Source organism: Ranitomeya imitator, chromosome 2, assembly GCF_032444005.1.
Source record: "Ranitomeya imitator isolate aRanImi1 chromosome 2, aRanImi1.pri, whole genome shotgun sequence".
In the NCBI taxonomy this organism is placed as follows: domain Eukaryota; kingdom Metazoa; phylum Chordata; class Amphibia; order Anura; family Dendrobatidae; genus Ranitomeya; species Ranitomeya imitator.
Genome location: NC_091283.1, coordinates 139,465,457 through 139,609,635, shown reverse-complemented (window position 1 = coordinate 139,609,635; position 144,179 = coordinate 139,465,457).

The following is a 144,179-nucleotide window of genomic DNA, read 5'->3' as shown; positions in this document are numbered from 1 at the left end:
CTCCCCTCTAGCACTCTGGCACCACTCCAATCCATCCTACACTCTGCTGCCCGACTAATCCACCTGTCCCCCCGCTATTACCCAGCCTCTCCCCTGTGTCAAGCCCTTCACTGGCTTCCTATCGCCCAGAGACTCCAGTTCAAAACCCTCACACTGACATACAAAGCCATCCACAACCTGTCTCCTCCATACATCTGTGACATGGTCTCCCCGTACCTACCTACACGCAACCTCCGATCCTCCCAAGACCTCCTTCTCTACTCCCCTCTCATCTCTTCTTCCCATAACCGCATCCAAGACTTCTCCCGTGCTTCCCCCATACTCTGGAACTCTCTACCCCAACACATCAGACTCACGCCTACCAAAGAAACCTTCAAAAAGAACCTGAAGACTCATCTCTTCCGACAAGCCTACAGCCTGCAGTGATCCTCAACCTACTGAACAGCCGCACAGCCAGCTCTTCCCTCTCCTAGTGTATCCTCACCCATCCCCTGCAGACTGTGAGCCCTCGCGGGCAGGGTCCTCCCTCCTTATGTACTCGTGTGCCTTGTTATCTACTCATGTTTAATGTATTTGTCTATATTTGCTCCGTATTCACATGTAAAGCGCCATGGAATAAATGGCGCTATAAAAATGTATAATAATAATAATATGTGAGAGGGAGGTGAATGTGGTTCAATATCACATTCAAAAATATTTCTCAGTATGTACTTATTTTTTCACACACTGCGTCTCTATTTTGGCATAGTTTTTGCAAAATAAATAATGCCATGTGCTATTTTTCATCTTTTGTATGTCTTTTTAAGGACCAGATTTTGATATTTTGTCTTTATATATAAAATCATACAATTCCAAAATGGTTGTATTATCATGACTGTATGATGGTTCTCAACCAAACCCCTGAAACCCCTAAAGGAATATTTTCATCTAGAGGATTGCAATTATAATGTATTGCCTGCATTGCCTGCATTTATTGCCCAAATATTAAAAAGGTTACCATTTATTTTCATATCAATAGGAAACAAATTTTGAATTACCCACAGTATCCCCAGTGGAACAACTAACAGAGTTCATCTATTCTGCATCTTGTCCCTGTGGGTTGAATTATATTGAATTGACTTTGTAAGAACTTAACAAAAGTACACAAGAGCACATCCTGGTTATATATGCCACACTAGACGTGAAAGAAATCTGAAATTTCATCAATATGATCTATCATTTCTAAAGATCCACGGTATTGATAGAGTAGTGGTAAGTACCCAGGGATGCAACTGGTGAAGGTTTTTAGTACAAATGGAAGTAAAATGGATTTTCTTGCTGGACACTATGGCTCTCTTCGGCCTTAAGAAAAACATCAGTTATGTTGCATTCCTATAACATGTAATAGTATCCTTTGGCATATCCATTAGGTCTGTCTTGTGGTTTGACCTTCGTTAAACTAGCTTTTATGGTTTTATTGATTTTAATTGTGTTGGCTTGTTTGTTGAGCAAGTTAAGTAGAATGGATGAACTAAGGACTAGAAACGTTGCAGAATACATTGACGCTGTATAAGCAAGCATAATAAATGCATAATTAAATAACTAAATAGAAGAGTTGAACATGAAAATTTGAAATATAGGATGCAAAGCAATCTGCTATCCCTGAGGATACATAAATACAGGTAGAGAACGAAAAAAATAAAGAATAACTTGGGTCGGATGTCACCCTGATTAACAAGGTCCGTGTCAGATGTTGAGGAACCAGGACAATCTGATGATAAATGGGCTATTGGAAAAAACATACATGGACAAGGCAAGAGAACCTGGATCTGATGAAATGCTACCATAACAGCAGAAATGAGAGAGGATATATGAAGCGTATGAGGAAACTCTGGATGGATACAAGACCTGCATGTCCACTGACTGAGAAACAACTAGTCACCCAACGTTTCAATATCATAAAGAGGAAGCTATTATCACAACTTGAGATGGATCAACTGCACTGCAGATCCACCCCACATGAAGACCTGGAAAAACAACATATGCAACCCCATGTGCGAGGAAGCACAGTGCTGATCATGAAAGATCCTCACAAAGGAACTGTTCCATCCAACTACCACCCAATAACCTGCCTTACAACAACATGCAAAGTCCTGTCAGGCATCATAGTCACAAATCTACAGAACCATATGAACCAGTACATGAATCCAGCTCAGAAAGGCATTGGGTCTGACACCAGAGGCTCTAAGCACCAGCTCCTAGTAGATAGAGCGGTCGTTCAAGACTCAAAATCCAGACAGACTAATCTCAGCACAGTCTGGATTGACTACAGGAAAGCCTATGACTCAATGCCACACACATGGATCTGTGAATGCTTGGTTCTCTACAATGTTAACAGGAAATAAGGAACCTTTCTCAGAAACTCAATGGGGCAATGGAGAACAACATTGGAAGTCAACTCAAGACAACTAGCACAAGAAACCATCAAGTGCGGCATATACCAAGGTGATGCACTGTCCCCATTGCTATTCTGCATAGGCTTGAACCCCCTCAGTCAGATAATTACAGAGTCTGGATATGGATACAAGTTCAAGAGTGGAAGAACCATAAACCATCTCCTCTACATGGATGACATCAAGCTGTATGCGAAAATCGAACGAGACATCAATTCACTGATCCACCTGACAAGGATCTGCAGTGAAGACATCAGGAAGTCCTTCAATCTAGAGAAGTGTGGCAGGTTGGTAATAAAGAGAGGCAAGGTAGTCAAAACTGATGGAGTGGAATTACCAGCAGGGCACATAGCAAATGTACAGACATGCTACAAGTACCTCAGTTTCCCACAGGGATACGGTAGCCATGATGAGGAGGCAAGAAAAGCAGCAAGATCCAAATGCCATCAAAGCCTAATACAAGTCCTGAAGAGCCAGCTCAATGGGAAGAATAAATTCCACGCCTTCAACACGTGTGTACTGCCAGTTATCAGATACTCTGCTGGCATAGTGTGCTGGCCAAAAGAAGAGATGGAAGCTGGAGATGTGAAGACATGAAAGCTCCTCACAATGCATGGAGATGATGGAGGTCTCCACGCTAAGTCTAACACCCAAAGATTGTATGTCAACAGAAAGGAGGGTGGTGAGGCTTGATAAGTATCCAAGCCTCCATCACAGATGAAACATGGAGTATCCAGGAATACAACAGAAAAATGGAATCAAAAGATGAGATGCTGAGAGAAAGCATAAGGCAGAAACAACAACAGATCTGGAAGGAAGCACAGGAACATGAAGCTCCTTGGCAAGACAAGCCGCTGCATGGGATGTACCATCGACAAATAATGGAGGTGGCTGATATGGAGAACTCCTACCAATGGCAGGAGAAAGCTGGACTCTGAGACAGCACAGAGGCACTAATCAAAGTGGCACGAGAGCAAGCACTAAGTACCAGATGCATAGAAGCAGGAATCTACCACACAAGTGACAAGACAAGACCCCAGGTGCAGACTATGCAAAGAAACCTCAGAAATCATCCAACACATAGTGGCAGGATGCAAAATGCAAGCAGGAGCAGCGTATACTGAACGCCACAACCAAGTAGCGGGAATTGTATGCAGGAACATCTGTACAGCATATGGGCTATGTTCCCATAAGTCCAGGTGGGAGACCCCATAAAAAGTGGTGGAGAATGAAAGGGCTACAATCCTGTGGGACTTCAAAATCCAGAAGGATAAGCAGGTGTTGGCTAACCAACCAGACATTGTGATAGTAGACAAGGATCAGAAGACAGCAATGATAATAGATGTGGCAATGCCACGTGACAGCAACATCAGAAAGAAGGAATATGAAAAGCTGGAGAAATACCAGGGCCTCAAAGAAGAACTGGAGAAGATGTGGAAGGTCAAGGCAACAGTGATTCCAGTGGTGATAGTAGCAATTGGAGCAGTGACCCCTAAGTTGGAAGAATGGCTACAACAGATCCCAGGATCAACATCTGAGCTCTCCAGAAAAGTGCAATGCTGGGAACAACTAAGATCCTGTGCAGAACCCTCAAACTCCCAGGCCTCTGGTAGAGGACCCGAGAATGAGGAAGGACAACAAAGACCACCCCCATTGGGGGTGAGAAGGAATATTTTTTGGGGTTTATATATATATATATTACATAGTAACATAGTAACATAGTTAGTAAGGCCGAAAAAAGACATTTGTCCATCCAGTTCAGCCTATATTCCATCATAATAAATACCCAGATCTACGTCCTTCTACAGAACCTAATAATTGTATGATACAATATTGTTCTGCTCCAGGAAGACATCCAGGCCTCTCTTGAACCCCTCGACTGAGTTCACCATCACCACCTCCTCAGGCAAGCAATTCCAGATTCTCACTGCCCTAATCCTCTTCTATGTTGGTGGAAAAACCTTCTCTCCTCCAGACGCAAAGAATGCCCCCTTGTGCCCGTCACCTTCCTTGGTATAAACAGATCCTCAGCGAGATATTTGTATTGTCCCCTTATATACTTATACATGGTTATTAGATCGCCCCTCAGTCGTCTTTTTTCTAGACTAAATAATCCTAATTTCGCTAATCTATCTGGGTATTGTAGTTCTCCCATCCCCTTTATTAATTTTGTTGCCCTCCTTTGTACTCTCTCTAGTTCCATTATATCCTTCCTGAGCACCGGTGCCCAAAACTGGACACAGTACTCCATGTGCGGTCTAACTAGGGATTTGTACAGAGGCAGTATAATGCTCTCATCATGTGTATCCAGACCTCTTTTAATGCACCCCATGATCCTGTTTGCCTTGGCAGCTGCTGCCTGGCACTGGCTGCTCCAGGTAAGTTTATCATTAACTAGGATCCCCAAGTCCTTCTCCCTGTCAGATTTACCCAGTGGTTTCCCATTCAGTGTGTAATGGTGATATTGATTCCCTCTTCCCATGTGTATAACCTTACATTTATCATTGTTAAACCTCATCTGCCACCTTTCAGCCCAAGTTTCCAACTTATCCAGATCCATCTGTAGCAGAATACTATCTTCTCTTGTATTAACTGCTTTACATAGTTTTGTATCATCTGCAAATATCGATATTTTACTGTGTAAACCTTCTACCAGATCATTAATGAATATGTTGAAGAGAACAGGTCCCAATACTGACCCCTGCGGTACCCCACTGGTCACAGCGACCCAGTTAGAGACTATACCATTTATAACCACCCTCTGCTTTCTATCACTAAGCCAGTTACTAACCCATTTACACACATTTTCCCCCAGACCAAGCATTCTCATTTTGTGTACCAACCTCTTGTGCGGCACGGTATCAAACGCTTTGGAAAAATCGAGATATACCACGTCCAATGACTCACCGTGGTCCAGCCTATAGCTTACCTCTTCATAAAAACTGATTAGATTGGTTTGACAGGAGCGATTTCTCATAAACCCATGCTGATATGGAGTTAAACAGTTATTCTCATTGAGATAATCCAGAATAACATCCCTCAGAAACCCTTCAAATATTTTACCAACAATAGAGGTTAGACTTACTGGCCTATAATTTCCAGGTTCACTTTTAGAGCCCTTTTTGAATATTGGCACCACATTTGCTATGCGCCAATCCTGCGGAACAGACCCTGTCGCTATAGAGTCCCTAAAAATAAGAAATAATGGTTTATCTATTACATTACTTAGTTCTCTTAGTACTCGTGGGTGTATGCCATCCGGACCCGGAGATTTATCTATTTTAATCTTATTTAGCCGGTTTCGCACCTCTTCTTGGGTTAGATTGGTGACCCTTAATATAGGGTTTTCATTGTTTCTTGGGATTTCACCTAGCATTTCATTTTCCACCGTGAATACCGTGGAGAAGAAGGTGTTTAATATGTTAGCTTTTTCCTCGTCATCTACAACCATTCTTTCCTCACTATTTTTTAAGGGGCCTACATTTTCAGTTTTTATTCTTTTACTATTGATATAGTTGAAGAACAGTTTGGGATTAGTTTTACTCTCCTTAGCAATGTGCTTCTCTGTTTCCTTTTTGGCAGCTTTAATTAGTTTTTTAGATAAAGTATTTTTCTCCCTATAGTTTTTTAGAGCTTCAATGGTGCCATCCTGCTTTAGTAGTGCAAATGCTTTCTTTTTACTGTTAATTGCCTGTCTTACTTCTTTGTTTAGCCACATTGGGTTTTTCCTATTTCTAGTCCTTTTATTCCCACAAGGTATAAACCGCTTACACTGCCTATTTAGGATGTTCTTAAACATTTCCCATTTATTATCTGTATTCTCATTTCTGAGGATATTGTCCCAGTCTACCAGATTAAGGGCATCTCTAAGCTGTTCAAACTTTGCCTTCCTAAAGTTCAATGTTTTTGTGACTCCCTGACAAGTCCCCCTAGTGAAAGACAGGTGAAACTGCACAATATTGTGGTCGCTATTTCCTAAATGCCCAACCACCTGCAGATTTGTTATTCTGTCAGGTCTATTAGATAGTATTAGGTCTAAAAGTGCTGCTCCTCTGGTTGGATTCTGCACCAATTGTGAAAGATAATTTTTCTTGGTTATTAGCAGAAACCTGTTGCCTTTATGGGTTTCACAGGTTTCTGTTTCCCAGTTAATATCCGGGTAGTTAAAGTCCCCCATAACCAGGACCTCATTATGGGTTGCAGCTTCATCTATCTGCTTTAGAAGTAGACTTTCCATGCTTTCTGTTATATTTGGGGGTTTGTAACAGACCCCAATGAGAATTTTGTTACCATTTTTCCCTCCATGAATTTCAACCCATATGGACTCGACATCCTCATTCCCTTCGCTAATATCCTCCCTTAAAGTGGACTTTAGACAAGACTTTACATAGAGACAAACCCCTCCTCCTCTCCGATTTTTATGATCCTTTCTAAACAGACTGTAACCCTGTAAGTTAACTGCCCAGTCATAGCTTTCATCTAACCATGTCTCGGTTATTCCCACTATGTCAAAGTTACCTGTAGATATTTCTGCTTCTAGTTCTTCCATCTTGTTTGTCAGGCTTCTGGCGTTTGCGAGCATGCAGTTTAGAGGATTTTGTTTTGTTCCAATCTCCTCACTGTGGATTGTTTTAGAAATGTTCTTACCTCCCTTCTGAGTATGTTTTCCTGGGTCGTCTTTGTTCGAGTCTAATGTTTTTCTTCCCGTCCCCTCTTCTTCTAGTTTAACGCCCTCCTGATGAGTGTAGCGAGTCTTCTGGCGAATGTGTGTTTCCCAGGTTTGTTGAGGTGTAGTCCGTCTCTGGCGAGGAGTCCATCATACCAGTAATTCACACCGTGGTCCAGGAATCCAAATCCTTGTTGTCTGCACCATCGTCTTAGCCAGTTGTTTGCATCAAGGATCCTGTTCCATCTCCTGGTGCCATGCCCGTCTACTGGAAGGATAGAAGAAAAAACTACCTGTGCATCCAGTTCCTTTACTTTCTTCCCCAACTCTTCAAAGTCCTTGCAGATTGTCGGTAGGTCTTTCCTTGCCGTGTCATTGGTGCCAACATGTATCAGAAGAAATGGGTGGACGTCCTTGGAGCTGAAGAGCTTTGGTATCCTATCGGTCACATCCTTGATCATCGCACCTGGAAGGCAGCATACTTCTCTTGCAGTTATGTCCGGTCTGCAGATGGCTGCTTCTGTGCCTCTCAGTAGTGAGTCTCCCACCACCACCACTCTTCGTTGCTTCTTGGCTGTACTTTTTGCTGTCACTTGTTGCTGTGTGCCCTTTTCTTTTTTGCTTGCTGGTATTGCTTCATTCTTAGGTGTGCCATCTTCATCCTCTACAAAGATTTGATATCGGTTCTTCAGTTGTGTGGTTGGTGATTTCTCCATGGTCTTCTTGCTTCTTTTGGTCACATGCTTCCACTCATCTGCTTTTGGAGGTTCTCTGACACTTTTTTCACCTTCTGTGAACAGTAGAGATGCTTCTGTTCTGTCTAGAAAGTCTTCATTCTCTTTGATGAGTTTCAAAGTTGCTATTCTTTCTTCCAGACCCCGCACCTTTTCTTCTAAAAGGGCCACTAGTCTACACTTCTGACAGGTGAAATTGGATTCTTCTTCTGGTCGATCTGTGAACATGTAGCACATGCTGCAGCTCACCATGTAGGTTGTCACATCTGCCATGTTGCTCCTAGATCCTGCTGACTTGCTGTGTGTTTTCCTTCTTGTGTAATCTACTCAGCCAAGCTCTCTTGCAATAATGTCCTTACGGCGCGCGGTTTGGTGATGCTTTCGAAGCAGCTGGTCCCGGCTGTACCCAACGATCTTCTAGCTTAGGGAGACTTCGCTTCTCCCAGAAGGCACTTGGAATATGCAAATTAGCCTCCTGAAGCTTGAATCCCTGGTTTGGTGATGCTTTCGAAGCAGCTGGTCCCGGCTGTACCCAACGATCTTCTAGCTTAGGGAGACTTCGCTTCTCCCAGAAGGCACCTGGAATATGCAAATTAGCCTCCTGAAGCTTGAATCCCTGGTTTGGTGATGCTTTCGAAGCAGCTGGTCCCGGCTGTACCCAACGATCTTCTAGCTTAGGGAGACTTCGCTTCTCCCAGAAGGCACCTGGAATATGCAAATTAGCCTCCTGAAGCTTGAATCCCTGGTTTTGTAAGATTGCTCTCACTAAGCAATATTGTAAGATTGCTCTCACTAAGTGTATTGGGGGACACTCGCTTGGCACGGGATTAACGTAGTCAGGCACGATTTTTCACTTTAACACAGTCTATACGGTTTGTTAAAGTGTCATAAACCGGGTTGGGCACAGTTCACATTATACATTTCATAGAACACAATAGGCACCAACTGGTGATATTAACTTGCAGCTTTATCTTGTATACTTCATATACGGCTTTGACTCACGGACACTAAACATGCTGGACCTCTCACTTCGCCCAGTTACCATGTGTGTCTGTACGCCGTACACTGCACCAATGTCCCAAGTCACATACAGTGCATATGACACTGGGTCGCGGTCTCTAAACACGCCGAACCTCACTCCGATCAGTCACCGTGGGAGACCACACAATTCATAGAACATTACAAGCACCAACAGTCTGTATAGGTACCTGACAGGAGCTCCTGCTCCACCTGCTGACTCCTTGTCAGTCCACTCCTCTGGGAAAACTGCCTCACAGGGATCACCAACTTGCCTGGGCAGCATATCTTAGTCAGTCCAGACCCACCGAAGGACGGTAGCTTCCCCCACATAGACCATCCAGAATCGTAGTCTTTCTGTGCGCTCTTCAGGGATCCAGTCCTACTCCTAGGACCTCCCAACACACCAGCATGAGCTCTTCAGGAAACCTACTCCCTGGTCTTCCAACACAGGTTGCCCAGTGTGCTATTCAGGATTCCTACTCCCAGGAAATCCAACACACTGGCGTCTCCTCACATGAACTACTTGTGACGCCCAGGAGACCGGGATACCCAGCACCGGACCAATGGAGTCTGTCTCTTGAGGGGGATGTCACGGGTGGCTTGACCCGGTGCTGTGGCCTCAGGCAATGCACAGTGTAAGGGGTATCATGAGGGGACAGGCACTTACTTGATCAGCAGCAGGTTCTCCCAGCGGTGACGATCCCGATCCTGGATAGATGGCTATTGTCCAAATGAAAGACTGAGGCACTGAAACGTTTAACCAGTTTACTTTAACATAAAAGGATTTACAACCAGTCCTGTCACCGGAGTCTGTATGGGAACTCTGAGTTACTTTGACCCTGCCGGGGTCTTCGCCTCTTATTGTGCGCAATTTCTGTGTGGCCCTGCTGCTGTATGTGAACTGGCTGCCGGCCCAATCTGTCCCCTCCGGGTCCTGGTTCGACGGGCAACCCGAGTCCTTTTATCGGTTTACCCCCTCTGGGACTACCGCTGAACTCTGTGTCTGTTGCTGCGTCCGGCCCTAGTGAAGCTGATATCACCTCACGTTTTTCCGGTTGCTGTATTATATATAATGAATACAGCCACGGATCCGGTATCCGTCTTTGCGCCTGTTCTGGGTAGTGATTAATGCTACCCGGTTCTCACAATGTCCTTTTTCTCTATCCCTCTTCTCCTCAGGCCGGTGATTTAGGCCTGGTAACAGTCACAGGGCTGTTAGAGATTCAACTGTATGACCTCTCACTATCAGCTCCTTAGCCCAACTGCCATTTCTTCTCTCAGACCAGAATGGATCAAGGGGAGTCTCTGGAGCTCCCCCTTCTGGCCGGAGGTGGTAGTGCAGTCTTGCTATTTTAGTATTTGTACTTACTGTCAGTAACTATTTTTGTGGCAAATACCCCTAGGGGTGCCACATTCCCCCTTAGTTAAGAACAGTACTCCGGGACTGTGGGACAATAACATTTTGAAATAACAATTAATATGTACAGAGTCTTAAAAATGAAAAGTTACAAAAACCACTCAAGGAAACAAAAATAGAGTTCTGTAAAAAGTCACTTCAAATAGCGTCCATTAATACAGTTCTATCCTTGAAGGTATTAGGAAAGGCACTGTACTTAGTGTCCAGGAATTTAGTTCCATTTTTCCAACGGAGTTATCAATATAAAGTCTAAAGAAAGTTCAAAAAGAGCAAAAAGCAAAGTTCAAAAAGCAGTCTTTCCGGAGCTTTGATTTAGTGCCTCCGGGCTGATAAAAAGTTCAAGAATATGCAATAAGTTCATACAGACAAGTCTCTGTAGGCACTGGGCTTAAACGTTGCAGACTGATAACAATGACTATACTACATTTTCTGTTTAACTATATATGGCATAACATATATACAATTCACATTATGAGCTTTATAGTTGGTAATCTGCATACCTGGCCGGTAATTGGCCCTGGGTACTACGCTGTGATCTACGTAATAGCGGTATCTCTTCATGTGGTGTACTACTGTCTACTGCGGATGTAGTATCTGCCCGCTCTGCTAAAGATAATTCCATGACTATGGAGTTGGCAAGTCCACCGTGAATGAGATTACTCTGATCAGGAATCTGTTCTTCCTGGCCTGGAACCTCCTGTAGTAAGGGGTCAGCCTCTTCCTGTCTTGGGACTTCTGGTATTGGGTTCGGTGTTGGGTAAAAGGCCACCATGGGAACCACTACTGCACCATGGTATGTTAGTAGGGTTTTGGGAAAGTCTCCTATACAGGTGTGATACATTTCCTCTTCTTTTTCCTTTACTGGTTGAACCTGTATGGGTTGAATAACTTCTGGTTCTGGCTGGACAACTTCTGGCTCTTTCAATGCTTCCGGACACAATTTAAGATTGTCTCTTGACACTAGTACAGATGTTAAGCCTCCGTTTTTGCTAATGAGACACATTTTAGGATTATCCATTCTTGTTGGAAAAACTGTGTAGGGTACGGCTTCCCACTGATTGTCTAGTTTATTGGTTCGACGATTTCTCTTGAGCACTTGGTCACCCGGTCTTAATGGGGTCGCTAGAGCATTCTGGTTGAAAGTTCGCTCTTGTCTTTCTCTAGTTTGCTGAAGGCTTCTTTCCACACTCTCTTGCACTTGGCGATACTGCTTTTGCCGTATGATATCCCAATTGGAGTCTTGAACTTCTGCGTCTGGTTTCAGAATTCCCATTTCTAGATCGATTGGTAATTGGCCGGGTCTTGCACGCATAAGGTAAGCTGGGGTGCAGTTGGTGGAGCTCACCGGGACATGATTATACAGATCCACCAAGTCAGGCAATTTCTCTGGCCATTGATTCCTATCTGTCTCAGGTAAAGTCTTTAGTAGGTCTATTACAATATGGTTCATCTTCTCGCATAAGCCGTTTGTTTGTGGATGATAGGCCGTCGTCCGGATCTTTTTGCAACCATACATATTACAGAATTCTCTGAAGATCTCTGATTCAAAGGCTGTACCTTGGTCGGTGAGAACCTGTTCCGGATATCCATGGGGTCTACAAAAGTACGTTTGGAACGCTTTGGCTGCTGTTTTTGCTGTCAGATCTTTTACGGGTACTACTACCAAGAAACGTGAATAATGGTCCACGATGGTCAAGGCATAGACATAGCCGGACCGGCTTGGTGTCAACTTCACGTGGTCCATGGCTACAAGTTCAAGTGGTTGTTTGGTGATTATGGGCTGCAGTGGTGCTCTTTGGTTCTTTTGATCGTTTCTTCTGAGGTTGCACGGGCCACAATTTCTGCACCACTGTTCGATTGATTTTCTCATCCCGACCCAATAAAATCTTTCTCTTAGAAGTACTTCTAACTTTTTCCAACCGAAGTGACCAGCACCATTATGGTAAGCTTCGAGGACCATCTTCACATCTTGTTTAGGCACAATAATCTGCCAAACCAATTCATGTGTTTTCGGATTGGTGTATCTTCTACAGAGCTTCCCTTGATACAGGAACATTTTGCCTCTCTCTTTCCAGAGTTGATGCGTCTCTTCTGGGGCATCCTCATCGGGATATGCACTTTGCTCAGTCAACAGTTCCTTCACCAACTTCACAGCCGGATTGCTGTCTTGGGTGTCAGCCCATCTATGGTGTGCTAACGGATTAAAATTCACCTCTTGTTGTTTCTGATAGGTACTTGACTGATGATGTTTTCCCTTGGGACGATGGAAGGCTGGTAGTTCAATTTCTTCAAGCTCCCCCGTTTCCTCTTCTACATCTCTCAAGTGTGGCATCCGGGATAGGGCATCGGCATTTCCATTCTTGCGACCTGCTCGATACTTGATTATGAAGTTGTAATTAGATAACCGGGCTATCCATCGCTGTTCTAACGCACCTAATTTGGCTGTGTCCAGGTGGGTCAACGGATTGTTGTCAGTATAGACAATAAATTCTGCAGCGGCCAGATAGTGTTTGAAACGCTCCGTCACAGCCCAAACTACTGCCAGTAGTTCCAATTTGAAGGAGCTGTAATTTTCTGAATTTCTTTCAGTAGGCCGGAGCTTTCTACTTGCAAAGGCGATGACTTTCTCCCGACCTTCTTGCTTTTGTGACAGCACCGCTCCTAGCCCCACATTACTGGCATCGGTGTAGAGGATGAAAGGTTGATGGTAATCTGGGTATGCCAGAACCTCTTCTCCGGTTAGTGCCTTCTTTAGTTGTTCAAAGGAGTCTTCCCTTTCGTCGTTCCACTGAAAAGGAGGGTTTCGGTTTGAAGGTTTCTTCGTCTGCCCTACCAAGGTGTCTTGCAAGGGTGCTGCCAACTTGGTAAATCCTTTTATAAATCTGCGATAGTAACCCACCAATCCCAGGAATTGTCTCACTTCTTTTGCGCTGGTAGGTCTTGGCCAATCCCTTATGGCGCTTATTTTCTCGGGATCTGGTGCTACTCCCTCCGAACTCACGATGTGTCCCAGGTACTGTACCTTTGGCTTGAGAAGGTGACATTTGGATGGCTTGACTTTCATGCCATACCTGGATAAGGCTTTGAACACTTCTGCCAGATCTATTAAGTGTTGTTCGTAAGTCTTCGAGTAGACGATCACATCATCTAGGTACAGGAGGACGGTCTCGAAGTTCTTGTGTCCGAGGCAGCATTCCATCAGCCGCTGGAAGGTACCGGATGCGTTGCAGAGTCCGAACGGCATGCGATTAAATTCACATAGACCCATTGGTGTGGTGAATGCCGTCTTTTCCTTATCTCTCTCAGCCACAGGGACTTGCCAATACCCGCTTGTTAAGTCTAAGGTGGAAAAATAATTAGCAGATTTCAAAGCAGTTAAGGACTCTTCTATCCTAGGCAAGGGGTAGGCATCTTTATGGGTGATGTTATTAATCTTCCGGTAGTCTACGCACATTCTCATGGTTCCGTCCTTTTTTTTGACAATCACTAGAGGGGCCGCCCAGGGGCTACAGCTGTCTCTTATTACCCCGGCCTGTTTCATTTCCCTCAGCATATCTTTTGCACATTGATAGTGAGCGGGCGGTATGGGTCTATATCTTTCTTTTATTGGGGGATGGTCACCTGTGGGGATTGTGTGTTCTACCCCTTCTATCCGTCCGAAGTCCAATGGGTGTTTACTGAAGACTTGTTCATATTCCGTCACTAGCCTATACACCCCTTGTTTTTGATGGGTAGGTGTTGAATTTATGCCCACGTGTAGCTGTTGGCACCAATCCTCCATTTCTCCATCTGAGCCATTGCCTTCCACCTGACAGGTTGGTTCTAAGGGCTCAATGGTTGTGATGGCATTGTTGTCAACAGTATATAGCTTTGCCATTGTAGCATACCTTGGCAAAGTGACCTCTTCCTCTCCACAGTTCAAAAGTCGTACCGGCACTCGTCCCCGGTGTACCTCGACTATCCCTCGTGCTGTGAGTATAGTGGGCCTGCTGTCGGTGTACACTGGTTCTATTAAGGCTTGATAATCTCGTCCCTTAGTACCAATGGCTGCTCTACACCATACCTGCATTTCTGTTTTTGGTGGGATTACAATAGACGTTGGATCACTTACCCTCACACTGCCGATTTCTCCACCTGCAACTTCTACCTGTTGCCTTAACATCAATACTTTTATTTCCCTCCGGAGAACTCTCTGCTGGCAGGATTGGGAAGTTTCAGCAATTTGCTGTAAGACAGAAATGACTTCGTAAAAGCAGTTCTCTAACACATTCATTCCTATCAATACAGTTGGTTCACAGTTCCGCCGGTCAACATCAACAACAATTATACCCTGTTTCTTCAGTTCTACTTTACCAATCTTTATGGTCATCTCCCTGAATCCTAGTTTCGGTACCAACTTACCATTACTGGCCCATATATCTAGTTCAACATCAGAGGGCCCTTTATCAATATCTGCATCAGCCCAGTACCTCTTATAAAGGATATACGGTATAGATGAAATCTGGGAACCTGTGTCCAGCAAAGCGTTGAGGGGAATTCCGTCCAGCACGATAGGGATAATGGGTCGTCCTCCGATGTACCTGTCGTGCCAGGGTGTTGGGCCTTGAAAGTTCATTCCTGCGAAGCGGCCCGCATTCCCAGGGGATTCCCGTTTAAATCACAATCTCGTGCAAAGTGGCCCGGCTGCTGGCAATGGCGGCAAATGGGCTGTCCATCCGGTTGGTAGCGGTCGCGGGGTCGTCCTCTCCATGTCGGGTATCTCCGGGGTCTCATCCATGGAACATCCTCTCTACAGTTTGCCAACTCCATCTTGTGTCCTCTCATCTCCTGCATGGTTTTAGCCATTGAAGCAACAACATCAGCTAAAGAGTCAAGCTTTTGTTGAAGAGCCTCATTAGTACTGGGCCCCAGGGGCTTAGCAATGGCCCCAGACATAGCTGATGTCACTGGCACTCCCTGTTGTTGAGGTGCCTCTGCCATGGGTTGCGCAGGATCCTGATCCCGAGGTGCCTCTGCCAGCTGGAGACGTATAGCGCTCTCCTTTAATTGGGCAAATGTCAATTCAGGGTTCTTAAAAACAAGCATGCTCACATGCCCCCGGTGAGAAGGGGTGTAGAGTCCCTCAATAAATTGATCTCTTAGTAGTTTATCCGCTCCGGTGTTAAAAATGGGTTCAGCCAGTGTAAGTGATTTAAGGGCTTCCTGCAGGTTTAAGGCAAAGTCTCTCACGCCCTCATTAGCTTTTTGTTTGCAATTAAAGAATCGTATTTTAGCTTTGCTGCTGGCAGTGGTTTCAAATGTAGCTTTTAATCCAGCAAATATGCGTTCAACAGTGCCTTTTAGATCAGCTGCCCATGCTGTGACTTCTCGCTTAGCATGGCCACTTAACTGCATCATCAGGAGACTAACACGCTGAACTTCACCCACAGGGAACATGTCAAAATGGGCCAGCATCTTTTCTCTGAAATCGTCAAGGGTATTAGGCTCACCTTCATACATTGGAAGCCATGGGCCACCCGGGGTATATGGCATCAGCACCGGCATGATGGGCGCCACTCCTTGCACCGCTGTGCTACCGGACTCTCTATTGACACTCTGTCTTTCAGCTGCATTAGCGTTGCCGGGTGCTGCGGCGTCTCCGTGCTGCGACATACTGTGCCCCCTTAGTTAATCCGGACCCTTCCGGTCCTCCGCTTCCGTCGGGATAGTGTAGATTCGTTCCGCTGTGCAGCAGGATCGATTTTCCCCTTGCTCTGATGTCAGAGCGCTCAGCTTGGTGCTGCCCACAATGACACGCCCCCTGCTGCTCCCGCCCGCCGCGCGCTCAGTAATGGCGGATTCTGAAGTTTTTCAGTTAGACTGGGGCTCAGGTAATGGCGTAGCTCATTTAACAGTCTTGTGCCTAACGGTTATGAAGTGATTACCTCAGGGGATGGCGGCCATCTTTACTCCATTATAACCAATGGGGAAAAGTCACTTTCAATAGTTTTCAATGGGGAATGGATTTTTCTTTAATAAAGTCAATTTTCAAGATTTTTCATCCCAGTTTTCACAGTTTTGGGCTCCAATCACGGCACACAATACCCGGTATACGGGCTGGCTAGATCCTGTTCGTGACGCCAATTGTGACGCCCAGGAGACCGGGATACCCAGCACCGGACCAATGGAGTCTGTCTCTTGAGGGGGATGTCACGGGTGGCTTGACCCGGTGCTGTGGCCTCAGGCAATGCACAGTGTAAGGGGTATCATGAGGGGACAGGCACTTACTTGATCAGCAGCAGGTTCTCCCAGCGGTGACGATCCCGATCCTGGATAGATGGCTATTGTCCAAATGAAAGACTGAGGCACTGAAACGTTTAACCAGTTTACTTTAACATAAAAGGATTTACAACCAGTCCTGTCACCGGAGTCTGTATGGGAACTCTGAGTTACTTTGACCCTGCCGGGGTCTTCGCCTCTTATTGTGCACAATTTCTGTGTGGCCCTGCTGCTGTATGTGAACTGGCTGCCGGCCCAATCTGTCCCCTCCGGGTCCTGGTTCGACGGGCAACCCGAGTCCTTTTATCGGTTTACCCCCTCTGGGAGTACCGCTGAACTCTGTGTCTGTTGCTGCGTCCGGCCCTAGTGAAGCTGATATCACCTCACGTTTTTCCGGTTGCTGTATTATATACAGTGGGGCAAAAAAGTATTTAGTCAGTCAGCAATAGTGCAAGTTCCACCACTTAAAAAGATGAGAGGCGTCTGTAATTTACATCATAGGTAGACCTCAACTATGGGAGACAAACTGAGAAAAGAAAATCCGGAAAATCACATTGTCAGTTTTTTTATCATTTTATTTGCATATTATGGTGGAAAATAAGTATTTGGTCAGAAACAAACAATCAAGATTTCTGGCTCTCACAGACCTGTAACTTCTTCTTTAAGAGTCTCCTCTTTCCTCCACTCATTACCTGTAGTAATGGCACCTGTTTAAACTTGTTATCAGTATAAAAAGACACCTGTGCACACCCTCAAACAGTCTGACTCCAAACTCCACTATGGTGAAGACCAAAGAGCTGTCAAAGGACACCAGAAACAAAATTGTAGCCCTGCACCAGGCTGGGAAGACTGAATCTGCAATAGCCAACCAGCTTGGAGTGAAGAAATCAACAGTGGGAGCAATAATTAGAAAATGGAAGACATACAAGACCACTGATAATCTCCCTCGATCTGGGGCTCCACGCAAAATCCCACCCCGTGGGGTCAGAATGATCACAAGAACGGTGAGCAAAAATCCCAGAACCACGCGGGGGGACCTAGTGAATGAACTGCAGAGAGCTGGGACCAAGGTAACAAGGCCTACCATAAGTAACACACTACGCCACCATGGACTCAGATCCTGCAGTGCCAGACGTGTCCCACTGCTTAAGCCAGTACATGTCCGGGCCCGTCTGAAGTTTGCTAGAGAGCATTTGGATGATCCAGAGGAGTTTTGGGAGAATGTCCTATGGTCTGATGAAACCAAACTGGAACTGTTTGGTAGAAACACAACTTGTCGTGTTTGGAGGAAAAAGAATACTGAGTTGCATCCATCAAACACCATACCTACTGTAAAGCATGGTGGTGGAAACATCATGCTTTGGGGCTGTTTCTCTGCAAAGTGGCCAGGACGACTGATCCGGGTACATGAAAGAATGAATGGGGCCATGCATCGTGACATTTTGAGTGCAAACCTCCTTCCATCAGCAAGGGCATTGAAGATGAAACGTGGCTGGGTCTTTCAACATGACAATAATTCAAAGCACACCGCCAGGGCAACGAAAGAGTGGCTTCGTAAGAAGCATTTCAAGGTCCTGGAGTGGCCTAGCCAGTCTCCAGATCTCAACCCTATAGAAAACCTTTGGAGGGAGTTGAAAGTCCGTGTTGCCAAGCGAAAAGCCAAAAACATCACTGCTCTAGAGGAGATCTGCATGGAGGAATGGGCCAACATACCAACAACAGTGTGTGGCAACCTTGTGAAGACTTACAGAAAACGTTTGACCTCTGTCATTGCCAACAAAGGATATATTACAAAGTATTGAGATGAAATTTTGTTTCTGACCAAATACTTATTTTCCACCATAATATGCAAATAAAATGTTAAAAAAACAGACAATGTGATTTTCTGGATTTTTTTTTCTCAGTTTGTCTCCCATAGTTGAGGTCTACCTATGATGTAAATTACAGACGCCTCTCATCTTTTTAAGTGGTGGAACTTGCACTATTGCTGACTGACTAAATACTTTTTTGCCCCACTGTATAATGAATACAGCCACGGATCCGGTATCCGTCTTTGCGCCTGTTCTGGGTAGTGATTAATGCTACCCGGTTCTCACAATGTCCTTTTTCTCTATCCCTCTTCTCCTCAGGCCGGTGATTTAGGCCTGGTAACAGTCACAGGGCTGTTAGAGATTCAACTGTATGACCTCTCACTATCAGCTCCTTGGCCCAACTGCCATTTCTTCTCTCAGACCAGAATGGATCAAGGGGAGTCTCTGGAGCTCCCCCTTCTGGCCGGAGGTGGTAGTGCAGTCTTGCTATTTTAGTATTTGTACTTACTGTCAGTAACTATTGTTGTGGCAAATACCCCTAGGGGTGCCACATACACATGTGACTTGTCCAGGTGCTATTCAGGACCTCGTCCGACACCCCAGGCATATAACCTGTCCAGGTACTATTCAGGACCTCGTCCAACACCCCAGGCCACTAGCAAGTTCAAAGCCCCACCATGTGCTTTTCAGGACTCCTACTCCCAGGAAATCCATCACAGGTTGTTCAGTGTGCTATTCAGGACTCCTACTCCCAGGAAATCCAACACACCAGCATGTGACCTGTCCAGGTGCTATTCAGGACCTCTGTCCAACACCCCAGGCCACCAGGTCCAAAGCCCCACCATGTGCTCTTCAGGACTCCTACTACCAGGAAAGCCAACACAGGTTGTTTAGTGTGCTATTCAGGGATCTGGTCCTACTCCCAGGACCTCCCAACACACAGGCTCTCCAGGACCTTCCACTGGAACCAAACGGGAACATGTGACCCACACCCTGGTCACATTATATACCCTTAACCCCTCCCCTGCGTGGGAGTGTGGAAGTGTGGCTAGTTTGTCCCGCCCATCTCACACAACTAGCCTAGTAAGTCTCCCTTACAACTACACCATACATATACACAATCTTGAGGGACTACAGGTCCCAAAACAACATTGCATCAGACTTACCACGCAGACTCCCTCTGCGACACATATCGGCCATTCACAACTCAGCCAGTCACTGTTTCACCACGATTATCACAATAGATATGCCTCCATGCACATCCCAAGGAGCACTCACAGCACCCCCTAGCTGTCACAGGGGTCACTGCATCACAATATATATATTGTGAGATTTCGCTCACTGCATGTGTTGAGGGACACTCGCTTGGCACGGGATTTAAGCACTCAGGCACGGTTTTCTCATATAAACAGTCTATTTGGTTTATTTAGGCAGTCATAAACCATAGAAACGTGAACCGAATGCAAACAGTCTTTACATAAAGCTTTGCATCATCAGTTTGCGGCAACTAATCTCACTGGTCCAGCTCTGACCAGTTGCCGTGGGTGACCACACAGTTCATGAAACATCATATGCACCAACAGTCTATGGAGGTATCTCACGGGAGCTCCTGCTGACTCCTTGTCAGTCCTCTCTCCTGGTAAAGCTGCCTTGTGGGGATCACCAACATGCCTGGCAGGCACGCCTCAGTCAGTCCAGACCCACCGAAGAACAGTAGCTTCCCCAACATAGACCGTCCAGGTTCACAGTCTCTCAGGTGCTTCCAGGAAGACTCTACTCACAGGAGCTTTCAACACAGATCGTCCAGGACCACAGTCTCCCTGTGCACTATTCAGGACATCCGTCCCCACCTGGGACCATTCAACACACAGGCATGTGGCCCGTCCGAGTGCTATTCAGGACGTTCATCCAACACACAGGCCACCAGGTCCAAAGCCCCACCACGTGCTATTCAGGGAGATAGCACTCCCAACACGTAGGCTTTCCAGGACCTACAGCACAGACCATTCAGGTCCACACTCTCAACCCATGTGACCCACATCCTGGTCACACTATGAAGCTGCAACCACTCCCACAGGTGGGAGGTGTGTGTGTGGCTAGTTTGACCCACCCAGCTCTCATAACTAGCCCTGCCAGCCTTCTTCTAAACAACACAATTTACTTGTGGGACTACAGGTCCCAGAACATTCTTACTTCAGGCTGACAGTGCAGAGTATCTTCCTCTGCGACACACACACCGGCCATTCACAATAATGCCAGACTTTTTCTCATCACCACAGTTATACCTGGTATTGCCATGCATTCCTATGGCCTCAATACGCCTCCATGCATATTGTGGGAAGACCATGCAGCGCCCCCTACCTGCAACAGGGGTCACTGCATCACAATATATATATATATAAATATATATATATATATATATATATATAATAAAAATAATATGGGAAAAGAGACATATCCTCAACTGTGGGGTCCTGCACATCTATCAGTGCACATTACTGACCAGTCTTGTCTCTCTATCTGAGGCACGTGAGATTTGTGGCAGAAATCTTTTACAGATCAGGTGATGCTCTGGGGACCCACACTGACAGTGACCCTATCTGTGTAAAAGTTCAAGCAGCCGCCATAAATCTACTATGCCTCAGATAGAGACTGCAGATACAGCATGAGGCTGGGTCTCATCAAGGGAGGAGCAGTGTCCTGCCATCTCCTCACTTCAAAGTGCAGACACCTCTGGCTGGTACAAGCAGAAGTGTGAGCTGTTACTTACAGCACAATTGTGTTCTGTCCTGCTCCTCTCTTGATGGAAGAAGCAGCACTCTTGTCCTAACTTCTCTGTAGCAGATGTAGGATGCTAGCAGGTGCGTAGGATGCAGTGACACACAAGAGACAGAGCAAGGGTTAACAGGTTCTTTATGTATAGGAACAGTAATGGTACAAGCAGGGGGGTAAGGGATGTTATTGGAGAATGGGAGAAAGTCAAAATGCACAAGAATATAACAAGTTAACTTATCAGTCTCTGTGCGCTGGAGGAAGGTGGCTAGAAGATCCCTCGGTGGCTCCTCAGGCAGCACGAGATATCTCTTATCGGGTCCCGCAGATGAGCGATGCACTTTCACCTTGTGACGACAAATCCTCCAGGTTGTTCAGCACGCGATCTCCTGATCCATGCACACGATGGGGCAGAGGTGATGGTCGGCGGCACAGAAGAAGAAGAAGCAGAAAGTTCAGTGAGCAAGGCCGCAGTAGGAGCACACAGTCCAGCGGACACAGCCACAGGCACGGGCTGGTTCTCCTGTACTAAGACACAGTCTCCAGCTCGAAACTCTGTTGCTCCGGACGAGGTCCTCTCTGCATGTTCTAACTCCTGTAACCTGGTATGGGCAAACCGGTGTAAGGTCTGCAGGCAGTGTCGATGTTCTCAAACCCAGGAGGACACCCCCGTCCGTGAGTAGTCCTCTTCTGGGTCCAACTCCAACTCAGTGATTCCTTTTCCGTCTTAGCCGAACAGAAGGGAGTAAAGTGTATATCCCGTGGTTCGGTGTATTCCATTATTATACACCTAAAGCAGTTCAGAAACATACTATGGCCACTGGACCTTCCGAACTTCTTCTAGAGTCCTTAACATCTGAATCAGTGTACGGATGAATCGTTCACATGCACTATTACCTTGAGGGTGGTACAGTGTGGTGCGAGATTTGTCAATCCGGTACAGATGGTGCAATTCATCCATTACTTTTCCCAAGAAACAAGCTCCCTGATCGGAGTGATTTCTCTTCGGACACCCATAGGGTTGAAATAAGTTCTTACATATTGCATACGCAGCGGACTCTGCAGTCTGGCCCCATGTTGGAGTCACAACAATCAATTTTGTAAAATGATCCACCATTACCTGGCAATGTTCTTAGCCCTGATGGGCCGCGCCAATGGTTAGATAGATAGTCTATTGTCAAGAGTTCCAGAGAAGCGGAGTTTATACAATATAGTTCTCTTTTAGCAACTTTATGTATAAAAAAATTCTGACTTTTCATTTCTATCCATAATTTACTAATATATGGAGATCGATCTCTCTCTCTCTCTCGTTCAAAAGTTTAGGGTCATCCAGACAATTTTGTGTTTTCCATGAAAACTCATACTTCTATTAATCAAATCAGTTGCCAAATGAATTTAAAATCTAGTCCAGAAATTGACAAGGTTTCAAAAAAAGATTTTTATTTGAAATAATAATTTTCTCCTTCAAACTTTGCTTTCATCAAAGAATGTTCCCTTTGCAGCAATTACAGCATTTCATACCTTTGGCATTCTAGCAGTTTATTTGCTGAGACAATCTGAAGAAATTCCCCCCCATGCTTCCAGAAGCCCCTCCCACAAGTTGGTTTGGCTTGATGGGCACTTTTTGCGTACCATACGGTCAAGCTGCTCCCACAACAGCTCAATGGGGTTGAGATCTGATGACTGCGCTGGCCACTCAGTTACAGACAGAATACCAGCTGCCTGCTTCTTCCCTAATTAGTTCTTGCATAATTTGGAGGTGTGCTTTGGGTTATTTTGAAAAAAAAACAGCAACCAGCAGAACTCAATCAGCCAAGATGCACGCTCCAACGTCCATGGATCCACTGGACTGATACTCACAATGTAGAAAAAGAGGCAGCATCCATTCCAGGTGAAAGGTATAAAGTCTTTATTCCACCACCATCATACAACGTTTCGGCCAGATATGGCCTTTGTCAAGTCCTGCTGTAGGATGAAATTGGCTCCAATCAGCGCTGTCCACAGTGTATTGTCATGATAAGGTAATTCAGTACCACAATGGACATTGAGGTCAGAGCACATACAGTGACCTGACAATAACCCAAAAACAAAGAACGAGCTCTGAGACGTGGAAACTCTGCTGACCGCAATCCCTAATCCTCTCCAACACACTAGAGGCAGCCGTGGATTGCGCCTAACGCTCCCTATGCAACTCGGCACAGCCTGAGAAACTAGCTAGCCTGAAGATAGAAAATAAGCCTACCTTGCCTCAGAGAAATACCCCAAAGGAAATGGCAGCCCCCACATATAATGACTGTGAGTAAAGATGAAAAGACAAACGTAGAGATGAAATAGATAAGCAAAGTGATGCCCGACTTTCTGAACAGAGCGAGGATAGGAAAGGTAACTTTGCGGTCAACACAAAACCCTACAAAAACCACGCAAAGGGGCAAAAAGACCCTCCGTACCGAACTAACGGCACGGAGGTACACCCTCTGCGTCCCAGAGGTCCCAGCAAACAGGAAAAAACAAATAGACAAGCTGGACAGAAAAAAACAGCAAACAAAATAGCAAAGTGGAACTTAGCAATGCAGAGCAGCAGGCCACAGGAACGATCCAGGAGGAAACAGGTCCAATACTAGAACATTGACTGGAGGCCAGGATCAAAGCACAAGGTGGAGTTAAATAGAGCAGCACCTAACGACTTCACCACATCACCTGAGGAAGGAAACTCAGAAGCCGCAGTACCACTTTCCTCCACCAACGGAAGCTCACAGAGAGAATCAGCCGAAGTACCACTTGTGACCACAGGAGGGAGCTCTGCCACAGAATTCACAACAGTGTATGGCATGGCGTTGCAAAATGGAGTGAATAGCCTTCATTTCTAAGAACAAGAATAGACTGTCGAGATTCACATGAAAGTTCTTTTTTTCTTGCCATTTTGAGAGTTTATTGGAACCAACAAATGTAATGCTCCAGATTCTCAACTAGCTCAAAGGAAGATCAGGTTTATAGGTTCTCTAATCAGCCAAACTGTTTTCAGCTGTGCTAGCATATTTGCACAAGGGTTTTCAAAGGTATTCTAACCATCCATTAACATTCTTACACAGTTAGCAAACACAAAGTACCATAAGAACACTGGAGTGATGGTTGTTGGAAATGGGCCTCTATACACCTATGAAGATATTACATTACAAACCAGACATTTGCAGCTAGAATAGTCATTTACCACATTAACAATGTATAGAGTGTATGTCTGAATCATTTAATGTTAGCTTCATTGGAAAAAACTGTGCTTTTCTTTCAAAAATAAGGAAATTTCTAAGTGACTCTATACTTTTGAATGGTAGTGTATACACCAGTGTAACAATTTACCATGCCTGAAAAAAAAAAAAGATTGAGATTTTTAGTTAGAAAAAAATCTCTTATGCCTATCTATACAGCTTGGATACAGTTGGATGAGCACATAGGTGGGCTGTGCTGTTGTGGTAAATCAATTCTTCAGAGATGATGATGAGGAAAATATTATTTTTTCACAACACATTTCACCGCCGTAACACTGTCTTTATTAAGTGAAAAAAAAAAAACAGATTTGTTTTCTTCACTTGAAAAAAATGCTGGTACAGCCTTCAACTGCGTTGTGAAAAAAAAACCTTTTCCTCATCATCATTTCTGAATAAATGATGTGCGTGTTCGTGTGGATCCAGTATCTCCTGGAGGATTTCTCCACCAGCCACGGAGCAGCAGCAGCTATTTTTCTTCATGCCTACATAGGAGTTGTGCCTGTCACAGCCCCACCAGGTGAGTGTCACCAGCATCTCCTACTCTCCCTCCATAGGGGATCACCCTATTGTGCGCTCTGTTTCCCACCTCTAGAGTTACATATCTGTGATGCTTTTGGCTCATTGTTGGTTTCTGCCTTCCATATCACATGTCCTGATTTAAAACTCCAGCATTGGCAAGGTAAAATAAGATGAAAATTAATGAAATAAAAGAAAGTACAGTATAAAATGAGATCAATCAGATGCCATTTGGTGGACGTGTTATCCTAGAGCACAAACGTCAAGCGGTTTCTGGTAGATGTTGGCCGATGCAACCAGTACGTAATGTACATGGTCATAAAACTATAATTAATCTGACCAGGTCACCTCCTTCTTCTGACCACTCTTTGTTATTCCACAGATCACTTTTGTTAGGTACATACTGCTGTTTTACCAGAAACACCGCACAAGACCTGCCATTTTTTACAGATCTTCTTATCCAGTCATTTAGGCAAAATAATGTTTGTCTGTTTGTTTGTCTATCTATCCATCTATCTGTCTGTCCATCTCTATATCTATTTTTCATGACTATAAATGCTTTAATTGTATTATCTGCTAAACAAACCAATATTTATCCCATGCACAGACCTACCCTCAAGATGTTTTATCCTCTCCATATCTGCCCAAAGGGATCAACAGTCTGAGTTTAGAAGTAAACTTTTATTAATTTTGAGAAGCTATTTGAGGAATGACCACCTAAGGAGAGTGTATCTTGTCTGCTAAAGATCAGAAACCACTTGTTCCCCTAAGACATGAATTTTGAGTTTCTTCTCTATAGCAAAGGGGGGGGGGGAGGGGTTACATCTGATCTATGGCTCTTCTATGAGACAGGGATGAGTTATTGTCATTCTTCGATCTTATTCTAGTCTCAATGATATATATTACTGTAAATGCTGCACCCTTCTTAGGAACAGAGCTGTTGCTAAGAGTACTGAATTATCTGAATTGCAGCTTAGACTTGGAAAGATTCATCCACTAGTTTTTTGTCCCATACACAGTTTCTTGAACTGACCATTTCACTGCACTATGTGACACCCCAGGAATTTGGTTGTCACAGTGGTATTGCCTGCCTCCCGGGGAGGGTGATGCCATGCTGGGAAGCAAGAAAGAGTCCCCTTAGCAGGTAACACTAGCATACAACACTTTCCTGACTCCAGGCCAGAAGGGGAGCTCTAGACCCAGTTTCAGGGTTGCTTCCCTATAAGTTCTGGACTGGAGGAGGAGTTAGAGGTCAGTCTGTGTGAGACAATGAAGGGAGAGGACGTACGTTAGGAGAGAGAAACTGGGAGTGGAGCTGTGATTGAACTCACTCCCAGGCCTGAGCACAAGAAGCTGGGGTCTGAGTTTGTGTGGGAACTGTACGCCCCACAGCAGAAACCGGAGGGCAGGAGATTGCAGGTCTTCTAGCCACAACTGACACCCGAAGGCACAGCAGCAGATTAGAGCCCGGAGTCACCACAAGAAAGGGACACCTGGAAAAAGGCTCGAGCTGTCTGCCATGTGGGTAGAGTTCCACCTAAGAGACAGATTGAGAGAGACACTTGAGGAAAACTAAGGCATCAAGAACCCAGAAGTCATTGCAGAAAGGAAGGCTTCCATCCCCACCTGGTTAGGGGGATTCTGAACCGCTTTCAGGCTGCCAGAATTTCAAGATCACCTGTAATCTGTGCCCCGGACTGTAATTCCACCAGTAAAAGGTAAAGAGACTGCAACCCTGTGTCCTCCAATTCTTTAATGCACCTCAACATCTACAACCCCTCAGACTGTCCTGGCAGCCCTGGGGCCTCCGCTTGACCTGTGGGGAGCAAAATCATCTAAGCTGCGTTACAATCGGCCCCAGCGGATCCCTTTAAGCAGCGTCGGCCACATCTGGCCGAGTACCACAGGTGGCATCACGAACATTACTACATTAGACTTTTTTTCTCGCTACACTTTATACCCCTTAATTGGATGCCCAGGGCCACGGACCGGGTCACCAACGCCATGACCACCCCTTTAAGTACTGCCAGGCCCGGCCTGGGTACCCCACGGTCCTAGCGGGTGCTCCAGCACAATCTACCGGTATGTCTATTTTATAATGATAGGGAATTAACTCAATGAGGTACTGTACAACTGCAGAAAGTATAATTTTGCTGGCTGGAGTGAAAAAGATGCAATAATGTTAAATTTACAGAATGAATTAAGTACTATTATTTATTTATTCTGCTTGCTCACATAGCAAACACAATCAACATTTCTGTACAGGCATCATCACTGTTCCCATTGGGGCTCTCAATCTAAATTCCCTATCAGTGTCAGTATATCTTTGGAGTGTAGGAGGAAACATGAGCACCCAGAGGAATCTCGTGAAAACATGGGAAGACCATACAAACTCCATGAAGATTATTGGTTAAAAATAAGCAAACTAACAGTTTGTATAAGCTTGAGAAAGCCTTTAATTTCTCACAAGATGCGCCAATTATGTAACATAGCACGCACTACCTGAATTAGGTTTTAGTCTAGATATTAGACATCATTAGTAAATGTGGATCACTTTTTCTAGATAAGAAGAACTCCTGCATCATAAAGTGCCACTCAGATGGACCATAGAACATCACATGGTGTCATCCAGAACCGTTAGGGTATGTTTCCACATGCAGGAAACGCTGCATGTTTGACACTGCAAAGAGACACAGCGTCAAACACGCAGCGTCCAGATGTTACAGCATAGTGGAGGGGATTTAATGAAATCCCGTCTCCACTATGCGTGGTAACACGCATCCGGCGGCCCTGCGACTCCAGACATGCGGCGCGTCTTTTAAGATCTCAGCCTGTCCGTATGCCTTGCGGCGACGCTGCACCGCCGCAAGGTATAACACAGGGCCCTATGTGTGGGGTGCGATGATCCCGGATGTGTGCTATGAACACATCCGGCATCATTGCATCGCACAAGAGGGTGGAGCTTAGCGCGGAGCGGGTTTGCCGCTCCGACCAAATCGCAGGCCATCCTGAAGGTGGACACATACCTTAAGGCTATGTGCACACATCATGATTTTCTGCAGAATTTTCCTGAACAAAACCGGACTTTTTCTGCATGAAATCCGCATGCGTTTTTTATGGGGTTTTTTTTTTTTCGTTTTTGATGCGTTTTTTGCGCGTTTTTGTGCGTTTTTTCTGGCACTTCCCAATGCATTAAATAGCGGGAAAAACGCGAAAAATCCGCAAAATTAACCCCTTCATGACCCAGCCTATTTTGACCTTAATGACCTGGCCGTTTTTTGCAATTCTGACCAGTGTCCCTTTATGAGGTAATAACTCAGGAACGCTTCAACGGATCCTAGCGGTTCTGAGATTGTTTTTTCGTGACATATTGGGCTTCATGTTAGTGGTAAATTTAGGTCAATAAATTCTGCGTTTATTTGTGATAAAAACGGAAATTTGGCGAAAATTTTGAAAATTTCGCAATTTTCACATTTTGAATTTTTATTCTGTTAAACCAGAGAGTTATGTGACACAAAATAGTTAATAAATAACATTTCCCACATGTCTACTTTACACCAGCACAATTTTGGAAACAAAATTTTTTTTTGCTAGGAAGTTATAAGAGTTAAAATTTGACCAGCGATTTCTCATTTTTACAACGAAATTTACAAAACCATTTTTTTTAGGGACCACCTCACATTTGAAGTCAGTTTGAGGGGTCTATATGGCTGAAAATACCCAAAAGTGACACCATTCTAAAAAATGCACCCCTCAAGGTGCTCAAAACCACATTCAAGAAGTTTTTTAACCCTTCAGGTGCTTCACAGCAGCAGAAGCAACATGGAAGGAAAAAATGAACATTTAACTTTTTAGTCACAAAAATTATCTTTTAGCAACATTTTTTTTATTTTCCCAATGGTACAAGGAGAAACTGAACCACGAAAGTTGTTGTCCAATTTGTCCTGAGTACGCTGATACCTCACATGTGGTGGTAAACCACTGTTTGGGCGCACGGCAGGGCTTGGAAGGGAAGGAGCGCCATTTGACTTTTTGAATGAAAAATTGGCTCCACTCTTTAGCGGACACCATGTCACGTTTGGAGAGCCCCCGTGTGCCTAAAAATTGGAGCTCCCCCACACGTGACCCCATTTTGGAAACTAGACGCCCCAAGGAACTTATCTAGATGCATAGTGAGAACTTTGAACCCCCGGGGGCTTCACAAATTGATCCGTAAAAATGAAAAAGTACTTTTTTTTTCACAAAAAAATTCTTTTAGCCTCAATTTTTTTCATTTTCACATGGGTAACAGGATAAAATGGATCCTAAAATTTGTTGGGCAATTTCTCATGAGTACGCCGATACCTCACATGTGGGGGTAAACCACTGTTTGGGCACATGGTAAGGTTCGGAAGGGAAGGAGCGCCATTTGACTTTTTGAATGAAAAATTATCTCCATCGTTAGCGGACACCATGTCGTGTTTGGAGAGCCCCCGTGTGCCTAAACATTGGAGCTCCCCCACAAATGACCCCATTTTGGAAACTAGACCCCCCAAGGAACTTATCTAGATGCATATTGAGCACTTTAAACCCTCAGGTGCTTCACAAATTGATCTGTAAAAATGAAAAAGTACTTTTTTTTCACAAAAAAATTCTTTTCGCCTCAGTTTTTCATTTTCACATGGGCAATAGGATAAAATGAATCCTAAAATTTGTTGGGCAATTTCTCCCGAGTACGCCGATACCTCATATGTGGGGGTAAACCACTGTTTGGGCACACGGCAGGGCTCGGAAGGGAAGGCGCGCCATTTGACTTTTTGAATGGAAAATTAGCTCCAATTGTTAGCGGACACCATGTCGCGTTTAGAGAGCCCCTGTGTGCCTATGCATTGGAGCTCCCCCACAAGTGACCCCATTTTGGAAACTAGACCCCCCAAGGAACTTATCTAGATGCATATTGAGCACTTTAAACCCCCAGGTGCTTCACAGAAGTTTATAATGCAGAGCCATGAAAATAAAAAATAATTTTTCTTTCCTCAAAAATGATTTTTAGCCTGGAATTTCCTATTTTGCCAAGGGTAATAGGAGAAATTGGACCGCAAATGTTGTTGTCCAGTTTGTCCTGAGTACGCTGATACCCCATATGTGGGGGTAAACCACTGTTTGGGCGCACGGCAGGGCTCGGAAGGGAAGGCACGCCAATTGGCTTTTTAAATGGAAAATTAGCTCCAATCATTAGCGGACACCATGTCACGTTTGGAGAGCCCCTGTGTGCCTAAACATTGGAGATCCCCCACATATGACCCCATTTTGGAAACTAGACCCCTAAAGGAACTAATCTAGATGTGTGGTGAGGACTTTGAACTTCCAAGTGCTTCACAGAAGTTTATAACGCAGAGCCATGAAAATAAAATAAAAATTTTATTTTCTCTAAAATGATTTTTTAGCCTGCAATTTATTATTTTCCCAAGGGTAAAAGGAGAAATTTGACCCCAAAAGTTGTTGTACAGTTTCTCCTGAGTACGCTGATACCCCATATGTGGGGGTAAACCACAGTTTGGGCACATGTCGGGGCTCGGAAGTCAAGTAGTGACATTTTGAAATGCAGACTTTGATGGAATGCTCTGCGGGCGTTACGTTGCGTTTGCAGAGCCCCTGATGTGGCTAAACAGTAGAAACCCCCCACAAGTGACCCCATTTTAGAAACTAGACCCCGAAAGGAACTTATCTAGATGTGAGGTGAGCACTTTGAACCCCCAAGTGCTTCACAGAAGTTTATAACACAGAGCAGTGAAAATAATAAATACGTTTTCTTTCCTCAAAAATAATTTTTTAGCCCAGAATTTTTTATTTTCCCAAGGGTTACAGGAGAAATTGGACCCCAAAAGTTGTTGTCCAGTTTCTCCTGAGTACGCTGATACCCCATATGTGGGGGTAAACCACTGTTTGGGCACACGTCGGGGCTCAGAAGGGAAGTAGTGACTTTTGAAATGCAGACTTTGATGGAATGGTCTGCGGGCGTCACGTTGCGTTTGCAGAGCCCCTGGTGTGCCTAAACAGTAGAAACCCCCCACAAGTGACCCCATTTTGGAAACTAGACCCCCCAAGGAACTTATCTAGATATGTGGTGAGCACTTTGAACCCCCAAGTGCTTCACAGACGTTTACAACGCAGAGCCGTGAAAATAAAAAATCATTTTTCTTTCCTCAAAAATGATGTTTTAGCAAGCAATTTTTTATTTTCTCAAGGGTAACAGGAGAAATTGGACCCCAGTAATTGTTGCCCAGTTTGTCCTGAGTACGCTGATACCCCATATGTGGGGGTAAACCACTGTTTGGGCACATGTCGGGGCTCGGAAGTCAAGTAGTGACGTTTTGAAATGCAGACTTTGATGGAATGGTCTGCGGGCGTCACGTTGCGTTTGCAGAGCCCCTGGTGTGCCTAAACAGTAGAAACCCCCCACAAGTGACCCCATTTTGGAAACTAGACCCCCCAAGGAACTTATCTAGATATGTGGTGAGCACTTTGAACCCCCAAGTGCTTCACAGACGTTTACAACGCAGAGCCGTGAAAATAAAAAATCATTTTTCTTTCCTCAAAAATGATGTTTTAGCAAGCAATTTTTTATTTTCTCAAGGGTAACAGGAGAAATTGGACCCCAGTAATTGTTGCCCAGTTTGTCCTGAGTACACTGATACCCCATATGTGGGGGTAAACCACTGTTTGGGCACACGTCGGGGCTCGGAAGGGAAGGAGCACCATTTGACTTTTTGAATAAAACATTGGCTGGAATCAATGGTGGCGCCATGTTGCGTTTGGAGACCCCCTGATGTGCCTAAACAGTGGAAACCCCTCAATTCTAACGCCAACACACCCCTAACCCTTATCCCAACTGTAGCCGTAACCCTAACCACAACCCTAACCGCAACACACCCCTAACCACAACCCTAACCCCAACACACCCCTAACCCTAACCACAACCCTAATTCCAACCCAACCCTAACCCTAAGGCTATGTACCCACGTTGCGGATTCGTGTGAGATTTTTCCGCACCATTTTTGAAAAATCCGCGGGTAAAAGGCACTGCGTTTTACCTGCGGATTTACTGCGGATTTCACCTGCGGATTCCTATTGAGGAATAGGTGTAAAACGCTGCGGAATCCGCACAAAGAATTGACATGCTGCGGAAAATACAACGCAGCGTTTCCGTGCGGTATTTTCCGCACCATGGGCACAGCGGATTTGGTTTTCCATAGGTTTACATGGTACTGTAAACCTGATGGAACACTGCTGCGAATCCGCAGCCAAATCCGCACCGTGTGCACATAGCCTAATTCTAAAGGTATGTGCACACGCTTCGGAAAACGCTGCGGATCCGCAGCAGTTTCCCATGAGTTTACATTTCAATGTAAACCTATGGGAAACAAAAATCGCTGTACACATGCTGCGGAAAAACTGCACGGAAACGCAGCGGTTTACATTCCGCAGCATGTCACTTCTTTCTGCGGATTCCACAGCGGTTTTACAACTGCTCCAATAGAAAATCGCAGTTGTAAAACCGCAGTGAAATGCGCAGAAAAACCGCGGTAAATCTGCCATAAATCCGCAGCGGTTTAGCACTGCGGATTTATCAAATCCGCTGCGGAAAAATCCGCAGAGGACCAGAATACGTGTGCACATACCGAAACCCTAACCCTACCCCTAACCCTACCCCTAACCCTACCCCTAACCCTACCCCTAACCCTAACCCTACCCCTAACCCTACCCCTAACCCTACCCCTACCCCTAACCCTACCCCTAACCCTACCCCTAACCCTAACCCTAGTTCTAACTCCAACCTTAGTGAAAAAAAAAAAAAATTCTTTATTTTATTATTGTCCCTATCTATGGGGGACAAATGGGGGGGGTCATTTACTGTTTTTTTATTTTGACCACTGTGATAGATTATATCACAGTGATCAAAATTCACATTGGAACGAATCTGCCGGCCGGCAGATTCGGCGGGCGCACTGCGCATGCGCCCGCCATTTTGGAACATGGCGGCGCTCGGGGAAGAAGACGGACGGGACCCCGCCAGGATCGGTAAGTATAAGGGGGGGAGATCAGGGCACAGGGGGGGGAGATCAGGGCACGGGGGGGCGTCGGAGCACGGGGGGGGAGGGATCGGAGCATGGGGGAGAGTGATCGGTGTGCGGGCGGGTGGATCGGTGTGCAGGGGGGGTGGTTCGGAGCACGGGGGGGGGATCGGAGTGCGGGGGGGTTTGATTGGAGCACGGGGGGGTGTGATTGGAGCACGGGGGGAGCGGGCAGGAGGACGGGGGAGCGGAGCACAGGACGGAGGGGAGCGGGCCACAGATCGGGGGGCTGGGGGGGCGATCGGTGGGGTGGGGTGGGGGCACATTAGTATTTCCAGCCATGGCCGATGATATTGCAGCATCGGCCATGGCTGGATTGTAATATTTCACCATTTTTTTAGGTGAAATATTACAAATCGCTCTGATTGGCAGTTTCACTTTCAACAGCCAATCAGAGCGATCGTAGCCACGAGGGGGTGAAGCCACCCCCCCTGGGCTAAACTACCACTCCCCCTTTCCCTGCAGATCGGGTGAAATGGGAGTTAACCCTTTCACCCGGCCTGCAGGGACGCGATCTTTCTGTGACACAGCATATGCGTCACAGGTCGGATTGGCACCGACTTTCATGACGCATACGCTGTGTCACAGGTCGGGAAGGGGTTAATGAACATGCTGCGTTTTTTTACCGCAATGCATTTTTTTCGCGGAAAAAAACGCATCATGTGCACAAAAATTGCAGAAAGCATTAAAAATGATGGGATGCTTATGTATGCATTTTTTAAGCATTTTTCCCGTGGAAAACGGACGAAAAAGCGCAAAAAAACACGAAAAATCCTGAACGTGTGCACATAGCCTAAAGGTTCTGTATACCACTATATAGGTCACTTTTATTGTAGACATTATCTTGTGGTCATACATTTTAGGGATTTCTTACCATTACTTTCACTATAAACTAGTGGAATATAATGTATAGTAAGGCTTGTGTAGTTTGCACAGGATATTGGACCATGGAAGAATGACATACCTGTTGGAGGAGATGCCGGAAGTCTATATGGCCATCCTGTTTGCACTGCGTTACATCACTTCTACACCAAGTCATGTAAAAACTGTTTTTTGTAAAAAAAATTCTGTGGAAGCATGGTTGACAAGCAATGTCTGACTTTCATTTGTTCATTTTCATAGATCTTTAATTTATTATTAATTTTGTCAGATTCAAGTTATTTCTGTGACCATTGTGTGTTTTTCTGTCATTAAACGAGGGGTACCAACAGTTTTGACCACGTGTGTAAGTCACATTTACATCACTGCTGCCCTCTACAATCAGTACCACCGATCTGGCAGGGCAAAATACCATGCGTCCAATGATCCATTTCTTCAGTTGCTCTGAAAAAAAACAGAAAGATGGGCTCTGTTTTTCGTGGTCTACCTTGTATTTACATTTAATATTTTTGTCAAAAAATGATGCCTTATTGGAAAATAATATGCACAGATCACCTGAAATTGAATAAAACGTAGAAATAAGAACATAGCTAATATATATGCTGCATGTATATTTACAGATCTTTTTTAGTAGAGAGGAGAAACACAATGTGCCATAACCATGAATGGTATAACTCTTTAGAATTTATTGTACTGTAATTGTAAGATGCCTTACTGAAATCATATGTAGAATGAGTTGGATAGTCATCCATATGGGGTTGTTTTTAGAAAATAGATGAATACAGACAATAAATTTAAAATGAGTCCACAGCCATAAATGATAAAACTTCAAAGCTGCCTCGGTCCCATGTGGTCTTAATCTAATAACCAATCTAACCTCTTAGTAGGCGATGATCGTGAACCAGACTTTATATCTGTATCATGTGTCATTTAGAAGTGCCGTTTCGCACAACGCGATGTGCCCACTCTTCTCGCCAAAGCGTGAACCTGCCTGAAGACAAAACTCTCACCTTGACATTGAAAGACAAGTACAACTAACGCTCATTTTGAACTCTATTGTTTTTCTGTTCTCTCGCTATCTTCCATTCTCCTAGATGCTTTTCCCATCCATTGTTCCACATCTATATCCCTTGAACCTTTTCGGTCATTACTCTTGGGAATATAGGCATTACCTCCGATTCAGAAAAGCTTAATTGAATTCTAAGGAACAATTATTCGGGCTTAGCACTTATCTTTTACTGTGTGAGCTGCCGTATTATCGCACAGAGCAGATGAGCCAGCGCCAATGGCAAGAGGGAGGTTCCTGGGCATGAACCTTTTCATCAGTCGACTGCGTGCATTGTGAAAAAGATCACCATGATTTTTTTTCCAGATTCAGGCAAAGTAATGATTTGACACTAAAACAATTCTTTTTAATATTTTATACGTCCATTTTTAGATGATGAAATCGTTTAATCGCCCTAATGTTAATCAGCTTGGTGAAAACATATACTCATAGTGCTTACTGCCTACTGCTAAAATTAAGCCTGTTGTGCTCCTTACAGATTCTGGATCTCTCTCTGGGTCCGGAATACTGTGCCTGCTGCCTCTGTAATGTGCTGCAGAGTGGGAGTCATGTGTGGGTCCTGGCTGGGTGTTGATGTTGGTGTTGAGTGGACCTTGTGCCCGTGCAGGCCGCCATTAGCCGATGGTATTGACTGGCCAGGATCACGATTTCCAAAGACTAATAATGGAGACTTCCTTGTAAACCTGGGAACTTTACTAAACTTACTAAGGGTTATGCATAAGGAATGGCGAGTACACAGTCTTAGCCATGCTTCATTCACAGCAGAAGCTTTCACACAGACATCGTCCTCCCACTGTAGTCTGCTCCAGGGCCGGTATAGCATTCTGTTTCACCCTATTTCGTCACAGCCTTGCTTGTTGCCACAGTACAGTTCAGCGAGTTTCTCTTCATCCGCTCAGCGGCTCCACCTCCTATCACTATGGACGTCCTGGATCCTCACTAGTCCCACAGTCTCAGTCTTCAACAGGTCCGTACCTCTGGTGTTTGTCAAGCTCAGGGCTTCTATTGACACATTGTCCTATGTAAAGACCCCTTTATAGTGGAAGGCCACTCTGTCTTTTCTGTCAGTTCCTGTCTCCTTCTAGCTGTGGTCACCCTTTGGCAGCGCAGCACACTAGTTGCTCTCCAACTTCTCACTGCCTCGATTCAAGAAGTAATCTAGCTTTCCCTAGCATTAGCCCCTCCCAATGTGGGCTATTCCCAAACATTTACAGTATCATAACTCTACCAGTCTCTGCCAGTTACCTGTGGCTGGGCAGACTACAGCTTCATACTAACAATTTAAAACATCTCTGTACACTATTACACTTATAATGCTTATCCTATACTATCACATCCAGAACTGTGCATTGCTTACATTGCTACATACATTACAAAGGCAAATGTCTTACACTTCACGACATAAGATGTACACAAGACACGGCATTATTCAGATTACACATCACATTATACACAGCACTGATGTCATCAAGGGCAATATGCCAATTCTCCTTACACCTCCATTGCCACTAAGTATACTTACCTGGACATATTGCTGCACAGTCCAGTCACCATGAAAGAGACTGACAGCATCTGGATACCGGAACATCATTTTCTCCTCCTGGAATCATGCAATTTATGGGGAATCTGTCAACTGGTTTTTGCTATATAATTAAAGACAGCAGGAGAAAAAGAAATTTCAGCGATATGTCACTTATCAGGTTGTGTGCTGTTATTTACTTACAATGAAGATTTTATCACTAGGACATTATCATTGGTCTGACCACAGTACACATGATTTCTGGCCCGACCATGCCACCTTCTCTGATAAGCAGCTCACTGTCAATAGACAATGTACCCAGAAAGCTGTGGTCTGTCTTTTCTGCCCATTGCACACAGTCACACGGCAATTTTCATTTTTCAAGAGCAGAACATATAATTAAAGCTGTTTTATGACATGTTGCTATGAGCAGCAAGGGTAGTTTTTCTTTTAGATGGTATCTTAAGTCTTCACATATATCTTTAAACGTATGAGAGGACATAGGGGCATACAGGGTAGGGGCATAAAGGGTAGAGACTATATTTCCCATGGCCCTTTGTGCTGTATATAAAGACTTGTTCGCCCCATAAAAAAAAAATTCAAAATAATATGGAAATCTTAAAGAAAATGCCTCATCACTGAACATAATGTTCTATGTAAACTGAGGGTCCTGTTCCAATTTTTGTTTTGCCCATTCTGCAAATTCAGCGCTCCGATCTGGCATCAGTCAAACATTCCCTCGGCAGATATTAGCTACTCTCAAATGGCACCCTTACAAAATCCGGCTGCTGCAGCATCTCAACGAGGATGACACAGATCGGCGCCCTGAATTTCCAGAATGGGCAAAACAAAAATTGGAACAGGATCCTCAGTTTGCACAGAACATTATGTTCAGTGATGAGGCAAACTTTTTTGGGTGACCCATTTATATGGATACATCTAAATAACATGGGAATGGTGACAGCTTTCTTGCACAGGGTGTCTTGCATTGAAATTTGCAATGACCCGGGTACTGCGTTCACCAGAGATCAACACAATTTCTGTCCGCTCCTCACGTGTTAACCTCTGCGACATGTCAATGGCTGCAAACAGAGAGAAACTTGGAAATAACTCATGAAAGAATAAAAATACATTAAAACCAAGCACACCATTGATTTCCTTGTGAAATTCTCAATAAGTTTAATGTGTCACGTGACCCTCTTCCCATTGGAAACAAAGTTGGATCCAAAATTGCCGACTTCAAAATGGCCGTCATGGTCACCACCCATCTTGAAAAGTTTTCCCCCCTCCCATATCACCAACCGTTCCCATTTTATTTAAGTGTATTCATATATATAGCCCACCCTGTAGTCTTTTTCCTACTCTGTTCACATGTATTGTATCTGCTCAGATCGTCTGTAACAGATTCATCGCGGTTGAGCGTGATTTCATTATCATTATGATTAATACGATCATTATTACCATTGTTGCGGCTTTAGTCTAGAACCTTCACCAAGGAGTTAAATATAATTCAGGTCAGGGACGGATTTAGAACTCAATTTAGTTAAAGACGCTTTAAAGTAGATGGTCGACACAAAGGACTCATGAGTCATAAGTAGATGTTAAACTGTTTTATAATATTAACACCCCATAAAAGTAGGGGCTTGGTATGGGCTGTGCAGGGGTATGTCTCCTGTAAGACGTTGGCTTGATGGAAGGCAGACGCCCCGCCTGTAGCCGCACATCTGTAGCTGGGCTACAACGAGTAGTTGGCTTTTACAGCAACCAAATAAATCAGTGACTGTTATCTCAAAAATGTATAAAGCTTGAAAACAATTTGCGAAACTGACGTGAAGCTGGCATGAGAAGGAGACAAGCCGAGATGAAACCCTCTCCGCCTACCTGCGCCCTCCTCTCATTTATTCTCTTGGCTTCGTCTTCAGAGCCTCTTGAGCCAGTGCAATAAAACATCTAGTCATCCCTTCTGTTAGAAGTAGCAACACTTAGCCTGGATAGATACATTGCTTCAATCCCATATATCACAGCTCCTCTAGGCAGGACAAAATACGCGCTACGCCATTACTCCTCCAGATGGATGTTTCCATACAGGAGGCTACTAATGAAAAAGACAGCTTGCATCTTGTGCAACAGGCATATTAGGCATGGTAACGATATCGTACCATATTTGTGGTTATCATGCTTTTCTTTCAGCAGGCAACAAAATACGTTTTAGTGCATTAGCTCAAGACTTGTGCTGCCATTTTGGGAATAGATGCTGCGAACACACGAACATTAGCCCGGCAATAACAATAATGCAGCTTCTTAGCTCAAACAGAAGCACTTTAGGAAAATGTAATTATTTGTAAGATGCAGCATTGACATCCAAGACTTTGATCTATAAAGGGCAAAATGGAAATAAGCTATAAATACACATTAACAGTAATGAGCACCATTTTTCAGATACAATGAAAACTACGAAAATAGTCATGATTTGGACAGCTCTTCTCCCATATCACGCTTGCCAAAGTTTATGGAAATCTTTCCATGATCACTCAGTCGATTTATTTACAAAACTTCAGAACAAAGTGACATTGTTGATTGGAATCAGAAAAAAAATATGAGACCAAAACATTAAAACCAAGTATAAGAATCTTTCCACCCTTTACTTTTACTAAAGAATGTCTTAAATACAATAATAGTGACAAAATCATGTGCCCTCCAGTAGAGTTGAGCGAATTTGGGTCCGAATACGATCGGCAGCAAATATTGTTTTTGCAATATTTGTCAAACACAGTCGGATGTCATTAGAGTTAATGGAAGTAAAAATTACAGAATATGTTCGGAACCGATCATGAACCATAAATTTGGCACAAACAAAGTACCAATATGGCACGAATATGAGCAAATTCACTCAACTCTACCCTGTAAGAGACACCGAGACAACAACAGAGGAAGAGCGTAAGGCCAAACAAGATGAGTTTATTTTTTATTATTAGTAGTATTATTATTACTATTATTATATTTTTTGCTGAACAAGCTAGCTGTTAAGATAGAGCTGTCCTGCAGTGGACAACCCCTTTTAATTACAAGAATAATCTATTTTGTAAAACACTTCTGTAATTCTGACATATATTCCAACCTTCTAAGAGGATGAAAAGGGACAGATTAGGCTGGAGAAACACCGATTTGTTCGCCTGTCCTCACTAAACATAATGTGCTTTGTTAATATCTGTAAAGTTTCCCATAATATTTCCAACCTAACTTTTTGGAAGATCCTTTGACTTAGGGGTGGACTTACTTTTGTTGCCAGCGGTTTACACATTAATGGCTGTGTGTTGAGTTATTTAGAGGGTATTGGGGCTAGTTGAATGCACCAAATAATAGAAAGGTAGTCATAAGGTGTGTTCGCAGCCCGGGGTCCACCGAGCAGTGATGTTACCTGCTGCCCGGTAATGGCGGACGCTATATGGCAGTACAATAGATGAACACACGTGGGTGAACATCACCCAGTATGAACAGAAGCAGATTCTGTTGCTTCACAGAACCACACCACCCAGGAATATAAATGCTGTAGCCTGTAAAACAGGGGTGTCAAACTGCATTCCTCGAGGGCTGCAAACAGGTCATGTTTTCAGGATTTCCTTGTACTGCACAGGTGATAATTTCATCACCTACACAAATAATGAGTTGGTAATTAAATTATCACCTGTGCAGTACAAGGAAATCCTGAAAACATGACTTGTTTGCAGCCCTCGAGGAATGCAGTTTGACACCCCTGCTGTAAAATCTCGCAGAGCTAGGCAAAGTGAGCACTAGTGTTTAGTCACAGGACTCTACCCCAGGGACACAGGGTTAGAGTCCCTCTGGACCCACAATCGCTCGGCGCCGCAACTGCAGTGCCAGGGAGAAACTACTTTAATTTAGCGCACTACGTGCACGCAGCGCCGCACTGTCGGACGCCACTAACCACCCATACTAGGGTCTGGAAAGAGCACTAATTGCGCACCGCACTGCACAGATGGTCACGGCTGATATGACGCAGTATACTCATGCCTATTGCTGGATGGCACACTCTGGTGCTAGTTAGCTCAATCACCCAAGTACATGCAACAACGCTAGGGAGGGGAATGATTAGGAGATTTCACCAGAAAAATCACACATCCACACACACGTGTTCAGTTGTATTCTAGTGCATGGCGGAATGGCCATGCAAGCTTTTTATAGATGTAGCCTTCAATGACCTTCTTAGTTGTCCAATCATAGCCACTACTGGACCTGAGCATGTGACCTCCGACCTCCAATGAGAGGTCGTCCCACGGGCATGTAGATAAAAACAGGACTTAGTCCCTGAAACGTCTGCTCGCCGCTGGTCAATGCTGGTTACAAAGGCTGAACAAGGGACAACAGCTGTAACTAGCAAAGAAGAAAAAAAGGCCAGCTCACCAAGTAGCCACCGCAGGAGCACGGAACCCAAAGCTGATCCACGCGGTCATCTCATGAAGAAAAGAAAAAATCGTTCCAGCTCCAAATAGTAAAATCCAAATTCCAACTTTATTAAGCCAATATAAAAACAACGGTGGACATATGCTCTACATGTGCATATCAGGACACGAGCGACGCGTTTCGATCGAAACGCGTCGCTCGTGTCCTGATATGCACATGTAGAGCATATGTCCACCGTTGTTTTTATATTGGCTTAATAAAGTTGGAATTTGGATTTTACTATTTGGAGCTGGAACGATTTTTTCTTTTCTTCTTGACAACAGCTGTAACCAGACGCACAGTAACAGCTTGAGCCAGACTCTGGGACCTATGTCTCTGCTGAGCAGACTCCATTGCGGGTGGGGAAGAATGGGAGACCGCAGAGGACATGGTTTGAGAGTCCCCCTGTGCAGCAGCAGAAACTCAACACCTAACAGAGGGCACACCAAATTTACACTGTTATACAAGATGTACACTTGCTGCTACTTTACATTGTATCAAAGTGTCATATCTTTATTTGATCATTGGACACCCTTACACAAGGAAGACACTGTGAAAAACTCGTTTGGTGTTATTTTCCATTTTTTAATTCCATTTTTCCTCTTCAATTCATCTGGAGAGGCATCTCTGTAGCCCGGGAATGGTAGACCAATACTCATGGCTATGTTGGAGGTAAACTCAGCTCCTGTTACACTTGGGAAATTCTACAATCCACATAAACCGAAAATGGTGATTGAAGGTTGCTTTTTGTTTTCCTCTTAGCTAAATTATCCAGTTGCTTTTCCAGATTGAGTTGCAGTCAAAATCTCAATTTTTTTCATAGTTGCAATAATATTAAATTAAATATCTTAACAGTATGCAATCACTGACATCTCATTTCCTCTTTGCAAAAGTCAAGGTGTAATTATGACATCACCAGAGTAAATCACCTTTATTACATTTCTTGGATATTACAATTGCCTTTTCATAGGGGAACATGTAAAACATATTGAGGATTAGCACATACAATATTTATATTCTGCTATGGACACAACTACTGTTACTTAATGTGATATTAATGATGCAGTTTTTGGCCTCAATTTAGACAATCTGATGAGACAGTCCCGTCCAGAGTGACTCTACACAATGTGTTATGTGATACAATAACCATGTTCCTCAGCTTAGCCAAAGCTAAAGAAATCAATCTTTTCCCAGTCTACTCCCTGGGTATGTCTGCTGAGCTGACATCCGACACATTTACTTGAGAAAGTCGGATGTAGGGATGTAAGAAGTAGACAAATCACAGCGTTAGCATTGGATTATGGGAGGTAAACAACAAGTCAAGAGATCACAACAAAGACCTGAAGTCCATAAGTGGGAACCATCCTTCTAGTCTGCTCAGGCTAGAGGAAATGTTGACATCTGAAGTGGATTACAGAATAAATGTCTTCAGCTGTGATGTTGCTATGGGCAGAGGCATGTAGGCACAAATGTGAATATTTTCTAATTACTAGTCCATTCATACTTACATTTCTTAGTTAACCCATTTAACAATACTTTGTCGTAAAGTCCAGTAATTGGCAACATATTATTATTTTTTTTATAACATTGCTGCAAATATTTATTATACTGAATTAACCTTCGACACTCATGGGACACACTGTTGTTGATAAAGACAATGAGCTAAAAAACTAAAAGGCAGGTAGTTGGTCACAAGTTAACAACTTCCAACCTGTTCTATCCGGTGCCGGCTCAAAGAAGTCACTTACCGCTTCTGCTGGTGATTTAGCTGCTCCACATTAACAGAACAGCTCTTATTTTTCTGGGCTGCTCTGTCGATGCGGAGTGACTGCTGGTGTCATGCTGATTGACATCATGCTTGCCACAGTTATGCAGAGTGGAGTCTGCTATCAATCAGCATGACATCAGTAGTCACACACCATCAGCAGAGCAGAATGGAAGGGAATACTCTGCCTTGTTGACATCTTTGAAAGCCACATAATTACCGTCAGGAGTGGTCAGTGACTGATTTGTACCGGCAGAGATCTGCCCTGGGCAGAACAGGTAGGTAGCTGCTAACTACCTGCCTGTTAGTTCTTAGGCACACAGTAAAAAAAATTATAGTCCAGGATAACCTCTTTAACTTGTGACATCCACATTAGGGTTGAGCGAAACGGTTTGTTCATTTTCAAAAGTCGCCGACTTTTGGCACAGTCGGGTTTCATGAAACCCGACCCGATCCCTGTGTGGGGTCGGCCATGCGGTACGCGACTTTCGCACCAAAGTCGCGTTTCAATTACGCGAAAAGCGCCATTTCTCAGCCAATGAAAGTGGACGCAGAGTTTGGGCAGCGTGATGACATAGGTCCTGGTCCCCACCATCTTAGAGAAGGGCATTGCAGTGATTGGCTTGCTGTCTGCGACGTCACAGGGGCTATAAAGGGGCATTCCCGCCGACCGCCATGTTACTGCTGCTGATCTGAGCATAGGGAGAGGTTGCTGCCGCTTCGTCAGAAGCAGGGATAGCGTTAGGCAGGGTCCATTAACCCCCAAACTGCTTGTGCTGTAGCGATTTCCACTGTCCAACACCACCTTTTGTTTGCAGGGACAGTGGAAGCTACATTTTTTTCCTCAGTGCTGTAGCTCATTGGGCTGCCCTAGAAGGCTCCCTGATAGCTGCATTGCTGTATGTACGCCGCTGTGCAAACCAACTGCTTTTTTCAAAGCACAAATCCTGTTGTTCCTTCCTTTCTGCACAGCTATCTTGTTTGTTTGTCCACACTTTTGATTCAATTTGTGCAGCAGTCCACTCCTTGTTATTGCTGCCTGCCATACCTTGCTGAGATTACTGCAGGGAGATAGTAATTGTAGGACAGTCCCTGTTTTTTTTTTTTTTTTAATTCTCCCTGAAAAAATATAAATAGTGGGAGATTAATCTTGGCATTTGTGCTTGAGTGCCAGTCGTGTGTGCCATCTCTCTTCAATTGTGGGGCACAGAAAGCCTAGTGTCTATAATCTTTTTTTTTTTTTTTAATTCTCCCTAAAAAAAAAAAATAGTGGGAGATTAAGATTGGCATTTCTGCTAGAGTGTCAGTCCTGTGTGTGCCATCTCTCTCCAATTTTGGGGCACAGAAAGCCTAGTGTGTAATACTGGCCCCTATTTCTTGGCAAATCTCCCTAACAAAAAAAAGTAGTGGGAGATTAAGATTGGCATTTCTGCTAGAGTGCCAGTCCTGTGTGTGCCATCTCTCTCCAATTTTGGGGCAGAGAAAGCCTAGTGTGTAATACTGGCCCTGATTTCTTGGCAATTCTCCCTAACAAAAAAAGTAGTGGGAGATTAAGATTGGCATTTCTGCTAGAGTGCCAGTCCTGTGTGTGCCATCTCTCTCCAATTTTGGTGCACAGAAAGCCTAGTGTGTAATACTGGCCCTGATTTCTTGGCAATTCTCCCTAACAAAAAAAAGTAGTGGGAGATTAAGATTGGCATTTCTGCTAGAGTGCCAGTCCTGTGTGTGCCATCTCTCTCCAATTTTGTGGCACAGATAGCCTAGTGTGTAATACTGGCCCTGATTTCTTGACAATTCTCCCTAACAAAAAAAGTAGTGGGAGATTAAGATTGGCATTTCTTCTAGAGTGCCAGTCCTGTGTGTGCCATCTCTCTCCAATTTTGGTGCACAGAAAGCCTAGTGTGTAATACTGGCCCTGATTTCTTGGCAATTCTCCCTACCAAAAAAAAAGTAGTGGGAGATTAATATTGGCATTTGTGCTTGAGTGCCAGTCGTGTGTGCCATCTCTCTCAAATAGTGGGCCACAGAAAGCCTGGTGTCTGTTTTTTTTTATTTTGGTTTTTAAATTCTCCCTGAAAAAAAAAATAGTGGGAGATTAATATTATAATAATAATAATAATAATTTTTATTTATATAGCGCCAACATATTCCGCAGCGCTTTACAAATTATAGAGGGGACTTGTACAGACAATAGACATTAGAGCATAACAGAAATACAGTTCAAAACAGATACCAGGAGGAGTGAGGGCCCTGCTCGCAAGCTTACAAACTATGGGGAAAAGGGGAGACACGAGAGGTGGATGGTAACAATTGCTTTAGTTATTCGGACCAGCTATAGTGTAAGGCTCAGGTGTTCATGTAAAGCTGCATGAACCAGTTACCTGCCTAAGTATGTAGCAGTACAGACACAGAGGGCTAATACTGCATAAAGTGTATGAGAACATGATGCGAGGAACCTTTTTTTTTTATTTTATTATAAATAGGCCACATAGGGATCGTTAGGTTAATGCATTGAGGCGGTAGGCCAGTCTGAACAAATGAGTTTTTAGGGCATGCTTAAAACTGTGGGGATTGGGGATTAATCGTATTAACCTAGGTAGTGCATTCCAAAGAATCGGCGCAGCACGTGTAAAGTCTTGGAGACGGGAGTGGGAGGTTCTGATTATTGAGGATGCTAACCTGAGGTCATTAGCGGAGTGGAGGGCACGGGTAGGGTGGTAGACTGATACCAGGGAGGAGATGTAGGGTGGTGCTGAGCCATGGAGTGCTTTGTGGATGAGGGTAGTAGTTTTGTACTGGATTCTGGAGTGGATGGGTAGCCAGTGTAATGACTGGCACAGGGTAGAGGCATCGGTGTAACGGTTGGTGAGGAATATGATCCTGGCTGCAGCATTCAGGACAGATTGGAGCGGGGAGAGTTTTGCAAGAGGGAGACCTATTAGTAGAGAGTTACAATAGTCCAGACGAGAATGAATAAGTGAAACAGTCAGAATATTGGCATTTGTGCTTCAGTGCAAGTCGTGTGTGCCATCTCTCTCAAATTGTGGGCCACAGAAAGCCTAGTGTCTGTTTTTTTTTTTGGGGGGGGGTTAAATTCTCCCTGAAAACAAATAAATAGTGGGAGATTAATATTGGCATTTGTGCTTCTGTGCCAGTCGTGTGTGCCATCTCTCTCAAATTGTGGGCCACAGAAAGCCTAGTGTCTGTTTTTTTGTTTTTAGGTTTTTAAATTCTCCCTGAAAAAAAAAATAGTGGGAGATTAATATTGGCATTTGTGCTTCAGTGCCAGTCCTGAGTGTGTGGCATCTGTCTCATTTTGTGCCACAGAAAACCGAGTGTGTAACATTGTGCCTGATTTTCCTTGCAGTCTCACCCACCTATAAAGGGATATCTAAATCCTACAGAAGTTTGAGTTCACCTTGTAAGTTATTTTACAGTAACAAATACCGTTACTTTGGTTACGTTTTTAAAACAATGAAGAAGTCTGGTGGAAGAGGCCGTGGGCGTTCATTGCCAGCTGGTAATGATGGTAGTGGTGGTGGAGCATCAGGTGTCGTGGGAAAAACAATATAGCACCTAAGTCTCGAGCTGTGGAGCCAGGTTCGTCGTCTGGCTACAAAAGGCCTCGAACGCTTCCTTTTCTGGGAGTAGGAAAACCGCTTTTAAAGCCGGAGCAGCAAGAGCAAGTTTTGGCTTTCCTTGCTGACTGAGCCTCTGGCTCTTTTGCCTCCTCTTCTGAAACTGGTAAATGTAAAAGCAGCGCATCGTTAGTGGATGTTCACGCTCAGGGACAAGTCGCTCCATTGTCCTGTTCAGCAAAAACAACAACAGAGAAGGATGCGTCAGGCGACACAACGGGTTACTCCATGGAGCTCTTTACACATACCGTTCCTGGGTTAGAAAGTGAAACAGTTAACAGGCCATGCCCATTACAAGTTGAATCGGACATGGAGTGCACAGATGCACAGCCACAGCCAGATTACTATGCTGTTCCTTTGACTCAGACCACAACATTGCGTACTGATCCGGAATCAGACCCTGATGAGACTATGGTGCCCCGTCACGAACGCTATACCACCGGCTTACACGGTGACACAGACGAAGTTGCACACGAGATAGAAGAGGAGGTCATAGATGACCCAGTTGTTGACCCCGATTGGCAGCCATTGGGGGAACAGGGTGCAGGCGGCAGTAGTTCTGAAGCCGAGGAGGAGGGGCCGCAGCAGGCATCAACATCGCAACAGGTTCCATCTGCCGGGCCCGTATCTGGCCCAAAACGCGTGGCAAAGCCAAAACCAGTTGGAGGACAGCGTGGCCATCCGGTTAAAGAAGCTCAGTCTGCAATGCCTGAAAAGGTATCCGAAGCTAGAAGAGTGCAGTCTGGCATTTTTTTAAACAACATCCAATTGATCAGCGCAAAGTCATCTGTCAAAAATGTTCAACTACCTTAAGCAGAGGTCAGAATCTGAAAAGTCTAAATACAAGTTGCATGCATAGACATTTAACCACCATGCATTTGCAAGCCTGGACTAACTACCAAACGTCCCTTAAGGTTGTAGCACCCTCGGCCAATGAAGCTAGTCAGCAACGCTACATCCCTTCCGTCACTGTAAGGCCACCATTTTACGCACCACCTGCAGTATCTGTGCAGGTTTCATTGCCAGTCCAAAGCAGTCAGGGTCAGGGAATCACCAGTTTCGTAGTAGGCATTACTGCATCTAGGGCACCGGCAAGAATACCGTCTCCAACCGTCTCTCAGTCTGCCATGTCCACCGACACCCCCGCTAGTTCCACGATCTCCAGCTCTCCAGTCCAGCTCACCCTACATGAGACTCTCGTTAGAAAAAGGAAGTACTCATACTCGCATCCGTGTACACAGGGTTTTAATGCCCACATAGCTAGACTAATCTCGTTAGAGATGATGCCCTACCGGTTAGTTGAAAGAGATGCTTTCAAAGCACTGATGGACTACGCTGAACCACGCTACGAGCTACCCAGTCGACACTTCTTTTCGAGAAAAGCCATCCCAGCCCTCCAACAGCATGTTAAAGAGCGCATCGTCCATGCACTCAGGCAATCTGTGAGTGCAAAGGTGCACCTGACAACAGATGCATGGACCAGTAGGCATGGCCAGGGATGTTACGTGTCCATCACGGCACAATGGGTGAATGTGGTGGATGCAGGGTCCACAGGGGACAGCAATATTGGGACAGTTGTGCCTAGCCCACGGTCAAGGAAACAGTTGGCTGTAGGCGTTCGCCCCCCCTCCTCCTCCTCCTCATCCTCCTGCAGAAGCGAGAGCTCGTCCACAGACTGCAGTCACACAACCACTCTATCCGTAGCTGCCACTGTTGCACACCAGGTGTCCCATTATGGGGCAGCTACTGGCAAGCGTCAGCAGGCTGTATTGGCTATGAAGTGTTTGGGCGACAACAGACACACCGCTGAAGTTCTGTCCGAGTTCTTGCAGAAAGAAAAGCAGTCGTGGCTGGGCACTGTAGATCTTGAGGCAGGCAACGTAGTGAGTGATAACGGAAGGAATTTCATGGCTGCCATCGCCCTTTCCCATCTGAAAAACATTCCTTGCCTGGCTCACACCTTAAACCCGGTGGTGCAGTGCTTCCTGAAAAGTTATCCGGGGTTATCCGACCTGCTCCTCAAAGTGCGCGGACTTTGCTTGCATATCATCTATCAGCGGTCTTTGAACCTTCCCCAGCATCGCCTAATCATCGACGTTGCAACAAGGTGGAACTCAACACTGCACATGCTTCAGAGACTGTGCGAACAGAGGTGGGCTGTTATGTATTTGTGGGAGGATACACATACACGGGCAGGCAGTAGGATGGCAGACATGGAGTTGTCAGGTGTGCAGTGGTCGAAGGTAAAAGACATGTGTCAAGTAGGGTTGAGCGACCTTTACTTTTATAGGATCGAGTCGGGTTTCACGAAACCCAACTTTTTCAAAAGTCGGGTCGAGTGAAATCGGCCGATCCTATAAAAAAGTCGGGGTCGGGGTTGGCTGAAACTCGAAACCCAATGCAGTGCATTGGGTTTCCAATGGTTCCCAGGGTCTGACGGAGCGGAAACTCTCCTTCAGGCCCTGGGATCCATATTTAAGTGTAAAATAAAGAATTAAAATAAAAAATATCACTATACTTACCCTCTGACGCGCCCTGGTACTAACTGGGAACCTTCCTTCCTTCGAATCAGCGCTTCCAGGACCTTGCGGTGATGTCGCGGTGACGTCGCGGCTTGTGATTGGTCGAGCGGCCGCCCATGTGACCGCTCGCGCGACCAATCACAAGCCGCGATGTCACCGCGACGTCACGCAAGGTCCTTCAAGCGCTGATTCTTAGGAAGGAAGGCTGCCGGAAAGAAGCAGGGCGCGTCCGAGGGTGAGTATATACCTAATAGGAAGGTTCCCGGTTAGTACCAGGGCGCGTCAGAGGGTAAGTATAGCGATACTTTTTATTTTAATTCTTTATTTTACATTAAATATGGATTCCGATACCGATTTCCGATATTGCAAACATATCAGAAATCAGGATCGGAATTCCGATACCACATTCAGAAGATCGCCGACTTCATGGCCGACCCCACATAGGGGTCGGGTCGGGTTTCATGAAACCCGACTTTGCCAAAAGTCGGCGACTTCTGAAAGTGGCCGACCCGTTTCGCTCAACCCTAGTGTCAAGTCTTTCAGTGTTTTGAGGAATGCACACGGCTGGTAAGTGCAGACAACGCCATAATAAGCATGAGCATCCCCCTAATGCATCTGCTGATGCAAAGTTTGATGCACATATAGGAGCAGGCGTCTGCAGCAGAGGAAGAGGAAAGCCTTGATGACAGTCAGCCATTGTCTGGTCAGGGCAGTGTACAGGATGAGGTAGCGGGCGAACAGGAGGAGGAGGACGAGGAGGATGATGGGGATGAGTATTTTTTTAATGAGGAAGCTTCTCCGGGGCCACTGGAAATTGGTGGCGTGGCAAGGCCGGGTTCTGGTATTTTGAGGGACACAAGTGGCGTAGATTTGCCTGAAACTGCCCCTCAACCCAGCACAACCGCAGATTTGACAACTGGAACTTTGGCCCACATGGCAGATTATGCCTTACATATCCTCAAAAGGGACACACGCATTACTAAAATAATGACCGATGACGATTACTGGTTGGCCTGCCTCCTTGATCCTCGCTATAAAGGCAAATTGCAAAATATTATGCCACATGAGAACTTAGAACTAATATTAGCAACCAAACAATCAACTCTTGTTGACCGTTTGATTCAGGCATTCCCAGCACACAGCGCCGGTGATCGTTCTCACACGAGCTGCAGGGGGCAGCAGACCAGAGGTGTTAGAGGTGCACAAATCAGAAGTGGCGTTGGACAGAGGGGTTTTCTGACCAGGTTGTGGAGTGATTTTGCTATGACCGCAGACAGGATAGGTACTGCAGCATCAATTCAAAGTGACAGGAGACAACATTTGTCCAGTATGGTTACAAACTATTTTTCATCCCTTATCGATGTTCTCCCTCAACCGTCATTCCCATTTGATTACTGGGCATCCAAATTAGGCACCTGGCCAGAATTGGCAGAATATGCATTGCAGGAGCTTGCTTGCCCAGCAGCTAATGTGCTATCAGAAAGAGTTTTCAGTGCTGCTGGTTCAATATTAACCGAAAAAAGGACTCGTCTGGCTACCCAAAATGTTGATGATCTAACCTTCATTAAAATGAACCATTACTGGATTTCAAATTATTTTGCCCCACCTTTCCCGGCTGACACCTAGCTTTCCAATGAAAAGGTCTTGCTTGTGGACTGCTCTGACTGAGTTTTCCAATCTCGTAATTTGCAGCAGCTGTTTGTCCAGCATACGACATGTTTACACCTCCCTAAATGGCCAAACTCCCCCCACTGGGCCGTGGTCTCGCCACTTGGCGCAAGCACCCGTGAGAGTGCCGTTTGTCTGAAGAGGTGGGTGTGCACGCTTTTGGTCGACGGCACTGCCACTGGGTCCCTTATAGTACAATAAAGTGTCTCTGGCGGTGGTGGTGCGCAACCAACGTCAGACACACCGTTGTAACATGAGGGGCCCTGGGCCTGTACCGCCGGCCACAAGACAGTTCCCCCCCAGCTCAAACAGTGCTCTACGATTTGCAAAATTATCTCTCACAGCTCCACCAATGTTTAGTCTATGTGCTGACATCCTTCAATGCCTGGCACTGACAATACCAATGTGTTGACATGTATGATGCTAATTACAATAGTCTGGGGCAGTGTCCTATATTTACACCAGTAAATACTTTGCGCCAAATTACTAGGTCAGAAACACAGCAGAGGAGCCCACCCCTGTACCTAAGTATGCCACCCTTTTGTTTTTTGGTTTTGTTGTATTGCGAGACATTAACATCTATTTATTTTTTGGGAGTACTAACTGTCAGACACTCCTTACAATTGGCCTCCGCTGACAACACCAATGCTGCCTGTGTACCCCTGCAAGATAATTCCAAGTGCATAGAGCCTACTTTTGTTATGTTAGGCATACTAAGCCTGTCTGCGGTCCCTCCTTCCAATAGTCCTCCACTGACCACACCACTGCTGCCCGTGTACCCCTGGAACCTATTTTAAAGTGCCTACAGCCAACTTTTGTTATGTTAGGCCTACTAAGCCTGTCTGCGGTCCCTCCTTCCAATAGTCCTCCACTGACCACACCACTGCTGCCCGTGTACCCCTGGAACCTATTTTAAAGTGCCTACAGCCAACTTTTGTTATGTTAGGCCTAATAAGCCTGTCTGCGGTCCCTCCTTCCAATAGTCCTCCACTGACCAGACCAATGCTGCCCGTGTACCCCTGGAAGCTATTTTAAAGTGCCTACAGCCTACTTTTGTTATGTTAGGCCTACTAAGCCTGTCTGCGGTCCCTCCTTCCAATAGTCCTCCACTGACCACACCACTGCTGCCCGTGTACCCCTGGAAGCTATTTTAAAGTGCCTACAGCCTACTTTTGTTATGTTAGGCCTACTAAGCCTGTCTGCGGTCCCTCCTTCCAATAGTCCTCCACTGACCACACCACTGCTGCCCGTGTACCCCTGGAACCTATTTTAAAGTGCCTACAGCCAATTTTTGTTATGTTAGGCCTACTAAGCCTGTCTGCGGTCCCTCCTTCCAATAGTCCTCCACTGACCAGACCAATGCTGCCCGTGTACCCCTGGAACCTATTTTAAAGTGCCTACAACCTACTTTTGTTATGTTAGGCCTAGTAAGCCTGTCTGCGGTCCCTCCTTCCAATAGTCCTCCACTGACCACACCACTGCTGCCCGTGTACCCCTGGAACCTATTTTAAAGTGCCTACAGCCAACTTTTGTTATGTTAGGCCTACTAAGCCTGTCTGCGGTCCCTCCTTCCAATAGTCCTCCACTGACCACACCACTGCTGCCCATGTACCCCTGGAACCTATTATAAAGTGCCTACAGCCAACTTTTGTTATGTTAGGCCTACTAAGCCTGTTTGCGGTCCCTCCTTCCAATAGTCCTCCACTGACCAGACCAATGCTGCCCGTGTACCCCTGGAAGCTATTTTAAAGTGCCTACAGCCTACTTTTGTTATGTTAGGCCTACTAAGCCTGTCTGCGGTCCCTCCTTCCAATAGTCCTCCACTGACCAGACCAATGCTGCCCGTGTACCCCTGGAAGCTATTTCAAAGTGCCTACAGCCAACTTTTGTTATGTTAGGCCTACTAAGCCTGTCTGCGGTCCCTCCTTCCAATAGTCCTCCACTGACCACATCACTGCTGCCCGTGTACCCCTGGAACCTATTATAAAGTGCCTACAGCCAACTTTTGTTGTTAGGCCTACTAAGCCTGTCTGCGGTCCCTCCTTCCAATAGTCCTCCACTGACCAGACCAATGCTGCCCGTGTACCCCTGGAAGCTATTTTTAAGTGCCTACAGCCTACTTTTGTTATGGTAGGCCTACTAAGCCTATCTGCGGTCCCTCCTTCCAATAGTCCTCCACTGACCAGACCAATGCTGCCCGTGTACCCCTGGAAGCTATTTTAAAGTGCCTACAGCCTGCTTTTGTTATGTTAGGCCTACTAAGCCTGTCTGCGGTCCCTCCTTCCAATAGTCCTCCACTGACCAGACCAATGCTGTCCGTGTTCCCCTGGAACCTATTTTAAATTGCATAGAGCATCCTTTTTTTAATTGTAGGCATACTAAGTCTGTCTGCGGTCCATAACTGAAATTGTCCTCCACTGACCAGAGCAATGCTGCCTGTGTACCCCTGTAACCTTTTTTAAACTGCATTGAGCCCAATTTTTTGTTTAAGGCCTACTACCTGTGTCTGTCTGCGACACTCAATACAGCTGTCCTCCTCTGAAAAAAGCTGAGCGTCAATAGTCTGGTTTTCAGCCTATAGGAATTTGAAAACTGCATTGGGGCTACTACTTCTGTAGGGCCTACTAACGGTGTCTGCCGCTCCAAGGTGTTCTCCAGGTTGCCTCTCCATAGCTTCGATCTTCTAGCTCTCGTTCAGTAGTTGTTGAAACAACACTGCATTAGGCCTACAAGTTGGGTCTGGGTTGTAGAGACGGTGTCTGCCGCTCCAAGGTGTTCTCCAGGTTGCCTCTCCATAGCTTCGATCTTCTAGCTCTCGTTCAGTAGTTGTTGAAACAACACTGCATTAGGCCTACAAGTTGGGTCTGGGTTGTAGAGACTGTGTCTGCCGCTCCAAGGTGTTCTCCAGGTTGCCTCTCCATAGCTTCTATCTTCTAGCTCTCGTTAAGTAGTTGTTGAAACAACACTGCATTAGGCCTACAAGTTGGCTCTGGGTTGTAGAGACGGTGTCTGCCGCTCCAAGGTGTTCTCCAGGTTGCCTCTCCATAGCTTCGATCTTCTAGCTCTTGTTCAGTTGTTGTTGAAACAACACTACATTAGGCCTACAAGTTGGGTCTGGGTTGTAGAGACGGTGTCTTCCGCTCCAAGGTGTTCTCCAGGTTGCCTTTCCTGAGCTTCTATCTTCAGGCTCTTGTTAAATAGTTGTTAAATGGAACAACTGCATTTGGTCTACTAGTTGGGTTGGGGCCTACTATCGGTGTCTGCCGCTCCTTGCTGTTCTCCTCCACTGAACAAAGCTGTGCTGCCTGTTTACTGCTGTTGCCAATTTTGAACTGCATTTAGACTACTTACTGATTTGGGCCTACTCTCTGTGTCAGCCTCTCATTACAGTTGTCCTCCACTGCAATGCCCCCTGGTTAGTCCTGTTACCAATTTTGAACTGCACTTAGCCCACTTTATTCTTTGGGCCTATATCTGTGTTTCCTCCTCATCCTGCCCATTGCCCAGCCAGTGATAGATGAGTCTGCTGGTACATTGACCCATAACGCAACATTCCCCGTGCACGCTACACAGCAAGATTGTGACCCTGCTGAAAGTCAGGTTCCTCTTCCCGCATACCATACCACATTACACGGGGACAAAGAGGAAGGTGCAGATGAAAGTGCAGGTTCCTTCATCAGGTGGGGGGAGGAATACTCGTTGGCGACGTCACTGTTACAGGGCCCCTCATAGTACGCAAAAGTGTCGCTGCTGGTGGGAGGCGCCCCCGCCGTGCAAAGACACCGCCGTACTTTGAGGTGCCCTGTGCCAGTGCCAATGCCAACGAGTGGGCCTCCCCTGCTTGCTCAGGATCACAGCACTTGCAAAGTTGAAATACTTACCTCTCCCTGCTCCACTGCCATGACGTGGTCCAGATTTCCTGGGCCCACTAAATACTTGAACCAGCCCTACCCCCCACAACTTTAGCCAAATGACCCCCAATTTCCAATGCCTTACTATTATTATAAGGTAAATTAAGATTGACAAGCTTCAGTAACAAGAATGGATGTTTTTGCCATTAAAATGGGCACTGTACATGTTTTCCTGGCCTCCACTCAGTGCCGACTATTCTCCCCCATTGACTTGCATTGGGTTTCGTATTTCAGTCGATCCCCGACTTTTCACGATAATCGGCCGATTCCACTCGACTCGACTGTTGAGATAGTCGGGTTTCGCGAAACCCGACTCGACCCTAAAAAACTAAAAGTCGCTCAACCCTAATCCTCATAATCTTAACCACAGTCATCCCTTTAGCATAACAGTACAAAATGATTTAAAAATTCTTAATGGGAATTTGTCATCAGTATTTCTTATCACAAACTAATAACATATGTAAAGGTGCTATGATCCTAAATAAATCCATACATTGCTTATGGAAATATTTTTTTTGTTTTAGAGAAATCCATTGGTGAAACCTAATGCAAATGGGTTGCAAGTGCAGTAGGGTAGGATAATACATTTGTCTTTCTCCAAATTTCCATCACCTGCTGCCTGTCTCATGTCTTTCACAAATAACCATCAGTGACTTGCTTTTCCTAGGGTGGTCTGCTTGTATCACCTCAGGCAATATCGCTGCTTGCACAAGATCTTGCTATGAAATGGAGGCAGGCAGCGAGCAGGAAGTAAGCAAAGAGGCAATGGCCTTATCTTACCCTCCCTCCACTTGTGACTCATTTGTATAAGATTTCAGCTACGTATTTTTCCAAAACAACTAAGCTAATTTTTACAAGCAAGGAATGGATTTATTCACCATTACTGCACCTTTACATACATCTAATTAAAGATCAGAGCCAGGAGATCATGAGGTACCAAAGGAACGAGACAGGGGATTGTCGGAAGCAAAGCCAGAGGTCAGAAATCCAGAATAGCAAACAGAGTAAAGCACGGAGAGCAAGGTAAACACAGACCAAGCACACAGTCCAGGAGTCAGGCACACAAACCAAAGAAGAGCATATAGCTGACAAAGAACCCCAGCTAGGAGTGAGTATAAATACCCTTCCCATCTTGAAAGAGAGGCCCAACAAGATTAACCCTGAGAGAACAGGACATTAACCATTTCCTAACCATGACAGAGGTGTTGTGCCAGACGTTTCATGAAGATAACTCTTAAAATGCCTCCATGCCAATATATACTAGCTATATCATCAGCCCTTGTACTCCCCATAGGTGCATCCATATTTCCCTTAAAAAAATAATTCCCAGAACCTTCATTAGTACAAGGAATCCACAGTACTTCATCACTGTCAGCCTAAGTACCCCATCAGGGCCTGCAGTGGTATCCTACCACTGTCAGTCACACTGTAAGGGTTCCATTCATAACAATTGGAATTTTGCATACCAGTCTTGATGGGCTTTAATAAGATTGACAAAATTTATTAAAGGCATATGACTTTTATTGAATTGTGGACATCTTTCAGCTGGCATTTGCCAGCATAAGAAGTGTACTTTAGAGAGAGAGACTGGAGTATATTTCCAACAATTGTATGCCACATCTGTGGTTTAGATTTTGCTGACCCCCTTTTCGCTAAGCTCTATTCAGTTTTCAAAAAAATTGACACTGCTGGTAGGCAAACCCAAAAAGCCATAAAATTGTTTCACAACTGTGTTTTGCGCAAATATTTTGGGACATTTCAAGTAGCTCCACATCCACAAACTGGTGTAAGTGGGCCTATAGATCCTACATCAGTAAAACCCAAAGTGTTTACCTTAGTATCAAAGTATCCCCTGTACCTAGTGGCGTAATTAGAGTCGAATGGGCCTCGGTGCAAAATTTGGACCTGGTCTCCCTACCTGTATGTTGATCAGATGTACCCTTGCAGCATTCTAAATCTTATAAAGATACGTGTTTGCCCCCATATGTAATAATGTCCTCCATCCTAGCACGTTCCTATAATTTTGTCTCGCATCATGGAGCCTTCCTGTAATAATGTCCCCTGTCCTGGCCCCCATCCTGCAAGAGATGCCCTCCAAACTGGGCCTTTTCCTATAACAATGAGTTGCAAAATACTCCGGTCACATGGAAGCGCACAGTATGATGCCACCTGATGAAGACGGAGCTGTTGCGTCGAAACGCATTGTGGATTTCAATAAACAAAGAAACTTTTAATCCTTTCATCTGTGTCCTGTGCGCTTCCATGTGACTGGAGTATTTTGCAACTCACTGTTTATTCCTCTCCTGAGGCACCCGGCAGGAGCTGCATCGGACCTCTCTCAATCAACATCTCCCCTGACCGCCAGCCTGGCACTCCGTTAGCCTGTCCTTTCTGTATCTATTTTCCTATAACAATGTCCCCCATCCTGGGCCCCTAACTATGTCTCAATTATTGAATGTTTACTACAGGAAAGAAATATATCTTGGTACCGTGTTAGCCAGTAGATAGAAAAATATTTAGAATTGAGAGTCCTCAGTGGTTGTAAAGATGCGGTACATTCTGGTATCCTCCATAACCACTGAGGGCTCTCAATTCTAAATATTTTTGAATGTTTACTGTAAGAAATGTCCCCCGTCTCCGTCCTTGGCAACGTCCTTTAAGAAATGTCACCCATCCTGGGATTTTTCCTATTATAATGTCGCTATCCTGGGCTGCAGCCATTAAGAATGTCCTACATCCTTGACCCGTTCCTATTATAATGTCCCCATCTTTGGCTGCAGCCTGTAAGAAATGCCCCCATCCTGTGCTTCTCCCTATCATAATGTCCACTGTTTTCCTGCTTGTTCCAACACATTGAAAAAAAATAAACAATTCCTCTTACCTTACCCTACTCCTATGACTTGCTGTGTCCTCTATAGGCCGGCAACTGACTTCAGCATTCCAGCCACTGGCATCGCATGAATGCTATGCTATGCAATGCGTCTTAGGACAAATATCCAGCTGAAATAGGCGAGGGTGTCAATGAGCCCCCTTCGGCACATGCCCGAACGCAGTCGCACCCTCTGCAACTGCGGTCATAACACCCCTACCAGTATGCCAAAGTTAACAGCTGCCGTACCCCATTAGTGCAAGCTACAGTACCCCTAACAGTGCCACCATTTGAATATTGAACTCACATGTTTTTCTGTTCTTTCTGTTATTGAGGCATGCTGAGATTGAAATGCGTGGTAATATGCGTTTATGACATTGGAGGCAACTGAAATGACAGCTGTTCTGAAGTTCTGATTGATAATGAGGTCTAATTGAACATGGGACACTTATAAATGACCAATCCAAGTATTTAATAATACTCCAAAGCCTATCAACATTGTCATAATTTGATTTATGCTTATGAAGTCTTAAACAGACAAAGAGAAGCCGACTATTGAAATGCCATGGTAGAATCACCGGATTCTTTATTTTCTAGCCAGGCGTTAACCTTTGATTTCCTTTATTCATGCAAAATGAAAAGATGAAGGATGGCCATGGACTTCTCCCCAAAGTACCTGAAAGATTAGAGGCTCATCTGTGCTCTCTGTAATGTCTACCGCGTTGATGAAAGATGACTTCCTCGAGTCTCGTGTCTTCTTTATTTAATCCTCAATAATATACTCAGGAACTTTTCTGACTATAAAGTGTATTCAGATGAGTGATTTTATAGGACACCTAGCTAGATACTGCTTCCTGTGCATATAAAGGGAATTGTGGAGTAATTAAAAGTTTACATCAGTGCCCAGAGTATTTCCCCTGATGCCTATAGTGCAGTCTCGCAGCCCTTACTTGTTACCCCTACTTTGGAAAAACTCTGTGGGATTCCTTTACTTTATAGGAATCTGCACTAATTCCTCAGCTAGGGGCCAGCGTTCTTTTCTGCATCTAATTAAGCATAATTATGGAAAGCCCGAATGTTTAAACTAGGACAAAATTATCCTTCTGAATCCCTCTTGGATATCTGCCCCCACAATAGGGAGATGATACTGACACTTTTACATAGGAGACAGACTAATGACAATATCCACTGCCTCCATTACTGCGCCTGTGGGAGAAAATGTGCCAAAGACAGTGATTAATACTATCTCTTTAACTTAATATATACTGCAAGAGAAAGACTTCAAAAACTGCCATTAATATGGATGTTTTAAGGTAAAATAGACTAGGAAAAGGGAAAAAAATAATATACTGTATGCTCACAGAATATTTCATAGATGAATAATCATTGGCAAAATGATTTAAAGGAAATAAACATTTTTCAGAAGAATTGTATACTGCATTACTAAAAAATGTTCAGATGTTGACTACATTGGCTACAGCTTAGAGATATGGATTGGCTTCCATGTTATTTTTACCGCTCTGCTTTCCGGCCGCTGTGCTTACACAGGGCAGAGAAGCAGAGCGCCGAGGGACAGACAGCGGAAGGTAAGTATGTAGTGTTTTTTTTTTTTTACTTTTACGCTGGTAACCAGGGTAAACATCGGGTTACTAAGCGCGGCCCTGCGCTTAGTAACCAGATGTTTACCCTGGTTACCAGCGAAGACATCGCTGAATCGGCGTCACACACGCCGATTCAGCGATGTCAGCAGGAAGTCCAGCGACGAAATAAAGTGCTGGACTTTCTGCAGCGACCAACGACATCACAGCAGGATTCTGATCGCTGCTGTGTGTCAAACTGAACGATATCGCTAGCCAGGACGCTGCAACATCACGGATCGCTAGCGATATTGTTCAGTGTGACGGTACCTTTAGGTCAGCAGTCTGTGTGGCCTGAATGTGCTACCATATACTGCAGTATCTCAGTACTTGTCTCCCAATGAGCACATCTTGGGCAACAATGGTCTGAATTGCAACAGTAGCTGCTGGTTTTTGTGCACAAATGCATTCAGCATGGCAGAACCTTCATCAGAAAACCATTATTAACCCAAGGCCGGGGTCACACTTGCAAGTGTAATGCGAGGAACTCACACGAGTCTCTCGCATCAATTCCCGGCACTGATTTCAGTCTGCGTTTGTCTTTTCCCTCTCCTCTCACAGTCAATATTTGTGGGGGGCTGACTATTCTTTGGGGATTTTCTCTGAGGCAAGATCGTTTTCCCTTTTCTTTCTCTAGGGTTAATTAGTCCTCCGGCTGTGTCGAGATGTCTAGGGAGTGTTAGGTACATTCCATAGCTACTTCTAGTTGCGGTGCTAAGTTCAGGGTCTGCGGTCAGTACAGGTACCACCTTCTCCAGAGTACGTCTCATGCTGCTCCTAGGCCACCAGATCATAACAGGGGAGGTAGCTGGAGTCCAATGGTAGAAGAGGGCCTAGGCAGAGTAAAGTTGATGCAAATGGGACTTACAGGGAGGAAAGGGGGCGATGTATGGGAGAAACAAACTGGATTGTCCTGAAGTCCAGTTTTCAGTTTCTTAACCAACTTCATGTGCTGCTAAGTGCCACGCTTTGAGAGGCAGGAAGGTCAGGAATAGTGGGCATGGACCGATAACCTGTGGAGCTGAGGCCTTGTATGTATAGCTGTCTTGTCTTCCCATCAGAGACAGAAGAGGCCATGTGACTCTTTCAGCACTGTCTCCTCTTCCCGCAGAGGGGTTTAGCAAAGTGGACTTTCCTGCTCTGTTTCCCAAGAGAAGGAAAAGAAGGTTAAGGACATTCTACAGAAAAAGAAGAAACAGATCTAGAGAACCAATCCCTGTGCCTGCCTCCTACGTGACAATGATCTAAATTGATTTAGTCCAGTGCCAGCTCCTGTTCCCCAATGACATCTCTATTGTGACATCATAACGTAAGAAAACAGTAAAACGCTAATTTAATGTAACTGTAGAATGCAGACTAAGGGTCTCTTTACAGGGACCGATGAGCAGCACAAAAAGACCACTTATCTGTAAACCTTTACAAATCAGTGGTCATTTAATAGCCTGGTTACACAGGCAGACCACAGTAAACTATGTGGACTGAGCGACCTGGGATGGATTGATCAGTGCATGTAGGCTGCCATTGTTGTTGACACTATAAAAAAACAAATAGAAAGTGCTCCTTGTGTGGGTCAGCAGATAATAATAATAATAATCTTTATTTTTATATAGCGCTAACAAATTCCGCAGCGCTTTACATTTTGCACACATTATCATCACTGTCCCCGATGGGGCTCACAATCTAAATAATATTGGGTTAACGTGAGTGATGTTTGAACGCACAAAAAAACTGAACCAGTCATTGTGCTTGAATATGGCAACCCAGTCCCTTTTGAAAGATGAAAAGGCAATTTTAGAAAACCAGTTGTTGGATAATAAAATTAAATACAGTTTCATAACAACATACAATCAGTCTCATAGCAATATTTGGGGCATTATCTAAGTATTTGACAATTCTGGCAAATGATCCTGTCCTATCAGGAAATATACAGTAATTAAAAAAACCACACTGTTTATTGTGGAAATAGGAATAATAATAATAATAATCTTTATTTATATAGCGCCAACATATTCCGCAGCGCTTTACAGTTTAACAGTTTCAAACACAAAAGTCATAAGTAACAACGTTAACAATACAATAATTAAAGCAAAATAAGACGACCCTGCTCGTGAGAGCTTACAATCTACAATGAGGTGGGGGAGATGCAAAGTACAGGTGTGTATTTACAATGATGTATTTACAATCATGGTCCAGCCATCTTCAGGGGGTGGGGGATAGATGGGGATAGTGAATGGGCTACACACACACACACAAACATAACATAACTTTGATTAGTGAACGTGATAGGCCGCTCTGAACAAATGTGTTTTGAGCGAGCGCCTAAAACTATTCAAATTATGGATGGTCCTAATATCTTGGGGTAGAGCATTCCAGAGGATTGGTGCAGCACGGGAGAAGTCTTGGAGTCGGGAGTGGGAGGTACGGATTAGTGCAGAGGTTAATCGAAAGTCATTTGCAGAGCGCAGTGGTCTGTTAGGCTGATAGACAGAAATGAGGGAGCAGATGTAAGGGGGTGCCACACTGTGGAGAGCTTTGTGGGTGAGAACAAGTACTTTGAATTGTATCCTGTAATGAATGGGTAGCCAGTGTAACGACTGGCGAAGAGCGGACGCGTCCGAGTAACGATTAGCCAGATGGACGACCCTGGCTGCTGCATTAAGGATGGACTGGAGAGGGGAAAGTCGAGTGAGGGGGAGGCCAATTAATAGAGCGTTACAGTAGTCCAGGCGGGAGTGGATCAGGGCGACAGTGAGGGTTTTAGCTGTCTCCATGGTGAGAAAAGGGCGGATTCTGGAGATGTTTTTTAGGTGTAAGCGGCACGAGCGGGCAAGAGATTGCATATGGGAGGTGAAGGAGAGATCGGAGTCAAACATAACACCCAGACAGCGCCCCTGCTGCCGGGGTGTTATTATGGTGCCACCCACGGAGAGGGAAATGTCAGATTTAGGGAGGTTAGTAGATGGTGGGAGCAGAAGAAGTTCAGTTTTGGAGAGGTTGAGTTTCAGATAGAGAGCGGACATGATGTTGGAGACTGCGGACAGACAGTCAGTGGCGTTCTGCAGTACAGCGGGGGTAAGGTCAGGGGATGACGTATACTGAATAAATTGAGATGTTCTGAACATTCTGTTTCATTTTTCTACCATTTCCATATCATTAACACATCTATTAATCTTGTGATTTTCAAGATTTTCGTCAAGTTTTCCTTCTTGGTACTGTAGCTTCAATGGTGAGCGGTGTATGTGTACATACATATACTGTATATACAGTTGTGCTCTAAAGATTACATACTCCAGCATAATTTTTCTTTCTTGGCCTTTATTCAGAGAATATGAATGATAACACCAAAACTTTTCCTCCACTCATGGTTAGTGGTTGGTTGAAGCCATTTACTGTCAAACTACTGTGTTGTCTCTTGTTTTCTTGATGTTTCTGATTATTTGGGACTCAGCCCAGCAAGGACCCTTCTACTTTATTTTAAGGACGTACCGTACCACCTTGCATCTACTATGTAATTGTCTAAGGGTCACTTCCGTTGTTCTGTCCTTCTGTCTTTCTGTCACGGTTATTCATTCGCTGATTGGTCTCGCCAGCTGCCTGTCATGGCTGCCGCGACCAATCAGCGACGGGTACAGTCCGGAAGAAAATGGCCGCTCCTTACTCCCCGCAGTCAGTGCCTGTCGCCCGCATACTCCCCTCTGGTCACCGCTAACAAAGGTTTAATGCCGATGGTAACGGACTGCATTATGCCGTGGGTAACGCACTCCGTTACCGCTGCTATTAACCCTGTGTGTCCCCAACTTTTTACTATTGACGCTGCCTATGCGGCATCAAAAGTAAAAAATGTAATGCTAAAAATAATAAAAATAATAAAACCTGCTATACTCAACCCTCTGTAGTCCGCTGAGCCGCTTGCGCCGGCTGCCATCTTCCGTTGCAGGTTCCCATTGCAAAGATGGTATGGGAGAAGGACCTGCCATGACGACACGGTCATGTGACCGCGATGTCATCACAGGCCCTGTGCGCCTGCACGAGAAGGGCCTGCCATGACGTCACGGTGATGTGACCGCGACGTCATCACAGGTCCTGCTCTCATATCAACCCTGGGACCGGAAGCTGCCGTGGACTACAAGGGGCCCTCGGAAAGGTGAGTATATATTTATTTTTTATTTTTTAAACTGTGACAAACCTGGCTGGGCAATATACTACGTAGCTGGGCAATATACTACGTGACTGGCCAATATACTACGTGGCTCTGTGCTGTATACTACTTTGCTGTGCACTACACTACGTGGCTCTGTGCTGTATACTACGACACTGGGCAATATACTACGTCACTGGGTAATATACTACGTAACTGGGCAATATACTACGTGGCTCTGTGCTATATACTACATCACTGGGCAATATACTACGTCACTGGGCAATATACTACGTGGCTGCACAATATACTACGTCACTGGGCAATATAATACGGGACTGGGCAACATACTACATCACTGGGCAATATACTACGAGGGCTGGGTAATATACTACGTGGTTGGGCAATATATTATGTGGCTGGGCAATATACTACGTGGCTGGGCAATATACTACGTCACTGGGCAATATACTACGTGACTGGGCAATATACTACATGGCTGGGCAATATACAGCGTGGCTGGGCATTATACTACGTCACTGGGCAATATACTATGTGGGCTGTGCAATATACTATGTGACTGGGCAATATACTACGTGGCTGGGCAATATACTGCGTGGCTGGGCAATATACTACGTGGCTGTGCAATATACTACGTGGGCTGTGCAATATACTATGTGGCTGGGCATTATACTACGTGGGCTGTGCAATATACTACGTGGCTCTGTGCTGTATACTACGATACTGGGCAATATACTACATCACTGGGCAATATACTACGTCACTGGGCAATATACTACGTGGCTGCACAATATACTACGTCACTGGGCAATATAATACGGGACTGGGCAACATACTACATCACTGGGCAATAAACTATGAGGGCTGGGCAATATACTACGTGGTTGGGCAATATATTATGTGGCTGGGCAATATACTACGTGGCTGGGCAATATACTACGTCACTGGGCAATATACTACGTGACTGGGCAATATAATACGTGACTGGGCAATATACTACGTGGCTGGGCAATATACTGCGTGGCTGGGCAATATACTACGTGGCTGTGCAATATACTACGTGGGCTGTGCAATATACTACGTGGCTGGGCATTATACTACGTGGGCTGTGCAATATACTACGTGGCTCTGTGCTGTATACTACGACACTGGGCAATATACTACATCACTGGGCAATATACTACGTCACTGGGCAATATACTACGTGGCTGCACAATATACTACGTCACTGGGCAATATAATACGGGACTGGGCAACATACTACATCACTGGGCAATATACTACGAGGGCTGGGCAATATACTACATGGTTGGGCAATATATTATGTGGCTGGGCAATATACTACGTGGCTGGGCAATATACTACGTCACTGGGCAATATACTACGTGACTGGGCAATATAGTACATGTCTGGGCAATATACAGCGTGGCTGGGCATTATACTACGTCACTGGGCAATATACTATGTGGGCTGTGCAATATACTACGTGACTGGGCAATATACTACGTGGCTGGGCAATATACTGCGTGGCTGGGCAATATACTACGTGGCTGTGCAATATACTACGTGGGCTGTGCAATATACTAAGTGGCTGGGCAATATACTACATGGGCTGTGCAATATACTACGTGGCTGGGCAATATACTACGTGGCCGGGCAATATACTACGTGGCTGGGCAATATACTATGTGGGCTGTGCAATATACTACGTCGCTGAGCAATATACTACGTGGCTGGGCAATATACTACATGGCTGTGCAATATACTACATGGCTGGGCAATATACTACGTGGCTGGGCAATATACTACGTGGCTGGGCAATATACTACGTAGCTGGGCAATATACTACGAGGGCTGGGCAATATACTACGTGGCTGGGCAATATACTACATGGCTGGGCAATATACTACATGGCTGGGCAATATACTATGTGGCTGGGCAATATACTACGTGGCTGGGCAATATACTATGTGGCTGGGCAATATACTACGTGGCTGGGCAATATACTACGTGGCTGGGCAATATACTACGTGGCTGGGCAATATACTGCGTGGCTGGGCAACAAAATACGTGGCTGTGCAATATACTACGTGGGCTGTGCAATATACAATGTAGCTGGGCAATATACTATGTGGGCTGTGCAATATACTACATGGCTGGGCAATATACTATGTGGTTGGGCAATATACTGCGTAGCTGGGCAATATACTACGTGACTGGGCAATATACTACATCACTGGGCAATTTACTACGTGGCTGGGCAATATACTACGTGGCTGGGCAATATACTACGTCACTGGGCAATATACTACGTGACTGGGCAATATACTACATGGCTGGGCAATATACAGCGTGGCTGGGCATTATACTACGTCACTGGGCAATATACTATGTGGGCTGTGCAATATACTACATGACTGGGCAATATACTACGTGGCTGGGCAATATACTGCGTGGCTGGGCAATATACTACGTGGCTGTGCAATATAATACGTGGGCTGTGCAATATACTACGTGGCTGGGCATTATACTACGTGGGCTGTGCAATATACTACGTGGCTCTGTGCTGTATACTACGACACTGGGCAATATACTACATCACTGGGCAATATACTACGTCACTGGGCAATATACTATGTGGCTGCACAATATACTACGTCACTGGGCAATATAATACGGGACTGGGCAACATACTACATCACTGGGCAATATACTACGAGGGCTGGGCAATATACTACGTGTTTGGGCAATATATTATGTGGCTGGGCAATATACTACGTGGCTGGGCAATATACTACGTCACTGGGCAATATACTACGTGACTGGGCAATATAGTACATGGCTGGGCAATATACAGCGTGGCTGGGCATTATACTACGTCACTGGGCAATATACTATGTGGGCTGTGCAATATACTACGTGACTGGGCAATATACTACGAGGCTGGGCAATATACTGCGTGGCTGAGCAATATACTACGTGGCTGTGCAATATACTACGTGGGCTGTGCAATATACTACGTGGCTGGGCAATATACTACGTGGGCTGTGCAATATACTACGTGGCTGGGCAATATACTACGTGGCTGGGCAATATACTTCGTGGCTGGGCAATATACTATGTGGTCTGTGCAATATACTTCGTGGCTGAGCAATATACTATGTGGCTGGGCAATATACTACATGGCTGTGCAATATACTACATGGCTGGGCAATATACTACGTGGCTGGGCAATATACTACGTGGCTGGGCAATATACTACGTAGCTGGGCAATATACTACGAGGGCTGGGCAATATACTACGTGGCTGGGCAATATACTACATGGCTGGGCAATATACTACATGGCTGGGCAATATACTATGTGGCTGGGCAATGTACTACGTGGCTGGGCAATATACTACGTGGCTGGGCAATATACTATGTGGCTGGGCAATATACTACATGGCTGTGCAATATACTACATGGCTGGGCAATATACTACGTGGCTGGGCAATATACTACGTGGCTGGGCAATATACTGCGTGGCTGGGCAATAAAATACGTGGCTGTGCAATATACTACGTGGGCTGTGCAATATACAATGTAGCTGGGCAATATACTATGTGGGCTGTGCAATATACTACATGGCTGGGCAATATACTATGTGGTTTTGCAATATACTACGTAGCTGGGCAATATACTACGTGACTGGGCAATATACTGCATCACTGGGCAATTTACTACGTGGCTGGGCAATATACTACGTAGTTGGGCAATATACTACTTGGCTGGGGCAATATACTACGTGACTGGGCAATATACTACGTGACTGGGCAATATACTACGTGGCTGGACAATATACTACGTGGCTGGGCAATATACTACGTGTGCTGTGCAATATACTACGTGACTGGGCAATATACTACGTGGCTGGGCAATATACTGCGTAGCTGTGCAATATACTGCGTGGCTGGGCAACAAACTGCGTAGCTGTGCAATATACTACGTGGGCTATGCAATATACAATGTGGCTGGGCAATATACTATGTGGGCTGTGCAATATACTACATGGCTGGGCAATATACTATGTAGTTGGGCAATATACTATGTAGCTGGGCAATATACTACGTGCAATCAGGCACAACATGTATCTCTGATGTGATCTATTCACACAGTATCTCTTTTTCCCATATGCCTCCTGAGGAACCACATCATGGGGGGGAAACGCGTAGAGGCGAGACCTGAACACAGATAAGTGTTTCAGGCCTTTTAAGTTTATATGTTTTTCACCAGTTGTGTGTTTTGTTTTTTTTTTTTTTTTTTCCGCAACCATTGTATTTGCATACGAGTACTTTACCAACTGTGATCATAATATAGTTGTATTCGTTAAGCTGTTATATACATCTTTCCTATTGCCGTGCAAGCATTGGTTTAAGTATTGTTGCTATTTGCTTTATCTTTAGGGTCTGACCGAGCTATAGGGACCTATTTATCTGGGTCACTAGTATAGCCCCTAAGGCACCACCCGTATTTAGTATCCCGATATATCTTCTTTTAGGGATTCAGCCAGGGTTAATAGGGGCAGCCGCCGAGGAGCGGGGGCGCCATTTGCGTTCAAGAGGGTGCCAACCTCCGCTGACAGGTAGGGAGACTCGGTTAGGGACTCCTTAGGGTGTATTAGCCTTAGTTTCAGGCGTTATACTTTAGCATTAGGGATTGGTACGGTCAGACCGTTTGTCTTTACTGGTGAATCACTACCTGGTGTTTTTTTCTCTTTTTTTGGTCCCGAGTTTGGTTAGGCCATGTATTGGGTGTTGTTTGTGGTATAGTATCTTTATACATGTAGAGGGACTTATAGGGCCTTAAGGGTGAGTCGACGGTGAGCGGGGGCGCCATATTGCATCCAAGAGGGTGCCAACCTCCGCAGACAGGCAGGGAATATTTGTAGGGACGTGTAGGGTTTTTTGCTATCGGCCCCATTGTCCCTCCCACCCTTTGCCCTTTACAATCTTTTTGGGCCAGGTTTTTTAATTGACCCACCCCCATTTAGAGGGGTCTGGGTGTTGTGTCAGTCTTTTATCCTTATTTTGTTTAATAAAGTTTATTGGATAGATTAGTTTTCTTTGTTTTTCTTGGTTTAATACTAATTTGGATTATCAGATATTATACTTTCTACAATATACTACGTGACTGGGCAATATACTACATCACTGGGCAATATACTACGTGGCTGGGCAATATACTACGTGGTTGGGCAATATGCTACGTGGCTGGGCAATATACTACATGGGCTGTGCAATATACTACGCGACTGGGCAATATTCTACGTGGCTGGGCAATATACTACGTGGCTGGGCAATATACTACGTGGGCTGTGCAATATACTACGTGGCTGGGCAATATACTACGTGGGCTGTGCAATATACTACGTGGCTGGGCAATATACTACGTGGCTGGGCAATATACTACATGGGCTGTGCAATATACTACGTGGCTGGGCAATATACTATGAGGGCTGTGCAATATACTACGTGGCTGGGCAATATACTACGTGGCTGGGCAATATACTGTGTGGCTGGGCAATATACTACGTGGCTGTGCAATATACTACGTGGCTGGGCAATATACTACGTGGCTGGGCAATATACCATGTGGGCTGTGCAATATACTACGTGGCTGAGCAATATACTACGTGGCTGGGCAATATACTACATGGCTGTGCAATATACTACATGGCTGGGCAATATACTACGTGGCTGGGCAATATACTACGTGGCTGGGCAATATACTACGTGGCTGGGCAATATACTACGTGGCTGGGCAATATACTACGTGGCTGGGCAATATAGTACATGGCTGTGCAATATACTACGTGGCTGGGCAATATACTACGTGGCTGGGCAATATACTGCGTGGCTGGGCAATAAAATACGTGGCTGTGCAATATACTACGTGGGCTGTGCAATATACAATGTAGCTGGGCAATATACTATGTGGGCTGTGCAATATACTACATGGCTGGGCAATATACTATGTGGTTGGGCAATATACTATGTAGCTGGGCAATATACTACGTGACTGGGCAATATACTGCATCACTGGGCAATGTACTACGTGGCTGGGCAATATACTACGTAGTTGGGCAATATACTACGTGGCTGGGGCAATATACTACGTGACTGGGCAATATACTATGTGACTGGGCAATATACTACGTGGCTGGACAATATACTACGTGGCTGGGCAATATACTACGTGGGCTGTGCAATATACTACGTGACTGGGCAATATATTACGTGGCTGGGCAATATACTGCATAGCTGTGCAATATACTGCGTGGCTGGGCAACAAACTATGTGGCTGTGCAATATACTACGTGGGTTGTGCAATATACAATGTGGCTGGGCAATATACTACGTGGGCTGTGCAATATACTACATGGCTGGGCAATATACTATGTAAAAAAATGATAAACTCAAACTCACAAGAAAAACATGGGTCCCATATGCTAGAGGGTAATGCCAAATTGGCCTATAATGCATACCCATGAGATAACTGGACATTAGATGTATACTCCCAATACTTACAACACTTTGAATAAATGGAGTTCCATACATACAATATTAAAAGTTGGTGTACTTTATTATAAATCTCAAAAATTACATATAAATAACAAAATTATAACAGAAAAAAAGGGGAAAGACAGAACCCTAGTAAGGAAAGTGCTGCATCCCTGGTACAAACATGAGATCATAATGAACCCCAGACATGGTAATAATATATTACTACTTAAATAATCAGGACTCTTGCTGTACTGATATGCCTAGCATAAGTATGAGACAATATCCTACCTCTATAGGAGCGTACCTATCCCCAGTGTTGTCATAGTGACATAAACTCCATATGGGGAGGCAAGAGTACGAGATAGTAAATTTAAATAAAAACTTCCTTACCCATGCTGAGGAGCAGTAAAGTGCCGGGATGCAAGTGTGAACCCTCCTGACGCGCGTTTCGCGTAGGCTTTATCACAAGAAGGGAGTGTGGTAAGCAGACAATATGCTGGCGTTCTTATAGTGGCATTCATTATGTGGTATGTCCCTAGTGCGCGTGCGCACCGCCGCCGCTGCCGGAAACAGTGTCCCCGCCCCCCGGCACTCATCAGAAGCGCACGTCTAGGGGAAATCCCCTTATGACGTCAGTGGACATGCGCGCCTGAATACATGACGCCGGAAGGCCGGGACTCCACCAGCGGACACAGCGCGCACGCGCAGGACACCAACCACCATACTGGATACTGGCAAGGACAAGGGAAAATGCAGGAAAAAACATCCCTCTATATAAAGCGGTACGTATGATCTACAACGGTGGTAAATACTACGCAAGTATGTGCAGAATCATGATGAATGATATTAATAAGTCCTACCGACAAATGAGCAGCCCCTAGAGGGGGACACTGAATATAAATATAAAGAGACTGCCCATGTATCAAGTAAGCAAGTGACAGTAAATAATGTGCACATTACACGTGATAATAGAACAATTAACAAGCGCCCCCTAAAAAAGAGCAATGAATATAATTATGAGTGAATTGCCCATATATTCAATCAAGCAGAATAAAGTGACAACGTGCTTGATTACAAGTGTAACAATTACATAAAAGTGCACCGTAATGCTAGACAAAAATACATAAAAAAAGGATGCATAAAAAAGAAAAAGGATAACAAGTATCCCATGTGATAAGGCATAAAAATCATAAAATACTAATACAAAATACGACCCATTACTATAAAGTAGTGAAATATCACTGCACATAATCGCCATCCACGCCCGACGAAACGTAAGGGATGTATTGATGCATAGTCCTCTTAGATGAAGCACATTATCCTCCAATTTTTGAATATGAGTTCCTTGCCATAATGTTTAATAGCCACCAGAACAGAAAAATAGAATCCGCATATTGACGGCTCAACCTAAGGGTATAAATGCAACAAATATATGCAATATACTATGTAGTTGGGCAATATACTACGTAGCTGGGCAATATACTACGTGACTGGGCAATATACTACATCACTGGGCAACATACTACGTGGCTGGGCAATATACTACGTGGTTGGGGAAATATACTACGTGGCTGGGCAATATACTACATGGGCTGTGCAATATACTACGTGACTGGGCAATATACTACGTGGCTGGGCAATATACTACGTGGGCTGTGCAATATACTACGTGGCTGGGCAATATACTACGTGGGCTGTGCAATATACTACGTGGCTGGGCAATATACTACGTGGCTGGACAATATACTACATGGGCTGTGCAATATACTACATGGCTGGGCAATATACTACGAGGGCTGTGCAATATACTACGTGGCTGGGCAATATACTACGTGGCTGGGCAATATACTGCGTGGCTGGGCAATATACTTTACGTGGCTGTGCAATATACTACGTGGGCTGTGCAATATACAATGTGGCTGGGCAATATACTACGTGGGCTGTGCAATATACTACGTGGCTGGGCAATATACTACATCACTGGGCAATATACTACGTGGCTGGGCAATATACTATGTGGGGTTTGCAATATACTACGTGGACATGCATATTCTAGAATACCCAATGCGTTAGAATCGGGCCACCATCTAGTCTGAATATATATGTGCATATATAAATAGCCTTATTGAGGTTCAGTTAGATAGAAGAAAAGGTCTCTTCTGTAAGAATCAATTCAAAAACTGCTTTTAGTAGGCGATTACTAAAGTACTGGCATAATACTATCATTTTATTGATTTATTCATAGAATGGGTTAATCACTTTGGAATTTGCTTGCATACAATTGTTAAGTCTGTGTAAGTGTACCTGTGTATACTGTTAGTCGGTGTTATTTAGAGTAACTGCTGCTATGTATTTGTTACTTATACACTGTTTACTAACCATCCTTTCCTTTGTTTTATAAACTGGTTAGTAAATATTTATATTATATTATCTAATCTTTGTGCGTGTCTGTTGATTGTTGCTGTCCACATTTTATTTTATTCAAAAGAGAACCTACTACACAGATCAGAGGCTGTAAGATATTTTTCCATTTAATCTGAAGAAATTAATTATTTACACATTGCTGACAGCAACACATCTCAGAAAAATTGGGACAGGGTTATCAAAAGTCAGGAAAAGTAAATTTTACTAATGAAAAAAGCTGGAAGGTGAGCTTTCATTTAAAGGCAATCTTTCACCCTTTTGAGTTTTTGAGTTATTTATACAGGGTGGAGCGCGGTAATTTGCTGATGTGGGAATGAAATAAAAAAATATGATCATTAGAAAAATTTATTTTATATTTTAATTATACTGAACAGTAATGGAATTTTTAAATTACATGGTTTTAAATAGTGTATCTGGCAAATGTCGACCTTCGCTATCCACACACTGCTGCATACGTTTTCTGAAGTTTTCATGAACTCTAACAAGCATGTCCACTGGTATTCTGCCAATTTCAGCTTCAATATTGTTCCTTAGGTCTTCCAAGGTGTTGGGACGGTTGATATACACCTTAGACTTCAGGTAACCCCAAAGGAAAAAATCGCATGGGCCTAAATCTGGTGAGCGTGCTGGCCAGTTCACATCTCCCCTCAAAGAGATAAGCCGTCCAGGAAACATTTGCCTCAAACAATTCATGGTAACCCTCGCTGTGTGTGCAGTGGCACCATCCTGTTGGAACCATGTAGCCTCTAGTTCCATTGCCTCAAGAGCCGGCTGAAAATAATCCTGTATCATAGACAAGTACCGTTCGGAGTTCACAGTTATGGCACGACCATTATCCTGAAAAAAAAAAATCCGATGGAGAGAACGTCTTGAAATGCCAAGAGCAAATGATTGCTTCCGAGCAGAGCGTTTCGGAGATTGCAGTACTGCTGCTCTAACTCTCTCGATGTTTTGTGGTGTTGTAATCCTTCTCTCAGGTCCCCTTCGTACACATGACACATTCCCTGCTGTTCTGAATGCATTCACCCAATTTACAATTGATTGCCGTCCAGGAACACGTCCGCGTGGAGGAACAGCGAATTGTAAACGAAAAGCACGCTGCATTGCAATGATCGAGTGGGCATTTGAAAAATACGCTTCAACACAAAATGACCTCTCCTCACGTGTCCACTGCATGATGGCAACTGAAAGGCAGAGGAATACAAATCTCCCATCAGCCACTGTAAGCCACACCCACTCTCCCCTCTCTTCGACCGACAGTGCCGCCACAGCATGCAGTGCAAAAAAGCAAATTACCGCGCTCCACCCTGTATAAGCATACAGGTTTTTTATGTGGCACCCGCTAGGACCGTGGGGTACTAGGTACCAAGTCGGTGGTCCTTAAAGCGGTGGTCACAATGGCAGTAACCCGGTGCGTATCACTGGGCATCCAAGTTAAGGGAGAAGTTTTGTAAAGGGAATAAAGTCTAATGTAGTTAATGTTCGTGACACCATCTGTGGTACTCGGCAATGGAGGTGTTAGCTGACGCTGCTGTGCAGTCCTCTGGGGCAGATGATAAAGCAGCTGAGTTGTTAAAGCTCTCTACAGGTAGAGCTTGGTCCCCAGGGCAGTTAGTGATGTGGGTGGCAATGTTGCTAGTGGCAGGTAGTGGTGAGGAGTAGGTGATGCCGGAAAGAAATGGAAGGACACAGCATGTTGCAGTTTTCACAGTTTTACTTACAATTTGGGCCCCCAGCCGGGGTGCTGTGTCCTCCGGGTAAGAAGTCCAGGAAACTCTCCGGCAAGTCGGGCACCTGTCCAGAACTCCTCCTATAAATGTGCCTCTCCTGGCTATCTTTGTGCGCTGGCTACCGCCTCTCCTGCCCTGCACTTGCCACCCAGTGTCCCAAGCCAGTCAGTGAATGCAGGTTTTGGCAGGCGACGTACACTCTGTTCCCTGGACCCTCTGTGTTCACCTTTTCGGCGAGTAGTGCAATTGTGGCTGCTGCACCTGCAATCACAGCAGCCTCCAGATTGTTAGCTGGAGCCTGAAGTTTTCCCACTAATTCAGGGGCCGGTCCCCTACTGCGGCCTGGTTCCTCCACTTCTGGACACGGGTCCCACGGGTGACCTCCGCACTTCCCGTGTCCCTGGAACCCCTTCTAGCTTCCTGGGAGCTTATTGCCTTTCTTCTCCCTTCAGACTGTCAGGAGCTGCAGACCGGCACGTCTGTCCAGCTCCACTTCCTTTTTCCAAACCCTTGTGTCTAACTCTATGTGTCCTAGATCCCCCCTCTTTCCTACCTTCCTCCACCCACACCCTCTACCTATTAACCCTCTCCAGCCTGGGATGAAGCCATCCTCCCTTAGGGTATGCCCAGGTGCCCTGACTGGAGAAGTGAGGTGTTGGAAGCAGGTGTTAGAGTTATGTACAATGTTCCCTTCTTACCAGAGAGTTGGGATACTACACCTCTGGCTGAGATGCAGACCTCTGTGGCGTCTAGACCCTCAGGGGCACCACATATTCCCCTTTTAAACACAGCACGTCCATGTCCTGGGCTGGAAGAAAGCAAAAACAGTTGATACATGCAAAATTTTTGGAAATGCATTTCAACTTTAACAGGTAACACCAACTTTTTCTTCCCTTTATGGGAGGTTCTTTTACTTGAATGTTACATAAATATAAATAACAAAAGTGCAAACATATCAGAAGTGCAACACATTTTTCAGGTGCAAAACATTTTACAGGTGCAAAACATAATATACTTGGCACCTCCATTAAAGTGCAACAGGTGATGAGTTCCCATACCAGAGAGTCCTTTTTCACCAACTGTAATTACATGATGGAACCGTTCCAAAAACCCCAACATAGGTCTTGGGCATGCTGCAAGGCATAACTCTTCAGACCATTTTTCGGCTATGCCTAACGGTTTTGGTTCCTGGTCACCTGCAAATGAACAACGTTCTACCCACGCTGCCAGTGCGTGGTAAAACCAATAGGTTTAGTTCAGTAGCTGGGGTCTGTGTGGCCTGTGACTGCATTGACTCAGCATGCTCCTCAGTGCATCTTTTGACATTAAGGGCATACTGTAATGCTCGCGCCCAGACTGGTTGGTGCAGGTGTGCCGGGGGTGTGGCCCCACTGGACCACAGACCAGACTTTCCTGGAAGGGGCGAAACTAAGTAGCTTCCTAGGTGTTCGCTGGAGCCTCTTATGGTGAGGTCAGACTTGTGTGGCAGGAAGCTACCAGGTACCACTCTAGGGTGGAGTCTGACTGTGGATGCTGATCCCACTGGGGGACAAGACACAGGCAGGCACAGCTGTGACAATGGCTGATGGACGGGCAGCAGAGGCCCTGATGGGCAGACTGGCTTGATGGAGATACAGGCAGACGGGCATGGCTGGCACTCTGGCAGACAGGCAAGCACGGAAGAGACACAGGCAGGCAGGCACGACTGGCACACAGGCAGGTAAGGCAGACTAGGCTGATACTCTGGTAGGAACTGATATACAGGCTGGTGTATGGAGACAGCTAAAAATCTGTTGAGACTCGAGGGTATATGGGAACAGGGACCTGTTCGGACTGTTGAATATAAAGAAACAGGTAGACCTGTACGGAAAGTTGCAAAACAGAGGTAGAGCAAGAGCGGATGCAAAGCAGAACCACAGGTGGCAGAGTTAAGACCAGGAGGCGGAGCCAAGAACAGAAATGCAGGAGGCAGAGCCAAGAACAGAAATGCAGGAGGCGGAGCCAAGAGCAGAGGCGGAGCTAAGAGCAGAGAAGGAGAAGACAGAGCTAAGAGCAGAGAAGAGGAAGGCGGAGCAAAGAGCAGAGAAGGAGAAGATTGAAAAGGAGAAGGCAGAGCTAAGGACAGAGCCACTGGAGGCGGAGCTAAGAGTAGAGATGCTGGAGGTGGAGCCATGAGCGGAGACGCTGGAGGCAGAGCCAAGAGCGGAGATGCTGAGGCGGAGACAAGAGTGGAGATACTAAGGCGGAGACAAGAGCTGAGATGCTGGAGGCAGAGCCAAGAGCGAAGACGCTGGAGGCAATGCCAAATGCCCCAACCGCAGGAGGCAAAGCCCAGAGCCAGAAGGCATAGAGCCACAGGTTGTGGCGAGCAACACAAAGAGGCACAGAGCCACAGGTAGTGGCGAGCAAAGCAGAGAAGCACAGAACCATGGGTAGTGGTGACCAGAGCAGAGAAGTGCAGAGCCACTGATAGTGGCAAGCAGAGCAGAGAGCTAATGCAGAGATACACACAGCAGAATGGGAATTTCAACAAACAAAGCAGGAACAGGAACAGACATAAACCAGAGTTCAGACAGGAACAGACATAGACCAGAGTACAGACAGAAACAGACACAGATACATGAACTTGACACAGATATAGGCCTGCGAATTGCAGCCCTCAGAGACAGGAAACAGACAGGACCTGGCAGCTCAGTAGCAAATGCTAACTGAGGGAAATAGTTTACTCAGGCATCCTCCAATGAGTGAGTACGCCTTAAGAATCAGAGGCTTCTAGGCTATTGGCCAGAAACACCTTAGGGAGATGCACACATTCTCAATAAGAATCCGGATTTGCCGTTCCGCCCCCTATGCACACAGCCAGAAAGTGTACACAGAGCAAGCGGCCATGAAGCACATGGCATGGAGCCGGCAGCAGACAAATCTCACAGCATGGCACAGGGTGAGTGAGTTGATGTATCAGGCAGGTGGGGGGTGGAAGGCCATGCAGTGATGCCGGCAGGGTGGTTACACATACCATCCCCTATCTCCTTTGTGCTGGGTAAATGTCACTTGATCTCCTGGGTAAAGATCACGCAATGGGTGTCCCTTTAACAAATGCAACTCCACATCTCTGCGGTTCACAAAAAGTTCTGAAGATTCTCCTGGTTCTCTGATGAATCCCCATCCTTTATGTAAGTTAAATGAGACCACAATACCTTGTCTAATTTGACCCCTTCCAGCGGGTCTTACTTTGCGAGTCTGCGCTTTGGTCTGTATATTTCGTTGTTCCATGACCTCCCACTGAGCTCTACACTCTTGCTTTTCTGCCTCCAGTATTAATATTTGCTGCCAGCAAAAATCTTCCTTACTAATAGTTTCTACATGGTTAGCTCCTGCTTGGGCCTCCTCTGGGAATCCCATTAGATCTGTCTCTAGGTTACTCCAGCGAATCACCTCCCTTTTTCTACAAGCCCCCACAGACAAGGGTTCGGGTATCATTGGTTCTTTCAGTGCATCCCCCAGGTCTGCCATGCAGTCCAAGGTTACTTCTGTCACTACTTGGCTGGGCGTTAGGGATGGCAGGGGTCTTAAAGGTCCCACCAGGGTCTCCTCCGCTACCAGAGCAGCGTGTATACCTGCTTTCTCGATGCCGGTCTCCTCCTCTGGCTGCACCTGGGTTGAGAGCGCAGGCTCCAGGTCTTTCATAGGCACTGCCATACTCTTCAGCAGTGCCTCTTTCCATGCTGCCATCACTGCCATCTGCAACCGTAGGAGTTGCTGTGTCAGCTCCTCCATGTCAACACTGAGGAGCACCGGATCCAACACTGTCATCTGGTCCGGGGTTTATTCTGTCCGTCCAGTAAGTTTATGTCTCCTTTTTCGTGCTTCTGCGGCTCCTCACCACCGCTCACCATTGCATCAAAGGGGTAGCGTGCAGCCATGCTGCGGCCATGCTTTCCCACGCTCTTCTCTTTCACTCTGTTCCATGGGCGGTCCGTGCCCCACTTTCCTGCCAGCCATCTCTCTAGGCGGATCAAGTGATGGATAAATCACTTTTTTATTCAAGTCCTCACAGTGGGTGGGCCCGGCTCTCACGTCCTTTCTTGTGCCCTGCCCATGTCAGCACATCTTCTTCATTCCTCACACGCCGTGTGGTACAACAATGGAGGCAAGCAAACAATTCAGTAAAGTTCATGGTGCACAGGATGCCCGCTAAGACCGTGGGGTACTCGGTGTTCGGTGGTACTTAAAGGGGTGGTCACAGTTGCAGTAACCCGGTCTGTGGTCCTGGCATCCAAGCTAAAGGGGAAGTTTTTTAAGGGAATAAAGACTCATCTGCCGGCTCCTGTGCTCACAGTTAACAAAAAAATAATTGCATGCATATTCAAATAAAAATAAAAAAAACATTATACTCACCTAACACCAAATCCTCAATGCCCTAGTCTCCTAGAAATATTGTAAAATAATAAACCAACAATTACTCACCTGTTCACCAATAGTCCACGTAATCCAGAGTGTCCTACGGCGATCTCACATCGGGAGATGTGACTGCTGTACCCAGTTAATGGGGATACACTGGCAGAAGATAATCGCTCCCGCAGTGTATCACTGAGCTGCCATGAGAGAGTTCACCGGATTTCATCAGCTGATCAGCTCCAGTGCTCTCACTTACGGCACCGCTGCGGGAGAACTTTCTCACAGCAGCCCAGTGCTATACGGTGCAGAAGCAATTACCTCCTGTCAGTGTATCGCTGGCTGTCTGTGATAGAAGTCACATCAGTGAATGCTCTCAAAGTCATCAGATCGTCGTGGAACATTGTGGATTATGTTCTCTGTGGACAATTGACGACTATTGTGGTTTATTTTATTTTTGTTCCAGGAGATGTTGGGTAAGGTGGATTAGGTGTTCGGTGAGTATTGTTTAATTAAGATTCATTAAAGGAGTCTTAATCAAAGGACTATATTCTGGGTGTCTGTGTTTTTATACAATATCACTATGGGGTTACTAATGGATGTCTTATAGACTCCTCTCCATTACTAACCTGTAGGCTTGATGTCACCTGACAATACAAAGGTGACATCAACCCCACAAATATTAACCCCACTTACCATCACTACAGAGCAAGTGGGAAGAGAGAGGCTACGCGCCAAATTTGGCACATTTTATAGATGTGGCTTTTCTGGGGTGGCTGAGTTGATATTTTTAGTCTGGGAGGGGCCAATATCCATGGCCCCTTCCTATGCTATTAATATCAGCCGTCAGCTGTCTGCCTAGTCTTTTCTGGTTAGATTTTATAGGGGACCCTATGTCAATTTTTTTCTGGGATCCCCCTGTAGGCTAGCTAGTAAAGAGTAACTAATCAGCTGTGAGCTGATATTAATAGCCCGGGAACCTTTATGTTTATTGGCTCCTTCACAGAATATTAACATCAACCCTCAGCCATTGGCTTTCCTTCTGCTGGTTAATTAAATTATGTGGCAGCCCATGCAATTTTTTTTCATTTTTTTTCTTAAAATTCGCAGTTGCTGTCTGGTTATAGGCTAGCCTATGTAGGTTCATTCTGTTAACACTCCTACATAGGCCAGTTACAATGTGTGTGTGTGTGTGTGTGTTTGTGTGTTTGTGTTTACTTATCAGCTTAATAGGATGGTGTCAGGCTGACAGCTTTTCATTAACAAACCTAGAGCTAGGTGTCAATGACAGCTGCTTACACAAATGCACCAGCATGAAAAATGTGGCGTTGAACCAAGAAATTACATCACAAAACTTTTTTTTTTAAATATCTTTATTTAGCTAAAATAAAGCCCTCATTGCTGTACAGAAACGCATGCAAAAGCGCATGCAAAAAACACATACAAAAACGCATCAAAAACATGCGTTTTTGCCGCAGCTTTTTTCCTGCCAAGAGATGAGAAATTTCTGCAAGCAAATACTTAACATGCGCACATAGCCTCATTGTGCAATGCAGATCACATTGATTGGAAGTTACAGTGAGTCTTCAGCACCTGTATACATGAAAATTGAAGACAGTGGCCCCAGACGGGTAGAACAGAGCAAAGGAGAGACTGCAGGCAGAATGTGCAGGTTCCAGTTCCAGTCACGCACATGTTGTCAAAGGGACATCTGAAGAGAAGGGGAGGAGAAGTTTTGTATAATGAAGGTCTGAGGCAGTCTTATTTTCAGGCTGTCCCTGGGCAACATAAAGTTTCAGCTCCCTCCAAGGATTTTTTATTGGATTAAGGTCTAGAGACTAGAGATGAGCGAACTTGTTCAGAAAACATTCGCCAATCTCAAAGTTGGCACGAAGCTTACCGCAGATCACAGGCCTTAGCTGATGAGAGATTACTACTCCCATCAGCCTATGTCTGCTGTTGCTCATAATAGTGGGAGCAGGCAGTGGCTGATGGGCGTAGTCATGAGCTGGTACCCATTCTCAAAGTAAAGAAAAAAAAATTAAAATAAAGAGATAAATATTTAAATAAAAATAAAAACCGCAGTATATACTCACATTACACCTAATTCCTGAAGCCCTTGTCTTTTTCATACAATGTCGCTTCAGGGTAAGGGATGTCTTATAGACGACTCTCCAGAACTAATCTTTGAACTTGATGTCACCGGACCATACAAATAGATGCGCCTTTCTGGGTGGCTGCGGGCTGCTATCTTTAGGCTGGGGGAGACAATATCTATGGCACCTTACCAGCCTAGGAACATCAGCCCCCAGCTGTCAGCTTTAGCTTGGATGGTGAAATGGGGGGGTAACCCCTTGCTGTTTGTTTTAAATAATTTATTTATAGCACAATTAATGAGTCAATTGATGTAACTAATCCTTGTGTTTGCCCCTAATTTGAGCTGTTTTGGCAGCTTTTGGCTACCTTGAAGATGTTGTCTGTGTTTGGTTTTGCCTCCCATTGAATTCAATGGTAATCAGTTTTGTTCAGCAAACTGTTCGGTGAACATGGGGAAGTTCGGCGAACATAGCCGAACTGAACCTTAAAAGGTTCACTCATTTCTACTAGAGACTAGCAATACCATACCAGGACCTTGAAATCCTTTTGACAGAGCCACTCCTTAGTTGCCTTGGCTGTATGTTTTGAGTCATTGTCATGCTGGAAGACCCAGCCACAACACATCTTCAATGCTCTTACTGAAGAAAGGAGAGTGTTACCCAAAATCTTGCGATACATGACCCCATCCACCCTCACTTCAATAAGGTGCAATTGTCCTGTCCCCTTTGCAGAAAAGCACCCCCAAAGTATGATGTTTACCCCACCATGCTTCATGGTTGGGACAGTGTTCTTGGGGTTGTACTTATCTTTCTTCCTTCAAACATAGCAAGTGGAGTTGCTACCAAAAAGTTCTATTTTGGTCTCATCTGACCAAACGGTTTTCTCCCATGCCTCCTCTGGATCATCCAAATGGTCATTGGTAAACATCAAACGGGCCTCAACATGTGATACCGTGATCAGGGGGACCTTACATGCCCTGCAGGATTTTAATCCATAATGGTGTAGTGTGTGACTAATGGTAATGTTTGAGACTGTGGTTCCAGCTCTCTTTTCATTTCATTGACCAGGTCATCCCATGTAATTCTGGGCTGATTCTTGACCTTTCTCTATGGCCAAAGTGGTTCTATTTGAACCTCATTGGTCCACAGGACCTGTTTACAAAATGCCTCAGGCTTGATTAGATGTCCTTTTGCATACGTATGACACTGACTTTTATGGTGAGGACGCAGGAGAAGTCATCTCTAAGACAGCAGTGCATTACAACAAGGTCAAACACCAGACATTGGGGACAACAAAGCTACAGACCGGCAGAAGGCAAAAATGACTCTCCACTGACTGGGATGACCGTCATCTTATTCGAATGTCATTCAGCAACCGCAGGATGACATCAAGTGACCTAGAAAAGGAATGGCAAATGGAAGCTGGGGTGAAGTGCATGCCAAGAACAGTTCACAACAAGCTCCTAGAGGCAGGACTCAAGTCATGTAAAGCTAGAAAAAAAGCCTTTCATCAATGAGAAGAAAAGGAGAGCCAGGCTGAACTTTGCAAAAACCATAAGGATTGGACCAGAGAAGACTGGAGTAATGTAATCTTCTCTGATGAGTCTAGTTTTCAGCTTTGCCCAACACCTGGTCATCTAATGGTTAAACGGAGACCTAGAGAGGTGTACATGTCACAGTGTCTTGCACTCACTGTGAAATTTGATGGAGGATCGGTGATAATCTGGGGATGCTTCAGCAAGGCTGGAATTGGGAAGGTTGTTCTTTGCAAAGGATTTATGAATCAAGCCGCATACAAGGTTATCCTGGAAAAACAGTTGTTTTCTTCTTTCTTCTCAGGCAATGTTCCCCAACTCTGAGGACTGTTTTTTTCCAGCAGGACAATGTGCCATGCCACACAGCTAGGTCAATCAAGGTGTGGATGAAGGACCACCACATCAAATGCCTGTCATGGCCAGCCCAATCTCCAGACCTGAACCCAATTGAAAACCTCTGGAATGTAATCAAGAGGAAGATGGATAGTCACAAGCCATCAAACAAAGAAGAACTGCTTAAATTTTTGTACCAGGAGTGGCATAAGGGCACCCAAAAGTAATGTGAAAGACTGTTGGCAAGCATGCCACGACGCATGAAAGCTGTGATTAAAAATCATGGTTATTCCACAAAATATTGATTTCGGAACTCTTCCTGAGTTAAAACATTAGTATTGTTGTTTCTAAATGATTATGAACTTTTTTTTGCATTATTTGAGGTGTTCAAGCAATGCATTTTTTTGGTTATTTTGACTCTTTCTCATTTTCAGAAAATAAACACAAAATGTATTGCTTGGAACTTAGGAGACATGTTGTCAGTAGTTTATAGAATAAAAGAACAATTTACATTTTACTCAAAAATGTACCTATAAAGAGAAAAATCAGACAAACTGAAACATTTGCAGAAGTCTTTTAATTTTTGCCAGAGCTACATATATACAGTACAAACCAAAGGCTTGGGCACACATTCTCATTTAAAGATTTTTCTGTATTTTCATGACTATGAAAATTGTAAATTCACACTGAAGGCATCAAAACTATGAATTAACACATGTGGAATTACATACTTAACAAAAAAGTGTGAAACAACTGAAAATATGTCTTATATTCTAGGTTCTTCAAAGTAGTCACCTTTTGCTTTGATGACTGCTTTGCACACTCTTGGCATTCTCTTGGTCTGTACAGTATATACACTGCTCAAAAAAAAGGGAACACTAAAATACCACATCTTATATATCACTAAATTAAATATTCCAGTTGCAAATCTTTATTCATACCATAGTAGAATGTGTTGAGAACAATAAAACATAAAAATGATCAATGTAAATCAAAATGAATATCCCACTGACATCTGGATTTGGAATGATACTCAAAATCAAAGTGGAAAATCAAATTACAGCCTGATACAACTTCAGTGGAAATGCCTCAAGACAAAGACATGATGCTCAGGAGTGCGTGTGGCCTCCACGTGCGTGTATGACCTCTCTACAATGCCTGGGCATGCTCCTGAGGAGACAGCAGATGTTCTCCTTAGAGATCTCCTCCCAGACATGAATTAAAGCATCAGTTAACTCCTGGACAGTCAGTGATGTAACTTGGCTTTGGTGGATTGAACGAGGTCTGATTTCCCAGATGTGCTCGATTGGATTCAGGTTATAGCATCAATGCCTTCATCATTCAGGAACTGCTGGCACACTTTAGCCACATGACGACTTGTATTGTCATGCATCAGAAGGAACCCGGGGCCCAGTGCACCTGCAAATGGTCTCACAAGGGGGTCTGAGGATCTCATCTCTGCATCTAATCGCAGTCATGGTACCTCTAACTAGCACATGAAGGACTGTGTGGTCCTACAAAGAAATGCCTCGCCTCCCCACAACATTACTGATCATTGCCAAACCGGTCATGCTGGAGGATGTTGCAGGCAAATCTGCCAATCTGGATGTTTTCTGACAATTGCCAATCGCCATGCATGGTGTTGGGCTGTAAGTACAACACCCAACTGTGGACATTGGGCCCTCATACCACACTTTTGGAGTCTGTTTCTGAGAGTTTGAGCAGACACATGGATGTTAGTGGCCTGCTGGAGGTAACTTTGCAGGGCTCTGGCATTGCTCCTCCTTTTCCTCTTTGCACAAGCTAGGAGATAGTGGTCCTGCTGCTGGGTTGTTGCCCTCCCACGACCCCTCCACGTCTCCTGGTGTACTGGCTTATCTCCTGGTATTGGCTCCATGTTCTGGACACTGTGCTGACTGACACAGCTAGATTTCTTCCCGCAACTTGCATTGATGTGCCATCCTGGATGAGCTGCACTACCTGAGCAACTTCTGTGGGCTGTAGACACCGCCTCATGCTACTGTACCTCTAGGGGTGACAGCAATGACAAAGTGCAAAAGTGACCAAAACAGCCAAAAAGGATGAGAACAGAAAATGGTCTGTGTTCACCCCCACTCCTTTATAGGGGTTGTCTTGATAATTGCCTCTCATTTCTACCTGTTGTCTGTTCCATTTGCACAACAGCAGGAGAAACTGATTCACAATCAGTGTTGCTTCATAACTAGATAGCTTAATTTCACAGAAGTGTGATTGACTTGGAGTTACATTGTGTTGTTTAAGTGTTCCCTTTAATTTTTTGAGCAACATATATATATATATATATATATATATACAGTTAGGGCCAGAAATATTTGGACAGTGACACAATTTTCGCGAGTTGGGCTCTGCATGCCACCACATTGGATTTGAAATGAAACCTCTACAACAGAATTCAAGTGCAGATTGTAACGTTTAATTTGAAGGGTTGAACAAAAATATCTGATAGAAAATGTAGGAATTGTACACATTTCTTTACAAACACTCCACATTTTAGGAGGTCAAAAGTAATTGGACAAATAAACATAACCCAAACAAAATATTTTTATTTTCAATATTTTGTTGCAAATCCTTTGGAGGCAATCACTGCCTTAAGTCTGGAACCCATGGACATCACCAAACGCTGGGTTTCCTCCTTCTTAATGCTTTGCCAGGCCTTTACAGCCGCAGCCTTCAGGTCTTGCTTGTTTGTGGGTCTTTCCGTCTTAAGTCTGGATTTGAGCAAGTGAAATGCATGCTCAATTGGGTTTAGATCTGGAGATTGACTTGGCCATTGCAGAATGTTCCACTTTTTGGCACTCATGAACTCCTGGCTAGCTTTGGATGTATGCTTGGGGTCATTGTTCATCTGTACTATGAAGCGCCGTCCAATCAACTTTGCAGCATTTGGCTGAATCTGGGCTGAAAGTATATCCCGGTACACTTCAGAATTCATCCGGCTACTCTTGTCTGCTCTTATGTCATCAATAAACACAAGTGACCCAATGCCATTGAAAGCCATGCATGCCCATGCCATCACGTTGCCTCCACCATGTTTTACAGAGGATGTGGTGTGCCTTGGATCATGTGCCGTTCCCTTTCTTCTCCAAACTTTTTTCTTCCCATCATTCTGGTACAGGTTGATCTTTGTCTCATCTGTCCATAGAATACTTTTCCAGAACTGAGCTGGCTTCTTGAGGTGTTTTTCTGCAAATTTAACTCTGGCCTGGCTATTTTTGGTATTGATGAATGGTTTGCATCTAGATGTGAAGCCTTTGTATTTACTGTCATGGAGTCTTCTCTTTACTGTTGACTTAGAGACAGATACACCTACTTCACTGAGAGTGTTCTGGACTTCAGTTGATGTTGTGAACGGGTTCTTCTTCACCAAATTAAGTATGCGGCGATCATCCACCACTGTTGTCATCCGTGGACGCCCAGGCCTTTTTGAGTTCCCAAGCTCACCAGTCAATTCCTTTTTTCTCAGAATGTACCCAACTGTTGATTTTGCTACTCCAAGCATGTCTGCTATCTCTCTGATGGATTTTTTCTTTTTTTTCAGCCTCAGGATGTTCTGCTTCACCTCAATTGAGAGTTCCTTTGACCGCATGTTGTCTGCTCACAGCAACAGCTTCCAAATGCAAAACCACACACCTGGAATCCACCTCTGACCTTTTAACTACTTCATTGATTACAGGTTAACGAGGGAGACGCCTTCAGAGTTAATTGCAGCCCTTAGAGTCCATTGTCCAATTACTTTTGGTCCCTTGAAAAAGAGGACGCTATGCATTACAGAGCTATGATTCCTAAACCCTTTCTCCGATTTGGATGTGGAAACTATCATATTGCAGCTGGGAGTGTGCACTTTCAGCCCATATTATATATATAATTGTATTTCTGAACATGTTTTTGTAAACAGCTAAAATAACAAAACTTGTGTCACTGTCCAAATATTTCTGGCCCTAACTGTATATATATATATATATATATATATATATATATATATATATATATATATATACTGGTCTAGTTAAAATTCAGAGACCACTGCAAAATGTTTAGTTTGACTGATTTTTCTCTTCATAGGTATACTAGCTGAAGAACCCAGCGTTGCCCGGACATAGTAACTAACTGTAGTTAGTTATAACAAATTAAAATGATTATCCTCCATCCCATAGTCCCGTGCCTGCATGCCCATCCTACATATCATCCATCTCATAGTCCTGTGCCCATATACCCATCATACAAAACCTCCATCCCATAATCCCGTGCCCATATACTCATCAGTAGAATGTAAGCCCGCAAGGGCAGGGTCCTCGCCCCTCTGTATCAGTCCGTCATTGTTAGTTTGTTTACTGTATGTGATATCTGTAACTTGTATGTAACCCCTTCTCATGTACAGCACCATGGAATCAATGGTGCTATATAAATAAATAATAATAATAATAATAATACACATCCTCCTTCCTATAGTCCCGTCCCCATATACCCATCATACATATCCTCCATCCCATAGTCCCGTGCCCATATACCATCACACATCCTCCATCCCATAGTTCCGTGCCCATATACCCATTATGACATCATCTTCACCATGGCAACCATTCTAACATCATCGTCACCATGGCAACCTATTATGACATCATCGTCACCATGGCAACCATTAGGACATAACCATCACCATTAGAACCCATTATGACATCATCATCGCCATGGCAACCATTATGATATAATATCACCATTGCAACCTATTGTGACATCATCGTCGCCATGGCAACCATTATGACATTATCGTCGATACACACATACACACATACACTCGTTTTTATATATAGGTATATTTTTGAGTAAAATATAATGCAGAGCATCTGGCTTACAGCCTATTACCAAGGTCCATACCTTACATATATTCATGTTTTTTGTGCACTTTATCTATTTTTCAGGGTGCAGTATTGGTATTGCTGGACCTGTGTTGTTGCCATAATTACTTGGGTGCACTGCTTCCTGATAGTGCATTTGTTTTGGGCCCTGGGCAGGTAAGCATCTCTGCCTTTTTTTCAGTGATTTTTGATGTGGTGGTCTCTTAATTTTTGCCAGAGCTGTACATATCATTTGTTTTGTTTTGTTGTGTTTTTGCTGAAAATACAAAGGAAATGTGTCATCTTTAATTTTAGGCCTTTTGGAGATCATTTAGTTTTCAACTTGATTAGCTGTTCATAATAACAGTAATTTTGACTGCAGGCGCCCAAACTTTCACATGCCATTGTATCTCTGCATGCGGCTAAGAAAAATAAACACAGTATAATCTTTCAGCTGTAATCCCTGAAATGTCAGTTTACAGACATAAATTAAGTTATGAAATTCTAGGTAGAAATATTAATGTTCAATAATATGTAAATGTGTTGTGTCAGGTTAGAAAAGATGACTGTTTTATTCCTGAACTGACACAACTCTATTTCATGTAGTGTGACTTGCATTTAAAGAGACTCTGTCAGCGCAGAATGACTGTTCAAATCAAGAACAGGCGCTCGGTGCTTCACGATGGGGCCAATCATTGAACTACACCTTCCCACCTGCTTGGTTGGCCCCTATCTTCTACCTTCTCTGGCCCTATGAAACGAGAGCTGTCAATGAAAGAGGGGGTGGAGATTGAGGGAAAACAAGCAGGTGGAAAGGTGAATTTAAATCAGGGGTCCCCAAAATGTAGCTCGGGAGCCACATGTGGCTCGCGGTCCCATGAATTGTGGCTCGCCACTGTCTGCCAGCTTGGTGCATTAGCTCCATGTCTAGCAAACTGGTATGAAGAGAACATCTCAAAATGGTGAATTTTGTGAGTTGCCCTGCACAGAAGTGCAGATCTGGATGCACATTTACTGGTCTTAGGGGTTTAGAGATGTTTTAGGTATGGTACACTAGAAGGTGGTACTACCTGTTAGAGGAGATGCTCAAAGCTGGATGTGACAGTGTTGGGAGTCATTGATGTGATGGGAGAATACAAAATGGGGTTATTGTGGGAACCCATGGATCTCAGTTTACTGCTTTGGAGTGATTTATGTGCAAAGCTTTTGTTATTATACTTGTAAGGTTGGCTTTGGTTGACACTATTTTGAAGGGGGTAGGAGCTGTATGTGGCTCACGACCCTCTCTTAGTGCGGAATGTGGCTCGCGACCCTCTCTCTAAGCTGAATGTGGCGAAAGGTTGGGGACCACTGATTTAAATAATTGCTCCCATTTTGATGCACAGAGCATTGAGACTTATCTTGACCAGTCATTCAGTCCTGATGGAGTCCCTTTAAATAAATGTTAATGAGTTGCAATTTCAGATACAGCCTATGGACAAGAGTGGAGCTGTTTCTGTATGAAAGCAGCCATGTTTTTATAATCTTATATAATAACTCCTTGAAATTTGAATAGAAAGGCCAACTCAGCTTACCAGCACGATAAGTATGCCAATAGCATGAGGCTTGTGGTACTGTAAGAGCTGGAAAAAAAGAAATTTCAGCAAAAGGATCCTTTAAAAAACTTTTATATGTCACAGGATCCTTTTGTTGGAATCTTGAAAACTCCCCTAAGTGTTCTATATATGAGGATGAGAAAAAAGCAAAGACAGCGTGCCTTCAAATACTGTATGGTTGATTGGAAAAGTGGAATTAGACTTACGGTTAAACAGATGAAATGGCAGAAACTTGGATTATATCAAATGTAACCATTACAACACATCTTTTAAGAGAGAGATATTTGAGAAATTCAGGTTACAAGTTAATGCATATAAATGTTACTCCTTTCAAAACAAAATCAGAGCTCTAGAAATAAAAAACTATCTGGATATCTAGAAAATTCAGCTCAGTATCCTTCCCTGCAATAATTGTATCCGTCACTTCAGCTCGGGGGTAAAAAATTGTGCATGGCTGGTAAGGATACGTCTATTTCTGTTACAAAGAGGAGGTTAAAACATACAGAGTATCAGCTGAGCACAAGGCCCCTTTTATTCTGTGTCAGAGGATGTGAAATCCCGCATCACTGCTCTGGCAATGTTCCCCTCATATTTTACTCTTCCAGACACGACTGTCTTAAAAAGAAATTCAAAACAGGGCTTGTAATAAGATGCTCATAAATAAAATGCCTCACTCTTTGTTCCAGGATTTGTCACCCCGTCCTCCCTCTGGACTCTCCCGCCTCTACTCCCCAAGAAATGAAACATCTAACCCCATTTCACAGGCTACTCTCATTTAAACCACATGGCTGTTTCCAGATGGAACAGCAAAGAACAAGCCTTAGGTGTAGACAGTAGACACCAGAATACCTGTTGTGGTTACAGACCGTTCAGGTTGTGTCTTTTCACTTTAACATACAAAATCTCCATTTGCCATCCTCTATGATATACAGTATAATAGGTAAAAAAAAAAGATGCTAAAAGGCACAAGCCCAACAAAAGCGCATTAAAATTAGACCTTTATTGGATTTTTTTTTATTATTTAAACTGAATAATGCCTCCAATTGGTGCTACTCCTCTGATACTGGAACAGTTTTTCTTTTCCCTCTGTGCCCTTCCATTCCAAAGTTTTGTCCCCTGGTTAAAATGGTGCAAATTTTCCCTTTAACCAACTAGGCGTAGACCAAGGCTGTTAAACTGCATTCCTCGAGGGCTGCAAACAGGTCATGTTTTCAGGATTTCCTTGTACTGCACAGGTGATAATTTAATCACCTACACAAATAATGAGTTGGTGATTAAATTATCACCTGTGCAGTACAAGGAAATCCTGAAAACATGACCTGTTTGCAGCCCTCGAGGAATGCAATCTGACACCCCTGGCGTAGACCACAGGCATTCTCTTTGGGCCTTTGCTTATTCTCCTCTTATGCCAGCCAATCAAAACTTGGGCACACCCACAGAGAGCTTCGGTGAAAAATGCCCAGTTAGTTGTAGGGCAGTTTTGCATTTTTATTATCAGGGGGCACATCATTGTAACAAAGGAGCCCCCCCCCCCCCCCCAAAAAAAAAAAAAAGAAAAAACGTTCAAGAATCAATGGAGCTGCATCAATTAGATTGGGAACTCAGTTTAAATGAAAAAAAAAAACAATGAAAAATGTCTCAACAGTAGTGTTGAGCGATACCGTCCGATACTTGAAAGTATCGGTATCGGATAGTATCGGCCGATACCCGAAAAATATCGGATATCGCCGATACCGATATCCGATACCAATACAAGTCAATGGGACATCAAGTATCGGAATGTATCCTCATGGATCCCAGGGTCTGAAGGAGAGGAAACTCTCCTTCAGGCCCTGGGATCCATATTAAAGTGTAAAATAAAGAATTAAAATAAAAAATATTGTTATATTCACCTCTCCGGCGGCCCCTGGACATCAGCGGGAGGATCCGGCGTCCGGCACGGCTTCTTTCTTCAAAATGCGCGCCTTCAGGACCTGTGGAATGACGTCCCGGCTTCTGATTGGTCGCGTGCCGCCCATGTGACCGCCACGCAACCAATCAGAAGCCGCGACGTCATTCCTCAGGTCCTAGAAGGCGCTCATTCTAGGACTTTAGCTGAGGAATGACGTCGCGGCTTCTGATTGGTCGCGTGGCGGTCACATGGGCGGCACGCGACCAATCAGAAGCCGGGACGTCATACCACAGGTCCTAAAGGCGCGCATTTTGAAGAAAGAAGCCGTGCCGGACGCCGGATCCTCCCGCTGATGTCCAGGGGCCGCCGGAGAGGTGAATATAACAATATTTTTTATTTTAATTCTTTATTTTACACTTCCGATACCGATACCCGATATCACAAAAATATCGGATCTCGGTATCGGAATTCCGATACCGCAAGTATCGGCCGATACCCGATACTTGCGGTATCGGAATGCTCAACACTACTCAACAGAGCTTGAAGGCTTATATCACTATGGGAAGAAACCACAGAAACCTTTGTTGATTATGAAAGGATTATTCCCCAAATAAGTATGGATAGGAAATAACTTGGGGTGTGACTATTGGGAAATCCAGCAATTCTGAGATTGGGGCTGTTAGAGACAGGTGATGTTTGGTGATTATCACAGCCATCATCTGACAGGAAAGATGTGGGCTCAGCTTGTGAGCTTACATCAAAGTCAGAGAGACGGTATATGAAGTCACTGTACGTGATACAATCATTACTAAAAGTGTTGGCACCCTTAAGATAGTTCTAGAAAATGAAGTATTTCTCCAAGAAAACTATTACAATTACACATGTTTTGCTATACACATGTTTATTTCCTTTGTGTGTATTGAAACAACACAAAAAATAGAATAAAAGGCAATATACAGGGTGGGCCAGTTATATTGATACACCTAAATAAAATGGGAATGGTTGGTGATATCAACTTCCTGTTTGTGGCACATTAGTATATGGGAGGGGGGAACTTTTTCAGATAGGGGGTGACCATGGTGGCCATTTTAAAGTTGGCCATTTTGGATCCAACTTTATTTTTTCCAATCGGAAAAGGGTCATGTGACACATCAAACTTATTGAGAATTTCACAAGAAAAACAATGGTGTGCTTGGTTCCAAGTTAACTTTATTCTTTTATGAGTTGTTTACAAGTTTATGACCACTTATAAAATGTGTTCAAAGTGCTGCCTATTGTGTTGGATTTTCAATGCAACCCTCTTCTCACGCTCTTGATAAACTGATAGCAACACTGCAGAAGAAATGCTAGCACAGGCTTCCAGTATCCATTGTTTTAGATGCTTTGGGGTCATCTGAAGGCAATTGTCTATGCTGTGAAGATGTGCAGCATCTGAAACAACGGATACTGGAAGTCTGTGCTAGCATTTCTTTTGCGGTGTTGCTATCAGTGTATCAACAGTGGGAGAAAAGGGTTGCATTGACAATCCAACACAATGGGCAGCACTTTGAACACATTTTATAAGTGGTCATAAACTTGTAAATAACTTATAAGAGAATAAAGTTATGTTAAAACCAAGCACACCATTGTTTATCTTGCGAAATTGTCAATAAGTTTCATGTGTCACATGACCCTCTTCACATTGGAAAAGATAAAGTTGGATCCAAAAGGTCCGACTTCAAAATGGCCGTCATGATCACCACCCATCTTGAAAAGTTTTCCCCCTCCCATATACTAATGTGCCGCAAACAGGAAGTTGACATCACCAACTATTCCCATTTTATTTAGGTGTATCCATATACATGGCCCACCCTGTACAATACATGTTTATTTCCTATGTGTGTATGTTTGTATTTATCTGTTTTTTTGTGTTGTTCCAGTATACACAAAGAAAATAAAAGAGTATAACAAAACATGTGATTGCAATACTTTTTATTCTGGAACAATTTCAAGGGTGCCAACACTTTCGACCATGACTGTTTGTCGGTAAGGGACTAATCTCAGGATTTGACGTGCTTCAACATACAATTCCTTTAAAATATTTTTCTCCATATTAAAAACCAATAGACGTGTTATTGTCTTGTAATCCATTTCTTTTATTATGATTATAGATATTTGTATTCTATTTTCTGTACATAATTATATGGGAAGCTATCTTACCTGAGTTGTGGTATTTACTTGTAAATAAATTGGTAATCTGCTGGTAAATAGCATTTAAATAATGTCTGGCTGGTTTAACCCCTTCATGACCTTGGGATTTTTCATTTTTCCGTGTTCGTTTTTCACTCCCCTCCTTCCCAGAGCCATAACTTTTTTATTTTTCTGTCAATTTGGCCATGTGAGGGCTTATTTTTTGCGGGACGAGTTGTACTTTTGAACGACATCATTGGTTTTAGCATGTCGTGTACTAGAAAATGGGAAAAAAATTCCAAGTGCGGTGAAATTGCAAAAAAAGTGCAATCCCACACTGGTTTTTTGTTTGGCTTTTTTGCTAGGTTCACTAAATGCTAAAACTGACCTGACAATATGATTCTCCAGGTCAGTACGAGTTCATAGACACCAAACATGACTAGGTTATTTTTTACCTAAGTGGTGAAAAAAAATTCCAAACTTTGCTAAAAAAAAAATAAAAAAAAATTACACCATATTTCGATACTCGTAGCATCTCCATTTTTCATGATCTGGGGTCGGTTGAGGGCTTATTTTTTGCATGCCGAGATGACGTTTTTAATGATAGCATTTTGGTGCAGATTCGTTCTTTTGATCACCCGTTATTGCATTTTAATGCAATGTCGCGGCGACCAAAAAAAACGTAATTCTGGCGTTTCAAATTTTTTTCTCGCTACGCTGTATAGCGATCAGGTTAATGCTTTTTTTAATTGATAGATTGGGCGATTCTGAGCGCGGCGATACCAAATATGTGTAGATTTGATTTTTTTATTGATTTATTTTGATTGGGGCGAAAGGGGGGTGATTTAAACTTTTATATTTTTTTATTTTTTCACATTTTTTTTAACTTTTTTTTTTACTTTTGCCATGCTTCAATAGCCTCCATGGGAGGCTAGAAGCAGGCACAGCACGATCGCCTCTGCTACATAGCAGCGATCTGCTGTTCGCTGCTATGTAGCAGAAATGGAGGTGTGCTGTGAGCGCCGACCACAGGGTGGCGCTCACAGCTACCGGCGATCAGTAACCATAGAGGTCTCAAGGACCTCTATGGTTACAATGGAGAAGGATCGCCGACCTCCGATCATGTGACGGGGTCGGCGATGACGTCATTTCCGGCGGCCCTGCCGGATGCGGTAGTTAAATGCCGCTGTCTGCGTTTGACAGCGGCATTTAACTAGTTAATAGGCACGGGCAGATCGCGATTCTGCTCGCGCCTATTACGGGCACATGTCAGCTGTTCAAAACAGCTGACATGTCCCGGCTTTGGTGCGGGCTCACCGCCGGAGCCCGCATCAAATCAGGGCCTCTGACCTCGGACGTACTATCCTGTCCGAGGTCAGAAAGGGGTTAATAGAAGAGCGGCTGCAGGGAGATTATGAAATTACATTCTCCTTGCAGCCACTTGCTTCCATCATCGGGATGGTGCAGGGAACTTTAACAATCAGTGCTCAATACTTACATACATGGTGTAATTCCTTATATGTGCTACAACCAATTTTAGTGTTTGGTAGTTTGTTTCACCTATGTCCTTATCCTAGGCCTTATCTCATTTTATGGGGTCAGGACTATCTATGTTATGCCTCATTTAGTCCTGTTGTGAGTGAAGGTCACTTACTCAATAATTTGGTTAAATAGAAGGACAATCTAATTCAGCTATATTAGGGTTGCCAGTAGTGGTTTGGTCCATGTAGTCCTTTGCCGGATTTGCTTTCATTATTTTTGGCTTCATTTCAAACTAGATCTCTAGAAGCTAACACATAAAGAAAGACAAAGATTATTGGCATCATTGACTTCTTAAAATTACTAGTAGTTTACTTTTCAGATAATTCAATTTCCAGATATTTTCAATAAATATCGTTTCAATTATCACGTGTAGCCGGAATATTAGTGCACTGCACATATATGTTGACATATGATTTTCAGCATCTTTGGCTGATTTAAAGACTGAAAAGATCTACAACCTACATTAACTTTGTTCGTTCTGTATCGTTAATGTTCTATGTTGATGTGAAGGACTAAGCACTACTCCTTAGTGGAAATAAGCTTTAAAGAATATGGAGACCTTTGACATGTAAAAAAATATTTATACAAATGTTAATGGGTTTTAGCCGATAAAATTGCTCTAAGTTTCGGATTTCAATCTTCGTTCCTTCATTCAATCATTTTCAGACCATTTTGCAGCCTGATCCAAGTTTCTCATGTGAGTGCCCCTGCCAGTAATACATGATGGCTGTAAGGTTGATGTGTACCCAGGCTGCGGCGATACTTACTTGGCTCCATGTATCAGCACAGACAGCTACAATACTGGATATTTGTATTATACAGTTGTGCTCAAAAGTTTACATACCCACTCTGAGGAGATCTCAAGCACGCAGTTATTGCTAGACAGCCCAGGAATTTACAGGAACTGGAGGCGTTTTGCCAAGAAGAGTGGGCAGCTTTACCATCTGAGAAAATAAAGAACCTCATCCACAACTACCCCAAAAGACTTCAAGCTGTCATTGATGTTAGAGGGGGCAATACATGGTATTAAGAAATGGGGTATGTGAACTTTTGATCAGGGTCATTGGGATGTTTTGGGTTGTCATTATGATTTAAAAAGAGAAAACACAGTAGTTTGACAATAAATGGCTTCACCCAACCACTAACCATGAGTGGAGAAAAAGTTTTGGTGTTATCATACGTATTCTCTGAAAAAAGCCAAGAAAGCAAAAATTCTGCCGAGTATGTAAACATTTGAGCACAACTGCATGTGCTTTCTTTCTTTTCTATAGCCAGTTTTCTCTGTACTCCCTGAGATACTTTTTCTCCTTTCTACTACAGATTAGTGTACAACCCATGCTATACCTATAAGTGAAGGGAGTGGAGGGCAGAGAGCAGTCGGAACCAGGAGCAATAGCTTTGACAAATTTACTACATTTTTGCAAAAGCACTCAGCTAAGTAAAGGACTTAGACACAACAACATCAAAACGGTTGAAAATCTTTTTAGAAAGTTACTTAACTTGGCATTTAGGAAGCAAATAAACAATTAAAATAAATCCGTTTGATGGTGTAAATGCCCTTTAAGTAATTTCATTACTAGCATATAACTTATATATTTGATAGCATTACTTACAGATTTCACTGACTTGATAATGAGAGGTTGAGCTGCTGGGAACGGTATTTTTTTTTTATTTCAAAAGAAGCTACACTATCTGTAAGCTTTTATAGTATACATGCCACAGTGAAAAATAAAATCTGTATTCTACTGACAGCTAGTGCAAAGCAACCATGGGAAATGTCAACTTCTCCTTAGGTCTTTTTATCTAGTTTCTGCCTCTTTTAAAGGCAATAATTCAGTTAAAACACTGTGTTAGAAAAGTGTTAGCTATAAACTTAAAAACTTTGATTTAAGAATTTTAGAGGATTTCATAGAACACTCACATTAAAGATAACGATACTCTTCTTTACAAGGATGAAATCATAGCCATAGCAGCCAAGCAAGAAAAATATGGAGGATTCTTGGGATCCCAGCAGAGATGGCACTTCACCCGGGGACATACAGTCTCCTGAAACATCCTAAAAAGCGGTCATTCTGGGGGTATGCGTCAATATCAGACAGAGAACACATCCAAGAATCAGAAAGCTGGAGATGTAGGAGAGGAGCAACATTGGAAAAGGGAAGTGGCAGTAAGGCAAAAAAAAAATAATCTTGTTCCAGCAAACTATTTCTTAAGGATGGAATGTATAGTTATAGGGGAGCAGAAGTAGAATGTGCCCACATGTGCTCCTTGGCAAGTGGAGGCCTCATTAAAGATGTTGCATTTGGGTCAAGGAGTTTAAGGGTACACTGTTGGATTTAGGAGTTCACTCCAATGCAGGCACATCATGATGGTGTGCTATGCTCGCTAGTACTCCTTTGTCTTTACATTACACTACTTTTAAAGGTTTTATGTTGCTGTAAGAATAATTTACTGAAAAAAATCAAAACATCACCGATAAAGACTTTGCTTAGCAATATCTAGTTATAAGGCTAATAGCCTGAAGGATGCAGACAGGTCCAAGTAACAAAAGGCAAAGGCAGTTCAAGTGAAAAATACATACCTATCATCCATGGAGGAGGAGGAGGGTATTAGCTTAGTAATAAGAATGCACATAGATGAAGTTTGCATAAGGTGGTGGTACCCGTGACACAAATATATGTAGTGCACCATGACGGCTGATCATCTGTTGCTGCAGCAATTCTATGTTTTTTCTTGCTGTTCAAGACTTTTTGCTCACTAGTTGGGGCGGTACTAGAACTGAGCGATTTGATTTGAAACAAACAAATTTGGTGGACATTGATAGTGTTAATTTTGTGTCCCAGACTGTGGAGCAAGCATCCTTGATAGCCATCCAGTTCTGCCCCATATTCCTTGATTGGTTTTATCTCTTTCAAAGAGGGGTGTTCCTCCTCTGCCTCCCCATCCCCATAGCCAATAGAATCATGTGGCCTTCCCATATTTATATGTTATGCTTTAGGGTCCATCTCTGAACTAATCTCTCGATATCTTCCCTCACGTGACCTCCGGTCCTCCCAAGACCTCCTTCTCTCCTCCACACTTATTCGCTCCTCATCCAATCGCCTCCAAGACTTCTCCCGAATATCCCCCATCCTCTGGAACTCTCTGCCCCAACACGTCCGACTATCAACCACAGTCGGATCCTTCAGACGGAACCTGAAAACTCATCTCTTCAGGAAAGCCTACAGCCTGCACTGACACCGCTGCTCCCTCATCACCAACGAAGCTACCGCCTCACCAACACCGAAGCTACCGCCTCACAAACACCGGAGCTACCGCCTCACCAACACCGGAGCTCCTGCAACCCTCAACCTACTGTCTCCTCCCCCATAATCCTGTAGAATGTAAGCCCGCAAGGGCAGGGTCCTCGCCCCTCTGTATCAGTCCGTCATTGTTAGTTTGTTTACTGTATGTGATATTTGTAACTTGTATGTAACCCCTTCTCATGTACAGCACCATGGAATCAATGGTGCTATATAAATAAATAATAATAATAATAATAATAATCCCTCTTCCCCCAATACTTTGGGAACCAGTTGAATTGATAAGTTATGTTTCTATACTAGCACTTTAAAATAATTATTGTTTGCTGTTTGTCAACACTTCTTTGTAATGAATTAAGTCACAGCGCATATATGATTGCGAAAATTGGTCTATTTGCATACCGGTTTCATGTTTCGCACATCCCTTGGATCCATCTGTCAAGTTTGTTGTTGGTTTTGAAAAAGAAAAAAGAGAGTAACAGTGTGACCGTCTTCCATCCATCTTGGTCTTTTGTGTTTTATTTCATACATATATGGGGCCTTAGCTATGTTGGTTTTGTCTCTACAGTCGATATAAGATTCATATGTTTTGTTAAAAAAAACTCTTACCACAATTTTACACATTGCAGAAGGTTGAATCAGTCACAGAAGGCTGACATCCTCAGGTGCAACCATTTGGGCTTGCATAAGAGCCCAGACAAGGAATGCAGCATCCATTTTTACGTTGATTTAGGATTATAAGAGTAATTCATAGCTCAGAGCTTAGCAATAGAGTTAGGAAGAGAAAGCAATGGACAAGTGTTCCAAAGAGTAATGTGTTGTACAACTGCAGCAGTAAAGAAGATTAGTGTAATAGTCTATGAATAAGTCTATCTGCAAACTAGCATATTAAATATTGTCCGCATTTCATCTAGATAATTCAGATGATTTTCATCTTTCATCAATTTCCATCCACTAGGTGTCTGGTATGAACCCCAAACTTTACAGTTTGGGTTCGATTAACTTCACTGATGATCCTACAAACAAAGCTACAGCCTTAATGTGGCAAAGAGCTGCTAGAGAAACAAGCAGGATTCAGAAAAGGTAGAAAAACAAGAGATGTAATTGTTAACATTAGAATCGAAAAGGCCAAAAAATAAAACAAGGAGATCTATTTTTGGTTCATCAACTTACAGCAAAGTCTTCAACTGTGTTGATCAGAAGAATCATTTTGGAATACCATGCAGGATATGGGTATGATGAACCATCTAATAATTTTTATTGGGAACCTTTACAATGACCAAGAAGCAAGAGTACAAACGGAACACGGCATGGTTCAAAGCAGGGCGAGGTGTCAGACAAGGCTGCATCCTCTCACCATTTCCTTTTAATTTATTTGCAGAAGCTATTTTCAGGAAAGAATCAAAATTGCTGGTTGAATTATCAACAATCTTAAATATGTAGATGGTATAACATTGTTGGCAACAAGCGAAGAAGGAATGAAGGACTTATTGCGGATTGTCAAGATGGAAAGCTTTAGCATGGGACTCCTACTCAATACAAGGAAGACAAAGATATTGACTACTGCGTGTTTAACCAGGACACATTTGAAATGGACGACGATGAATTGGAAGAGGTAAAGGACTTCAACCTACTCGGATCAATGATCACTCAAGATTCAGAGACAACACCAAAGTCAATAGGAAAATAGCTATGGGCAAATCAACAGTGAAGTCACTGGACAAGGTCTTCAAATTGAGAAACATTTCACTGGTGACAAAGACAGGGCTCATACATAGTTTGGTCTTTTCTGTAGAAACATATAGATGCGAAACCTGGACTGTAAAGAAACAAACAGAAGAAGAATTAACATGTTGACGAAGGAGATCCTTACCATTGATGACAAGAATAACAAGCAAATCAATTTTGCAACAAATCAAGCCAAACATGTAACTCAAGAAAAGATTACCAACTTGCCTACAATGGACACATTATACAAAGAGAGTATTCACTGGAGAAGGGCATCATGGTTGGAAGGAGGAAAAAGCGTAGAGGAAGACCAGCAACCTGATGGCTTAATACAATCAAAATAACAGCGGAGAAGAACTTGGTGGACCTATCTAGGCTTGTACAAGATCGATCTGACTACAAAGTGCCCCTCCATCAAGTCACCATGGCCAAGGAGCTGAAGGCCGTTAATAATAAATAAAACAAGATCAAATTCTTAGGTTTATAATAGAAATGTACCAATGAAAATTGAATTCCATACAGATGTTCCTAGACATGAATAGGTGAGTCTTGTTGAAAGTAGTGTATTTTTTTCCCACGTACTGTCAGACTGAGGAAAGAAATCATTCATCTGAACTGCCCTATTGCATAACATCGATCAGTATACTGTCTGCATGCTGTTTGATTAAAATTCATGGGCCCTAATAATTCAATTGATAGTATGAGAGAAAGGTAGAAGAGGTGCAGCAATGCCAGATTGATCAGTGATATGGTGTAGCTACCATCTGTTTTGCTGCATTTGAATTACAATTACACATTTTTTTCCTTCATTCATAATGCACAGAGATGGTGTATTTGCTAGCCACAAGCAACATTACTGAGTTTCTGCATTTTTTGAGTAATCTCTTTTGTGAAAGAGTAACACAGTAACATAGTTAGCAAGGCCAAAAAAAGACATTTGTCCATCCAGCTCAGCCTATACTCCATCAGAATAAATCCCCAGATCTAAGTCCTTCTAAAGAAAAGAACCTAATAACTGTAAGATACAATATTGTTACGCTCCAGGAAGACATCCAGGCCTCTCTTGAACCCCTCGACTGATTTCGCCATCACCACCTCCTCAGGTAAGGAATTACAGATTCTCACTGCCCTAAGAGTAAAGAATCCTCTTCTATGTTGGTGGAAAAACCTATCCTCCAGACGCAGAGAATGCTCCCTTGTGACCTTCACCTTCCTTGGTATTAACAGATCCTCGGAGAGATATTTGTATTGTCCCCTTATATACTTATACATGGTTATTAGATCGCCCCTCAGTTGTCTTTTTTCTAGACTAAATAATCCTAATTTTGCTAATCTATCTGGGTATTGTAGTTCCCCCATCCCCTTTATTAATTTCGTTGCCCTCCTCTGTACTCACTCTAGTTCCATTATATCCTTCCTGAGCACCGGTGCCCAAAACAGTACACAGTACTCTATGTGCGGTCTAACCAGGGATTTGTTCAGAGGCAGTATAATGCTCTCATCATGTGTATCCAGACCTCTTTTAATGGACCACATGATCCTGTTTTCCTTGGCAGCTGCTGCCTGGCACTGGCTGCTCCAGGTAAGTTTATCATTAACTAGCATCCCCAAGTCCTTCTCCCTGTCAGATTTACCCAGTGGTTTCCCGTTCAGTGTGTAATGGTGATATTGATTCCTTCCCATGTGTATAACCTTACATTTATCATTGTTAAACCGCATCTGCGACTCAAGTTTCCAACTTATCCAGATCCATCTGTAGCAGAATACTATCTTGTCTTGTATTGACTGCTTTACACAGTTTTATATCATCTGCAAATATTGATATTTTACTGTGTAAACCTTCTACCAGATCATTAATGAATATGTTGAAGAGAACAGGTCCCAATACCGACCCCTGCGGTACCCCACTGGTCACAGCGACCCAGTTAGAGACTATACCATTTATAACCACCCTCTACTTTCTATCACTAAGCCAGTTACTTACCCATTTGCACACTTTTCCCCCAGACCAAGCATTCTCATTTTGTGTACCAACCTCTTGTGCGGCACGGTATCAAACGCTTTGGAAAAATCGAGATATACCACGTCCAATGACTCACCGTGGTCATAAAAACTGATTAGATTAGTTTGACAGGAGCGATTTCTCATAAACCCATGCTGATATGGAGTTAAACAGTTATTCTAATTGAGATAATCCAGAGTAACATCCCTCAGAAACCCTTCAAATATTTTACCAGCAATAAAGGTTAGTCTCACTGGCCTATAATTTAGGAGGGAAAGAGCAAATAATTGATTTTTTGGAAAATACAAAAAAAATCCCCCAAAATCCAGACATTTAACTGTGACTATCTAACTTAGAAAGTATGCATGTCACAAATAATTTTTATTTTGCATATCTGTTTTACTGGTTACTTTCGACATGCTTCTGCAAGTGCTGGCTTTTTGTTTTGGATGTGTACCTACTGTACCTAGCATTTCTTATCTTGTCATTTTTAAGAATGAGATAGAATTTTGAAAATACAAAATATGTTTTAAAAATGTAGACCTCTAACTATGAAAATCTGTTTTTGCACTCCTGCTTCACAAGTCCGTTATGATAACTATGCATGGCATGCTGTATCTATATGGTGACCTGCTACAACATTTTGCTTACTTTTTATATCCTTTCCAGGAATGGTTGAAGAAATAGAATTAAAAAGATCATCAAATGTTATAGTGTTGTACAAAATGTTTGGTAAAATTAAAAGTGGCAATGACACTGGGTGGGGGGCAGTGGGTTAGGAAATGTAAAAAAAATAACAGCAGTAGCAGAAGCACCACCACATTTAGCACTTTTTGTCCAGACAAAAGTATTACCAAACGCAGTCTAGCAATGGCTGTTGTTGTGTGTGTTTTTTTTCTTGTCCTTCTTCACTATATATATGTATATACATAAATATACAGTATATAAAAATATATCACCGCCATTTATGATTAATTTGAATCATTATTTTTGTTCAACTTTACATACTACACTATTCTGCTGCCATGATTGCCAGTGGACCATTCTGCCACTGCCATTTTCACTGTCATTTACACACACATCTTCTGTGCTTGTCCCATGTGTTGTATAGCTATACTGTGCAACTGCAGGAAAGCATACTTTCATTAGAGCAGACAAACATGAACCTCCTCCCAAAACAGGGATAATTTTTTTCACAGATTGTTGATAAGTCATTGCTTCTTACATTTTAAAACTGCTAACTTGTCCCTGCTCCATATATAATGGGATAATTTTTGGACGGCTTGATAAGCCATTGTAATTGTTTAGTCATTTTTTTGGAATAAAAAAACTGCTCCTGACTCCAAAAATATATTTTTTAACTCCTAATTGTGAGTTGGGAAGAATCCAATGCTTCTTTAATTTCAAAACAGCATTCTTTTTTCTGCTTCCTTAGCCATCATATAATTTTTGATGGCTTGTGGAAAAGTCTTTGTGTTTTCACTGAGCAAAAGAACAAAGCTATTGATATTTCCTAAATGGATAATTTTTGCAGTACACCTTGAAAAAAAGCCAAGGCTTCTTCCGTTTGCACCACCTGTGCAGAGTCCCCCATAAACCAGGCTTCTATTGCCTAAAAAGGATAATTTTTGGGGCCATTTTTACAATTTAAAGAGCAAAGACGCCTTTTAGTGCAGTATGTTGTTTGTTATCATTGGTTGCCATCCGTTTTCGACTAATCTGATATGCTGAGCTTACTTGGACATTTCTAAGATTTTGTTTGCGTTAATGGCCTTGACAGGAGTTGCATACTATGAGCCTTCAGAGTGCTATACATGTCTTTTCCAGGCAATTAGAAGATTTGCAGTTTTTGAACTTTTATACTATTTAAAATTAAATTCAGAAGAATTAAATTTGTAGTGCTTATATGAATTTAATTATTGGTTAAAAAAGTATTCTTATCTTATAAAGTAAAGGTCAGGTATAACTCCGATTATGACCTCATAAAAGGGCCATTGCACTGATTTAGACCTCCATTTCCTCTTAGGATTTTTCGGCACAACCATACTACCGGTCAACTAAATATGCAAAGAACAACAATTGGTCATGTTCACTAGAATAGGGCCATGCCGCAGTTATCCACACAGACGGTGGCCAGAGCACTAATGAAAAATATTGAGGGGGCCATATTGCTGCACCCCAGCAGTGCTTTCCAATTATTGTCAGGATTGGTGGGGATCAAAGAGGTCTGACTCTTACCGATTATAAAGTGATGGACTATTCTAGCAAAATATCATCACTTTATAAGATGGGAATACTCTAAGTATACATCCACTTATCATAGATGAATGAGTGTTGAATCAGATCTGAAATAACTGTTTTTCTCCCTGACTTTCCCATCTGCTTTCATTATTTCTTTGGAACACAAAGTCTGGAAGACAAATAAAAAATAATAAGGCAGAAACGTAACAGCATTTAGATCCATAGCTATGGAAGAAAACGAAAAGCAGGAGGTGGCTTTTTTCATGCTGTAATGGAAAGCTGCGGAGAGGAAGAATCCGTCCCATTCACAGGGGAACGCATTAGACCCTCAGCTGGTGCCAAAGAACTTATGGCTGTAAAAGGGACAAAAGCCCCAAGTGCCGGCACTGAAAGATCTGCAGTGCTCAGGAGGCTGGGGATCTGGAGTATAGTGCTCCATTCCAGTCTCGGCTGCTAATTCAGGCTTGTCTCCAGCAGTTCCCAGGCTCTGAGCCATATTGTGTTATGTCTTTATACAGTTTCTCTTGAAAAAGGAGGTTTACTTTTCATATCACTTGCACACATTGTTGTGTACGCACTTGTGAGCCATTTGTTGTTGGGAGAGGTCAACAACATCATAGCTTTACAGCATATTAATGAAGGAATACAAGTGCCAAATGATCTTTTCTTACATACAGCGAAATACATGTGGGACTCGGGCCATGTAGGTTACTTTCAAGAGTAAAAGTTCAATCAAGTTTTACGGACCAGGACTTCGCGGGATCATTAAGAGTGCAGGCACATTGATGTTTCCCTGCAATCAATTATGTCTGTCCCCAATGACGTATTTTTTATGAACTGAGTCTGCAACAAGCAGTATCCAGTGCAGGGGATTCAGCCCCGCCAAACGATGCTATAATATGTAGAGTATGGATGTCTGATGTATTGCTTCTTGTGTATCCTTTTCCTCCCTTTCTTACTAATCTTTATCTTTTTGACATAGTATCCTGGAGAAGAGACGTCTGTCTGCAAAGCATATGCTCCAAATAATTCTTTTGGGGATAAGCTTATCCTATCAAAAGATGCCACAGTCCACACAATAACTTGCTTTCAGGCCTAAGTTAAACTCTTTAAAATCTTTTTTATTTTTTAAATTATTCCACAATGTCATTGTTTTGTGACTTGAGTGGATTAAAGGCCAGTAATATGGAATATATCTACCAGGTCCAGCACGGTGAGAGCATACAAAGTATCCTAAAGACATTATAGAAGATCGCTTATCAATATGTCACCCCATCCATTTGAGGCATAAACAGATGTCTCACACTTTCAGAATCTCTGAAGCTGTGTGGATTTGAAGATCTCCCCCCTTTCCCAGAGACAGAGCCAACACATTCTCTAATCCCCCCTCCGTTATAGATGCGTGGGGGTTTCCAGCTGGGTGGAACATGGAAAAGTGTAACTTATTAATATCCAGCCAGGAGTCAATCAATCACCTCTGGGTTGGCACCCTGTATCAAAGAGGGATCAAAACCTCCCGTAGTGAGAAAGACTGGAATGACAGCAAAAAAGGCAACTGGGCCAATCCTCCATGGACCAGTCCATTTTAGGGGAGATTAGGGCTTGACAAGAGTAAGAAGCAGGGCGGCTTTTCTCAGATATGCATGGAATTCTCTCTCTCTTTATTTTGTCAGCATTAAAGCAGACAGGCCAAGTGAAAGAGGAAAAAAAATGATTGCAATTGATTTAAAGCAAAGGGAAGTGCCTGTTCTTCTGTTAAATATGTTACAAAGCACTTTGTGGAGCCTGTTTTGCCCAGGATACAATGTGGCTTTCAGAGACCAAATGCAATCAGGATCAGCACTGGGTAATAGAAGCTGTCCTGGGAATTCCGAATATGAGATAAGATAATGTTATCTTGGGAGAAAGCAGGCAGGACCAGAGAGCAGATCCTGGCCCTATGTATGCATTTCAGGAGAATTTAACTCCAACTTGGCTGTAGTCATCTCATAGCTCACACCTACATCAGAAAAGCTGTGACTGCGGCACCAACACAGAAAAATAGAAAGTTAGAGTTTACAGTTAGGGCCAGAAATATTTGGATAGTGACACAATTTTCGCGAGTTGGGCTCTGCATGCCACCACATTGGATTTGAAATGAAACCTCTACAACAGAATTCAAGTGCAGATTGTAACGTTTAATGTGAAGGGTTGAACAAAAATATCTGATAGAAAATGTAGGAATTGTACACATTTCTTTACAAACACTCCACATTTTAGGAGGTCAAAAGTAATTGGACAAATAAACATAACCCAAAAAAAATATTTTTATTTTCAATATTTTGTTGCAAATCCTTTGGAGGCAATCACTGCCTTAAGTCTGGAACCCATGGACATCACCAAACGCTGGGTTTCCTCCTTCTTAATGCTTTGCCAGGCCTTTACAGCCGCAGCCTTCAGGTCTTGCTTGTTTGTGGGTCTTTCCGTCTTAAGTCTGGATTTGAGCAAGTGAAATGCATGCTCAATTGGGTTTAGATCTGGAGATTGACTTGGCCATTGCAGAATGTTCCACTTTTTGGCACTCATGAACTCCTGGGTAGCTTTGGCTGTATGCTTGGGGTCATTGTCCATCTGTACTATGAAGCGCCGTCCAATCAACTTTGCAGCATTTGGCTGAATCTGGGCTGAAAGTATATCCCGGTTCACTTCAGAATTCATCCGGCTACTCTTGTCTGCTCTTATGTCATCAATAAACACAAGTGACCCAGTGCCATTGAAAGCCATGCATGCCCATGCCATCACGTTGCCTCCACCATGTTTTACAGAGGATGTGGTGTGCCTTGGATCATGTGCCGTTCCCTTTCTTCTCCAAACTTTTTTCTTCCCATCATTCTGGTACAGGTTGATCTTTGTCTCATCTGTCCATAGAATACTTTTCCAGAACTGAGCTGGCTTCTTGAGGTGTTTTTCTGCAAATTTAACTCTGGCCTGGCTATTTTTGGTATTGATGAATGGTTTGCATCTAGATGTGAACCCTTTGTATTTACTGTCACTGGCCTCAGTGTTACTTGGAGGGTGGCAGGTCCTTATGTCCTTTTTCTAAGCACTCGTGCACTTTATCTCCCAGGCAGGCAACGTCCCCTGATGAATCAGCCTGCGAAGAAACGCGTCGGGACATCTCAACAGGGAGAGTGCAGGGCATGATATTGTCCAGGGGTAGCTGTGGACTGCCCTTGTAAGGGCGGGAGTCTGGGTTTGTAGGTGTATGTATAGCCCCCTAGGGATTGACAGGGTATTGTCTCCCGGCATTGCTGCTATATGGATTTTTCTTCAGTGCATTGCGGGCTTCACCTACTTCGTTTATGGCAATTGGTGAGATCATTCCTGTTTTAATTACCTTTGTTGTTATATGATATCTCTTCTCTTTTGCCTTATCCCCTCCTGCCCGCTTTATTTGTTTGTCTTTGATACCTGTCAATATTTGTACATACAAGCTTACCCGGCTAAACATTTTTTGCACCCATGTGGGTTTATGTTTACAACTAGTGGTATCTTGGTAGTGTGGGACAGCACATTGTACGTGTTTAGGCTGTTCTCATACACATGTTTTGGTATCATATATTAATGGTGTTTCTTCATTTTGGCTACACCATTTAGTACCATTATAATTTGTTGTGGGGTGATATTTCTTCATTTATTTTTACCTTATACATATTAAAGGTTATGTTTTATATTCCTACTATAGCTATGTTTCCCTATTTACTGTCATGGAGTCTTCTCTTTACTGTTGACTTAGAGACAGATACACCTACTTCACTGAGAGTGTTCTGGACTTCAGTTGATGTTGTGAATGGGTTCTTCTTCACCAAATTAAGTATGCGGCGATCATCCACCACTGTTGTCATCCGTGGACGCCCAGGCCTTTTTGAGTTCCCAAGCTCACCAGTCAATTCCTTTTTTCTCAGAATGTACCCAACTGTTGATTTTGTTACTCCAAGCATGTCTGCTATCTCTCTGATGGATTTTTTCTTTTTTTTCAGCCTCAGGATGTTCTGCTTCACCTCAATTGAGAGTTCCTTTGACCGCATGTTGTCTGCTCACAGCAACAGCTTCCAAATGCAAAACCACACACCTGGGATCCACCCCTGACCTTTTAACTACTTCATTGATTACAGCTTAACGAGGGAGACGCCTTCAGAGTTAATTGCAGCCCTTAGAGTCCATTGTCCAATTACTTTTGGTCCCTTGAAAAAGAGGACGCTATGCATTACAGAGCTATGATTCCTAAACCCTTTCTCCGATTTGGATGTAGAAACTATCATATTGCAGCTGGGAGTGTGCACATTCAGCCCATATTATATATATAATTGTATTTCTGAACATGTTCTTGTAAACAGCTAAAATAACAAAACTTGTGTCACTGTCCAAATATTTCTGGCCCTAACTGTATATCTGTGACTTTAATAAAAAAAAATGTACCTAAGCAATAAGGGGCAGGTAGTTGCTACCTACCAGCCTGTTGGGCCTGGCGCCGTTCTCCGCCGGCATAGAGCGATAACAGATTACCGCTGATGTCACGTCAACAGAGCAGCTGTTTCTTTTCCTGTTGACAGGGCAGGACTACTAATGTCATGCTGATTGACAGCTGGCTCTCTGCTGCCTAATCGGGGAAAACTGTCTGTCAATCAGCATGACGCCAGTAGTCCTGCATTGTCAAGAGGAAGACAAACCACTGCTCTGTTGACAGGGAGCTGCTGTACCTCTGGCAGGAGTGGTAAATGACTAGTGCCAGGTACAACAGGCAGGTAGTTGCCACTGTTAACAACTACAGTGGGTACAGAATGTATTCATACCCCTTTACATTTTTCACTCTTTGTTTCATTGCAGCCATTTGGTAAATTTAAATAAAAAAGTTCATTGGTTTTCTCGTGAATTGTCACTCTCCACCCCATCTTGACTGAAAAAAACAGAAATGTAGTCATGTTTGCAAATTTATTTGAAAAGAGAAACTGAAATATCACATTGTCATGAGTATACAGACCTTTTGCTCAGTATTGAGTAGAAGCACCTTTTGAGCTAGTACAGTCATGAATCTTCTTGGGAATGATGCAACAAGTTTTTCACACCTGGATTTGGGGATCCTCATTAGGTTGGATGGTGAACACTGGTGGACAGCCATTTTCAGGTCTCTCCAGAGATGCTCAATTAGGTTTAGGTCAGGGCTCTGGCTGGGCCAGTCAAAAATGGTCACAAAGTTATTCTGAAGCCACTCCTTTGTTATTTTAGCTGTGTGCTTAGGGTCATTTTCTTGTTGGAGGTTGAACTTTGGCCAAGTCTGAGGTCCAGAGCACTCTGGAAGAGGTTTTCATCCAGGATATCTCTGTACTTGGCCGCATTTTTGTTTCCTTCAATGACAACCAGTCTTCCTGTCCCTGCAGCTGAAAAACACCCCTATAGCATGATGCTGCCACCACCATGTTTCACTTTTGGGATTGTATTGGGCAGGTGATGAGCAGTGCCTTGTTTTCTCCACATATAGCACTTAGAATTATCACCAAAAAGGTCTATCTTTATCTCATCAGACAAGAGAATCTTATTTCTCATAGTCTGGGAGTCCTTTTTAGCAAACTCTATGCGGGCTTTCATATTTCTTGCATTGAGGAGAGGCTTCCATTGGGCCACACTGCCAAAAATGCCCGACTGATGGAGAGCTGTTGTGATAGTTGACTTTGTGAAACTTTCTCCCATCTCCCTACTGCATCTCTGGAGCTCAGCCACAGTTATCTTGGGGTTCTTCTTTACCTCTCTCACCAAGGCTCATCTCCCACAATTGCTCAGTTTGGCTAGACGGCCAGGTCTAGGAAGACTTCTGGTGGTCCCAAAATTCTTCCATTTAAGGATTATGGAGGCCACTGTGCTCTTAGGAACCTTGAGTACTGCAGAAATTCTTTTGTAACCTTGGCCAGATCTGTGCCTTGCCACAATTCTGTCTCTGAGCTCCTTGGCCAGTTCCTTTGACCTCATGATTTTCATTTGGTCAGACATGCACTGTGAGCTGTGTCATCTTATATAGACAGGTGTGTGCCTTTCCAAATGAAGTCCTATCAGTTTAAATAAACACAGCTGGACTCCAATGAAGGAGTAGAACTATCTCAAGGAGGATCACAAGGAAATGGACAGCTTGTGACTTAAGTATGAGTGTCTGAGCAAAGGGTCTGAATACTTATGACCATGTGATATTTCAGTTTTACTTTTTTATTAAATTTGCAAAGAACTATACATTTCTGTTTTTGTTCAATCAAGATGGGGTGCAGAGTGTACATTAATGAGAAAACATGAACTTTTTTGAATTTACCAAATGGCTGCAATAAAACAAAGAGTGAAAAATTTAAAGGGGTCTGAATACTTTCCTGACCCACTCTACATTCCTGTTAGTGCTTAAGGTACCTTCACACTGAGCGACTTTAGAACGATAACGATAGCGATCCGTGACGTTGCAGCGTCCTGGATAGCGATATCGTTATGTTTGACATGCAGCAGCGATCAGGATCCTGCTGTGACATCGCTGGTCGGAGCTAGAAGGCCAGAACTTTATTTTGTCGCTGGATCACACGCTGACATCGCTGAATCGGCATGTGTGACGCCGATCCAGGGCCGCGCTTAGTAACCCGATATTTACCCTGGTTACCATTGTAAATGTAAAAAAAAAAAACACTACATACTTACATTCTGGTGTCTGTCGCGTCCCCCGGCGTCAGCTTCCCTGCACTGTGTCAGCGCCGGCCGGCCGTAAAGCAGAGCACAGCGGTGATGTCACCGCTCTGCTTTACGGCTGGCGCTGACACAGTGCAGGGAAGCTGACGCCGGGGGACACGACAGACACCGGAATGTAAGTATGTAGTGTTTTTTTTTTTTTTTTTTACATTTACAATGGTAACCAGGGTAAACATCGGGTTACTAAGCGCGGCTCTGCGCTTAGTAACCCGATGTTTACTCTGGTTACCCGGGGACTTTGGCATCGTTGGTCGCTGGAGAACTGTCTGTGTGACTGCTCTCCAGTGACCACACAACGACGAAACAGCGACGCTGCGGCGATCGGCATCATTGTCTATATCGCTGCAGCGTCGCTTAATGTGACGGTACCTTTAGGCACATTTTTTTTTAAGTCCCATATATTTCCTTTAAGGGCAAGTATACCTATCTTAGCGTGTGTTAGTATTACTTTTAAGGACTACATTTTGCATATTTGAGGCCCATTGACCCAACAAGTGATAAAAGTGTTTTCTTCAGCATACGATGGTTTGGATCAGCATCAGCATTCCTTCTGTTACTTATATTCTACACTATGCTATTCTGAACCATCTTGAAGACATGGAAAACATACTTTGAATAAGATAGGGTCCTATATGTCAGGAATTGCTCCCAATGTATTATTTATTACAGTTCCTTGTATATTATTGGACAGGAAATTTATTAAAATCTGTCTCTTTCCCAAATGGTCCTCGCTATTTACTGTAATTTCCTTGTCGCATTCTTTAAGAGGAAATTAAATTGTCACGTATGGACCTTAGGACATCTGAGCACAGCTGTGAATATCTGTAAAAGAGATTGTTGAAAAGCTATTGATTTTTAGGGGCAATTTATGCTGGTAAATTCCTATGTAGGGTTGTATTTGTAGTCGGCTCCTTTGGGTAAAACTGCATCATACAGAGTCTATCTTTGATGCAAGTGTCTCCATGTATTGCAGATAGTGAGGAAACCAAAGCAACAAGAAAGAACATAATTGCCTGAATTTTTCTTCCTAGTATGCACTGTTGAGGATTAATTAAGATTATAAACAATAAACTTAATTCTACAATCGGAATTAAGTTTATTATCTTATTCCGCAGCGCTTTACAGACATTATCATCACTGTCCCCATTGAGGCTTACGATCTAAATTCCCTATCAGTATGTCTTTGGAGTGTGGGAGGAAACCAGAGAACCCTCAGGAAACCAACACGAAAACAGGGACAAGGTACAAACTTTTTCCTATTTCCTTTTCACACTCCAGTCATAGTAATTCTCACTAGTTTATTTTAAAGGGAATCAGTGCGAGTAAAGTTTGTTCCATTTTGTAAAATAGCAAGATATATAACTTTCTCACATACATCAACCGAAAAATGTTGCCTTGATTTTTCAATGGCAGCTCCACTTCTGGTTTGTGTATTTCCGATGCTGTCCCAAACGCAGTGATGTGTGTGTAAATGGAGGCTGGTTTTATTGACTAGCACATTTCACCAGCAAAGCCAGCCCCCTATCTCTGTCACAGCTCCTATATTGACCGGGAGTTGGCAGACTTTGAAATGAGCCAGTTCGTCAGCCTCTGTGACACACATCACAGGGGTTGTCTACTCTTAAAGATGCCTATTTGTATCGGGTTTTCCTTTATAATAAGCTGATTGGGTGCTCACAATCATCTGTGTTCTGCTGCGCATTTTACCACAAATCGGTGAATTCTCGCAGCGCACAACGCGCGTGGCAGGATTCACAAGTCTGCAGTCACACAGAGTGACTGCAGACTTCTCATTTTAGACCTGACAGACCCTTTAAGTTGTTTTGTCACTGGATTTATATCCTAACAAATAAAGAACATGATATAAAGAATTTGTCCAAATGCAATTACAGTTGATGAATTGGAAAAAAGATTTTGCCCCTCTCCTGGTGAGCAACTTAGAGACAAGAACTTAAATGGAATCTTTTAGCAGGACTTTAACTCCTAGATTATTTATATGCTCATGTAGATCTTTCAAAGACAAGTCCAGCAATACCTTTACATGGCCAGTCTATTCCTCCGTTACTGTGAAATCAACATTTTAATCGATACACAAATGGCTATGGTAGATCTGAAACCTCCGTCACTCCAGCTCTATCCCCGCCCAGCACGCCTCTTACTGCTTGACTTACAGTCTCAGTGCTGTGTGACTTATGTCATTGGAGTCAAGCAGGAGGAGGTGGCTCTGGGCTGGGAATAGAGCTGGAGTGACGAAGACTTTAGATCGAGAGCCTCATTTGCCTATCAATTCAAATTCTAACTTCTCGGTTATCTAGGACGGGGCCGGTCATGTGAATGGATTGCTGGGCTGGTCTTTGAAAGAGCGACATGAGTGTGAAATCCTGCTGACAGATTCCTTTTAAGTGTTTTTTTTCGGAATACATAAACAATTAGTAACAGGGAATGGATTAAATAAGAAAATAAACTATATCACTTACTCCTATATTTCCCGACACTCTAGGACCCACATACCATACCTAACTGATGTGACCACTGCAGCCAATCACTGAATTTGGCAGTGATGCCCGCATGTACGACTCATAAACTCGGAGGTGAAAGAATGGCTGCAGTGGTTATTTGAATAATGTGTGATCACTGCAGGAAATAAGCTGATAAAAGCTGGCGCCATTAAAGGGGCAGTGATGGAGCTGCGAATTATTTATTTAATTATTTTTTTTTAACTCTCAATAAGCCCAAAGCGTTTAAGGGTCCAATTTCACAGTCATATCCTTGGCCATTCATAGCTTTGCAGAGTTTTTCTCTGGATATTATTATTATTATTATTATATGTATAAACCCAAATTCACGTACACAGAACTGGCTACTATTTCCTCCTTGGACAAATAATGTACGGATATTTCACATAAAATTTAGGCATAGTGCAAATGCTCCTCTGTAACACTCTTCACCTAAATCCTCATAGATGAGCCTACTGTTCTACCGTAGCAGACAAAAGTTGGCTGAAAAGGAAATTAGGGATAAGACTAGGGAGAAGCAGGGGAAATAAAATGATTTAATTTTATGGGATGTTTACACAGTATCTTGCAAAGCTGGTGAAGGGCCTTATAGAGGAGACAGTCATTTCCATGGATAAACTTTAAAATGAAAACCATATTTGTACAAGCAGAACTAGAAAAACGTATTGTTGTAAGGGTTAAAAGGGCGTCTTAACAAAGAAATAGAGGCTTCTGCAGCTGGTCTGAAACTATAAAAACGTGAAAGTGTACTTAAGTTTACATTGCATTTTACATACGCTTTTCAGTACAGGAAATATTTGTGAAAGAGCACACATCTTATGACTATCATTACCAGGATGATGGCTAGGCAAGGGTGCAGCCACCCAGGGCACTACCTCTTGCCTCCCTGAAGGGCACAGTTTGAAATAACAAAAACTGACAGTGCTGTGTTGGCAGCGTCCCGGTACCTTCCTTTAGTTGCAGGTATTTAGTGCACTGACGGCCGGGGCGTAGGCACACAGGTGAGCAATGTCAGGGAGTCACTAACACCACCCAACCCTCTCTACCTGAGAGTATCCAGGTCCAGTATCCCCATCCTTGCTCGCAATTGTATTCACATCTTTAAGACCCAAATACAATTGATGTGAGTGCCGGGACAGGAGCAAAGGTGCTATAGTCAGCTCCCTGCTCCATTGGCTACTCCAGCAAGACTACTTCCGGCCTGTGTCCTATTGGAGGATGGCGCCATACAGGGGATTTCAGGCAGCATTTGAGGATTTAGGGATTTGAGGTGTGTGGGGGGCTGTGATAGACATCATACTTTATATTGTTGGTATGTGGTGGATATCATACTGTATGGAGGGCTGTATATGTACAGCCCCCCATATGATGAAGCATCTATGTATGAGGGGCATGCATACATACTGTATACATTATACTATACATAAGAGGCTGCGGGTGTTAGGGTTGGCGGAATGCACCGAATATATATTTATTAGAGGAAGTTGGTGCATTCGCAACCCGGGATCCACTGTGCAGGAAAGCACCTGCAGCTAGATATGGCGGTACTATATAGTGGTATAAACAGACTCTGTTACTTCACAGAGTCTGTTAGCAAAGATAACGCTGTGCCCTGTTTGGCTCACAGAGGAACACAGCTACTTAGTAGAGTAGATGGTGGTCATGCAGTCAAATGCAAACATGAAACTCCTCGCCAGAGGTGTCAGCATTCTAGGGGCTTATTTCAGCCGGGTCCCTGAATACACACACACAAAACTCCTCGCCGGAGGTGCAAGCATTCTAGGGGCTTATTTCAGCCGGGTCCCTGACTGCATACAAAACATGACCACACTGGCACTGAGCTCATATATAAATTGACACTAGCTCCTGGCCGTGCGGTCATGAGAACCTTTTATAGTTGTAGCACCTACAGGACCTTCCAAGAAGGACCAATGGAAGGCTGCCACAGAACTTGATCAGGTACAGGGCCTTCCTGGAGGACCAATGGAAGTTTCTGCAATACCTGAGCATGTGACCCTAGATCTCCACTGAGAGATCTTGCCCTGGGCATGCTCAGTGTGTGCAAAGCAGGACTTAGTCCCAGAAAAGCCTGCTCGCCGCAGACCAGTGAAGGGTACAATAGCAGAGCCTGGAGAGGCAGCAGTAACCCTTTGCACAGTATCAGATTCAGTGAGACGATGGGACCGAAGTCTCCGCTGAGCAGGCTCCACTGTGGCCGATGCAGAATGGGAGACTGCAGCAGACATGGTTCGAGATTCCCCCTGCGCAGCGGCGGGAACTCGACTCCTAACAACGGGGGCTATTATACTGCATCAGGGATTGGGGAACCAACATAATGTATGTGGTGCTGTTGGAGGCCATTATGCTGTATATGGGGGCTATGATGGACATCATACTATATATGTGGGCTTGTGCTGGTGACCATACTATATATAGAGAGCTGGAGTTCTGGGGTTGGCATCATACTATATGAGGAATTGTGGGGAATATCATACTGTGTAGGGGGCTGTGGTAGACATCATGCTGTGTATGGGCAGGCTATGGTTGTTACCATACTGTGCTGGGGGAGTGGCTGTGGTGACCATACTGTATGAGTTGATCTCTGGTGGATGGACATTAATCTGTATGTGGGATTTTGGGGGCCATCATACTGCATGGGGGTAGTGGGTGACATTTTAATGCGTATTAGGTGCTGTGGGAGCCATTATACTGTATAGGGGACTGTGGGGTTTATCATGCTGTGGAAACCTTCTTACTATATGTGGGTTGTATTGGACATCATACTGTATGAAGGGCTGTGGTGATCATACGTTATGGGGCAGTAGTGGACATTATACTGTATATTGGGGGCTGTAGTGGATAAGGGCTGTGGTGATCATACGTTATGGGGCAGTAGTGGACATTATACTGTATATTGGGGGCTGTAGTGGATATCATACTGTATGAGGGGCAGTGGTGGACATCATGCTGTATATTAAGTGCTGTGTTGGATATCATACTGTATGGGCAGCTTTCGGGACCATCATACTGTGTTGGTAGACAGTGTGAGGAGGGCGTACAGTTTGGAGAGGGCCACTTGATGGGTAGCATGAAAGCATAGTTTGAAGAGGGGGCAAAGAATGGATATAGAGAGAGGGTAGCATGAAATGGAGCACAGTTCAGAGACAGATTAGCATGGCAGGACAGTGTGGAACTATAGAGAGCATAAGAGAAATCAGTGGTGAGTGACAGCTATGGTACAGGCTGTGGCTCATAAAGATGGATGGTGTGGTGGCCATAGCTGATTAGGGCAGTGTGGTCCTTATAGCTCAGTAAGGCAGACAGTGTTGCAGGTGTAGGTCATAAGGACAGGCAGTGTGGAGGCCATACAGTATATCATGGGAGGTTTATTTAGCACACAGTATGAAAATATATTTTTATGTAGAGGGCATTATAAGTGCACCAGCATGTGCTAGAGGAGACTACAGTATAGGCAAGCTTGCATAAAAAAGTTGTGGCTGTTAAAAGTTATCATGGCATCTGGACAAGATGGAGATGAAAAGGAAGTGAACGACCCAATCAGAGAAGATATCACCTACAATGTACTTGGATGGTAATGTTGATTTGTGATACTGCCTGCATCTCATCAGTACTGTGGTTCCTATATTGTCCGCAGTCTGGTGATGGCTGTTAATAACTCCCACTATCTCCTTACCATTGTTAAGGACATACTGGGAGTTGTAGCCTCTTGCAATGCAAATGTATATGAGGCTGATCTGACACTACAATTACTTGCTGTATTAAGCTTGGTTCTTATAGTCAAATACTGAATATTATTATTATTTATTATTATAGCGCCATTTATTCCATGGCGCTTTACATGTGAGGAGGGGTATACATAGTAAAAAACAAGTACAATAATATTAATCAATGCAAGTCATGACTGGTACAGGAGGAGAGAGAACCCTGCCCACAAGGGCTCACAATCTACAAGGGATGGGTGAGGATACAGTAGGTGAGGGTAGAGCTGGTCGTGCAGTGGTTTGGTGTATTGGTGGTTACTGCAGGTTGTAGGCTTGTCGGAAGAGGTAGGTCTTCAGGTTCTTTTTGAAGGTTTCCATGGTAGGCGAGAGTCTGATATGTTTTGAGAGAGACATTTCAAAAACCTGACCGGCACATCCAAACATAGACTAAGTGTGAACAGGTGCTGAACCTAGAGTCGCCAACTCGTAAATAGTTAAGTAAATAAGGCAGCACACTGCAGCGCTGAAACATGCAAACTTGAAACACGAAATTTAAACTGCATTACTGCACTAGAAATATGAAAAATGAGAGCGTTTAGCGCATAAAAATGGCCAATTTTATGTGTACCTGGTAGCCCCTTTACGGCATCTCTCTTACACCAGGTCCTACACTTGCCTTACCTCGCTGAGAATAAACGTCTCCATCTGAATGGGTATATGTGAAAACCTCTTCCTAGACTAAAATTCTCTCTCTCTGTGGAGGGGTATTGGACCTGCTGTAATTAAAACACCTGCGGCTAGGAGGCAGAGTGCACGATCAGAAGGCTAAAGAATACATTTCAAAAACCTGACCTGCACATCCAAACATAGACTCAGTGTGAACAGGTGCTGAACCTAGAGTTGCCAACTCGTAAATAGTTAAGTAAATAAGGCAGCTGTTATGAACAGGTGATTCAGAACCACAATGGATCTGGTGGTTACGAGCACAGAAAATGACCTGATAGTTGCTAATCACATAGGACGAGCTCTGAGACGTGGGAACTCTGCTGACCGCAATCCCTAATCCTATCACACCACACTAGAGGTAGCCGTGGAGCGCTCCTGACCAGACCTAGGCGCCTCGGGAACAGCCTGAGAAACTAGCTAGCCCTGAAGATAGAAAAATAAGCCTACCTTGCCTCAGAGAAATTCCCCAAAGGAAAAGGCAGCCCCCCACATATAATGACTGTGAGCAAAGATGAAAACACAAACACAGAGATGAAATAGATTTTAGCAAAGTGAGGCCCGACTTACTAAATAGACCGAGGATAGGAAAGATAGCTTTGCGGTCAGCACAAAAACCTACAAACAACCACGCAGAGGGCGCAAAAAGACCCTCCGCACCGACTAACGGTACGGAGGTGCTTCCTCTGCGTCCCAGAGCTTCCAGCAAGCAGGACAAACCAATATAGCAAGCTGGACAGAAAAAATAGCAAACAAAAGTAACACAAGCAGAACTTAGCTTATGCAGGGCAGACAGGCCACAAGAACGATCCAGGAGAGATCAAGACCAATACTGGAACATTGACTGGAGGCCAGGAACAAAGAACTAGGTGGAGTTAAATAGAGCAGCACCTAACGACTTAACCTCGTCACCTGAGGAAGGAAACTCAGAAGCCGCAGCCCCACTCACATCCACCAAACGAAGCTCATGGACAGAACCAGCCGAAGTACCACTCATGACCACAGGAGGGAGCTTGACCACAGAATTCACAACAGTACCCCCCCTTGAGGAGGGGTCACCGAACCCTCACCAGAGCCCCCAGGCCGACCAGGATGAGCCAAATGAAAGGCACGAACCAGATCGGCAGCATGAACATCAGAGGCAAAGACCCAGGAATTATCTTCCTGACCATAACCCTTCCACTTAACCAGGTACTGGAGCTTCCATCTCGAAATACGAGAATCCAAAATCTTCTCCACTATATACTCCAACTCCCCCTCAACCAAAACCGGGGCAGGAGGATCAACGGATGGAACCACAGGTGCCACATATCTCCGCAACAATGACCTATGGAATACATTATGGATGGAAAAAGAAGCTGGAAGGGTCAAACGAAAAGACACAGGATTAAGAACCTCAGAAATCCTATACGGACCAATGAAACGAGGCTTAAACTTAGGAGAGGAAACTTTCATAGGAATATAACGAGATGACAACCAAACCAAATCCCCAACCCGAAGTCGGGGACCCACACAGCGCCTACGGTTAGCGAAACGTTGAGCCTTCTCCTGGGACAATGTCAAATTGTCCACTACATGAGTCCAAATCTGCTGCAACCTATCCACCACAGTATCCACACCAGGACAGTCTGAAGACTCAACCTGCCCTGAAGAGAAACGAGGATGGAAACCAGAATTGCAGAAAAACGGCGAAACCAAAGTAGCCGAGCTGGCCCGATTATTAAGGGCGAACTCAGCCAAAGGCAAAAAGGACACCCAATCATCCTGATCAGCAGAAACAAAACATCTCAGATATGTTTCCAAGGTCTGATTGGTTCGTTCAGTTTGGCCATTTGTCTGAGGAAAGCCGAGGAAAAAGACAAATCAATGCCCATCCTAGCACAAAAGGCTCGCCAAAACCTCGAAACAAACTGGGAACCTCTGTCAGAAACGATGTTCTCCGGAATGCCATGTAAACGAACCACATGCTGGAAAAACAATGGCACCAAATCAGAGGAGGAGGGCAATTTAGACAAGGGTACCAAATGGACCATCTTAGAGAAGCGAACCACCCAAATGACCGATATCTTTTGAGAGATGGGGAGATCCGAAATAAAATCCATAGAGATATGTGTCCAGGGCCTCTTCGGGACCGGCAAGGGCAAAAGCAACCCACTGGCACGAGAACAGCAGGGCTTAGCCCGAGCACAAATCCCACAGGACTGCACAAACGAACGCACATCCCGCGACAGAGACGGCCACCAAAAGGATCTAGCCACCAAATCTCTGGTACCAAAGATTCCAGGATGACCAGCCAACACCGAACAACGAACCTCAGAGATAACTCTACTCGTCCATCTATCCGGGACAAACAGTTTCTCCGTCGGGCAACGGTCAGGTCTATTAGCCTGAATTTTTTGCAGCACCCGCCGCAAATCAGGGGAGATGGCAGACAAAATTACCCCCTCTTTGAGAATACCCGCCGGCTCAGTCAAACCCGGAGAGTCGGGCACAAAACTCCTAGACAGGGCATCCACCTTCACATTTTTAGAGCCCGGAAGGTACGAAACCACAAAGTCAAAACGGGAGAAAAACAGCGACCAACGAGCCTGTCTAGGATTCAACCGTTTGGCAGACTCGAGATAAGTCAAGTTCTTGTGATCAGTCAAGACCACCACGCGATGCTTAGCTCCTTCAAGCCAATGACGCCACTCCTCGAATGCCCACTTCATAGCCAGCAACTCACGATTGCCAACATCATAATTACGCTCAGCAGGCGAAAACTTCCTGGAAAAGAAGGCACATAGTTTCATCACCGAGCCATCAGAACTTCTTTGCGACAAAACAGCCCCTGCTCCAATCTCAGAAGCATCAACCTCGACCTGGAACGGGAGCAAAACATCTGGCTGGCACAACACAGGGGCAGAAGAAAAACGACGCTTCAACTCCTGAAAAGCTTCCACAGCAGCAGAAGACCAATTGACCACATCAGCACCCTTCTTGGTTAAATCAGTCAACGGTTTAGCAATACTAAAAAAATTATTGATGAAGCGACGATAAAAATTAGCAAAGCCCAGGAACTTTTGCAGACTCTTCAGAGATGTCGGCTGAGTCCAATCATAAATGGCCTGAACTTTGACAGGGTCCATCTCGACAGTAGAAGGGGAAAAAATGAAACCCAAAAATGAAACCTTCTGAACACCAAAGAGACACTTTGACCCCTTCACAAACAAAGAATGCGCACGCAGGACCTGGAACACCATTCTGACCTGCTTCACATGCGACTCCCAATCATCCGAGAAGACCAAAATATCATCCAAGTATACAATCAGGAATTTATCCAGGTACTCTCGGAAGATGTCATGCATAAAGGACTGAAATACAGATGGAGCATTGGAAAGCCCGAATGGCATAACCAGGTACTCAAAATGGCCCTCGGGCGTATTAAATGCTGTTTTCCATTCATCGCCCTGTTTAATACGCACAAGATTATACGCACCACGAAGATCTATCTTTGGTGAACCATCTAGCCCCCTTAATCCGAGCAAACAAATCAGACAGCAGCGGCAAGGGGTACTGAAATTTGACTGTGATTTTATTTAGAAGGCGGTAATCAATACAAGGTCTCAACGAACCATCCTTCTTGGCCACAAAAAAGAACCCTGCCCCCAATGGCGACGACGAGGGGCGAATATGACCCTTCTCCAAGGATTCCTTTACGTAACTCCGCATAGCGGCGTGCTCAGGTACTACAGACAAATTAAACAGTCGACCTTTAGGAAACTTACTACCAGGAATCAAATCGATAGCACAATCGCAATCCCTATGCGGAGGTAGGGCACTGGACTTGGGCTCATCAAATACATCCCGGTAATCTGACAAGAACTCTGGGACCTCAGAAGGGGTGGATGATGAAATAGACAGAAATGGAACATTACCATGTACCCCCTGACAACCCCAGCTGGACACAGACATTGATTTCCAATCCAATACTGGGTTATGGACTTGTAGCCATGGCAACCCCAACACGACCACATCATGCAGATTATGCAACACCAAAAAGCGAATATCCTCCTGATGCGCAGGAGCCATGCACATGGTCAGTTGGGTCCAATACTGAGGCTTATTCTTGGCCAAAGGCGTAGCATCAATTCCTGTCAATGGAATAGGATGCTGCAAGGGCTCCAAGAAAAACCCACAGCGCCTAGCAAACTCCAAGTCCATCAAATTCAGGGCAGCGCCTGAATCCACAAATGCCATGACAGAAAAGGATGACAAAGAGCAGATCAAAGTAACGGACAAAAGAAATTTCGACTGTACCGTACCAATGGTGGCAGACCTAGCGAAACGCTTAATGCGCTTAGGACAATCGGAGATAGCATGAGTGGAATCTAAACTGAACTTCTTCTGCTCCCACCATCTACTAACCTCCCTAAATCTGACATTTCCCTCTCCGTGGGTGGCACCATAATAACACCCCGGCAGCAGGCGCGCTGTCTGGGTGTTATGTTTGACTCCGATCTCTCCTTCACCTCCCATATACAATCTCTTGCCCGCTCGTGCCGCTTACACCTAAAGAACATCTCTAGAATCCGCCCTTTTCTCACCATGGAGACAGCTAAAACCCTCACGGTCGCCCTGATCCACTCCCGCCTGGACTACTGTAACGCTCTATTAATTGGCCTCCCCCTCACTCGACTTTCCCCTCTCCAGTCCATCCTTAATGCAGCAGCCAGGGTCGTCCATCTGGCTAATCGTTACTCGGACGCGTCCGCTCTTCGCCAGTCGTTACACTGGCTGCCCATTCATTACAGGATACAATTCAAAGTACTTGTTCTCACCCACAAAGCTCTCCACAGTGCGGCACCCCCTTACATCTCCTCCCTCATTTCTGTCTATCAGCCTAACAGACCACTGCGCTCTGCAAATGACTTTCGGCTAACCTCTGCACTAATCCGTACCTCCCACTCCCGACTCCAAGACTTCTCCCGTGCTGCGCCAATCCTCTGGAATGCTCTACCCCAAGATATTAGGACCATCCATAATTTGCATAGTTTTAGGCGCTCGCTCAAAACACATTTGTTCAGAGCGGCCTATCACGTTCACTAATCAAAGTTATGTTATGTTTGTGTGTAGCCCATTCACTATCCCCATCTATTCCCCAACCCCTGAAGATGGCTGGACCATGATTGTAAATACATCATTGTAAATACACACCTGTACTTTGTATCTCCCCCACCTCATTGTAGATTGTAAGCTCTCACGAGCAGGGTCGTCTTATTTTGCTTTAATTATTGTATTGTTAACGTTGTTACTTATGACTTTTGTGTTTGAAACTGTTAAACTGTAAAGCGCTGCGGAATATGTTGGTGCTATATAAATAAAGATTATTATTATTATTATTATTAATCACCACAGTAAAAACACAGCCCATTCCGTCATCTGTGTTCTTGCCGTTCAGCTCTGGTCAAAGTCCTATTACACTGCATGGGCTCAGGTTTATGCTCAGATAATACCGCCAAATGGTGCACAGTTTTACGCTCACGTAAGCGTCGATCGATCTGAATGGCCAAAGACATAGACTCATTCAGACCAGCAGGCATAGGAAATCCCACCATGACATCCTTAAGGGCTTCAGAGAGACCCTTTCTGAAAATTGCTGCCAGAGCACATTCATTCCATTGAGTGAGCACAGACCACTTCCTAAATTTCTGACAATATATCACTACCTCATCCTGACCCTGACACAGAGCCAGCAAGATTTTCTCTGCCTGATCCACAGAATTAGGTTCATCATAAAGCAACCCGAGCGCCAGAAAAAATGCATTATTATCACATAATGCAGGATCTCCTGGCGCAAGGGAAAATGCCCAGTCTTGAGGGTCGCCACGTAATAAAGAAATAATGATCTTTACTTGTTGAACTGGGTCACCAGAGGAGCGGGGTTTCAAAGCCAGAAATAGTTTACAATTATTTTTGAAATTCAGAAACTTAGCTCTATCTCCAGAAAATAACTCAGGAATATGAATTTTAGGTTCTAACATAGGATTCTGAACCACTAAATCTTGAATGTTCTGTACACTTATAGCGAGATTATCCATCAAAGAGGACAGACCTTGAATGTCCATGTCTACACCTGTGTTCTGAACCACCCTGATGTAAAGGGGAAAAGAAAGACCAAACACAGTGCAAAGAAAAAAAAATGGTCTCAAAACTTCTCTTTTCCCTCTATTGAGAAGCATTAGTACTTTGGGCCTCCAGTACTGTTATGAACAGGTGATTCAGAACCACAATGGACCTGGTGGTTACGAGCACAGAAAATGACCTGATAGTTGCTAATCACATAGGACGAGCTCTGAGACGTGGGAACTCTGCTGACCGCAATCCCTAATCCTATCACACCACACTAGAGGTAGCCGTGGAGCGCTCCTGACCAGACCTAGGCGCCTCGGGCACAGCCTGAGAAACTAGCTAGCCCTGAAGATAGAAAAAAAAGCCTACCTTGCCTCAGAGAAATTCCCCAAAGGAAAAGGCAGCCCCCCACATATGACTGTGAGCAAAGATGAAAACACAAACACAGAGATGAAATAGATTTTAGCAAAGTGAGGCCCGACTTACTAAATAGACCGAGGATAGGAAAGATAGCTTTGCGGTCAGCACAAAAACCTACAAACAACCACGCAGAGGGCGCAAAAAGACCCTCCGCACCGACTAACGGTATGGAGGTGCTTCCTCTGCGTCCCAGAGCTTCCAGCAAGCAGGACAAACCAATATATCAAGCTGGACAGATAAAATAGCAAACAAAAGTAACACAAGCAGAACTTAGCTTATGCAGGGCAGACAGGCCACAAGAACGATCCAGGAGAGATCAAGACCAATACTGGAACATTGACTGGAGGCCAGGAACAAAGAACTAGGTGGAGTTAAATAGAGCAGCACCTAACCACTTAACCTCGTCACCTGAGGAAGGAAACTCAGAAGCTGCAGCCCCACTCACATCCACCAAAGGAAGCTCATGGACAGAACCAGCCGCAGTACCACTCATGACCACAGGAGGGAGCTTGACCACAGAATTCACAACAGGCAGCACACTGCAGCGCTGAAACATGCAAACTTGAAACACGAAATTTGAACTGCATTACTGCACTAGAAATATGAAAAATGAGAGCGTTTAACGCATAAAAATGGCCAATTTTATGTGTACCTGGTAGCCCCTTTACGTGTTAAGTGTTTTGAGAGAGAGTTCCAGAATATGGAGGATGCGGGGGAGAAATATTGTATGTGATTGTGGGAAGAGGAGATAAGAGGGGAGAAGAGAAGGAGATCTTGTGAGGATCGGAGGTTGCGTGCAGGTAAGTACCGGGAGACGAGATCACAGATGTATGGAGGAGACAGGTTGTGGATGGCTTTGTACGTCATGGTTAGGGTTTTGAACTGGAGTCGTTGGATAATGGGGAACCAGTGCAGGGATTGACAGAGGGGAGAGGCTGGGAAATAGCGGGGGACAGGTGGATTAGTCTGGCAGCAGAGTTTAGAATAGATTGGAGGGGTGCAAGAGTGTTAGAGGGGAGGCCACAGAGCATGAGGTTGCAGTAGTCAAGGCGGGAGATGATGAGGGCATGGACTAGGGATTTTGCAGATTCTTGGTTTAGGAATGTACTGATCCAGGAAATATTTTTCAGTTGAAGTCGGTAGGAAGTGGAAAGGGCTTGGATATGTAGTTTGAAAGAGAGATCAATGTCAAGGATTACCCCGAGGCAGTGAGCTTGTGGGACTGGGGAGAGTGAGCAGCCATTTACTTTAATGGATAGGTTTGTTGGGGGAGTCAAGTGAGATGGGGGAAAGATGATGAATTCTGTTTTGTGCATATTAATTTTTAGAAATCTAGCGGAGAAGAAGGATGAAATAGCAGACAGACATTGCTAGATTCTGGTTAGTAGAGTGGTGATAACTGGTCCAGAGATGTAGATCTGTGTGTCGTCGGCATAGAGATGATACTGACAGCCATGGGACTCTTTGGAGAAGAGCAGAGGCCCTAGGACTGAACCTTGCGGGACTCTGACAGATAGGGGATGAGGCGAGGAGGTGGTGTGCGAGTGGGAGACGCTGAATGTCCAGTCTGTTAGGTACGATAAAATGCAAGATAGGGCCAAGTCAGTGATGCTAAGAGATGAGAGAGTCTGTAATAGTAGGGAATGGGCCACTGTGTCAAAGGCAGAGGACAGGTCTAGTTGGATGAGGACAGAGTAGTGTCGCTTTGCTTTGGCAGTTAATAGGTCAGTAGGTCAGCATGGTATTCATATACTGATGGTGGTTCTGGTGATGTATTTATGAACTGATGGTGATTCTGGTGTTGTATTTATTTACTGATGATGGTTCTGGTGCCATGTCCATGTACTATTGATGGCTGTCATGTTCTATTTATGTATTGATGATGATTTTGGTTTTGTATTCATGCACTGATGATGGTTCTGGTGATAAATACATGAATAATGATTGAGCAGGAGTCGGAATGCATATGCAAATAACTTCTAACTTCAGATATACTTGAGGATGTCTACCTTTTAAACTTATTGGAATAAAGCTTACTATTTGATTTGGAATATGGCTGGAGGACTCTCTCTCTAAATCTGAGATGTACCTGCTGTTACTTGCAATGTGATACTGGATCCTTCCTGTCCTCTACATTTGACTTTGCTCTTGCTTTGGCCTACAGACACCACCCCAGTGGCTTTATTCCTTAACACTCCCCTATGTTATCCTCTGATTGTCATCCAGTACCCTGTTCTCTAGCAAGTTCTCATTCTTCTTACCCCAGTCCATTCCCTTTGCTCCATTCCTGGCCCTGCTTTTATTCAGTCATGTCTATACCCCTGTTTCTTGCCATCATTGCTGAGTCTGGCCACCAGCTGTTTGCTTCTTTGAAGCCACAACCTGGGTATTCCCTGCAGCAAATTTCACATCTTTGTACAGAAGATGAAGGCTGAAAATCAGGTCTCTTTTAACCTTTGCACCATGATTTGGTAAACAGCTTGAAGCCACAAGGGCCTACAATCTAAGTCACACGTTATATGACATTTAGACTAACATTGCTTGCTTTTGGATCAGCCCACATTAAATGACAGTAAGCAAAACAAGCAACAACAAAAATGTTTTGACAGATTGGATAGATAGATAGATAGATAGATAGATAGATAGATAGATAGATAGATAGATAGATAGATAGATAGATAGATAGATAGATAGATAGATAGATACATGGAAAAAAGTAGAAGCAGTAACTGCAAACGTTAGGGGTGCCAAGCCTCCCAGACAAGAACCAAATCCTCACAATATAAAGGTAATAACGGAGAATGCACACCAGGTGAAAAATTAGCAGAAATGCTGACTCTTTGATTAAAAGTCAGACTTTTTTGCTAATTTTTCAATTGTTTTGCTACATCCACTATTGTTTTCATAATAGATAGATAGATAGATAGATAGATAGATAGATAGATAGATAGATAGATAGATCCATTTTGTCGTATGGATTGCAAGCTTCATCTGCTTTTGCTATGAAATTCTAATAAGGATTTACACAGCCCCTCCTATCTGCCCTAGAGTCATTCTGCAGATTTCTGCTTTACGCTGAGTTACATTCACTCTCGGGTCTGAATGTGAAAACTTTATTAAACAGACCTCAGCTCTAGAGTAGAGTAAGACCTCTTACTCCCAAACACCTGTTTCCTTTAAACTTTTTTCTATGGAAAAATCCATCTTTCATTTAAGTTTTTCTCAGCATATACATATGATATATATTCGTGTACATAAGGCCGAAGTATCAATACTTGTGCAGGCGGTTGGCAGCTGTATAGACTCTTTCACTACATTGGGATGGAATAAGTCAGTCCAGATGGCTCCAAAACTCCGAAAGTAAGTTTGAAAACAAATATGTAACTTTCTCATTTTTTCCTTTTTGTTTGTTAAGCACAGACTATACTACATTTCTAGTGGGTCAAAAACAGACTTGATCTTTATGAGTTACACAATGATTTCTTGTCTGTTATGGCGGAATCCATGAGGGTGAAGCTATATTTGTTTAGTAATGTCATCACTGAACAGAGTCTAAACAATCAATGTCTTTTTTTTTATTTCTCCATATTTTCAACATTCTACAGTATAATGTATGGACCAGTGTGAACACATAGCCAATACTCAGCTGTCCTGTCTCTTAAGTTTTGTGATTTTCAATGGGAGACAAAGGCTGGCTTCAAATTTGCGGCTGTGTCCGCAGCATTTCTACCGCATATATCCGCATGCATTGTGTATTACTATATTTAACATTAGGGACGCATGCGTTTTTGATTGTTCGCGTTTTGCCGCGTTTGACGCCGCATGCATCGTTTTGTCGTTTGCAACATGTAGTAATTTTTAGAGGCGTCAATTTGCCACCTGGAAACGTATGCGGTGTATTGTGCAAGGATTGCGACAAAAAAACGCTTTGCTGTCTATATGAACGCATGCTTTCACAAGCACATGCGTTTGCTTGCGTTCGTGAACGCATGCGTTTCACAAGAGAAAAACATGTCTAGACACTGATAAGCCACCCCCCACATAGTAGGTGATCAAGGGAGGTAGTGGACATTTGCAGGTCACTACTCAGCAGACACTGAAGCAGACGAGACACAGGCTACATCTTGGAGGAAAACAAGACACTGAAGAATGTGAGTATATCCTAGCCAATGCCTTTATTTTCTATTTTCTGTCTCTACATGTCCTAATTTCTTGCATTTCTTTCTTTCTACATGCATCAGAATGTCTTCTTCTTCTTCTGATGAGGAGCAACGCCCAGGCATGGCCTTCCATACCGCCACCACCACGATGCAGCAGGACCCTGGCATGGCCTTCCGCTCTGCGAGCACTATGGACTCTGGCATGGCTGCACGCTCTATGTGCACTATGGACTCTGGCATGGCTGCACGCTCTATGAGCACTATGGACCCTGGCATGGCCTTCCGCTCTACGAGCACTATGGACTGTGATATGGCTGCCCGCTCTATGAGCACAATGGACCCTGGCATGGCCTTCCGCTCTACAAGCACTATGGACTCTGGCATGGCTGCACGCTCTACGAGCACTATGGACTCTGGCATGGCTGCACGCTCTACGAACACTATGGACTCTGGCATGGCTGCACGCTCTACGAGCACTATAGACTCTGGCATGGCTGCACACTCTACGAGCACTATGGACTCTGATATGGATGCCCACTCTATGAGCACAATGGACCCTGTCATGGTCTTCCGCTCTACGAGCACTATGGACTGTGATATGGCTGCCTGCTCTATGAGCACAATGGACCCTGGCATGGCCTTCTGCTCTACAAGCACTATGGACTCTGGCATGGCTGCATGCTCTACAAGCACTATGGACTCTGGCATGGCTGCATGCTCTACAAGCACTATGGACTCTGGCATGGCTGCACGCTCTACGAGCACTATGGACTCTGGCATGGCTGCACGCTCTACGAGCACTATGGACTATGGCATGGCTGCACGCTCTACAAGTGCTATTGACTCTGGCATGGCTGCACGCTCTACGAGTGCTATGGACTCTGGCATGGCTGCACGCTCTACGAGCACTATGGACTATGGCATGGCTGCACGCTCTACAAGCGCTATGGACTCTGGCATGGCTGCACACTCTACGAGCACTATGGAATCTGGCATGGCTGCACACTCTACGATCTCTATGGACTCTGGCATGGCTGCACACTCTACGAGCACTATGGACTCTGGCATGGCTGCACACTCTACGAGCGCTATGAAATCTGGCATGGCTGCACACTCTACGAGCACTATGGACTCTGGCATGGCTGCACACTCTACGAGCGCTATGAAATCTGGCATGGCTGCACACTCTACGAGCACTATGGACTCTGACACAGTGCAGCCGGACCCTGACAGATCACCCACCACCACGCCACGCCATATGAGCCCACCAAGGCTTCCCAGAACATGGCAAACGCAAAGAAAAAAAACCAAAAAACAGAGGACTCTTAGTATTCCTTGTTGTGAATTCTGTGGCAGAGTTCACTCCTGTGGTCACAAGTGGTACTTCGGCTGATTCTCTCTGGGAGCTTCCGTTTGTGGAGGAAAGTGGTACTGCAGCTTCTGAGTTTCCTCCCTCAGGTGATCTGGCGAGGTCGTTAGCTGCTTCTCTACTTAACTTCACCTGATGCTTTGATCCATGCTTCCTGTCAATGTTCCAGTGTTGGACTTGTGTTTCTCTGGATCATTCCTGTGGCCTGCTGCTCTGCATAGCTAAGTGCTTCTCTGCTATTTGTTGCTATTTTTTCTGTCCAGCTTGTCTATTTGTTTTGCTGGAAGCTCTTGGACGCAAAGGGTGTACCTCCGTGCCGTTAGTTCGGTACGGAGGGCCTTTTTGCCCCCTTTGTGTGGTTTTCTTTAGGGTTTTGTGTAGACCGCAAAGTTATCTTTCCTATCCTCGTTCTGTCTAGAATATCGGGCCTCACTTTGCTGAATCTATTTCATCCCTACGTTTGTCTTTTCATCTTACTCACAGTCATTATATGTGGGGGGCTGCCTTTTCCTTTGGGGTATTTCTCTGAGGCAAGGTAGGCTTATTTTTCTATCTTCAGGCTAGTTAGATTCTCAGGCTGTGCCGAGTTGCATAGGGAGCGTTAGGCGCAATCCACAGCTGCCTCTAGTTGTGTTTAGAGAGGATCAGGAATTGCGGTCTACAGAGTTTCCACGTCTCAGAGCTCATTCTATTATTTTGGGTTATTGTCAGATCACTGTATGTGCTCTGATCGCTATGTACATTGTGTTACTGAATTGCTTTTCATAACAGTACAGGAAGCCAAAAGTACTAATGATTCTCAATAGAGGGAAAAAAGAAGTTTTGAGACCATTTTTTTTCCTTTGCACTGTGATTTGTCTTTTTTTTCCCCTAGACATTTGGGTGGTTCAGGACACAGGTGTTACAATGGACATTAAAGGTCTGTCTTCATGTGTAGATCAGCTCACGGCAAGAGTTCAAGATATTCAAAATTTTGTGGTTCAGAATTCTTTGTTAGAACCGAGAATTCCTATTCCAGATTTGTTTTTTGGAGATAGAACTAAATTTCTGAGTTTCAAGAATAATTGTAAACTGTTTCTGGCTTTGAAACCTCGCTCCTCTGGTGACTCAGCGCAACAGGTTAGGATCGTCATTTCTTTTTTGCATGGCGACCCTCAGGACTGGGCATTTTCTCTTGCGTCAGGAGATCCTGCATTGAGTGATATCGATGCATTTTTCCTGGCGCTTGGATTGCTGTACGATGAGCCTAATTCAGTAGATCAGGCAGAAAAAAATTTGCTGCCTCTTTGTCAGGCTCAGGATGAGATAGAGCTATATTGCCAGAAATTTAGAAAATGGTCCGTGCTCACTCAATGGAATGAATCTGCGCTTGCAGCCATTTTCGGAAAGGGTCTCTCTGAAGCCATTAAGGATGTCATGGTGGGATTTCCTATGCCCGCTGGTTTGAATGAGTCTATGTCTTTGGCCATTCAGATCGGTCGACGCTTGCGTGAGCGTAAATCTGTGTACCATTTGGCGGTATTACCTGAGATTAAACCTGAGCCTATGCAGTGCGATAGGACTATGACCAGAGTTGAACGGCAAGAACACAGACGTCTGAATGGGCTGTGTTTCTACTGTGGTGATTCCACTCATGCTATCTCTGATTGTCCTAAGCGCACTAAGCGGTTCGCTAGGTCTGCCGCCATTGGTACTGTACAGTCAAAATTTCTTCTGTCCATTACCTTGATATGCTCCTTGTCGTCATATTCTGTCATGGCGTTTGTGGATTCAAGCGCTGCCCTGAATTTGATGGACTTGGATTATGCTAAACGTTGTGGATTTTTATTGGAGCCCTTGCAGTGTACTATTCCATTGAGAGGAATTGATGCTACACCTTTGGCCAAGAATAAGCCTCAATACTGGACCCAGCTGACCATGTGCATGGCTCCTGCACATCAGGAGGTTATTCGCTTTCTGGTGTTGTATAATCTGCATGATGTGGTCATGTTGGGGTTGCCATGGCTACAAGCCCATAATCCAGTATTGGATTGGAATTCCATGTTGGTGTCCAGCTGGGGTTGTCAGGGGGTACATGGTGATGTTCCATTTCTGTCAATTTCGTCATCCACCCCTTCTGAGGTTCCAGAGTTCTTGTCTGATTACCGGGATGTATTTGATGAGCCCAAGTCCGATGCCCTGCCTCCGCATAGGGATTGCGATTGTGCTATCAATTTGATTCCTGGTAGTAAATTCCCAAAAGGTCGACTGTTTAATTTATCCGTGCCTGAGCACACCGCTATGCGCAGTTATGTGAAGGAATCCCTGGAGAAGGGGCATATTCGCCCATCATCGTCGCCATTAGGAGCAGGGTTCTTTTTTGTAGCCAAAAAGGATGGTTCGCTGAGACCGTGTATAGATTACCGCCTTCTTAATAAGATCACTGTTAAATTTCAGTACCCCTTGCCATTGTTATCTGATTTGTTTGCTCGGATTAAGGGGGCTAGTTGGTTCACTAAGATAGATCTTCGTGGTGCGTATAATCTGGTGAGAATCAGGCAAGGCGATGAATGGAAAACTGCATTTAATACGCCCGAGGGTCATTTTGAGTATCTAGTGATGCCGTTCGGACTTGCCAATGCTCCATCAGTGTTTCAATCCTTTATGCATGACATCTTCCGTGAGTACCTGGATAAATTCCTGATTGTGTACTTGGATGATATTTTGATCTTCTCGGATGATTGGGAGTCTCATGTGAAGCAGGTCAGAACGGTTTTTCAGGTCCTGCGTGCTAATTCTTTGTTTGTGAAGGGATCAAAGCATCTCTTTGGTGTGCAGAAGGTTTCATTTTTGGGGTTCATCTTTTCCCCTTGTACTATCGAGATGGATCCGGTTAAGGTCCAAGCCATCCATGATTGGACTCAGCCGACATCTCTGAAAAATCTGCAAAAGTTCCTGGGCTTTGCTAATTTTTATCGTCGCTTCATCTGCAATTTTTCTAGTGTTGCCAAACCATTGACCGATTTGACCAAGAAGGGTGCTGATTTGGTCAATGGTCTTCTGCTGCTGTGGAAGCTTTTCAAGAGTTGAAGCGTCGTTTTTCTTCTGCCCCTGTGTTGTGTCAACCAGATGTTTCTCTTCCGTTCCAGGTCGAGGTTGATGCTTCTGAGATTGGAGCAGGGGCTGTTTTGTCACAGAGAGGTTCTGGTTGCTCAGTGATGAAACCATGCGCTTTCTTTTCCAGGAAGTTTTCGCCTGCTGAGCGAAATTATGATGTGGGCAACCGAGAGTTGCTGGCCATGAAGTGGGCATTCGAGGAGTGGCATCATTGGCTTGAAGGAGCTAAGCATCGCGTGGTGGTATTGACTGATCATAAGAACTTGACTTATCTCGAGTCTGCCAAGCGCTTGAATCCTAGACAAGCTCGTTGGTCGTTGTTTTTTGCCCGTTTTGACTTTGTGATTTCGTACCTTCCGGGCTCTAAAAATGTGAAGGCAGATGCTCTGTCTAGGAGTTTTGTACCCGACTCTCCGGGCTTATCTGATCCGGCGGGTATCCTCAAGGAAGGAGTAATTGTGTCTGCCATCTCCCCTGATTTGCGGCGGGTGCTGCAAAAATTTCAGGCTAATAAACCTGATCGTTGCCCAGCGGAGAAACTGTTTGTCCCTGATAGGTGGACGAATAGAGTTATCTCTGAACTTCATTGTTCGGTGTTGGCTGGTCATCCTGGAATCTTTGGTACCAGAGAGTTAGTGGCTAGATCCATTTGGTGGCCCTCTCTGTTGCGGGATGTGCGTACTTTTGTGCAGTCCTGTGGGATTTGTGCTCGGGCTAAGCCTTGCTGTTCTCGTGCCAGTGGGTTGCTTTTGCCCTTGCCGGTCCCGAAGAGGCCTTGGACACATATCTATATGGATTTTATTTCTGACCTTCCCATTTCTCAAAAGATGTCAGTCATTTGGGTGGTCTGTGATCGCTTTTCTAAGATGGTCCATCTGGTACCCTTGTCTAAATTGCCTTCCTCCTCTGATTTGGTGCCTTTGTTCTTCCAGCATGTGGTTCGTTTGCATGGCATTCCAGAGAATATTGTTTCTGACAGAGGTTCCCAGTTTGTTTCGAGGTTTTGGCGAGCCTTTTGTGGTAGGATGGGCATTGACTTGTCTTTTTCCTCGGCTTTCCATCCTCAGACTAATGGCCAGACCGAACGAACCAATCAGACCTTGGAAACATATCTGAGATGCTTTGTTTCTGCTGATCAGGATGACTGGGTGTCCTTTTTGCCTTTGGCTGAGTTCGCCCTTAATAACCGGGCCAGCTCGGCTACCTTGGTTTCGCCGTTTTTCTGCAATTCTGGGTTCCATCCTCGTTTCTCTTCAGGACAGGTTGAGTCTTCGGACTGTCCTGGTGTGGATACTGTGGTGGACAGGTTGCAGCAGATTTGGACTCAGGTAGTGGACAATTTGACCTTGTCCCAGGAGAAGGCTCAACTTTTCGCTAATCGCAGACGCCGTGTGGGTCCCCGACTTCGTGTTGGGGATCTGGTTTGGTTATCTTCTCGTCATATTCCTATGAAGGTTTCCTCTCCTAAGTTTAAACCTCGTTTTATTGGTCCGTATAGGATTTCTGAGGTTCTTAATCCTGTGTCTTTTCGTCTGACCCTTCCAGATTCTTTTTCCATACATAACGTATTCCATAGGTCATTGTTGCGGAGATACGTGGCACCTATGGTTCCATCTTTTGAGCCTCCTGCCCCGGTTTTGGTGGAGGGGGAATTGGAGTATATTGTGGAGAAGGTTTTGGATTCTTGTGTTTCAAGACGAAAACTCCAGTATCTGGTTAAATGGAAGGGTTATGCTCAGGAAGATAATTCCTGGGTTTTTGCCTCTGATGTCCATGCTCCCGATCTTGTTCGTGCCTTTCATGTGGCTCATCCTGGTCGGCCTGGGGGCTCTGGTGAGGATTCGGTGACCCCTCCTCGAGGGGGGGGTACTGTTGTGAATTCTGTGGCAGAGTTCACTCCTGTGGTCACAAGTGGTACTTCGGCTGATTCTCTCTGGGAGCTTCCGTTTGTGGAGGAAAGTGGTACTGCAGCTTCTGAGTTTCCTCCCTCAGGTGATCTGGTGAGGTCGTTAGCTGCTTCTCTACTTTTTTTTTTTTATTCAAATAAATTTTTATTAAGAATAACAAGGCAATTAACATGTTACATTTACATTTTCAATATAGAGAATTTCCCCCTTTCCCCCTTCAAACAGCCCCCTTCGATCCCAAAGCCCCCCACCCCCACCCCACAAAGCAGCTCATCTTGTTAATTACTACCATCATTAAAACAATAGAGTAAATCCTCAACCATTCGTATAAGCCACACTTCACATTACTATCCCATAGCAATCCATGGAGACCACATTTTATTGAACGTTTCAGTTTTCCCTTTCTTCTTATAAATCCCTTTTTCTAGTGTCAGGCCCTGCTTCACATACTGGAGGAACTCTCCTCTTGACGGCGGCTCTTCCCTAATCCAGTTTCTAGCTATCACCTTCCTAGCCATGTATAACAATCTAGCTATAGCTATCTTTAGGTGTTTATCCACTCCAATCTCATCCACGCATCCCAACAAACAGACAACTGGATCCCTTGGCACCGTGCATCCATACGCACCTTCCATACGACTCAAAACTACCACCCAGAAGGCAGCCAACCTCGGACATGTCCACATCATATGGAAAATGTCTGCATCCGTAGACTTACACCTCGGACATTCAGAGTCATTACGCAATCCTGCCTTATATAGCACCATCGGAGACCTGTAAACTCTGTGTATCACATAGAGCTGTGACAGTCTATACGGTTCACTCAGCGACAGTTTTGGGATCCATTCCAACACCGACTCCCAAGTCTCGTTATCTATTGGGCCCAAATCCCTTTCCCATTTAGCTCTTGCCATTATTGGAAACCCCAATAGAAAAGTGTGCAACAGATCCCTGTACAGAGTGGATATGACTCCTCCAGTCGTCCCGTCATTACACACATACTCCAGTACTATATCCCTTTGAATCCTAATACCTCCGTTCCTACTCTGAGCTCCAAAGGCATGCCTCATCTGCAAATATTGATACTCCCCTGCAGACCCAAGACCAAATTCCGCCTGCAATTGGGAAAATGATTTCAGTTCACCTTGTTCAATTATTTGATACACATACTGAATCCCTTTGCCCAACCACTCTATCAGTACCCCCAATGCCTCAAATTCTTTCAGATTGTTATTATGCCATAGCGGCGAGTATCTAGTCAAGTCCGTGATCCCACGTATGTGCCTCAATCTACTCCACAGCTTGCGTATCAACAGCAAAGTCGGATATAGCTTCCCCAGACTCTCCAAGGATCCATCCTCCAAACATTGCACCACTGGCCTTCTTTTTGTCACCACCTCCATCAACCGCTGTACTGCCCCAGATGACCCCTCATGCGCCCAGCCCCTTAAATGCTGACTCTGGGCTGCAAGAAAGTACAACTCAGGGTTAGGCAATGCCAGACCCCCATCATCCTTGGGTCGCTGAAGTGTCTCCAGTTTGATACGCGGATGCTGCCTCCCCCAAATCAGATTCCTAAACAGAGAGTTGATCTGTCTAAATTTCCCACGTGGTATCCAAACCGGTGCATTGTGAAGAATATACAGTATTTTCGGCATCAGAATCATTTTGATAAGATTCACCCTGCCTACCACAGACAAATGTAGCTTAAGCCATGCATCCGCTTTTGCCTTGAGGGCACCCAAGATTGGAGTCAGATTCTCATGTATATAGTCAGTGACCGGCATAGATACCCATATTCCCAGGTACTTAAATTTACTCGTCACCTCCAGTCGCCCATCCTCCAATGGTTCCCCATCCACATCGTCCACCTTAAACAAGATAGACTTACTCCAATTTATCCTAAGTCCCGACACTGATCCGAATCGTTCAATAATCCCAATGGCTCCCTCCAAGGATGCAACCGGGTCAGCCAGAAACAACAAAATATCATCTGCATACAACGCCACCCTTTCTTCAATCACCCCATATTTAAACCCCGTCATCTCATCAGACTGTCGAAGCGTAGCGGCCAGTGGTTCCACCGCCAGAGCAAACAAAAGGGGGGAAAGCGGACACCCCTGTCTCGTCCCTCTAGCCAATTGTATGGTCCGTGACAACTCCCCGTTTACCCTAACCCTGGCCATCGGCATCGAGTACATTAATTGAATCCATGATATGAACTGCGGTCCAAACCCCATTCTTCGCAACACCTGCCAGAGATACCCCCACTCCACACTATCGAACGCCTTGTGAGCGTCTAAAGATGCAATAACTCTCTGGCCACAGTTATCGGCTTTGAGTTGCAAGTTCATATACAGCCTTTGTAGATTAATCGCAGTTGACCTATCAGGCATAAAGCCAGAGTGGTCTGAGTGTATCAGGCCAGAAATAACACTTGTCAACCTCATCGCCAACACCTTAGCCAGGAGTTTAACGTCGATAGTAAGCAAAGAAATTGGCCGATATGAATCCGGCTGTGTCGGGTCTTTCCCCTCCTTTGGAATCACCACTATTGTGGCCTCCCGCATAGATGTCGGTAGCCTTCCACCATTCGTAGCCTCTTCCAAGACCGCCTTCAATTTAGGGATCAACACTTCCCCCAAGCTTTTATAAATTTCGGCAGGAAATCCGTCTACGCCAGGCGCCTTCCCATTAGCCATCGACTGCAATGCCCGTCCCAGTTCCTCCTCCATAATGGGAGCCTCCAAATCCTCCCTAGCTGTGTCACTCAGCCTCGGGAGCTCCAACTCCTCAAGGAACGCCACCGTGTCCTCCATTGACCCATCTACCCGAGAGGAGTATAAGTCTGCGTAAAAATCTGCAAAAGTCTCCAAAATCTCTGAAGTCTCAGAAACAGCAACACCACTCCCAGTCACCAAAGAGTGAACAAAGGAAGTATTTCTCTGGGCAGATGCCACCAGCGACAGCAAATGACCCACTGATTCACCCTCCTGGTAATAGGCCAAATTCATGAATTCCCTCTTCCTTTCAGCCTTACTCAGCAAGACCGCCTCTAGCTGGCTTTGAGCTGCCTTTAACCTCCTCCCAGCCTCCAAAGTACCCATTATTACCATCTCATCTTCAGCCACCCTCAGCCCATCTATCGCCAGCCTCTCTGCCTCTCTCGATTTCCGCTTACACCTGCTAATATCCCTAAACAACAGCCCTCTCAAGTACGCTTTCATGGCTTCCCACACAGTAAGCACATCTACGCTACCCTCATTTATCTCAAAAAATTCCACCAATTCCTTCTTAATCTTCTCCAAGTCTATACTGTGTAGCCAATTAGGGTGAATTTTCCACTCCCTCCTGCTCCCGGTCTGCGTCCCCACTGATCGAAATTCCACTTCAACTGGACTATGGTCTGAGAGAGCCCTAGGTAAATATCTCACGTCCCTTACCATCATATCTAGTAATCGGTTACCCAGTGCCAGATCAATCCTAGACAGCGTACCATGAGCTGGTGAGTAGCATGAATACGCCCTTTCCCCGATATGCCTAACTCTCCATAAATCAACCATGCCCACTTCCCCGACATAAGTCCCAAACGTAGTGGTATGTCCCGCCGTCCTATTCTGGGGGTTTTTGTTCTTATCCCAAAAGTCATCACATATATTATTAAGGTCGCCGATAATTAGTAATGGTAACGGTCCCCAGCGCTCTACCCTCTCCAGCACCTCTCTTATCTTCTTGCTTGAGTATGGGGGCGGAATATACATTGCCGCTATACACATCAACACTCCATTTATTTTACATTTCACCACCACATACTGACCATCCACATCCTCTTTTACCATTACCTCCTCATACTGCACCCCCGCAGGTATTAACACAGACACACCCCTAGAATACGTCGAGAAAGTAGAATGATACGCCCTCTGTATCCAGCGCCTATTCAATACGTTCACCCTCTCCCGCACTAAATGTGTCTCCAGCAGGCATATCAGTGAGACCTTCTGTTCTCGGACATACTGCAGACTTGCCGCCCGCCGTGTTTTATCCGCCAGACCTCTCACATTCCAACTCAATATTTTAATACAATCTCCCATCATGTGGCTCATCATTTCTTAAAGTATCCAATTTCCCAAGTATGAGCTGCCCCAACCCTCCCACCCCCCCCTGCCCCCTCCCAACCTGCACCCCTAACCCCCCCAATATAATGCATTCTTCCTCTCATCAAGAGTGGGGCTGCCCACTGCGAACACTCTCCCTTACTTAACCCTCTCCATTCGCATCCCGCTGCCATAGCAATCACAATTTCCCCCCCAACTTTCACTTTATTGTATCTTAACATTTCAACTTATATTAACATATAGAAAAAGTACCAAACCAGTTCACAGTACCCAGCATAACCCTCCTCCCCCGTACTTAATAGTTGGTACTGTCCCCTCCGGCCATTCCTTCAATATGGCCCAGCAAAACCCCCAACAGTTGCTCAACTCTTTAACCATTGCTAACGAGCGCAGAACTCTCCTCTATCGACAGAGAAAACAAATCCCAACTGGATCTCGCCGAAATGTCAGTCGCCCATTCCCTTAAGTTTTTTCTCATGAGTATCAAGCCACTGGGTAGCGTCCTCCGGTGTCAAGAAAAAGTGGGTCTTATTAAAAGCCACCAGTCTCAGCTTGGCGGGAAACATCACTGAATACTGCACTCCCAGCTCCCTCAGTCGCCGCTTGACTCCAGTAAACTTCATCCGCTGTTTCTGAACCGCAGCGGAATAATCCGGATAAATGGCGATTTTCTGACCTCCAGCCGTCAGATCCTCCATCTCTCTAGCCTTTCTGAGGATAATGTCTCTGTCCCTGTAGTTCAGTATTTTAGCAAGCATGATACGGGGATTTGCTCCTGGGGCAGGGGGCTGCGGCGGGACCCTATGAGCCCGTTCAACAGCAAAGACTTTTGTCAACACTGTGTTCCCAATCTTCTCCAGCAGCCAGTTCTCCACAAACTCAGTGGGATTTCTCCCCTCAGTCTTTTCAGGCAGCCCCACTATACGTATATTATTTCTTCTGGATCTATTTTCCAGATCCTCATTTTTGGCAGCGAGCTCGGCTATTGCTTGGGCGAACTTCTTTTCAGCTTTTTGTAGTTTAACTATGTGATCTTCTGCCGTGCTCACCCTCTCCTCCACCACTCCTATACGTTTGTCCATTTTCTGCAGAGCCGCATTAATCTGTGCCGTGTACCCTTTAACTTCCTGCATCTGCTGGGCCAAGGAGTTCAGGGATTGCTGACATGAAGAGATCAGTGTGATAACATCTCTAAGAGTCGGCTCCTCTCCCTGTGATATGGCTCCAGGTCCCCCACTAGCCCCAGCCATGCTGCCTCTCTCCTTCCCCCTCTGTACCTCATGCTGCTCAGCCTTGCTTGCTTCCTCCTCCTCCTGGTCAGCTCCAGATCCTGGTTCTGCCTCCTCAGCAGCCTCCACTCTGGCATACTGCTGCAGCTTTGCGGCCACCTCCATGCGCCGCTGACATGCGGCGTTCTCCTTCTCGGCATCCTCCCTAGCATCGGAGCCATCTTGGCTGGCTCCTGCATCGCTGGTGCCAGCGTCTTTCTGCCGCCTCCTGGTCATCGCTGCCGACTCCGGACCCGCTGCTCCGCACCGCTGCACTCTCCGGACCTTCAGCCAGCCGGATTTAGGTGAGTTTACCCGAAAATCGGGGTTAAAGCAGGATTTTTGTCCTTATGGCAGCAGGAGCACTCTTCCCTGCTTCCACTCACATGGCCAGCTAGGACACGCCCCCCAGCTGCTTCTCTACTTAACTCCACCTGATGCTTTGATCCATGCTTCCTGTCAATGTTCCAGTGTTGGACTTGTGTTTCTCTGGATCATTCCTGTGGCCTGCTGCTCTGCATAGCTAAGTGCTTTTCTGCTATTTGTTGCTATTTTTTCTGTCTATTTGTTTTGCTGGAAGCTCTGGGACGCAAAGGGTGTACCTCCGTGCCGTTAGTTCGGTACGGAGGGTCTTTTTGCCCCCTTTGCGTGGTTTTCTTTAGGGTTTTGTGTAGACCGCAAAGTTATCTTTCCTATCCTCGTTCTGTCTAGAATATCGGGCCTCACTTTGCTGAATCTATTTCATCCCTACGTTTGTCTTTTCATCTTACTCACAGTCATTATATGTGGGGGGCTGCCTTTTCCTTTGGGGTATTTCTCTGAGGCAAGGTAGGCTTATTTTTCTATCTTCAGGCTAGTTAGTTTCTCAGGCTGTGCCGAGTTGCATAGGGAGCGTTAGGCGCAATCCACAGCTGCCTCTAGTTGTGTTTGGAGAGGATCAGGAATTGCGGTCTACAGAGTTTCCACGTCTCAGAGCTCGTTCTATTATTTTGGGTTATTGTCAGATCACTGTATGTGCTCTGATCGCTATGTACATTGTGTTACTGAATTGCTTTTCATAACAATTCCTCCCCCTTCACCTCCCAATGTGTCTGTAATGTCAGGTTTGTCTCACCCTTCCAGTGCATCTCAAGCCTCTCATGTTTCAAGCCCCATCCCCAAACTTCCAGACCCCACTAGTTTCTTTGCCCCTTCTCCAGTCACCTCTGCGCCATCCACGGTTAGCCAGGCCTCAGTGCTTCACACCCCCGTTTACATCCCTCTACCCCAAGCCGGCGCAGTTAAATAAATTTTTGGGTTGTTAAAAAATAAATACAATTTGATTTGCCCCAATTATGTTTGGTTTATTGTGTCTATCGCCACCGGCAACACACACCGTGCGCCAAATAAGAAACTTTGCCACACACCTAATTTTTGGGCCACATCATATCTCTAGTAGTTATAAAAAATGACTGCAGCTTTGTGTGTCTTGTGTGTCATGTAGTTCGATAATGGGGTGTCTCCAAAAACACCTACGCTGTCTCCTTCTCTATCTTTCGCGATTTCTGTCTTGCTCCCAAGCAAAAGCACAGGCAAGAAACAGCTTGATGCTTAAATCCAGGTTGAAATAAAAGCTCTCCATGCGAAGATCCATCATGACACAGGATACAGGAGCAAAATCTGAAGATTACAGCTGTTCAGGGGTCTATATAAAGAAATCCCATAATACACGCCCTCAGTAGTCCCATTGCCGGTGTCTGGTTATCTAGATTTTTCTCTTGTGAAATTTCTCATCATGCGCACCAAAAACGCAAACGCAGGAAAAAAACGCATATAAACGTGTACAAATGCCGCGGTTTTTTAAACCGCATGCGTTCCCGCATGCATCTAAAACATGCATGCATCTAAAACACGCCGCATTTGTACGCGTTTATATGCGTTTTTTCCACTACTTTACGGATGCGGATTAAACGCTGCGGATTTAAACGCAAATGTGAAACTAGCCTAAGATGGAGTTCACAGTAATGTGTTGGGCTCTCGGAATTTTAAAGGGGTTGCTCAGGTAAAAAATATATAGCTACATTTGCTAAAAGAAGCAAGTTACTGTATGTTATCTTACTAAGATATATCAACTATGAAGATATCAGTCCTGGTTCCATATCTCTGAAGCAACAATTCTGGCTAGGATTTAACAAAGATGGTAGTTTCCTATTGATGGACATAACCAACGATGTGTATATAGGAGGCTGGCTGCCTCATTTAAATTCGACTTTAAGTTGTTTTCCTGAAACTCACAGGTCCCCGCAAATGTGAACTGTTTGTGATTCGAATCTGCCATTTCCAACATTGAACAGACCCAAAGAGGACTAATGATGTCAGATAAGGCCAGGCGGGCTCCCCCATAATGACCTTCTGCTATCACATCACCTGGTCTAGCACAGACAATGAGGGGGATATTAGAGCCAGAGTAAAATATGGGGACTCACCAAACAGCTCCATTTTATGCTTTTAAAGGATAGTGAAAGTTGGTCAGAGATCTCAGCTCTTTCTACGTAGAAACAGAATAAGGCCAAAGTTGGATTGTGTTGTACTACTGCACATTGAAAATAGGAGTGGTAGTCAGTCTGTGGATAATAATCAAAAGATTCAAGTTAGATAGGGAGGTTCTGCACCTGCATAGTCAGTGTGACTGTGAATTCATTGATATGTGATATTCTACAGCAACCTTAAAAACAGCATTTTTTAAAATGTTCACGTACTGAAATTGCAAAGCAGGAGAGCCTTTAAATACACTGTGTGATAAATTTTGCTAACTTAGGAGAACTTTGAAACTTAAGCATTTTTTTATATATTTTATGTAACAGATACATTTTAATTCTACAAATATATTTTTTAATAATTCAATTTATCAACCACCACTTTAACACTAATCATACTTTCATTTTCAGGCATCAACGTATATGTACCTTCGTTTCAATATACCATTTTTTGGTTGGATGGCAATTTTGTTAAAGGAGTGGAAAAGATAAATTAAAATAATAAGTTAATATTTTACAACTGGGTTAGTAGTCTAAATAAGTAACTAAAAGTACAATACTGGCTTTTGCAGCAAATTACTTTCTATCAGTGTAATTACCTAGAAACATATTGTTCGAGGATTACATTTGTTGCCTTTTTTTTGCAAGTGAAAAATCAATTAAAAAATATATGCTTTTCAAACTTTTCAGTAGTTGAATTCTACAGTACAACAGTATGCACTAGAACAGTACTAATGGCTGTTGCAAATGATTTACTGTTTTGCATACCTGTCTAACTGTTCCAATTTGGCAAACAGGTACCCTACAACTATACTGTGGGCTGTTACTGGATTTTCTGTCTGTGTTCTTATCTTCTGGCATATGTTGTTCTTTCTTGTTCCATTTTGGACAAGAAGAATTAATTTGTTTTAAACAAATAGTTGAATACAAATTGATAGGGTAAATTGAGACATGTAACAGTGCAGGCATTGCCATTTTTTCCCAGCCGCAGTGGAGCCTGCTCAGCAAAGACGTCAGTACCAGCTTCTTGCTCAAACTGATGCTGTGTGTCTAGTTACCACTGTCATTCCTGGTTCTGCTATTATAACCAACAGTGGTCAGCGGCGAGCAGACATTCCTGGGACTAAGTCCTGCTTTTTCTCAACTGAGCATGTCCATGGGATGACCTCCCATTGGAGGTCAGGGGTCACATGCTCAGGTCCTGAAGCGGCTCTAATTGGACCACTAGGAAGGTCCTCGTAGGATGCCGCTATAAAAGGTTTGCAGGGCTGCTCGGACATGTGCTAGTGTAAAACTTATATCGTGTGTGTGAATGAGTGTTTGATATCTGGTGAAAGCTCCAAATCAATCCCTTCCCCAGTGTTGTTGTATGTAGTTTGGGTGTTGGAGCAGACTAGCACCGGTTTGTGCCATCCTGCACAAGGCACGATTATACTGCGTCATCACAGCAGCATCCGCCAGTGCAGCGCCATGGGCATCTAGTGCGCTTTCTGGTCCCTTGCTAGGGTGGTTAGTGGCGCTAAATCTTGATTATTTAGTTTTCTCCCTGGCACCTCAGTTGCCAGTAGTGGGTTTAGAGGGACTCTAACCCTGAGTCCTTGGGGCAGAGTCCTGTGACCTAACACTAGCGTTCACTCAGCGGTGTTGCGGCCCTGTGAAGCAACAGGGTTCGCCTCCTTACTTACCGGGTGAAGTGAACCTGTGTGTGTTCATATTATACTGCAATATAATCCGCCATTACCGAGCAGCAGGTGTCATCTCTGCACAGTGGACGCACCATATATCTTCCCTTTTATTATTTGGTGCGTTCTGCCAGCCCTAACACATACAACTAGCCAATATGGTGGCCCACAAACCAGTAAATCATAGTAAAATGATAAGAAAAAATCAGTGTTGAAACATGATTAAATCATTGAGGAGTACATGGAGAGCTACAGGAGAAATGAATGACATGATGAGCAGTAAAACACAAATAAAATGCATATAGCATAATAGTCTATAGTAA